Genomic DNA, 121119 nt, shown 5'->3' with positions numbered 1-121119 from the left:
ACCAGCCTGTGTGATCGAGTGGTCCCAAAGGGATCAGTTACCAGGCATCAAAGAACAAAAAATCATATCATTGACTGCACACCTCCATGATAGGATCGCTGAAGACAAATGGGTGCATAAGCAAATGTGGTGAAGAAAGCTGATGATGCCCGGCTATCAAAAGAGATAGCGTCTGGGGTCTTAAAGGCTTGAAGGTGAACAAGCGGCCATCTAGCTCAGAAGCAAATAAGCCCACATGGAAGAAGCACACCGGCCAGTGCGATCACGAGGTGCCCAAGGGACCAGGTATAAGGCATCATGCAAAAAAAAAAAAGATATAAGTGTGTGTATGTATGTGTACATATGTGTATATGTATATATGTATGTGTATATATGTATATATATATCATATTAAATGAAGGGGGAAGTGCAGAGTGGAGACCCAAGGCCCAAGTGTCGACCAATGGAGATCCCCTCATAGAGGGGTTTAGGAGAGGAGATGGGTTAATTAGGGTGTGAGGTAGTATCGATGAAGAACACAGCTTTCCCCCAGATCCTGGATGCTTCCTCCCCCCAACGACCATGATCCGAATTCTACCTTGCAGGGCTGGATAGGACAGAGGCTGTACACTGGTGCATATGAGGGTTGGAGGTACAGGGAATCCAGGGTGGATGATACCTTCAGGACCAAGGGTGTGAGGGACGATGCTGGGAGAGTGGAGGGTGAGTGGGTTGGAAAGGGGGAACTGATTACAAGGATCCACATGTGACCTCTTCCTTGGGAGAGGGACAGCAGAGAAGAGGGGAAGGGAGACTCCGGATAGGGCAAGATATGACAAAATAACGATGTATAAATTACCAAGGGCATATGAGGGAGGGGGGAATGGGGAGGGAGGGTGGGGGAAAAGAGGACCTGATGCAAGGGGCTTAAGTGGAGAGCAAATGCCTTGAGAATGATTGGGGCAGGGAATGTATGGATGTGCTTTACACAATTGATGTATGTATATGTATGGATTGTGGTAAGAGTTGTATGAGTCCCTAATAAAATGTAAAAGAAGAAAAGAGAAAAAAATGATTAGGGCAAAGACTGTACAGATGTGCTTTATACAATTGATGTATGTATATGTATGAACTGTGAAAAGAATTGTATGAGCCCCAATAAATTGTTAAAAAAAAAAGGGTGCATAAGCAAATGAGGGAAGGATGCTGATGGTGCCCGGCTAGTAAAACATAAAGTGCTTGGGGTCTTAAAGGCTTGAAGATAAACAAGCAGCCATCTAGCAAGGAAGTAAATGAGCCCTCATGGAAGAAGCACATCAGTCGATGTGATCACGAGGTGCTGACAGAATCAGGTATCAAAAGATTACAAAAAAAACTATTATACCAATGTGAATGAGGTGGGTTGGAGAGGAGACCCAAACACCATCTGTAGACAAATGGACATCCTCCGAGAGAGAGAGGAGTAACAAAGAAGGGATGATTCAACCAGGGTGCAGGATAACCCCAAGGAAACACACATCATTCCTCTAGTTCCTGAATGTTCCCTCCCCGACACGACCATGACCCAGTTCTACCTCACATATCTGGCTACACCAGAGTACATACATGGGTACAGATAAGAGATCTCCACAAATGGAATTCAAGACAGACAAAACACCCAGGAAGAGTAGTGGGAGTAGGGATATCATGAAGATAGAGGAATGATGTGGGGGGAGTAGGAGGAGAGGGAAAGGAAGAACCTATCACAAAGTTGATTGCCCCCCAAGTGGATCAGAAAACAGAAATGTGAAATAAGTGAGACAATGGACAGTGTAAGACACGAAAGAACAACAAGAAGATATAATTGATATGGACTCACAAGGGTAGGAGAGTGGGGGAAGGAAGGGGGAACAAAAGGAGCTGATATCAAGAGCTCCAGTAGAAAGAAAATGTTTTGGAAATGTTGATGGTAACATATGTACAAGTAAGCTTAATACAGTTGAATGATGGATTCCCATAAATGTTTAAGAAGTCCAGTAAAAAGTTTAATATAATAAATGAAAAAATAATATGAATGGATTCAATAGCTGCAAAAATGAGTTCAAATACAGAAACAATTGCGCAGATTGAAAAAAACACAGCTGTCCTTTCTCCATCATAATCCTTACAGTAACAAGCCTGGTGGTCTGAAGTTGCTAAAACACAAGCTTGCAGGAACATAGAAGCGGGTATAACAATAGGAGTAGATCAATCACTAGGGGAGAAGAAAGTGTACATATGACAAACTTCAATTAGTCTTTGGAACTCAAAGTTTTCTCTCCCTACTAACAGCATTGAACAAAATCAGGGTAGATACACACATTTTTACCCATAAACAAAAGGCTGATCTTGAGAAGAGCCCAAAGGATGGCAATCACGTGTGGCACCCAGGTCTGCTAATCACCTGTAGGTGATTATCTCATTAGGGTGATTGCTCTCTTTGGGGTGGTAGAGCTGGGGCCAGGAACAGCCTCAGTCACTTCCTACACGTGAGAAGAACGTGAGCCTTTTGCCTTTTGTGAATGAGCAAGGTTTGTGTCTCTAATGCCCACCAATGAGTATAAAGGTCATCAATCTCTCAGAGGCTCCAGACGAGGACCAGGAGAGCTTCACTCCAAAATGAGTTGAAATCCAGCCTCAATATCATCCTGGTTTGCAGAAGTTCCTCATTCTTACTCAGGACATCTCTACATCTGTACTCACTATCATCTTACCACAGGTCTAACATCTCTTCCTTCTTTCTGGAGTGAGAGTATTAGGACGTCTGGCAAAAGTGCTCCATAACTGCTATCTCTCATCACCTGCTTTTTCCCCCATTGGCCAGATGAGTCATGCTAGAAGTACAAGCCATCCTAGTTTCCCAGGACTCTCCCAATTCTAGTTCCAACTGAACAGACATTCCCTACTGTGATCACATGAGGACAGTGGATGGATGACCCTAACTTCTGGCCAGGGTACAGGACAGCACGAGAGGAATACGACCATGAACTAACTAAGACCCTCAAACGAAAAAAAAAACACTCACTGCATCCAGTTGATTCTGATTCATAGAGACCCTGTAGGACAGGGTAGAACTGTTCCCTGTGGATTTCTGAGACTGAAACTCTTCCTGAGAGTAGAAAGTCTCATCTTTCTCCTGAGCAGTGGCTGGTGGTTTGGGCCTCAACGTGTATCTACAATGCCGCTACAACCAAAATGGAGCGGGTGGACCCTCAGCAATAAACAGGAATAGTTTCCTCTTCTTGGTGCGTCTGCCCAGGGACAGCTTCCAGAGTCCATGTAAGTCTTGCTCCCTAGGAAAGCAGCCACTGCATGTAAAACCCGTCAACGCACATAAGGGCCCAGATGCCAACTCCTCTGTGGCTCTCTTCAGAGTATTGACGTTCACGTATGAAAGAGACTCATTAAACATATTCTACTTTTGATTATTACTTCTATTTTTCATCTTTACCTTACATCTGTATTTATCCCATTTACAGCCTGCTATGCTAAAAGCTTCAGAATTCTAAAGTCCGTTAGAAGTGTATACTTCGGACATACACCTGAATCTATATATGTTAGTATAAAATTCCCTTTAGTTTTGGGGTTTGTGGGGATGAGCAGATCTAGTGTGCTAAGAGAATGCTTATTGGTGCAGAAGCCTTGGCCTGTCATGTTTTCATCTCCTTCTCCCAGCAGAGATGCTTGGCATTGGGGTATTATAAATAGCTGCTTGTCACAGGTGCATTGTCACCATGGAAAGGTAAGTTGAAGTTACAACTCTCTGGCCTTTAAAGTGACTCTATGAGGCAAAAAGTGCTCTCTTTCTCTTCTTCAGGGGGCCTCTCCAGAGTAGTCTGGGACCTAAACCTAATCCCTTCTCAATCTCCAAAAACCAAATTCATTGCCATCGAGTCAATGCCAACTCATAGCAACCTTATAGGTCAGGGAAGAATTTCCTTGTTGGCTTCCAGGATTGTACATCTTGACTGGGAGAAAAGAGCCTCTTTTTCTCCTGAGGATACACTGGTGGTTTCAGACTGCTCACCTTTCAATTAGCAGCCCAACACCTCAACCTCTACACTACCAGCACTCCTTAATTCTTTAATGGCTCCTTATAAAAAGACACAGAGCCCTGGTAATGATCTGGTTACATGTTGGCCTGCAATCCACATGTTTGGCAGTTCAAAACCAGCATCATCTCCTCAGGAAAAGACTGGGATTTCTCCCCCCTCCCCCCCAAACCGATACAGTCTCACAAACCCACAGGGGTCACTAGGTGTCACCACTGAATCAATGGAATTGAGTTTGGTCTTTGGTTTGCAATTAGACATGATAGACAGACACAGAGAAACACATAGAAATTTCTGTCTACAAGTAGCCTAGGAACTTAGCTGTGGTTACAGAAGTCAGAAGAGATGAGTGCTTTCTCCTCAAGCAGGCAGAGAGGATCTACCCTTGCCTGCCATTGACTTCAGACTCCTATCCTCTTCTGCATTGGAGAAGACCCTCAAGGAGCTGCATTGACACAGTGGCTACTACGAGGGCTCAAACATAACAAAGGCTGTGAGTACTGGCAGCACCGGCTGGGGTTACCTTCCGTTGTGCACACTGTAGCGATCGGTCCGAATCAACTCAACAGCACCTAACCACAACCACCACCACCACCAGATTCCCAAACCATATGTACACCCATTTCTGTTCACTACACCTTCTTGCTCACAGTGTTTTTGCCATGGTAGCGGTAGTAAACAATGGCAAACCAAGAATGAATGTTCCCATGTAGCTTTCAAGTCTATGTGTTTGCAGGTTGATTTCGCCCTCCTTTCCTCTTCCCCCTCCCATCTCATCCTCCCTCAGCCTTTGGGGCTGAGAACTTTGCCCAAGGTATATCCATCTGCAAATGTCAGCAGACAAGGAACAACATAGCTAGGATTTTATTATGGTTTCCCAAGTCCACACACTGGCCTTGCTCTGCTTTCTATTTGGGTTGCAGCCATTTCTGACTGCAGATGTATCTTAGCAGATCACACTACCCCCTCTACCCCAGTAAACTTGAGAGAAGGGCAACAGAAATTTTGTCCTTGAGTTTCCTGCTTATCATAAGCACTGTCAGTCTCTCAGATCTGACCATATTTTTTCTTTCAAGGAAGCACATTCTAAACATTGGGGGGAAATTGCTCGCGGTGGCGCAGGTTTGTTTTGCCAAGACCTCTTCAAATCTGGTGGTGCTCTTCTGGCCAACCTGTGGGAACCGGCCACCAGGAAGGGGGATCCACGGTACAGAATTTGGGCAAGTTCAGAGAGTGAGGCATGGTGACTGTGCTTTGCAATGTCATGCTAGGGTGGCAGGAGCTGGCTCCAAGCTCCGCTGGTGCCCAGGTGCTCAGGAGGACGCCGTAAGTACAGCGATGTGAGTACACTGGGTTTTAGCACTTGCTCCCTCACTGCTGTTAGGGGACTTCAGCTTCTCACTTCGTCTCTTGAGGTTTTGATTCCTCCATTTAGAAAATTTACCTTCCCTGCTTTCACAGAAAGGAGCCCTGGAAGCACAAGCCGTCCTGGTGTCATAGAGGTTATGCCCAGGGCTTCTCAATACAAGGTCAGCGTTCCAGATCTACTCTCTGCTTCAAGGGAGAAAGACGTCGCCTTCTACTCCCATCAACACGTACACTCTGAAAAACTCACGTGGGAAGTTCTAGCCTGTCCTATAGGGTTGTTGTGAGGAAGAAGCAACTCGATGGCAGGAATTTTCATTATGAGTTTGCTTTCTCTTCAAAGATCCTTGGTTGCATTGGGGGTTCTGTGGGATAACAATGGCTAACTACAAGGTCAGCAGTTCAATTCAACCAGCCACCCCTCTGGAGAAATATGAGACTTTCAATACCTATAGATATTCACTATCTCACAAAGCCACAAGGGTAGTTCTACTCTGCCCTGTAGGGCCACCATGAGTCAGAATTGATTCTATGGAAGTGAGTCTGGTTTTCTCGTTGGTTGGTCAGTTTCCTCGTTGGTTGGTCGGTTTCCTCATAGGATCTCAGGCCTGAATGGGAGATGGCATGTGGCACTGAAACATAAGCTGAAAAGTCCATTCAACTAGAAGCAGCTGTAATTCTACATGCTTTTTTAGGACAATACTACTTAAAACAATTTACAGATGTAATGCAATTCTGAATCAAATCCCAAATTAATTCTTTAAAGAAATGGAACAACTAATCACCATTTTCATACGGAGGGGCTAAAGACCTATGATAAGCAAAGAGCTACTTAAAATGAAGAAGAACCAAGCAGGAGGTCTAGCACTGCCTAACCTACAAACCTACTACCTAGCCACAGTAGTCAAAACAGCCTGGTCCCAGTACAATGAGGATGCATGGACAATGGATCAGAAACAAAAGGCAAGCACAAATGCATCTGTCTACAGACATCTAATCTTTCACAAAGTAGCTAGAAATATCCAACGGGAGAGAAACAGCCTCTTCAACAAATGGTGCTGGCCAAACTGAAGTTCTATATTGCTAGACCTGTCACTAAAATTAAGTCTCAGAAACCTCCTAAAGGTGAGGTTGAGAGGATTATCCACGAAGAAGTACACTACACACATAAAGACCTGCTCGAGTTCTCAAATACGTACAAGCAAAAGCCTGGAGAATACCCCTGGGAATGGTTACTAAGGGTGTGGGATACTGGTGCACAAAATGTCATATTAGACCGGTCTGAGTTTCTGGATATGGGACCCCTAAGCACAGACTCTTCTTTCAATGTCTCTGCAAGACAGGCTAAAAAAAGGATCTAAGTCTTTATTTGGTTGGTTCAATGAAGCATGGACTGCCAGATGACCTAGATTAGACCAACTTGAAGTACCTGACCTACCTTGGTACACTGTAGAGGAAGGCATCCAAAAGCTTAGAGAAATTGGTATGTTAGAATGGATCTATCAAGATATTCCCATAGATCCAAAAAGGGGGTGTCCTGAAGACATATCCTTTATCACAACCATAAGGAACAAGTTTGTGAAGTGGGCCCCAGCATCTCTTAAGACTCCTGTAATTGCTATTCTATGTGCACCAGGATTAACAGTGGGGACTGCCCTAAGCGAACTCCAACATTTGCCCACAATGGGGCTGATTGGTCCCCGTGATGGTAGAGGGCAGGTGTCAGCACTGAATCAACAGAGACAGGGTGGGTGTGGTTATAATAGATAAAAAGTTTTCAATAATAATCAAAGCAACCTGTCTCGTGTGGAATTATGGCATTGGCTACTTAGCCACGGTGTCCCTAGGAATGAAATAGATGGGAAGCCTACTAAATATTTACGTGATCTGTATAGGCGAAAGAATGGTAGATCAGGTGAACAGCAGAATAGACAGTCACGATCGCTCAATCAATTCCCAGACCTGAGCTAGTTTACAGACCCACAACCCCTTGAATGAGGGGGAGGCCAGGGCCCTTTGTAAGAGAACTCTGCTACATCACTGAAGGTTTATACTGTTAGTCTTTCTTCTAGCCTTCCCCAAAGGGACCTGCGGCCTTTCACAGAGTGACTGTTCATTGGGGGAAAGGAAATAATCAAACTTTTCGGGGATTAATAGACACCGGCTTAGAACTGACACTAATTCCAGGAGACCCAAAATGTTTCGAAGGCCCACCAATCAGAGTGGGGGATTATGGAGGTCAAGTTATCAATGGAGTTTTAGCTCAAGAACGCCTCACTGTGGGTCCTGTGGGCCCCCGAACCCATCCTGTGGTTATTTCCCCAGTTCCAGAATGCATCATTGGAATAGACATACTTAGTAACTGGCAGAACCCCCATATCGGATCCCTAAAATGTGGAATAAGGGCTATCATGGTAGGAAAGGCCAAGTGGACACCATTAGAATTGCCATTACCTAGGAAAATAGTAAACCAAAAGCAATACCGCATTCCTGGGGGGATTACAGAGATCAGTGCCACCATCAAAGACTTGAAAGATACAGGGGTGGTGATTCCTACTACATCCCCATTTAATTCACCAATTTGGCCTGTAAAGAAGGCAGATGGATCCTGGAGAATGACAGTGGATTATCGTAAACTTAACCAGGTGGTGACTCCAATTGCAGCTGCTGTCCCAGATGTGATTACATTGCTTGAGCAAATTAATACTTCTCCTGGTACATGGTATGCAGCTATTGATCTGGCTAATGCCTTCTTCTCCATACCAGTCTCAAAGGACAGTGGTGAAGGGAAATCTTCCCAATGGGCAGAACTTCGAGCAGTGCACCTGGCCGTTCAGTTTGCATATAAGGAAAAATGGCCAGATGTGAGATTATATACTGATTCATGGGCTGTGGCTAATGGCTTGGCTGGATGGTCAGGGAATTGGAAGGACCATGATTGGAAAATTGGTGACAAGGAGGTGTGGGGAAGAGGTATGTGGATAGACCTCTCTGAATGGGCCAAGAAAGTAAAGTTAATTGTATCTCACGTGAACGCTCACCAAAGGATTACCTCTGAAGAGGAGAACTTTAATAATCAAGTGGATAAGATGACACGCGCTGTGGAGACTGGTCCTCCTCTTTCCTCTGCCACCCCTGTTATCGCCCAATGGGCACATGAACAAAGTGCACATGGCGGCAGGGATGGAGGTTATGCATGGGCACAGCAACATGGACTTCCACTCACCAAGGCTGAGTTGGCCACTGCTGAGTGTCCATTTGCCAGCAACAGAAACCAACATTAAGTCGAAGATATGGGACAATTCCTCAGGGAGATCAACCAGCAACTTGGTGGCAGGTTGATTACATAGGACCACTTCCATCATGGAGGGGACAGCATTTTGTTCTTACTGGAATAGACACCTACTCTGGATATGGATTTGCCTTCCCTGCATGTGATGCTTCTGCCAAAACTACTATTCGTGGACTTACAGAATGCCTCATCCACCGGCATGGCATCCCACATAGCATTGCTTCAGATCAAGGAACTCACTTTACAGCAAATACAGTGCGGCAATGGGCCCATTCCCATGGAATCCACTGGTCGTATCATGTTCCTCATCATCCTGAAGCTGCCGGCTTGATAGAACGATGGAATGGGTTCCTAAAGACACAATTACGGCGCCAACTAGGTGGCAACAACTTGCGGGGCTGGGGCAATGTTCTCCAGGAAGCTGTATACGCTCTAAACCAGCGGCCAATATATGGTGCTGTGTCTCCAATAGCCAGAATTCATGGGTCCAGGAACCAAGGGGTGGAAGCTGGAGTGGCACCACTCACTATTACTCCTAGTGATCCCCTTGCAGCATTTTTGCTTCCTGTCCCAGCAACCCTGTGTTCCTCAGGCCTAGAGGTCCTGGTCCCGAAGAAAGGAACTCTCCCACATGGAAAGACAGCACGGATTCCACTGAACTGGCAGCTGAGAATGCCCCCTGGGCACTTTGGACTTCTCATGCCTTTGGATCCACAGGTCAGGAAGAGTGTCACCATACTAAGTGGTGTGATTAATCCTGATTACCAAGGAGAAATTGAACTGGTACTACATAATGGAGGTAAAGAAGAATATGTCTGGAATCCAGGAGATCCCATAGGCCGACTCTTAGTGTTACCATGCCCTGTTATTAAAGTAAATGGTAAGTTGCAGCAACCCAATCCTAACAGGACTTATAATGACCCAGGCCCCTCAGGAATGAAGGTCTGGGTCACCCCGCCAGGCCTAAAACCACAGCCAGCTGGGGTGCTTGCTGAGGGCAAAGGTAATACAGAATGGGTAGCAGTAGAAGGAAGTTCTACCTATCAATTACAACCACGTGATCAATTGCAAAAGCGAGGCTTGTAATTGTCAATGTATTTTCTTTGTATGTGATTATTGTGTATATTTCCTTTGTTCAAGTATGTTATATCAGATATAATTTGACTCAGTGTGTTTTCATTTATATGTATGATAGATGATTGATGATAAGTATAAGTGTGATTTCATTAATATCTGGAAATTATATAAGTATGTATTGGTAAAGAATTGTGTACAGGTGCCAGGCTGGCAAGGGGTAGATTGCTATAGTTTATTGTGCCAGCCTGGCCGATAAACACAAGTAGGATTAACTGAAGGGCAGAGAGATAAATGGCTCGGTGAGCCTCACCTTGGTTGTTCTGTGCCTCAGTTTAAAGGGGTACACTACCTGTGGGATGCCTAGCCTGTGGACTGTGTCGCTGTAAGTTGAGGTCCCTTTAAGCCCACACGATTGGAATGTTCATCTCTGGACCTGGGGACTGGCAGTTGATGACAGTTGGGGACCTGCCTTGCTGTTTGCTGCCTGGGTATATATAGCCCAGCTCTCTCTACAGAAGGGGACTGGCACCTGGCAGCTCTCAAAACTTGAAGGACTGCTAGTGTCTCACTGCTTTATAATTTAACTGTTAGTTTATTGTATTATCTATCTGTGTATTATTTAAGGGTTTATTTCTTGAATTATATATCTATCTTATATAAATATATTTATATATAATTACTAGCAATCTGGTTTGTCTCTAAAGAACCCTTTCCAATACATATATGTAGAAGAATGAAACAAGACCCACATCTTTCCCGGTGCATAAAAATGAACTCAAGATGCATTAACGACCTAAATGTAAACCCTAAGCTCCCTGGATCATCAATGAGAAGGTTGGAACAAACTGAAGGGCCCTATTGCTGGTCAAACACATGCTATGAGGTATAAAGGAGGAGGCACATTCAGCAGATAGCAAAATAGATGATTGGGACATACTCAAATGACATCACTTATTACATCAAAAACTTTATCAGAAGAGTGGAATGAGAGCCAACAGAATTGGGGGGAAATTTTACCAATGACACATCAGACAAAGGAATAATTATCAAAATATACAGAACTCTACAATAGCTCAATAAGAAAAGAATAAGAGACCCAATTAAGAAATGGGAAAAGACATAGTTCACCAATAATGAAGTAAAAATAAATAACAAACATAAGAAAAAATGCTCACAATCACTAGCCATTAGGAAGATGCAAATTAAAACACAATGTGATATCAAGTTACACCTACAATGCTAGTCAAATGGAAACTGAAAAACAAAAGAAAGCAACAAATGCTAGAGAGGGTGTGGAGAGATTAGAACTGGTAAACACTGCCCATGGACTTGTAAATACATATAGCCACTGTGGAAAAGGAGATGGTGAAACTTAAAGCAAATGGAAATTAAAATTCCATAATGATCCAGCAATACCACTATTAGGTATATACCCTAAAGAAACAAGAAACACAACACAGGTGAAGATATTCTCTCCCATGTTCAAAGCAGCATAGTTCACATTAGTGAGTAACTGGAAGCAGCCCAGGTGCCCAACAGTAAAAGAATGGACAAAGAAACTATGGTATATACATACAATGGAATACTGTGTTAGTCTGGGTAGACTAGAGAAAGAAAATCATAAGCTCGTATATATATATATATATATATATATATATATATATATATATATATGAGAGTTTTATATAAAAGATAATTGCACATTAAGAAAACACCCCAACTCAGTCCAGTCCAAGACTGTAAGTCTGATATTAGCCCATATGTTCGATAAGAATCTATAAAGTCCTCTTCAGACTCATGAAATACATGCAATGAAGCCAAATGTTGGATGATCACAAGCTAGTGGGTAGAAAGTCTTTGGGTCCAGTGGCGTTGTAAGCATCTCAGTGCTGGTAGGATCTGTCTGTGGCTTCTCCGGCTCAGAAGTCTGGTTGCATCCATGTGGCTTGTCCAGCTCAGAGCACTAGGGTAGTTCCATGTGTCTTGTTAGCTGCAATGTCTGCCAGGGAGTGGCAGGGAGAGAGAAGCGACTCCCGCCTCCAAGGAGGAAGTACCAGATTTTCCAGAATTCTTAGGAGAAGGCCAGGCTCATGCAGAAGCCTCGCTGGCTATGATCTGATTGACAGACTAGACTTCGCCCTTTCACTGGTATTTCTCTGAAATTGATGATTATATAGCTACCACAAATACTATGCATCCCTAAAACACATGGACAAAAGCATGAAACACCGCATGACATGGAAAGACCTGGAAACCATTATGCCGAGTGAAGTAATAAGTCCATCACAAAAGGAAAAGTAATGTATGAATGCACTACTGTAAGAAGAAAAACCAACTCAACAAATCTTAGGAACCAATTCCCCCAAAGAAGAAAAGGAGTCTAACTACTGGACATCAAACACACATCACCACCCTTCTGCATGCTTCACAAGAGTCAACACTGTCTGGAGTCACTCCTTCAAGAGGGGGGAATTGGGAGATGACCATCCACTCGAGGCTATACAACATCAACCCAAGGCAGGGCCAAGTCACTGGGCCTCCCACAGGAATAGAAGGAGAAGCTTTCTGGAAATTCAAGCCAAGGCTACAGAGGGGACTACTTACATAGTGAAGGAGATGCCGATAGTTCTGTTGGTAAGTATGGAGGGTGACTGGGGAGAACTAACCACATAGAAGGAAGTGATGCTGAACAATGAGGATACGGAACCTAGGGGAACAACTGGCCTGATTCTAGGTACCTGGATAGACACTACAATTTTATTTGTGTACTATGGATTAAATACCGGGATGATTACAGGAGTTCTCCTCGCAGGCAGCAGGGCACAAAGCAGGAACTACAGCAGAAGGACTTCACATAGAGGCCATGCTGAATGAACTGAAACCTCCCTTGAACCTGCTTCCACACTTGGAATGAGGCTGGGGGTGCTTGGGTGGGAGAGGAAGCAGAGTGTCCACCCCAGTATTGTGGAAATGGTGGTCATTAGACCTTGGGGTAACCCCTGCCTGGGTGGGTGTCCAATGGAAAGGGACCCAGGAGAACCATACAATGCCCACCCTGCAATGACATGACAAGTTGGGATGCATTGAACAGGGATATACACTTGAAAAATTGATCCAGGAAGGCCCCCAGGACATTGACCCCATATATAGGATCAACAGAGGCCAATTGAAGGAGAAATCCAATTGAGTAGGACAAAACTCCTGGGTTGAAGCTCACGGTGTAGCTGAGCTTGCTGGGTCATTGGGGAAATTCATGATGATAATAGTGTAACTGACTTATATCCCAGGTGGGGTGAGTTGACAATGCTGTACTTCAAGGGTAAAATGGAATTTACTTTCCTACTTGTAGCTTGCTTGTCATATTTTTGTTTATTTTTAATTTTTTTGTGTTTATGTGTTCTGTTTGTTTGTTATTGGTTAGCTTTTGGCTGCTATTGATGCTGTTGATATTATAGGTTTGTGAGTTTGTCACATTATGAGCACCAAAGTAAACCTGAGATGTGAAACCCCATGAACAAGCAGATGGAATATGGGTTCCTACTGACCTGTAACCCTAGTTCAAGAACAGTTAGTTCTGATGACATGAACCTGCTCAATAGTCACCTTCATGAAAGGATCACTGATGATAAGGGTGTGGTGAAGAGTGTGGTGAAGAAAGTAGATGGTACCCAGCCAACAAACATAATTATCGACTTGGGTCTTAAAGGCTTATTTTCAAACAAGCAGGCATCTAAGTGAGGTGTTAACCAAGTCCACACAGAAGAAGCACACCAGCCTATGTGATCCAAAGATGACAATTACAAAATTTTTACATAGCAGAAGAAAAGTATCAGAGCTAAAATTATGAACACCCTATTTCTACAAGGCTCTAGAAGACAGTGGGAGACCAAAACCTATATGCAGAGTGTGTAGTCACACTGATCTGCTGGCAGATCCACTCTAGTCAAAGCCAGAATCTCAAACAGACTTACTATCAGGCAGAGACCATTGTACTCTTGATTAGGCTGGATCAAGCCAGATACTTGACCAGTTGGCCTCCCTGTAGACCCCACCTGAATTTGTTCTGGGTGCAAGTATGTCTTACTTGTTCCAGGACAGATATTTCTTCCCTGCCTTTGGGAATGTTGATGAGGTTCTTTTTCTCTTAATCCTTATTTGTATTTTGGCCTTTATATTATTGTTATTTTATTATTATTATCCTTACCACTTTATTTTGTCTTTTATTGTTTCTGTTGTGTTTCTCCCTTTGTAATGCACAGGAGAAGTGAATGCATAGTGATAATAACTGATACAAGGGTTAACAGGGGACACAAGGGTGTGGGGTGAGTGATAGGGAAGGAACAAGGATTTCAGGAATAATAAATGAAGGTGTGAGGGGGAGGAACCCTAGAACTAACTGTGATTGCTCAACGCATTTAAAAGGCAATAAGAACTATGGGGCAGCAATGTTTTAAAATTCACAGGATAACGATTTTACAATCCTCATTGAGATGACTGAATTATTGAATGTAAATCTATTAAATTAAAAAATAAATAAATACACACAACCCACCCAGCCCACCCCCCAAAAAAAGACTAAAGAAATTTCTGCGGGCATATAACTCCAAAATGAACTTACTGCCATTTAGTCAATTCTGACTCATAGTGACCCTATATGCCAGGTAGAATTACCCTTGGATTTCCAACACTCTTAACTCTTTACAAGGGTAGAAAGCATAACCATTCTCCCAGGAATCAGCTGTGGTTTTGAACTTCTGACCTTGAGGTTAGCAGCCCAATTCATAACCACTATGCCGCCAGGGTTCTTTGTGCACCTAACTACTGTGCCTCATATTTGGTTGGGTGGGGGGTGTGAGAGGGGTGACAGAATCTCTAGAAGAAGCACTCAAATGCTTCCATGTCTCTCTTTGGTCCCTGCAGGTCTCTTAGTTCTTCTCTATCGCCCGTGGGAGGCAGATGGCAGTAAAAGAGGTCCTTCTCATTTCTCAACAAGGAGACTGCCTCACAAATATTTTAAGAAGATTCCTCCATACCACAGTTTTGAAGCGCATGATTATTTCTCAAACTAGATTCTTTCACCAGAAAATAAGAGTACTGCACATAATTGGTTCCCAAACTTGACAGCACAAATTACTTAGGATGTTTATAAAATGCTATTTGAGGGACCACCCCCATGAGGCTCTGAATTCTTATACTGGGTCGGGGTGAGGGAATATGGGTGAGTGTATTTGTGTGTGTGTGTGTGTGTATGTGTGAGACACTCCGGGTGATTCTGCTGAGACACACTGTTCTTCATTCATTCACTCACTCATACATTGAGCATTCATTGAGCAACTACTTTGCGCCAAGTATCCCAGTGGTGCTTGCCAGATTGTCAACAAGGTAATCAAGAGTCCCAGAGGTTCCTAGGCATGAGTGATTGTTGAAGTCATTGAGTCAATCCATCACCCTAAGGACCTTCCTTATCTTCACAGCCCCTCTACTTTACCAAAAATGATATTCTTCTCCAGGGACACATCTTCCGTGAAAATATGTTCAAAGTATGTAAGACGAACTCTCACCAACCTTGCCTCTAAGGACCACTCTGACCTTACTTCGTACAATATGGATTAGTTGATCCTTTCAGTGGTTCATCAAACGCTCCATATTGTTCTCCAGCACAATTGAAATGCAGTCATTCTTCTTCAGTCTTCCACGAATGTTGAAATTTCTCTTGCACATAAGGCAATTGAAAATACCATTCCTTAGGCAATACAAACTTCTCTCTTTACACACAAAAGAGAAAAACTGTCTTTCATGGAAATCCTTCCGTTCCTTCGACACGCATTCTCTCCCTTTCTGCTTCTTTCCTGTTCTCCTTCCTCCTCTATTTCTCCTTTCCATCCTTCTTTCTTCCTATATAATTAACTCCTTCAACAATGGAGCAATTATTTATACCAACAATAAGCCATTGCAGAGATGATCAGCAACATATAGGATCTCAAAAGGGTGAGTGACCACTCCCCTTGGGGTGGTGGAGTTGGGCCAGAAATAGCCTGTGTAGCTTCCAACAAGAAGAATAGAACCTGATTTTTGTGCCTATTTGAGCAGAGTTGGTGTCTCTAATCTCACCATTGCATGTAAATGTTATTAATCTCTCATAAACTCCACATCGGGATCAGGAGAGCTTCACTCTAACCTAGGTTGAAATTTGGCCTCAACACATTCTCCTACTTTGCAGAAGTTCCTTATTCTGTACTCAGTACAACTGTATGTCTGTACTCACTTTAATCTGTTCCAAGGTCTAATATCTCTTCCTTCTATCTAGAGTGAGAATATTATGATGTCTGGCAAAAGTGCTCCATAACTATTATCTCTCATCACCTGTTTTTCCCCATTGGCCAGGTGAGTCATGCTAGAGAGACAAGCCATCCTAATTTCCCAGGACTCTCCCAATTCTAGTTCCAATTCCACAGACATTCCCTACTATGGTCACATGAGGACAGTGGATGGATGGCCCTAGCTTCTGGCCAGGGTACAGGACAGCATGAGAGGAATAAGACCATGAGCTCACTAAGACCCTCAAACGAAAAAACACACTCACTGCATCCAGTTGATTCTGATTGATAGAGACTCTGTAGGACAGGGTAGAACTGCTCCCTGAGGATTTCTGAGACTGCAACTCTTCCTGAAAGTAGAAAGTCTCATCTTTCTCCTGAGCAGCAGCTGGTGGTTTGGGCCTCAACGGGTACCTACAATGCCGCTACAACCAAAATGGAGTGAGTGGAACCTCAGCAATGAGCAGTAATGGTTTTCTACTTCTTGGCGCATCTGGCCAGGGACAGCTTCCTGAGTCCACCTAACTCTTGCTCCCTAGGAAAGCAGTCACTTCATGTAAAACCCGTCAATGCACATAAGGGCCCAGATGCCAACTCCTCTGTGGCTCTCTTTACAGTATTAACTTTCACACCTAAAATAATCTCGCTTAATATACTCTCTTTTATGATTATTATTTATATTTTCCATCTATCATACACACCTGCCTTTCCAAAATTACAGCCAATTTGATAAAAGCTTCAGAATTCTAAAGTTTGATTAGTATACTTCAGACATACACACCTGGATCTACACATTTTAGTACATATATCCTTTAGTTTTGGGGATGCGGAGAGGATGAACATGTCTAGTTTGCTAAGAGAATGCTTCTTGGTGCAGAAGCCTTGTCCCGGTCACATTTTCCTCTCCTTTTCTGAACAGAGATGCTTAGCACTGGGGTATTATAAATAGCCACTTGTCATGGGCTGCCTTGTATCCCTCAACTTAGGTTGAAATTACAACTATCTAGCCTATAAAGTGACTCTATTTTGAAAAAAAAAAAAGTGCTGTTTCTCTTCTTCATAAGGCCTCTCCAGAGTAGACAAAGTCATAAACCCTTCTTCATTTCCCAAGCCAAACTCACTGTTTTCACTACAAATTCATTGTAACCCTTTAGAACAGGGTTGAACTGCCTTGTTGGTTTTTGAGTCAGTATATTTTTGACTAGAATAGTAAGCCTCAATAGTAAGCTGGTGGTTTCAGACCACATACCTTAGAATTAGCAGCCCAATTCCTAACTTACTACACTACCAACACTCCTTCATTTCTTTTTATTGGTTTCTTATGAAAAGACAGAAGCCCTGGTGGTAATCCAGTTGCTATTGGGCTGCAATTTGTATGCTCAGCAGTTGAAAACAACTAGCAGCAACTCAGGAGAAAGATTGGGCTTTCTGCTCCCCTAAACAGTTACACTCTCACAGATCCACGGGGGCCACTAGGAGTCAGAATTGACTCCATAGCATTAATGTTTGGACTCTGGGTTATAAAAAGACATGATAGACAGACCCACACAGAGAAACTCGTTGAAAGCTATATCTACAAGTAGCCTAGGACTTAGCTGGAGCTACATACGTCAAAAGAGATAAGTACTTTCTCCTCTAGCAGACAGAAAGAGCCTAACCCTGCCTAGTATTGAATTCAGACTCCTAGCCTCCTCTACCCTGGAGGATCCAAGAAGAAAAATAAAAGACCCTCAAGGAGATGGAGGGACACCGTGGCTACAACAATGGGCTCAAGCACAACAATAGCTGTGAGGATAAAATCACATGATGTTTTGTTCTGTTTGTACATATTGTAGTGATGAGTAAGAACCAACTTGATGGCACCTAACAATAACAAAACCAACAGATTCCCAAACCGTAAGACAACGCACTTCTGTTCTCTGCAACCACATGCTCGCACTATTTTGCTATGACAGAGGTAGTAAACAATGACAAACCTAGGATGAGCAACCCAATGTAGCTTTCAAGTCTCAGTGTTTGCTGGGTGATTTCTTCATTTCTTCTTCTTGCCCCTCCCATCTCACCCTCCCTCAGAATTTAAGACCGAGAACATTGTCCCAAGAGTCTCCATCTGCAATTGTCTACAGACAGGGAACGACTCGGCTAGGATCTCATCATGGTTTCCCAAGTCCACATTCTGGTCTTGCTCTGCTTTCTATTTGGGTTGCAGCCATAGCTGACTGCAGGTAAGTCTTGACAGCCACCCATATAAACTTGTGAGAAGGGCAACAGCAATTTTGTCCTTGAATTTCCTGCTCCCCACAAGCATTGCCAGTGGCTCTAATATGATCCCATTTTTCCTTTCCAAGAAGCACTTGCTAAGCACTATGGGGATGCAGGAGGGTGGGGGGATTTGTTCTCGATGACACAGGACCACAGGATTGTTTGTCAAACAGATCTTCAAATCTGTTGGTGCTTTTCTGGCCTATCTGTGAGAAAGTGGCACCAGGAACTGGGATTCACAATACAGGATCTAGGGCAAGTTCACAGAGTGAGCTATGGTGACTATGCTTTAACATTTCATGCCAGGCTGTCTACAGGGTGGCAGGAGGCAGCCTGGGTTCTCAGTAGGACCATGTGAGGACCCGTAGGACCATGTGAGGGACAGCAAGATGGGTACACTGGGTTTCAGCACTTGTTCCATCAACATGGCTAGGGTACCTCAGTCAGTCATGTAGTATCTGTAGGATTTTATTCCTCCATTTGGAAAATGTTACCTTTCTTGCTTCCTCAGAAATGAGCCATGGTGGCATCAGAAACCCTGGTGGTATAGTGGTTATGGTTATGCATAAGACTGCTAACTGCAAGGTCAGCGGTTCAAATCCCCCAGTTACTTCAAGAGAGAAATAATTGGCCTTCTACTCACTGAACAAGTATGGTCTACAAATCCCACAAGGGCAGTTCTACCCTGTTCTATAGGGTCTGTATCAGTAAGAATTAACTCTATGGCTGTGAGTTTTGTTTTTGAGTGTGCCTCCTTATAAAATGTACCTGGTGACCTCGTGGCTTCTGTATGTTAACAACCACTAACTAAAGGATCAGCAGTTTGAACCCTACTTACCCCTCTGGAGACACCTGAGGTTTTCTACTCCATTAAAGACAGTCTCAGAAAAACCATTAGGGTCGCTGCACCCTGTCCTATAGGGCCACTATGAGTCAAAATCAACTCCATGGCAGTCAATCTGGTTTTCTGGTTAGTAGGTAGGTAGGTAGGTTGGTTGGTTGGTTAGTTAGTCAGTCCGTTGGTTGGTTGGACCATTGGTTGGTTGGTCTGTTGGTCGGTTGGTCGGTTGGTCGGTTGGTCGGTTGGTTGGTTGGTCAGTGTGTTGGTTTGTTTCCTCGTAGGATGTCAGACCTGCATGAGGCAAAGCTACAAAGCCCTTACACACAAGCAAATGTCATTCTTATCATGATTTTCAAGGACCCAGTATGGTGTTGAGGTCACTTAAATCCAGAAACAAGCTGGCAAACACTCTCCTTGGAGATCTAATTCATGGGTCTGTGATCTCATGGCAGTAAGCGGAGGTCTGAACTGAGGACGTTGTGGGGATTTCAATCAATGTCACCCATTAAAATGTGTCTGATGATTGAGTGGAAAACCAATCTGCTCTACAACCTTTCTTCCATATCACAATAACAGGTTTTGTGAAATGGTGAGATCTGAATGACATCCACTAGTGGTTATGCATGGGGCTGCAGCGATCCACAAGGTCAGCACTTTAAATCCACAATGGGAGAAACATGGTTCTTTCAACTCCCGGAAGTACTTAGAGTCTCAGAAACTCAAGGGGAAGTTCTACCCTGTCCTATAGGGTCAGTAGCAGTCAGCATCCACCCAATAGCATTCAGGTTTGTTGGGTTTGGGGGGGGGGGTTTGAAAGGGGGTGCTGGCTCCACCCTGAGCAAAGTACCAGATGTCCAAAGAGACTAGGAAGAGCTCAGGAGGTAGTCCATGCTGGCTACACGTTGTCGCTCTTACCAAGATTCTGACTCATGCTATCCAAGAAAATATTTACAACAGGATGGTTGATAGGAAATTTTCTTTTGTTCTCTTTTTTCTTGTCCAAATGCTCTACAACAATCATGTTATACTTTTTTATGTTTAGTTTTGATTCTCTGAAGACCAACTTTGGTTCCACACAGGAATTCATTATCCAGCTATATTCAGTTAGAAGCACATTAGTCTAATTTAAAATCACTTGCTTGAGGACAGGATGTGGTACTTGCTTTGATTTATTGTAATGTGGCCTTGTGATTAGGCTAAGCATATGTTTCCTGATAAGGAGAAAGGAGATATTTTCTTTAACATTGAAGAGATTTGAACAGGAGAATATTTCTAGGCAATTGATTGGTTTGGAACGAAAAACACAAACTCGCTGCCATTGAGTCACTTCTGACTCACAGGGACCCAACAGAACAAGGTCAAACTGCCCCCGTTGATTTTCAAGATGGTAACAATATGGATGTATAAATCCCATAGGAAGAGAGCCCAAATTTTTCTTTAAGAACTGCTGCTCAGTTCAAACGGGTGTCCTGCAGTTGGCAGCCCAATGACTTATCCACTATACACCAGAAGTTAGGGAAATGACAGGATGGAAGTTTCTGGATAAGTGATCACTGTAAGAGCTGTAACATGGTGCGCATCTGTGGACATGCACAAGAAGTCACATATCAACTGAGGATCAGACCAGGCTGGTAGAATGTGCCCTTTGCCTCCATCACTGAGCCGACAGAGACAGAGAAGCCTGCTGAGGGAACCTGCAGCCGAGCCTTCTGACGCGCCTGAGCACGAAGGAAGCACCTGCCATTACTCAGGAAAGGCAGGAATCCATTTGGATTGTGTTGAAGGGAATAAAAGAGACCCTAAATCTCAAATGCAATTTAAAGAGAACTTTGATTAAGTCTTCACCAGGAAATAGACAAGACCAAGACATAGACATCTCTTCCAGGTGAGAGACAGTGAGCACAAGGCCACAATGGTATCCGTGGGTTTGCTAAGATTCAGAGACCAAGAAAGAACGTGGGAGGGCAGAAGAAGTGGTAACACACGTATGATTGGCAACAGATCAATATTCCAGTTATAGGTGGGGCTACAAAAGCTGGAACAGGATGGGACATGGACAATATGTTAGACAGAGGAACTTACCCAATTAGTCCAGGGCTCCCCCCAACCCACTCCCACCGATGAAGACAGTAAGGACATGATTGACTCAGGACTATGCAACAATAGGACTGTACTCTGTCACAGACACAGCAGGCAAGCCCGGCAGCGAGAGTTCCCTTCCCTGGGCTGGCTAGGTGCATGGAGGTAATCCACCTCCCAATGCACTCTACCTCAAGGCAAGACTTGTCACATCCTTGTTGAATGACAATAAAACAACCACCCCAACAAAGCAAGACCCCAAACTCATAGCCATGCCACCCATTTTGATTCATGGTGACTCTATAGGACAGGCTAGAACTGGCCCTGTGGATTTCCAAGACTCCAACTCTTAAAGAAGTAGAAAGCCTCATTTTTTACACAAGGAGTAACGGCCAGTTTTGAACTGCCTGCCTTGAGTTTAGCAGCCCAAGAAGTAGCCAAGTATACCAACAGGCCACCCGCTGATTAATAGTCAGAAGGAATTCAATGGAGGCTGAATCCACCTGGCGACTTCGAAATGGGATTGGGCTTTTCACTATGATCCATAGCCTTTTGCAAACTGGATACTCCAATGCAATTCCCATTGTAAATAGGAAGCTATTTGTGTGAATGGCGGACTTGCCATCTTGGTGTGGAACTTGGCTGTCAATTGCATGGATTTTCCATTTCTCAGTCTTCACAGAACAGGTGTTGCCAAACATGCAAAGTCCAACCCACTCATCCCTGGGCAAAGTCAGGGCAGGGTCTCTGGAGAGAGAGTGCAAGCAGGTACCATGTCCCTCTGAGGAAGCCAGGGAGAACCACCAGAGGACCCGGAGGACCGTAAGTACCTCATCAAAGAGGGTGCCTTCAGCTCTCTCTGCCTTGAACGGTGTGTGGATATGTTCTCTGAGCTGCTGGCAAGGGGGCTGCACCAGAGGATGCTTCAGGGATGCTTCTTCCATTGAAGTCCAGGTTTCTCTGTGGCTGGGCTGGGCATGCTCCTCACCAAGGGAAATGTATACATATAGCAAGTGTCCCCACCCCCTCCAGTCTGGACTGCTCCTCTTCCCAAAGGATGACTTCCTTCTCCTCAGTCAGAGCTCCCAGTGTCACCTATACACCTCCGGTGTTCAGAGACCCCTCTGCTGCACTACACACTCTACTTTCTACCACATCGTGCACCCTCATTTACACATGCAAGAGCCCTCAGAGCCCTCCCGTGTCCCAGAAAGTGTGGTTTATCTATGTCTGTGTCTCACAGCTTACTCATCTGTCAAATAGGCATTCCCAAGCCACCCAGCCTCTCCCAGGCAGTTGAAAAGCCGCAATCAGCGAACACATGGCTAGTGTGTGCTTAGAACTGGCATATGCGTGCGCTCAAGGGACACTCCCTGTGGCGAGTAGCCGCAGCTTCACCTGACACAGTTCAGATCTGTGTGAAGACAACAAGCATGTCTTCCAGAGCTGCCTTCTCTGGGCACGGCTATTTACTGCAGAGCTGGGACATAGGCAGGGGGAAGGGGTCTTCAGTTCAGTGTCTCTGGGAGGTTCCGCATTTCCTCAGGCACAGGCTGACATTGTTCCCACCTGCATTGCTTTCCTGTTTCTGGGGGACAGTGCCAGGCTGGCCTCCTGCAGAGCCGAGATGCAGGCAGGGCTATGGAGGGCCAGGAAGGCACTGCCTTCCATTGGGTTGCCTGAGCAAAGGCTGCCAATGCTTCTCTGCCCTGCTGGCCGAGGTTGGATTTGACCATTGAAGGCAGGCGTTTTGAAAGTATAAAGTCGTGTTCCTGGCAGCTAGGTAGCATGTCCCACACAGTGGCAGGCTCTCCTAGGGACCATGTAGTGACACATTGTAGGGACATCTGTGGGGAGTTAGGTAAGCCACAACTGGCACAGGCCACTATTTCACATGGTTACTGCCATCCCTGGGAGAGATGTTTATTGGTCTTTTCCTCCCTTAGGGTCGTGTCAAAGGTTTCCATCCTACAATGCCCTCATTCCTTTCCAAGTACTTGAAGAACAGACCAACGATCCCCGGAGCACACTGGTAACGTTGTCATCACTGGCCTTACTTGCTGATGGAGGGTGGGGGTGCTGGAGTTCCCCAGAATGGTCTCATCCTCGATCCTCTTGGTTTCCTCACACCTTGCAGAGCTCCCATGGCTCAGAGATGTCTTTCTTCTATGTCCTTGGCTTATCCTTGAGTGGCCCAGAGCTGCAAGATTGGGGGCTTTAGATGAGCCCCCTTGCCCCCAGGTTCTCTGAGTGGCACTCAAGTTGGCGCTGGCACATGGAGACCCAAAAGGACCTGTCACAAAAGGACAGGTATCTTGGTCCTCATGGTGGTTAGGAGGTTCATGTCCATATCCCACAGGATCAAGAACTACTCCATTGGGCTTCCAAGGCTGCAAATCTCACAGAAGTGGACTCTGCCCTCTTACTTTCTCAGAGTGACTCAATCCACCAATCTTTTGGTTAGCTGCCCAATGCTCGGCCACACCGCAACACCAGAATTCCCTCATGTCACTTACAGGGAGTTAGGGAAAGAAAGAGGACATTAGCTGGATTGGGAGGCAACAGTCAGGTAGAGGCCCTTCAGACTGTTTGAAGTGAATTGCCTCTAGTCATCCCCTTCCCTTGACTTCTCAGTAAAACAGTTTTTCTAGAAGTCCCCTGTCTGAGCTTCCCATATGCACTCAAGCCTGTTAGCAAGTCAGCAGTACAGTGCTTGCTGCCAAGTCAGACACCTGCTCCTTTGATTCCCACCCGTAGTCCCTCATGCACGCCCACCACCTGCGCACCATCCATGGAGGCCTGCGTGGTGTCATGATGCTAAATAGGTTTTCCTGAAGCTTCTAGACTGAGGCAGACTAGGAAGAAAGACCTGGCAGGCTCATGAGGACATTGTGGATGTCAAGAGCCCCACCTGGAGCTGATGGTATGTCCAGCCCAGGGCCAGGGAGCTGTTCCGTGGCATTGTGCGTGGGGCCCGGAAGACAGGACCCAAACCGAGGGCCACTCATTCCATGTGAGTAGTAGCCACAGCCAGAGGAGCTAGCATTCCGAGGCAGGTCTGTCAGACCCGCAAGAAGCAGCCAAAAGTCTCCCAGCCCAGTGTGAAGAGAGTGAGGAGGACCATGCACATGGAGGGAGGAACGTTACGATGACCTGTCTGGCTTCAGGACAACAGCAAGGATTCACAGATGAAGGGGACCCATGGTGTGAGATGCAGAGACTGACTCAGGACTGAGGGGAGTGGCCTACAAGTGCTTGGCTGTTACAGGGCCAGTCAGCAGACCAGGAAACTGGGTCAGGAAGTGGGCCCTAGGTCTGCACAAGTCCCATAAGGAATTTGCAGTTTGCTCTCATTGTCACAGGGCCGGGGATGGTCCCGCACATAGCCACACCTCTCTGGTTTTTTTTTAACAAAGACGCTGCAGAGTTGTGAAGATTGCAATGGGGCCCAAGTAGGAGGTGAATGCAGGGTCCTTTGGTTAAGAGGTCAAGGTGGCTTGGTGAGCAGAAAGGGGCTCTTCCTCTGCTTCTGGATACCTGCAGCAGGACCAGCCAAGGCCACAGACCAGCCCCACTTAGTGACTAAATTTTCAATTAGCAGCCCAACATGATAACTGTTGGCTCCACCCTGGGACTTCACAGAAGTATTGAGTTCTTCCTAAGTATGTGGGAGTCCCCGTGGTCTAAAGGCTTACACACTGGGCTGCTAACCATAAGGTCAGCAGTTCAAACCCAGCAGCCACTCCTCAGGAGTAGGCTGAGGCTTTCTGTTCGTTCACAATGGTTTATTGCCTCAGAAACCCACAAGGCCATTGTACTGTGCCCTATGGTGTCGCTATGAGTCAGAGTCAACTTGAGGGGAGGGCGGTGGGTTTTGGGAGTAATGTAGCATCTTTATATAAAACTAATAATACAATAAGTTTGACATTGAGTCAACGCTATCTGATGGCAATCCCATGTGTGTCAGAGTAGAACTGTGATTCAGAAAGAGGGTAATGGCAGATGTTTGCTTAAGGATTGATTGATTCTGGAAGAAAATCACCAGGCCTTTCTTACCAGCTACGTCTGATTAGACTTGAACTTTCACTTTTTGGGTATTAGCCAAGTGCAGTTTACTATTTACACCATCCAGGGACGGTAAAAGTGGTCTTCCACCTGTCAAATTCACACTGTCGCAAGTAATGAGCAAGCTACTTAAGAAGAACTTCCTTTTCTCCAAATTCTGCATCCTCAGAAATTGCTCCACAAACATGTATTAAGTGTGTGTGTGCGTGTGTGTGTGTGTGTATAAATTGTCTCACAAGCCAGGCCAGGTAGAGGCTGGTGGGGGCTCTTGGTTTGCCTGATGATGTTCAGAGGAGGTCAATGTCAGACTGTGGAGCCTTCTCCGTCTCCTCCCTCTTGTCTCCCCCACTTAGGTTGCGAGTCAATACATGGCTTGGTAGGCCCAGGCCCAAGAAGCCATGGGAGACGAGGCAGCGCCGGTGAGCAGCTGGGACATGCTGGAGGTAAGCATGAGGGGGACAAGGGGCTCTGGTAAGAGGGGCCTCCAGGACCGGTTGACTGCACAGGTTAGAGCCATGTGACACCCAGAGCCCTCCTAGGTGTGTTAGGAACCTGAGCACCAATAAGGAGGGGTGGGGTGTCGGCCAGCAGCCTGTGGACACTGATCAGAAAATCCAAGCAGCTCAGTGCTTGAGCAGCTCAGGGAAGAGCCCACACACCGCATTGCCCTCACTCAGAACTTCCTGTCACATACACCCCACTGACAAGTTCAGAGGAAAACATAAAAACATGCCGTCAGGTCAACTCTGATTCAGGGCCTCCCCCATGTGCTTCAGAGCAGAGCTGTGCTCCCTGGGCTTCTCGGTGGTTGATATTTACGTCATAAGTTGCCAGGCCTGTCTTCCGAAGCACCTCTGAGCAGCTCTGACTTCCACCCTCTCAGTTAGCAGACTTGTGCTTAACCATTTGTAGCCTGCAGGGTACCACGAAAGAATACATACATAGGTACTTACTGTTTTTCTTTTTCCTTAGAGGACAAAGTCCAAACCAGGACGGACCTCCATCACTGATCTGTTGTTTTCCCTCCTTCTCCAGAGTCAGGCACCGGCTCCGCCTGATCAGCAAGTCCTCCAGCTGTAGTGAGAGCTGCAATGTCACCTTCTCAGACCTCAATGCTTACTGGTCCCAAAGTCAAGTTTCCGTCTCCTGTACGCAGCACTCTTGAGCAAACTCTTGTCAAAGCTGAAGAGCAGTATAACCAGAATGTGCATCTCTTACGTTTTCTTTTGCTTGGATTTATTTAGTTTGATGAGGGGATGGTGCTTTTCCAAGAAAATCCTGAAGAAAAAAAACAAAAACTAGAGTGTCCTGGAAGATCTAAATGAAGAACTGCCTAGCTGCCTGAGGGCTCTGGCGATGGCCAGATGCAGAGAAACATTCAGGAGGGGAGGTTCTTGAAGGTTCTGCTGGACAGCCTCAAGGCCAGAGGACCCTGGGTGCCACAGACCAGCCACTGTTCGCAGGAAGATCGCACCCAGGGGACACCTAGGCTTCCCGGATGAGGCTGCTTGCCCGCTAGTGGGTCACATGCAAGGAAGGCTGGGGTCAGACACCTGCTCCGACACATCCCTTTCTGGAGTCTCTCGGGCACATGCACTAGTGTGTGTCTTTCTGAGCAGCTGTGTTCACTGACCTCTCTGCTCTGGTGCTTTGTGCAGGAACGTGCATACTCTGGAAGCCATTTACTGAGAGAAGTTGAGCGCTTCAATGACCCAACAGCTTGAGCAGAGAGCAGGGCAGGTTTAGGTGGGGACTCGTTTAGTTTTTACAATTGTATTTTTAAGAAACTGGGTTAAATCCCATGGCCATTTCTTCGCTCAGTCTCTAATCTTTACAAAGAATAACTGTGTTTACATACAAGGATGATTTAATACTATATTTGATTTTAAAAAACTAATATTTTTTTCTGGGGTTTACTTGGGAACATGTTTTTACTACTGAATGGTTTGGGGGTTGGGGGCATGACCCGCTGCAGTCTTGAGCCAGCCGAGGTGGTCCTACCCTCTGAGGATTCCAAGATACACCGCCCTCAGGTCGGAATTAACATGGCACCCTGAGGCAGAAGGGACTCATTGGCAGTTAGTCATTCAGGTGTTCCTGTTGTGCCTTGTTGTATACAAAGCCATTGCTACCCAGGCCTTTGGAGGGCAGTAATGAAACAGAAGACTTGCCGAGACTTGGTAGCTGTTCTACTGCTGTATAAGTTACTTGAAAAAAACCTGGCTAACACTATTCACTTCATATATTGTTCAGACCAAACTCTCTCAACCAAACATGCCCCCACCCTCCACTTTTTTGTGATTTCTTCCTAATAAAGGCAACTTAAAAACTCACTTTAATTCAATCTTACTACTCCTTGTTTGTTTGTTTCCTTTATCTTCTGATGTAAATGAAATTTCTCTATTTTATGGGAGAAGTTTAAATAATTATTAGCATCCCATGGTGTCTGCACACATCTGTAAAGGCATGGATTTTACACATGTCCTTTACACACTGAATTGGGGTCCTGGTGATGATTATGCACCAGGGGCTTTTAGAAATTTATAGGAAAATAGAAATAATGAATTATGGCAGACCCACGCCCAACCTGTTTGAAGCTCACATTCATAATAGGTCAAATTCATAGCACAGTAACAGGAATGAGGCAGACAATAAATAATACAATCTAAGCAAGTGAATTTTTCTCCGGAATACTATGATAGTTGTAGCCTTTAAACCATTGACTATAATTTGGATGTTATAATATTTCTAGGATGCTGCAGAGCAATCAAATGTCCCGTATGCTGTACTTTGTTAAGTGATGAGATTCAAATCACAACAACACATTGTGGTTATGAGGGGCTGCTTACCTCAATGCTGGCAGTTAAAAGCCTCCAGCTGCTCCATGGCAGAAAGACGAGGTTTTCTACTCCCTACAGAATGAGACTCTCAAATCCCCACTGTCCTACAGGACCTCTACGAGTCAGAGATGGCAAGTCAAAAATCTGCAGAGGTGACAAGTAGAAGGAATTCAAATAGACAGCAGAAAAATAGCTCTGGGGAGCGGGCATGGCAATACTGATCACACACACACACATGTACACACGGAATGAAAACAAATTATAGAGTCAAAGGGAACCACATAGAATCACATACTTGAGAGCATCTAGCAATACAAGCCAAAATAGAACAAAAACTGACATCTGCAAGACAGTGTGAGTTTCTCTCTCTTGGTAACTGATGACCACTTGTCCATGAAAATAGAAGTGAGAAACTGGTTTCCAGCACATGTGGGATGTCGACTAATACAAGGAGTCTTCCAAAGGTTTGTGGGGGGTAACCTACTACCTTTGAACTCTGTTTTCCCACAACATTTTTGGAGCTCCATCCTATTTACAAAGCAATGAAAAACAATTTTTAAAAGAATTGGGAAATTAAAAACTATGTGTCTAATTCATCTGAAGAGATGGAAGTGTCATTAGAAACCCTGATAAAACTGGACAGAGTTGGGCCTATCAGAATCCAGGGGCCAACTGAAGGAGAGTTGAAATGGATCCTTATAACTTAACAGTGTTCAATGTTGTGCACAACAAATCAGGTATGGAAGGACACCAAGAAAAGAGCGACCTAGATTAAGAAAGCCAAAGAAGAAATTCACACACTTGACAGAAGAAAGGCTTTCAAAAATCCTGTTTCTTGAGAAATCTAATAAACAGTTTAACTTGTAGAAAACCTGAACAACTTCTGTACAAATAAAATACAGATTGGGCTGGGAGCACTATTACCCCGCCTGTCGGACAGTAAGTCTGGAACCGGATCAAATGCAAGCTTTATTGTTTTTTTAAAAGTGGGGAGGGTTAAAATTGATGAAGACGATTTAAAAATCGAGGGAGGTAGGAATACTGAACCACAGTAAGGGTTTTTGAAAAGACGATGCCAGATACAAAGCCAATGTCGTCCTAGAGCTGCAACCTCCCTTTTAGGTAAATATCATATAACCAAAGTATTTATGCACTATGTTGTGAAGAACTGAAAAATGGAAACAAACTATTAACCTTGCGTGTTAGTCTGGGTTGACTGGAGAAACAAATACAGAGACACTCATACGTGTTAGAGAAGGAGCTTTATGTAAAAAGGCAATGGAATATTGAGGAAACATCTGAGCCCAGTCCAGATCAAGGCCATAAATCCATTATCAGCCCATATGTCTGATATCAATCTACAGATTCCTCTTCAGACTCATGCAACACATTGCAATGATGCCATCTGAAGGACGATCACAGGCCTGTGGGTGAATAGTCTTGTGGATCCAGTGGCAGTAGAAGCATGTGAGCACTGGTGTGGGTCTCTCCATGTGGTTCCTCCAGCTCTAGGGTTCTGGCTCCATCAGTGTAGCTCCATGTGTCTCATCAACAGGAATGTGTAGCAGAGAGAGAGTGTGCTGTGCCTCCCAGGAAGAAGGCTGGAGTTCCCAGAATCCTCAGGAGAAGGTCAGGCCCACACAAAGGCATGATTGGACATGGCCTGATTGACAAGCTAGACTCCACCCCTGTAACCTAATGAACAAGTTGACATGAAATTATGTAACTTCCACACCTTGGTACCAAAGAATTGCTAGGGTGAAGAAAACATTGTGAGCGTAAATGCAGAACTTATAAATGTATAATCAGAGTTAATTCTATGGCCATGAGCTGTGTTGTATATGTCTCTAGGTTACAAACAAAATAATATATATTCAAACCAAGTAAATGTGCCCTAGGAACATAAACATGGTTTAATAAAAATAAGTAGTATTATATCGAGGCAATGTTTTTTTTGTTCTGCTACACAAAGGCCGCTATCTGTTAGAAACATCTCAAAGGTACTTAACAACAACAGGAATTGATCATATTCAGTGGCTGTGTCGGGAAGGTGAGCATCATAGAATGCCAATGTAATAGAAGAAAGTATTCTTGTATTGAGGGAGTACTTGAGTGGAGCCCAATGTCCTTCTGCTACCTTAATATTAAACCTATAAATACATGCACATAGATCTATTTCCCCATCCTCATACATAAATATATTTGCATATGTACATGCCTTTATCTAGACCTCTATAAATGCCTGACACAACCACTGAAGACAAAGCGCGTGAATAATCAAATGTGGTGAAGAAAGCTGATGGTGCCTGGCTATCAAAAGATATAACATCTGGGGTCTTAAAAGCTAGAAGGTAAATAAGCAGCCATCTAGCTCAGAAGCAACAAAGCCCACATGGAAGAAGCACACCAGCCTGTGTGATCACAAGGTACTGAAGGGATCAGTTATCAGGCATCAATGAACAAAAAAATCTTATCATTGTGTGCTCAACTCCCATGATAACATCACTGAAGGTAAATGGGTGCATAAGCAAATGTGGTGAAGAAAGCTGTGGTGCACAGGTATCAAAAGACATAGCATCATGGGCATTAAAGTAAGTTGACCAGACATCCCATTTTTGGCGGATAGTACTGATTTTTAACAATTTGTCCTGCATCCCACGGTGTTTTAAAAAGGTCCCAATGTTTTGAAAGAATGCCCGACAATCTAGAGAACAGCGGGAGAACGGGAAGGGAATATAAGGTTTTCAGCTGCCATGTGGCTATTTCGCCAGGATATGAGTTTTATATTATTTTTGTTAATTTTATAATGTTAAAATTAATAATAACAAGTAATTGTTGAGAACTGATTATCGAGAACTGCTTATCAAAATTCGAATTGCTGATCCGTTGTTAGAATTCGACCCCCATTGTTTGGACTTAATGAACAATGGCATTTTTGGCATTGGCAGCTATGAAGACATTTTGTAACTGTCTCTCAGACAACACACATCGTACTGCATGCTAGTGCTAGTTAAACAAGTGATGTCAACAAATCAGCTAATGCTTATTACTTTTCTTCGTCGCCATAAGTTGATTTCCGAAAAAAAAATTCCTGTATTTTGGAGGAAGATGCAGCAGTATTTAAATATCTTTTATGTTTATATTTCTTTGTGTTTTGAAATATCATTCTTCCTGCCGTGCAAAAATAATTTGATCATATTACTCAAAATTTCCCATATAGTAATATTTTCGAAAATGATCTTTTTAATGAGGTATCCTTATTAAAAATATATATTGATAAGGAAAAAATTAAATCTTGGGCATCAGCAAAAATCACAATAGAGAACAAATGGTTAGAAATATTTCATCATTTTGAAACAAACCATGTTCCATACAATAATGCACTAAAAATTGTGGAATACACGCTGTCCTTACCAGGAACTAATGTTTTGACTGAACGTGGTTTTTCTATGGTAAATAAAGTGTGGACATCACAAAAATTACAATTAAGTGTTGAGGCTTTGAAAGCCATTTTATGTGTCAAATATAATTTAACAAATTCTTGTGAAAATTTTCATGACTTTTTAAACATCAACAACAATCTACTAAAACAACTCACTCAAATGAGAAATATGTCAAAGAATAAAATAATACTATACATAATTTAATGTATTATATTTGTAAATTGAACTTCTGTTGAAATTTTAAAAATATATTACAATACTATTTTTGCATTCTATGAACATTTTTGTTGCTCCATATAGACCAAATTTTTAATCAATAATCGCCCCTCCCTCCCCCCACCATCAATGGTATCCGGCTTATCAATTTTAAAATTTGGTCACCTTATATTAAAGGCTTGAAGGTAAAAAAGCGGCCATCTAGCTCAGAAGCAGCAAAGCCCACATGGAAGAAGCACACCAGCTTGTGCGATCACGAGGTATCGAAGGGATCAGGTATCAGGCATCATCGGAACAAAAATTCTTACCATAGTGAATGAGTGGGGGAGTATGGGTGGAGACCCAGAGCCCATTTGTAGGTCACTGGAGATCCCCTTGCAGAGCGGTCTAGGGGAGGAGATTATGCAGTCAGGGTGCGATGTAGCAATGATGAAAAATACAACTTTCCTCTCATTCCTAAATGCTTCCTCCCCTCATCTCCCCACTCTATCATGATCCGAATTCTCCTTTGCAAATCTGGCTAGACCAGAGGATATACACTGGTACAGAAAGGAACTGGAAACACAGGGAATCCAGTGCGGATGATCCCTTTAGGACCAGTGGTGTGAGTGGCGATACTGGGAGGGTAGAGGGAGGGTGGGTTGTAAAGGGGGAACCGATTATAAGGATCTACATGTAACGTCCTCCCAGGGGATGGACAACAGAGGTGTAGGTGAAGGAGATGTTGGACAGGGCAAGATATGACAAAATAATAATTTCTAAATTATCAAGGCTTCATGAGGGAGAGGGTAGCGGGGAGGGAAAGGGGGGGAAAGAGGACCTGATGCCTTGGGCTTAAGTGGAGAGCAAATTTTTTGAGAAAGATGAGGGCAATGAATGTACAAATGTGCTTTACACAATTGATGTATGTATGGATTGTGATAAGAGTTGTATGAGGCCCTAACAAAATGATTTTTAAAAAAGATATGAAAATAATAACAATTTATCAAGGGGTCACAAGGGAGGGAGGACATTAGGGAGGGTAGGAAGAGGAGCTGATACCAAGGGCTTAAATTGAATGTAAAGGTTTCGAAAATAATGATGGCAACATATGTACAAATATGCTTGATACAATTGATTTATGGATTATTATAAAAGCTGTAAGAACTGCCAATGAAATGATCATTAAAAAAGAAAGAATTCATCATATTAACAAACTAAAAGAGGGGTGAGGGTGGGGGGTAGTGACCAGCTCAACGTTTTATTTAATGTTTAAAAGACAGAGGCTGACTGGATCACTGAAGACAAAGTAGGTGCATAACCAAATGTGGTGAAGAAAGCAGATGGTGTCTAGCTATCAAAAGATATAGCATCTGGGGTCTTAATGACTTGAAGATAAACAAGCAGCCAACTAGCTCAGAAGCAACAAAGTCCACATGGAAGAAGCGCAAGACCTTGCTATCATGAAGTTTCAATGGGATAGGTTATCAGGCATCTAAGACCTAGAACAAATCATACCAATTTGAATTAGGTGGGGGGGTGGTGGTGGCAGTGGATATCCAAAGCCCATCTATAGACATTTGGACATCCCCTTACAGAAGGGTCACAAGGAAGAGACGAGCCAGTCAGGGTGGAGTATAGCACTGATGAAACACACAACTTTCCTCTAGATCTTTAATGCTCCCCACCCTGACCCCCCACTATCATGACCTCAATCTACTTTACAAATCAGATTCGACCAGAACATGCACACTGCTACATATAAGAGCCAGAGAAACAGGGAATCCAGGATAGAAAACCCCCTCAGGACCAACAGTAAGACTAGACAAACCAGGAGAGTAAGGGGAAATGGGGGGAGAAAGGAGAAATTGACCACAAGGATCAACATATCCCCCTCCCAGGGGGAAGAACAACAGAAAAGTGGGTAAAGGGTGACAGAGGAAGAAAAGATATGAAAATAAAAATCTATAACTTATCAAGGGTTCATGAAGGAGGGAGGGGGTTAAAAATGAGGAACTGACACCAAGGGCTCAAGTAGAAAGAAAATGCTTTGAAAATGATGATGGCAACATATGTACAGATGTGCTTGACACATTGGATAAATGTATGGATTGTGATAAGAGATGTAAAAACTCTGAATAAAAGTATTTAATTGAAAAAAAGAAAAGAAAAATATAAAAAAAGATATGGAGGAGCTTTATTTTTTAAAAAACTGATTACATTTAACAAAATCTTCACAGTACACAAACAGAGAACAGTATTTAAATACATTGCAGGCATCTCCATTAAAGTTCACACAGGGATTCCCAGGACTATTCAAATGTTAATAGACAGTATGATAGGTAAGAAGACTGGAGAGGAATGTGATTGTTGATTAACAGGCTTTACTGAGAGACACATCCAAGGAGTTTTTACATTGCATGGGAAAGCACAGATCCAAAATGGGGAGAGGCAGAGTGATAAAATAACTGAAAGGGAGAACAAGAGGGTGAGGGAGCAAGACCAGAGACAAGCGCTCTGGGACAAGAGAATCAGAGAGACAGGGCAAGAGAGCGAAACACAGACAGCACGCACTATTATGCCCTCCAAGGCTGTGGTTAATAATTAGGTTCGGGAAAGCACCCTGCATCCTCTTGATTGGGAAGTTTGAATGGGGTGAGGGTGACGTAAACTCTGATATGCACAGGAGCTTCCTTTGGCGCACTACAGCAGGTGCAGGGGTGGAGAGAGTTGTGGGAGGTACTCAAAATGGCTTGGTGCCTTTTTTATGCTCAGCCAGACCATTATTCCTGCCTTCTGGTAACAGGGAATGAGGCCAAAGGTCTCATTTCCTGTAACTGCTTCCTGCTGGACAGGAGCGATGAACAACCTCTAGCTGTCTTTTCTCGGCATGGTTTGGTGAGCACCTCAGTAGTGGAATCCCAGCCATTATCACCTCCAAGTAGGTTTAACTGGTGAGCTATGCACACGTAACTATAAGAAATTTCAAAAAGAACGAAGCAGACAAAGCCCACAACACAGGTACATACATATTAAATTGACAGGTCCTAGGAGGGGCAGGGTCCATGGGGCCAAGACTTCCAAAAGCCAAAGATATTTCCCTGTGTATTCCAGGGAGTTTTCCATGTCCTATTCATCTAAAAATGTATGTCTGGAATGAGGAAGATCATAATCCTGTCCATCCAGCCTGTAGACATGTGTACCCAAATAGATCACATAGGAAAAATATCCCAGGTGAGGCACACTGAGTCTTAGTATTTGGCCAAAAGAAACCCTTCAGGGGCCAGTAGGCAGACAGTGTCCTCATGAGGAAGGAGAGGGTTTCGGTGACTACTGGCTTCGTGGTAGGGGATGCTTGTCTCGGTTATATTAGATGTTACCTATGCAGATGTTAGATACTGTCTTTGTTGGGGAGGAACACATAACCAACACTGTGTGGTGAGCATTGTTTGGCTAAGAAGGTGGTGAGCGGTGTTAAAGAGAGGTAAGATGAATGTCTGGGGTCAGCCTGTGGTGCTATTTTCTGGGTCTGGCTGGATCTACTGGTTTGTATGAAGCCGGAGATTTATTTTGCTCCTTAAGCCTTTTGATGCCTGTTTGGGTTATTTTTATGAGTGGCTCATATAGACATACTGACCAAGCGTTGTGGGACATTCAGTTGTTTTTGTGCCCACCCAAAATCCAGTTATTCCACCTGTCAAAAATTCACTATTTTCTTCCTGGCACCTATGTAACCATGTGGGTTTTACACACCCATCAGGTAAGATTAAATGATATCTAAAGGACGGCCTTGTCCCAGGTATGAGGGGCGGAGGGTTCATTACCCTTGTCCCAGGTATGAGGGCATCTGTTGTTCACTTACTAACTTGAACTTGAAAGAGCACCAAAGACTTATTATAGCTCAGTGTGCACTTACAATCTTTTGGAGAAGCAGCTCCTAACCGACGCCAAAAAGGAACGCGGAAAGAAGGGCACCAATGAGACGTATGATACCAAAGGGGTCTCCTGAGACTAGACTAGTACAATGGTGACTGATGATACAAGTTCACATCAACTTAATAAAAGAATGCAGGGGTGGGGTTTAGCCTGTCAATCCAGTCACCCCCTGAAGATGTGTCCTTCTGGGAGTGTCCTAATCATGACAATTCTGAGAATTTCCTATCTTCCTCCACAGAGGTTGGGACACACACACTCGCTCCCTCTGCTTCACATTCCTGTTGACAAGCCACATGAAACCAGATGATGGCAGACACAGCACTGGAGATGTATCCACTGCCATTGGATCCACAGGACTTTCCACGCACTGGCCTATGATCTTCCTGCATTCGGCATCATTGCATGTGATCTTTCAGTCTGAAGTGGAATTCACAGGCTAAGAATATATGGCCTTGATCTGGTCTGGGTTGGGATGTGTTAATGCTGCATAATTATTTCTAGATATAAAGATCTCTCTTACACACATATGAGTATCAATGAATTTGTTTCTCTAGCCAACAGGGTCTAACACAAATGGCTCATTGGACAAGCTAACACAGTGGGATTTCTAATGATAGAAGAAACAGTGGGGCCAGGCAGCAGATTAGAAGGAGTGAGGAAAATTGAGTTTCCTCACAGGAAACGATCCTAAAGGCACCTGGAACCAGAGGTCTTCAATCCACCATACGATGGCTTCCAGGGGTGTTGTTGGAAGGACAGAACCAGAGCACACTCAAGGAAGGTCTGAAATGGGCACTGCAAAGGTGTGGGCACCTGTTTCCTCAGGAATCTAAGAAAGCCTCAGAGATCATTTAAGCTGTGTTGGTCCTAATACCTGAGAAGAGTATGAATCCATATATTGATTAAGCTCCTTATTAGATGGATTAGAAGAGGAGGGAGATGAAGATTTGGGAGGAAAAAGTTTCATCATTGAAAGGGGATACCAAGAGAGTTTCCCTGATAGCTTTCCTGCTATGGAAGTAGTTAGAAGGACCGTATATGAGGCACTAGGGGACCCAATTGTCTTGATTTTAGTAATATTTGTCCTGGGGAAACTGAAAAATGTACTTCTTTGGTTGGATAAGGTTGAGGCAGGTGCATGTTTGCTTGCATCCTGAGAAGATGTCTATCAAGGTTTGGAGTGAGAGTGTCATCTTCTAATGGAGGTGATGAGGAAGGGGAGTTTCATGAAAGGAAGGGTCTGCCGTACATTCACTCGAAAGGGCTGAAAAGGAGAGCTATGAGGTATGGTTCTTCTATGCATCAGAGCAAGAGTTAAGAGGTGAGTCCAAGACAGGTGAAGTTCAAGAGAGGGTCTGGGTAAGTGAGATTTCAGGATGTGGTTGGCATTTTCTACTTTTCCTGACGACTGGATGTGCAGGGCCCATTGTATGTTGAGAGCCTGAGCTGTGACCTGAGCTACTTGTGAGATGAAGGCTGGACCACTGTCTGATTGTAGAGTTGCTGGCAAACCCAAATGGACAATGATTTGTGCTATGAGTATCTGGGCGACTTGTTCTGCCCCTTCTGAGATAGAAGGAAATGCTTCTCCCCTTTCTGAGAAAGTGTCAATCATTGTGAGTGTCAATCATTTTAAGAGGAGGCATGTGTGTGAAAAAGATTTGCTAATCCTGTCCAGGAACACGTCCCCTTGTCTGGAGGGTGGGCAATGAGCAGGGTTGGATTCCTCCCTGATAGGATGTCACGGAGCATATACTACATCCTGTGTGATCAGTTGGAGTATCATGTTTATGTGAGGATGAGAAGACAGGTTTTATTAGCTGTGAAAGGGGGCAATGCCCTACATGCAGAGTCTTATGTACATCAGTTAGAATGGACAGTGTGGGTGTGTCTGGTAAGACATATCAACCTGCCATCACAATCTATCCATCTTTGAATTGAGGCCCTCTAATAAGAAGTTCCTGTTTTACAATAGGGAGTAGGTAGGATGAACAGGAGGGATGGCTACTATTTGCAGATTAGTTGGGGTTTGTAGGGCAGCCTTCCTGGCTTCCCTGTCTGCCCTGTTGTTTCCCACCACTATGGGATCAGTGTAATGTTGATGTCCCTGGCAATGAAAATAGCAACCTGCTGTGGTAGGAGAGCAGCCTGTAAAAGGTGCTGCATTAGGTTTCTGTTTATAATTGGCCCTTCTTTGGTTGTCACATTATCCTCTTTCCTGCCAGATAGCAGCATGGGAAAGTAAAATGTAGAAAGAAGAGCTAGAATGTGAATAAATGTTCACCTTTTTGTCTTGTTTAATGTTAAGGCTTGCGGCATTGCGATTCGCTCTGCCTTTGGAGAGGTTGTGCTATTTGGGAGAGGGCATGCCTCTACTGTACCTGAGGAGCTGACTCTGGCATCAACAGCCTGGTACACACCTTGGAGATGAGAGTTGAGCTTCCATCTATGAATCACGGGTAGTCTGCGTCAAGTAGGGGTGAGGCAGAGATGTGAGGTAGCGGAATGGCAAAGAGATCAGGGGATTCAGTATAGGAATACTGAAGTGGTGATGAAGACATGGGAATTAGAGTAGCCAGATTTACTTGTGGCAGGGCTACGATGTAAAACGTGCATAAAGGTGAGATGAAATGGCTATAGATGAAAGGTGTAAGAGCTGACCTGGCATGGCAGAAGAGTAGGTCACATACATGATGAGGGGACCTAATGCAGCTGCCTTGGTCAAAGGTAATTTTTGTGCTTTCTTGGGCCAGGAGAGTGGCTGCTGCCAGGGCCCATAGGAATAGGTACCATCCCCTGAAGGTTGGATCTGTTTAGATAAATAGACCACTGGGGCTAAGACTGGTCCTCTTTCCTGGATTAGGACGCCCATGGCCACACTAGGAGTTTCACTCAATAATAGCGTGAAAGTAGGAGTTGGGCTGGGGACAGAAAGCTATGAACCTGAGAGCAGAGCAGAATGGAGGTCCTGTACAAGCCTTCGATCGAAGTTGCTGCATCAGTGAGATCTCCTATTGCCAGTCCAAAGAGGGGTTTAGCTAACATGCTAAAATCCACAGTGAGATAGCCTGCAGGGCCTAGAAAGAAGAGGACATCAGCTCTTGTAGAGGGAGTTGGGAGTTGAGTAAAAAGCTGTTTTCTGTGTACTGTAATCTCCATGGAGTGTTTTGTGAGTCAGACCCCCAGCTAGATGACAGAAGGGAGAGAAAGCTGGACCTTGGAGGGGGACACTGGGTTCCCTTTATCTACTAGGAAGTTCAAAAGAACATTAGCGTGATGCTGTGAGTCCGAAAGGGAGGGGCTACATAACAGGAGTCATCCACTTAGTGGAGGAGGAAGCTGGGGAAAAGGTCTAAGGGCAAGAGGTCGGTCACTAGGGCTTGATGGAAGACATGGGAGCTGTGTCAGAATCCCTAGGGGAGGATTCCCAACATAATTGTTGAGAATAAAGGGGTAAAGTACCAGACATCAGTGTAACAAAGGGGATTTAAGTATTCATGTAAAAATGACCAAACATTACACATGGTCATGAAAGATGGTCATGGAAATAAATGGAGACCCACAGATAAATAGAGAGTAGCATAGGTAAATTTAGGGTTGGGGGGGGCGGTAAGTTTCAGTGTGCTGGCACTTCTAAAACCCAAATGGGTATAGGGGCCAGCAGGGGTCAACAAAAGAGGACCCTGGGGAAGGCCCCTATTGTTCCCTGAGGACCAGCAAACTGACTCACTTATTGACAGGTTCATAAGTTGGGGTGTAATGTGGGGATTTCTCTCTCTAAATCCTAGCAGGGTCCTTTGTTGAATTGGGAAGGTTATTGTCAAATACATATTGAGTGGATGACTAAGAATCCTGAGGGAAGGCTAACAAAACTAAACAAAAAGGGGATGAAAAGGATGAGGTATTCCACCAGATACTGAGGTTTATTATAAAGCTGTAAAGTGGCCAAAACAGAGGTACAGAGATCAGCAAATCGCTTGAAGAGAATTAACAGATTCCCACACATGAGGGTATGGTAACATTGTTATATGATAAAGAGGATCAAAGACATAAGTGAAATAAAGTTTTCTGCTAAATTCAGCATTCCATTTGAAAATTAAGATTTCTCCCTAAACTTCAAGCAACAAAATGACATTTGCAGCTTCTTGGAATGTGGTAAACAGAAAGATTTCTCCCAAGTTGTCTCCCCCAAACCTAGCTGCTTGCTACACATGGACTTGGAGGTCAACAAAAGTAGGCCAGAGTTTATTCTCCCTAAGGGTTATCAGTCATCTAGAGCAATCAGACTCTATAGTCTGTCCCACCCTTAGTAGGGCCTACTTCCCTCTGATAGGGATAGTAGTAGATTATTTTCCTGAAGGAGAACCCAGGGATGTTAAGCCCACTCAAGGGTGACCAAGATTAGGCCACCATCGTGAATCTAGGGTCCACCTTTCTTGTCACGTGTACACCCCTAGTCCCTCTCCTTCCTTTTATGTGTGCTCCCCAAGCTCATCCCCTTCTGGTTACACTTAGGTCCATTGTATATCCCCCTCCTATTGCTTGTATTTCCTATTATACAACCGCTTCCTGTGACATACGTCTTTACCTATAATTAGGTGCCATGCATGTCCCCAAAGATATATAAGCCTTAGTTAGCAATAAATCACTCTTTCCTGCCCTCTCTGTCCACGCTGTGCACGGACCTGTCTGTTGAGATCATGGCTGACCAGAAGGTAAGCATGCTACCATGAAATGTGTCTGACTTCTTTATTTTACTCTCTCTCTCCCATCTTTCCCATTTCTCTATGACCTTACTCTGATCTTTATATATCTCAACCGTAAAATTAGGCCTACCGAACCCGTGATTAATTGTGTGGGGCTGGCTTCTCCCACAAAGGGTGCTCAACATAGGGCAGTAGGAAAATAATTCTTTTAAGTTATATCCCATGTAACAATTCTACGTCCCTACTGGACAGGAAGGTGAATCTGGAAATTATGTGAAGTGAGCATCCAGTGTAGGGATTAGCAGGTAAGTAGTGGAAATGGTGAATCAGTATTTTAAAGAGAACAACGGGGCAAGGTAAAAGTAAACCTGAAACTTAAGGTACTATACTCATCAACTTACTGAAAAGACAGAGTGTAAAAGTAACAAAGAAAAAGATGTAATGTTTTCTAAAAGTAGTAAAAAGATATAATATATCGCTCCAAGAAGAAGGAACCTTCAATCTAGAGACTTGGGAGGAAGTCATTGTAATATTAAAGAAAGCATACAGAGATGGGGAGAATATGCCCATGGAGACACGGTCTCTGTGGGCCCAAGTTAGTATGGTTTTAGAACCTTTGCAGAAGGAGAGAAAGAGGATTATCAGTCTAGCGAGAAGTCTTGTAGCTATCCAAATCTAGAAAAGCAAACTAAACTCTGTGAATGAGTGTGAATTAGGTGATGAAAATTTAGGAAAAACTGAAGAAACAGGGATTGATTTGTTATCTAAGCCCTCCGATTCTAAAGGAAACCTTATGGCCAAAGCCTCTATGCCTTCAGGGAACTGCAGCCTCCGAAGGTCTAATGGTAATAAAGCACTAGAGGAAATTAATTCCAAGATCCAAAGCGAGGCTATTAAATAATGCCATAAAGCTCCCTTGCTTTCAAAGGTAGAGAAAGCAAAGAAACAAAACCAGCAGAATAGTCAGAAGCCTCTGAGATACCAAACTTAAATCTGGTGAGAGGCAGGCAGAATGGTTATCAGGCCAATGAGAAGATTTTAGACAGATCTGAGAAAACTAAGCCTGAATCAGAAGGAGTCATCAGATTAGAAGCATCTGTCCTGCCACGAGAATTTAGTGTAGAAAAGACTAGAGATTGTAAAATAACTAATCAAGCCAGTGTTGGAAGTAGAGACATTAGTTCCAAAGAAACACAAACTAAAAAAGCACACACAGAAAATGAAGTTCGGGAAGTAGAATTTCAATGTGTGCTAGTCGAGAAGACCAGCTCAGAAAATAAAAGCAAAGAGGCAAAGTAAAAGTGTCTTTACTTTCAAGGGTAGAAAGAGAGATTGCAGAAGGAGATTGAGAATTAAGATTGTCTTATCCTATTAGAGTTATTAATAGGCAGCCTTATGGGAAACACCCACAAGTAATTCACAGTGCCTTCTCCTTTGAGTTGCTAAAAGATCTCACTGACTATGGGCCAGACTCTCATTTTGTAATTAGCATGATAAGGTATTTGGCAGAGTCTCAGTGGTGGATCCCTGCTGACGGTGAGCCTTTGCAAAAATAGGTCTTTATCCTTCAGAATTTTTACAATATTATACGTGTTGGGAATTTACAGCCCATTCACAAGCTCGTAAGAATGCTGAAAATGGGATAGACATAGGAATTCATCAATTGCTAGCAAATGAGACTTATATCATAGTTGAGTCACAACTAGCGTGTACTGAACAGGCAGGAACACAGGTATGTGAGGTTTGCCTAAGGGCCTGGAAAAGATAATTCCAACAGGAGAGAGAATGCTTGATTACACAGCTATAAGACAGCATAATGATGAATCCTCCTGTGTTTCCCTGAAAATAAGCTATACCCATAAAATAAGCTGTAGCAGAATTTCTAAGCATTTGTGCAATATAAGCCATACCCCAAAAATAAGACATAGTGATAGGCGTGGCTATGCAGCATACCAGAACGGAGCGGGCATGAAGACGGGCAGCCCTTCTCATCTGCCCAATCGTGACAGCTGTTATCTCTGAGGTTACTGGAGAGGTACACATGGCCCCATTAACAAGGTCGGCTCCCCCTGTCAGGTCCAGGTTGTTCTGTGTATGCTGCAAGCTGAGACACAGAGGGAGACATAGAAAGTGAAAGTAAAAGTCTTCTCAGTGAAGTGAGGAGCAGAATGCTCTGCTTCAAGTATTGTGTGTCCTCAGGGGGAAGACATGAAGCTGTATCTACCGATTGACTTAGCACTGTGGGTCAATGTTGCAGAAGAAGACGACTTAACTATATTTGAATAAATGTAAATTGTTGTGCTATACTCAACAAAAATAAGACAGCCCCTGAAAATAAGCCATTGTGTGTCTTCTTGAGGAAAAATAAATATAAGACAGTGTCTTATTTTGGGGGAAACACGGTATGTTGACATTGTGTCCCAACTAGAAAATTCTGTGAGCAAATGTGTAAAAAATGTGCAGGCAGTAAAAGATCTAGCTATCTTATGATTTCTCCAAGAAACACTGAAAAATGCCTTGCATCTCCAGAAGGAACAGGGCACACTGTTAGATTATCTTAGAATATGCAGGAATGTAGGGACAGATTAATACAAGGCCAACCTCATGGCAGCCACTTTAGCAAAGTACACTAGCCATTGAGGAAAGTGCTGTAGTTGTGAAAAGATAAGTCATCTTCAAAGAGAGTGTAGCCAGAACAGGCCAATCAACCTGGCTCCAAAGAGCAAACTGAAGCCTGAGCCAGATCATGAGCCAGGACCACTGAGCTCAGGTTTAAAAGTACCTGGACTTTGCCTCCACTGTAGGAAAGAAAATCACTGGGCTAGTCAATGTTGCTCAGGATTCAACAGTAAAGGATTGTCATTAGCAAAGGCTTACCGGTAAGGAAATAGAGAAAAGAGTTTATCCAAGCCTCACCCAACAGAGCACAGAAGACAAAGCCTGACCTAGCGAAGAAAATCTTAGATAGAAATTGCAGGTATCCCCAGCCTCACAGGAGGTGACTAGACCTAACCAAATTTGGAAACGTCCAGCCTCTGTTCTTGCTGCAGAAAGTTTGACTAACCAAGAGAACACTCAGAAGCCCTTGCAGCAGCCTGTTGATACCAAAAGGAAGGAGCCTCTTATTAAAAGAGTAATAAAGTTTTTATCAGGAAGATTTAACCTAAGAACTCAAGGAATTCAAATTGATACTGGATTTGATCAGAGTTGTGAGGAAAAGCTAAAAGCTGTAATCAAACCAGAAATTAGTAAGAGTGGTAATTGGCGTCCGCTACCTAACAGAACTATGGAATGGTTATTAGGAAGGTCTAACCTAAATTCTCAAAAACGTTCAGATTGTTAGTAGAGTTACTAATCAGAATTATGTAGAAGAAATTAAGGCAGTGATAAAATTTTACATACCATGGTTTATAAAGAAGGAAGATCGCTTAAGCCAATCTTGATTCATTGCATTTCTAGAGTTAAAATGTATGCCTATCAGGAAAGAGTACTTGAGAAGTCTGACCACCCTTTAAATCAAGGGGTCGTTTGGAATGCTGTTATAGGGAAACAACAGCACCCCCGCATGCATTTAGAAATTGGTGGAAAAGGGTTTTTAAATTTTGGATATGGGGTTATTTCCTTATGGAATTCATGAGGGCCTAAGACCCACCCATTAACTTCCTCTAAATCAAGCATGGAAGGAATGACAGAAGTTAACCAGGTCAGAATATTGCAAGATTGTAAAATCCTACAATGTAAGAAGCCTGAAGGGCAATATGGCTTAGTTGAGCCCATACCCTTACTGGTACACTTAGAGAAAAAATGTCTGTTTGATAAATTAGTTCAAAAACAGCTGAACAAATTTATTAAGAATTTTTTTCAGACTTCCTGCTCAGGAGACACATGTTGAGGGCTCCGAGTTCGTGGTCCCGGTTCGCACAGCGGTGGAGGCAGCCGCAGCAGCATCTCCCTGCAGGGGCACGCGCAGGGGGGTGGGGGGCAAGACGTCAGCGTCCACCAAGGTCGGAGGTTCGGAGAGATTTTTTCCGCGCGGGCGCTACCTTCACGAAGCTCGGAGAATTAACAATGCATCTCGTCGCTGACTCTTTGCCCGCGGGTGCGAAGTGGACCGAAAAAGAAATAGAGATGCTGGGGGCTGCTGTTAAGCACTTTGGGGACGATCTTAATCACATCAGCTGTGTCATCAAGGTACGGACAGTGGCTCAGATAAAGGCCACCGTGAAACGCAAGGTTTATGAAGATTCTGGCATCTCTCTTCCAGCTGAGTCACCCAAGAAAAGGCCCAAGAAAGTGGCATCTGGCATTCTGTCACCTCCTCCAGCAGCCCCTCCAACCAGCAGCTCCATTGTCCCAGAGGCCGGGGGTCCCCCCATAAAGAAGCAGAAGGCTGATGTGACCCTCGGTGCCCTGAACAACTCGGACGCCAACAGTGACCTAGTGGATATTAAAGGGCTAGGAGAAACCCCTCCAGTCAAAACACTCAACTTCAACCAGGATAGCCTGACCCTGGACTCTGGCCTTCTCATGACCTCTGTGGACCCTCCTCTCCTCTCCCACTGAAGCCTTCTGCTTCTGACCCCTCTCACTGGTCACCTGGACCCAGAGATTGTCAAGGATTCCCCACCCCCACCCCCCACCACTGTCAGAGGTCCAAAGGCTGCTGGGGCTGGAAGAGCCCCCCTCCCCCTATCCCTGAAGAGCCATCTGCTGCCCCCTCCCCTCAACCCTTTGACTTCCACCTGACAGACATTTTTATACAGAAAATGAAAACAATAAAGACCTCTCTGTCTGCAAAAGAATTTTTCAGTCTTTCAATCATCCTGAGTGTGTTAAGAGGTTCTCACAATTAGTTAGCTCTCTCGATTCTCTGAGAGCTAGAAGCCTAGGTTTGCAAAACAGTGGGGGTCTGTCTAACTAGTAATTTTACTAGTTCAAAACCAAGCAAGTTAACTGAGATTGCTAGCTATGTTTTAAACTCTCCATTGTTAAAACAGAAATCAGAGAAAAGAAATCCTAGGTGCAAGAAAGTTCATTTAGTCATTTTAACTGAAAAAAATTTTCCCCTTACTAAAAGCTTGTAACAAAATTAGGGCAGATAAATACATTTTCACTTCTACAGAAAAAGCTGATCCTGGAAATTCCCAGGAAAATGGAAATTGTGTTTGGGATCCAGGTCCATTTATCACCTGGAGAAAGGGCTATCCATTTATGTTTTTGCAGAATAAAACTGGGGACACAACCACATTTGGAGAAAGATGAAGGACACAGAGGAGATGGAAAAACAACCTGATCTTAACCATGATTGTTTCCAGGTGGCTGACACCATGAACACAGGGGCTATTTGTTTGTGTTTTCACAGGCAAAGTAGATAGGTGGATTTCTCTTCAGCCAGCAAGGCCCAGAAGAAAGGAGGGAAGCTGATGCTGTGCCTTGAGAGTTAAGGGAATAGCCCTACACCCCAATGAGGAAGGCAAAAATTTTAATTTCACCCTGGGCTTTGAAACTCTGCCTTTACGTGTGGGTGCCAGCCTTAGGTGTTTATCCATAAATTCCCAAGCATGGAATAACTGGCTGGTCTTTAACAAGACCAGCTATGGCGTCTACATGATAATGGTGAGGCATTAGCAAAATGTGAAAACTCAACTACGGTGGAGGGGACAGGAGATATGGAAGCCTCTAAAGTTATTAGTTACCAGCATGCCGTTGCTGACAGGCTCAAATGGCTCAAATGTCAGGAGCCACATGAAAAGGTGTTAAGAAATGACACGGTAACTATTATTGATTGGGGGCCACCCATGGAAAATTTCTAACTATTTGCTCAGCAGAGGAATCCAATATCACCTCATGTGATTATGTCAGTAATTGTGAGTGGCAAAAGACACCTAATGGCATTGCCACTACCAAGTCAAAGTTAATGGCCTGGCATGAAGGGGCCTTGCACCCCCTCCCCCTGCCCCAGGTTACTGAAGCCTGAGAGAGGACCTGAGCAGTGGGGCCTGCTCTTGTCACTCTTGCCACTAAGCCATTAACAGGCTACACAGGAAGCTTGACTGGCACCAGTCAGTCTGGCTAGACTTAGGCTTTTCACAAGCATGACACTCAATACATAGTCTCGTGTGTAAAGCTGCCTTATGTGCTTGCTGTAGGAAACATCATCATAAATGAAACTGCTCACAGTGCCACTTGCCATAATTGAAAATTGCTCACTTGCATGAACTTTGCTCTGCTTATAAACCTCTCTAAACACAGCATCCTCATCCTAAAGAGCAGGATGGGGGTGTGGATCCCAGTGGAGATGAAGTGTAGATAGGAGAGCAGTCCAGAATCATCCTCCATGATGCAAGTGATGTCAGAGATGCTGAAAAGACCTTGCCGATTTGTGTGAATGGTGTTCGCAGCTATCATCGGACTTATACCAATGGCCGCCACTGCTGCTGTCGCTGGGGGAGCACAACAAGAATCCATCAAAACTGAACATTTTGTGCAGAAGTGGCACGTGAACTCACATCAGCTCTAGGCCACTCAGACAAAGGTGGACAATGAAGTGGCGGGAAGTAGCAGAGCTGCAGCAAACTGTCCAGTGGTTGGGAGATCAAATCATGGACTTGCAACATCAATTAATGTTAAAATCTGATTGGAATGTAACTGATTTTTATATAATAAGACATTGTTCTAGCTATGTTTTCTAGAACTCTCCAATTGAGGTTTAAGGGAAACATTTCATTAGATGTTATCCAGCTAAAAAATAATGTTTTCTATACATTCAAAGACATACTCAAGGCATCCCCTGTCTCTGATATGATTAAACAACTGGTGGGTAGCATGGAAATATTGGACTCGCATGCTTGGGTTCAAAGCATTTCTCATAGCCTGGGTTCCAGCATAACAATGCTATTCATAATCATAATTTTTGTCCTGACTATCACGTGTTGCTTCTATAGAAAGTTAAAGCATGTGGAGGAAAATCATATGGCGTCCATGGCCCTTTTGAACTATGTGCATAAAGCAAACACTGGGGAGCAGAGAACAAAGAGTGTTTAAGAATGAGTCCTTTATTCTCACGCTAAGAAGCCTGGCAGGCTGAGTTTCTAGGGGTGGAGGGAGGCCTTCACCCTGCTGGTTGTAGGTAAGTCCTAATCATATTCTCATATTATTCCTCGCTTTACCTTCCTATAGGGTGCTGACTCAAAGTTGTCTCTTAGAAGCACAGAGCTGATTGCGGTGTGGCCTGGAGCTTTAACTATAAAAGCAAACATTCCTATTTGCTCTTTTCCTATCTCGACATCCAACTCCTCTCATACGTTGCCCCAATAGTAGTTGGGCATAGGGGGACTTTATCCCCCCATGCCTGGACTCAAAATGGTCACCATGAGCCTGAGTTTTTGACTTCACTACTTTTATGTTGTCATCAATTTTGTCTTGACGGCTTTCAATGTATAGAAAATAACCCTGTAGCTACGGTAGCTCTTTTGGATTTAATACATAAACCAAAAGGGGGAATTGTGGGAAACAGAAAGCTTTCTCCCAAGTTGTCTCCCCCAAAATATATGCCAAACCTAGCTGTTTGCTACACATGGTAAATGACTATACACTTGGAGGTCAACGAAAGTAGGTCAGAGGTTATTCTCCCAAAGGGTGATCAGTTTTCTAGAACAATCAGACTCTACAGTCTGTCTCACCCTAAGTAGGGCCTACTCCCTTCTGATAGGGATAGTAGAAGTTTATTTCCTTGAAAGAGAGCCCAGGGAAGTTGAGCCCAAAGTTAGGCCACCATCATGAGTCTATGGACCACCCATCTTGTCACATGTGCACCTAGTCCCTCCCCTTCCTATTATGTGTATACCCTATTATGTGTACACCCATAGTTCATCGCCTTCCCTTTACATTTATGCCCATTGTATATCCCCCTCCTGTTGTTTGTATTGCCTGTTATACAACCCCTTCCTGTGACATATGTCTTTACTTGCAATTACGGGGCATGCACGCTCCAAAAATAAAAAGCCTTGGTTAGCAATAAATCACTTTCTCATGCCCTCTCTGCCCATGCTGTTCACAGACCTGGCTGTTGAGATCATGGCCATCCAGGAGGTAAGCATGCTACCAAGAAATGTGTCTGACTTTTTATTGTACTCACTCTTTCCCATCTCTCTCATTTCTCTATGACTTTACCATGACCTTTATATAGCTCAACTATACAACTGAGCCTACCAAACCCATGAATAGTTGGGTGGGGCTGGATTCGCCACGTTGGAAGAAAACGCTGTTGTTGGGAATCTACCAAATCAATTTAGACTCATGACCACTTCTTGTAACAGCATAACTGGGTTTTCTAGGATGTAATATTTATGTGAGTAAACTATTAGGTCTTTCTCCTGCCAAGTACTAGGTGAGTTAGAACCCCAAACCTGTGGGTCAGTAGGCAAGCACTGCCACTGAGATCCGTAGAAGAAACTATGGAACATCCTTATTGTCACAGGAGAAAAATCCCTCACCAAATCCAAAAATTAAATTAATCTTAAAGGAAAAGATGACTAAATCTGATTTCTGATTCTCAACACATAAGTCAGCATAGTATACACAGGTCAGTGTTGGACTGCTAACCACGAGGTCTAAAGTTCAAGCCCACCATTTGCTCCCTGGAAGAAAGATGAGGCTGGCTTCTCCAGTAGAGAATTGTAGTCTCGGGAGCCTGGTCTTCATGACACCCCAACCCCAACCACACACCCCACACTCCACTTTGGGACTTTATACAAAGTTATTGTCAGCTAGGGTCTCTAAGTTCCTTCAAGCGTTAGATCAATTTGTCTCTAACCTCTAAAACTACAGACACACACTCCCTTCACTATTAGTTCACCTTCTCTTTTCTCTTTTCCTTTCCGAAACAGGCCAGCTGGATCCTACCCCACCAGCAGGGAATTCTGTGATTTTAATTATTTGACTGAGTGGTGGGTGCATTGTGAGTATGGGGTCTCCCATCATCTTGGAAGCTCCTCCCTAGCCTGCATTTTACCATGGACATTCAGAGGGTCCATTCTATCCCAATTAAACTTATCCAAACCACCTCTCCACAAAGTTCTCCTCATGCTAAAGTTCTCCTGTCAGCTTCTAAGAAAATTCCAATTTCTCCATGCCATCAAGGATATGCTGTCTCCTAGTGAGCCTAAAAGACTAGTAACTCTTTACTTTATGAGGGTAAAAAGCCTCACCTTCCTCCCACGGAGCATCTGGTGGTTTTGATCTTCTGACCCTGAGGTTAGCAAGAGCAGTTGTGGAACAATCTCGTTCTCTCTGGAGATGGTGTATCTGATTTCTCTCAAACGTGGAGCTTTGCCTCTAACACTAGGGCTGGTATTCCAAGCCCTGTGGTCACAAATGTAGACATTAGGCCGCATTCACTTTCATCCAAGTTCTCCTTTTGCCACAATTCCCCCCTTTGCTTAATGTTTTAAATTCAAAGGTGCTCCTTACTCAACATGGCTACTGTCTTCATGAAGTTGCCTTCTGTGAAAGCAGAGGGTATATGTCAAGACAAAATCAATGACAACAAGAAACACAGCCAAACCAGAACCCACACTATGTGCAAGACTCTGTACTTAGGCCTGGGGTCAAGCCCCTGTAGTCCTACCACCAACTGCCTAATCATGCCAGTGCTAAGGGATGCTTTTAACCCATCCCTAAATGTATTGAAAAGTTCCCTTTTAGTTGCTTGACATCTAATGAGATGATTCCTTCAATCCCTGAGGATAGTTTCTAATTAAGAACTTATCAGATAAGGTTTCATCCTATGGGTAAGGGGTTACACAAAAGTCTGTAATGTTCCCGTCCCATTCCAGCATCAATTAATACTGCAAGGCCATAATATGATCTCCTAACCTCTGAGCAGTTTGTGGTAATTCAGGCACTGTCCCTTCCAATTCATCCTCCACCTTTGCCTGAATGGCCCAGAGCTGATGGAAGTCGCCGTGCCACTTCTGCACAGATGTTCAGTTTTGATGGACTCCTCGGGTGCCCCTCTAGTGACTGCAGCAGTGGGAGAAATGGTTATAATTCCCATAAAGGCAGCAATCGCCATTTTTACAAATCAGCACGGTCTTTTTTACGTTTCTGATAATGTCTGCTGTCTTCCCATCCCCCATGACACCCCGTCACTTATTCTCTCCTTGACAGGCCCCCCTCACTGCCAAAGAGGACTCTACTTATGCTGTTCTTTACCTGGGAAAGCATAAGCAAATAGCCCCTCCCTTTGGCTGTTAGGAACCTGGGGCAGAATCAGTGCTAAGAGGGCTGGGTTGTGTCTTCACCTCCTCCTTGTCCAATTTTCTCCACACAAGGCTGTACTCTTTTGGGGGGAGACCACCTGCGTTTTCTGACATCTTGAAAATGGAAACATATCCCTGGACCCTAGCTGTTTGTGAACCAGGTTCCCAAACACCATTGTCATTCTTCCACCAGATCCTCTCAGGATCAGCTTTCTCATTAGGGGTAGCACGTGCTTTCCCCTCCTAGTTATGTTAGAAGCATTAAGTAGAGAAAAATGAAGTTAATAAGGCTACATGATGCTTTTCTTGTACAAAACTATCCTTCATCTCACCATTCTGATTTAATAATCATTCATTATTAGTAGCAATTTTAAAGTGCCATGTGTTCATTCAATGAGGTCTTCACTGTGAAGATGGTAGGGAAGGCCTGTAATGTGATGAATACTCCAGTCTTGAAAAACATTGTGAAACCTCTTGCTGGTGTAACCAGGGCCATTATCTGTGTTCAAATAGGTTGGAGTACCCACCACAGACAACAGGACATCAAATGGCTAATGACATGTTTGTTTGTTTTTATTCCTCAGTCATGGCTAATGCCAACAAAAATCCTGAGAAAGTATCTCTAGTTACCTGAAAGTATCTATCGTAACAGCTCCTAGGGGTCCAAAGGAAGCTACTTCAGTACCAACTGCCATAATGCATTGGCTTTATCCCTGTGTGGATGAACTCCACTGGCTCCCTCCTTAAGGCAATGCACACTCCCTGACCATTTGTCAGGATTGAGCCCTAACTAAGTGATATCTATTCTTTGGGCTGACTGCAGTGTTTTGTAGATTTTGATGATCAGCACTCAGGAGGGCAAATGTGAGTGACACCTTTCGAGTTGGTTTGTCAGAGTTTGCATTTCCCATGGCAACCAGCAATGGACTGTGCACCCACATGTGTCTGATAAAGAATTGGTGGAGGTGGGATCTAATTTGAATTTTTAAAGTGAGGCGTAACTCACCAATGTGGGAGTGTGGGTCCCTTTTAAGCTTGGCTGTTTCAATGAAAGAGCACGCCTATACTACATAGGCAGAGCCACCGTTATATCAATAGGCTGCTTCACACATTTGCACAACAGAATAAGGGCAGATCTCTCTGTTTCCGAACAAGTTGGAAAGGATTGAAAAAGGGGACTGTCTGTAAACTATGTAGGGACTCCCTCAAGTGTCTGGGGGAGGATATTTGGTTAATAATTCATGAAGTCCCTTTCAGGAACTCCTGGAGATTCCCTGGATGGTCATGACAACCTAATTTAACTCAAAATTCAGCTAGCATTATTGGAAAATCTATAGAAAATTCAAAGAGAGTTTTTAACCTAAGCTGGGGTATAAGGTAAAATTATGATGAATGGATCAGACCCACTCAGTTGTCAGCAGCGATGTCCGCCTTTGGCAATCAGCTGAGCTATTTGTTCCCAATAAGGCCGCATGACTTTGGGGCCCATGTTGCCTAAATGTAGGCACTGTGGGTAATATAAGTAAGTGAAAACTGACAAGACAAACACGTTTAGCTTGATCAACGCAAAAAATATTTTCCTGGCTGATGCATTCTTTCACAAATTGTACTTCTAGGCAAGCCTCAGGTGAGAGTTCTAGGAGGACTCACCTGGGGTCCCTTTTAATGTGTCCAACAAGTGGTGGCGTGCTCCTGTGGGGATACCAAGCACAAGTCTTTTCCTAGTGACTTTTGAAAATCTTTTCATGTTCTTAGGTGGTCTTTTCTTTTTTTTTTTTTTTTTTACATTTTATTAGGGACTCATACAACTCTTATCACAATCCATACATACACATACATCAATTTTATAAAGCACATCCGTATATTCTTTGCCCTAATCATTTCAAAGCATTTGCTCTCCACTTAAGCCCTTTGCATCAGGTCCTCTTTTTTTCCCCTCCCTCCCCGCTCCCTCCTCCCTCATGAGCCCTTGATAATTTATGATTGTTATTTTGTCATATCTTGCCCTATCCGGAGTCTCCCTTCCCCCCCTTCGCTGCCGTCCATCTCCCTGGGAGGAGTTCACATGTGGATCCTTGTAATCAGTTCCCCCTTTCCAACCCACTCACCCTCCACTCTCTCAGTATCGCCCCTCACACCCCTGGTCCTGAAGGTATCATCCACCCTGGATTCCCTGTGCCTCCAGCTCCCATATGCACCAGTGTACAACCTCTGCCCTATCCAGTCCTGCAAGGTCGAATTCGGATCATGGTAGTTGTGGGGAGGAAGCATCCAGGATCTGGGGGAAAGCTGTGTTCTTTGTCGGTGCTACATCCACCCTGACTGACCCATCTCTTCTCCTAAACCCCTCTGTGAGGGGATGTCCAGTGACCGACAAATGGGCTTTGGGTCTCCACTCTGCACTTCTCCCTTTATTCACTATGGTGTATATATGTAGATATACATATATATATATTTTTTTTTTTTTTGCATGATGCCTTATAGCTGGTCCCTTTGGCACCTCGTGATCGCAGAGGTTGGTGTGCTTCTTCCTGTGGGCTTTATTGCTTCTGAGCTAGATGGCCGCTTGTTTACCTTTAAGCCTTTAAGACCCCAGACACTATCTCTTTTGATAGCCAGGCACCATCAGCTGTCTTCGCCACATTTGCTTATGCACCCGTTTGTCTTCGGCGATCGTATCATGGAGGTGTGCAGCCAATGATATGATTTTTTGTTCTTTGATGCCTGATAACTGACTTAGGTGGTCTTTTCTAATTTCAAGTTTCTGTTGTGTAATGGTGGTTCAGTCCACCACTGTTCCTAAGGGCTCCTTGGGAGAAAGACTGGGCTTTTGACTCTTGTACATAGAGAAGGTTTCAAAACCCATAGGAAGTACTACGAGTCAGCATTTACTCAATGGCAGTGAGTTTGGTTTTGGATTTATCAAAAGTCACGAGGCAGATACATACAGAGAAACACATGGAAAGCTCAATCTACAAGCCGCCTACGAATTTAGCTGGGCCTACAGACGTCCAAAGAGAGAATGACTTTCTCCTCAAGCAGGCAAAGAAAGCCTAATCCTGACTAGCATTGAATGTAGACTCCTAGCCTATTCTACAACAGAGGATCCATCTGAGAAGATTCTCAAGAAGATGGAGTGACACAGTGGGTACAACGATGGCCTCACACATGACAATGGTTGTGAGGAAAAGCAAGATCTGGCGGTGCTTTGTTCTTTTGTACATACTGTCGCAATCAGTTGGAACCAACTCAAGGGCACCAACAAAAACTATAGCAGATTCGCAAACCATAAGTTAGTCCATTTCTGTTCTCTAAAGCCACTTGCTTTAAGGTATTTTGCTATAGCAGGTTAGTTAGCAACGACAAACCTAGAATGAATAATCCAATGTAGCGTTCAAGTCTGTATGTTTTACTGGGTGATTTCTTCATTTCTTCCTCTTGCTCCTCCCATCTCATCCTCTCTCTGCCTTTAAGGCTGAGAACTTTGATCCAACAGCTCCCATCTGGAATTGTCAACAGACAGGGAATGACACTGCTGGGATTTCATCATGGTTTCCCAAGTCCATACACTGGCTTTGCTCTGCTTTCTGTTCGGGTTGAAGCCATCTCTGACTGCAGGTAAGTCTTGACAGCACCCCCATATAAACTTGTGAGAAGGGCAACAGCAATTTTGTCCTTGAATTTCCTGCTCCCCATAAGCATTGCCTGTGCCTCTGATCTGATCCCGTTTTTCCTTTCCAAGAAACACTTGCTAAGCACTGGGGGGAAATTGTTCTCCATGACACAGGATCACAGAAATGTTTTTCAAAGACCTCTTCAAATCTGGTGGTGCTTCTCTGGCCAATCTGGAGGAACATGGCACCAGGAAGTGGGATTCACGGTACAGAATGTGAGGCAAGTTCAGAGAGTGAGGCATGGTGACTGTACTTTAAAGTTTCATGCTGGGCTGTCTACAGAGTGGCAGGAGTCAGCTCCAAGCTGTGCTGGTGTCCAGGTTCTTGGTAGGACCATATGAGGGGCAGCTGCATGGATACACTTGCTCGATCACCACTTCTAGGGGCTCTCACTTTGTAACATAGTTTCTTTAGGCTTTGATTCCTCCATTTGGAAAATTTTACTTCCCCTGCTTCCTCAGAAATGAGTCCTGGTGGCATGAGGTGCACTAGTTGCGTAGTGGTTCTGTGTAGGACTGCAGTTTGAATACACCAACTGGTTTGAGGGAGAACATTATGCCCCTCTACTCCTACCAACTAGTACATTCTCAAAAACCCATAGGGGCAATTCTACTCTTCCTTTAGGGTAGCTAGGCATCAGAGACAATGCAATGGCAGTGAGTTTTCTTTTTGAGTTTGATTCCTCATAAAAGATCCCTGTTAAGATAGGCGAGATAAACAATCCAGAGGAGAAAACAATGGGATCGATGGTTCACGGCAGTGGGTGGGTGGGGGGGTACATGGGAGAGGGGAGTGGGAAAAAGAAGTGGGTGTTAACAAATCCAGGACAAAGGAACAACAAGTGATCTAAAAAGGATGGTGAGGAGGGCATAGGATGCCTGACAGAACTTGATCAAGTGTGATATAAATGAGAGGAATTAATAAAACCCAAATGAAGGCTAAACATGATAGTGGCACAGGAGGAAAGTAAAAGGAAATAGAAGAAAGAACGAGGAGGTGAAGGACATTTAATGAGGTCTAAATACAGGCATGTACATATATAAATATATTTTATATGATAGGGAAATAGATCGATGTACACATATTTATATGTTAAGTATCAAGGTAGGAGACAGACATTGAGCCTCTACTCAAGTACTCCCTAAACACAAGAACACTTTGTTCTAATAACCTGGCATTCCGTGATGCTTACCTTACCAACATGATTGCTAAAGACCAAATGGGTGCATAAGCAAATGTGATAAAGAACGCTGTTGGTGCCTGGCTATCAAAAGATATACCATCTGGGGTCTTAAAGGCTTGAAGACAAACAAATGGTCATGTAACTGAAAATCAACAAAGCCCACATGGAAGAAGCACACCAGTCTGTGCGATCATGGGGTGTCGATGGGATCAGGTATCAGGCATCAAAGAACAAAAAATCATATCAGTGTGAATGAGGGGGAGTGCACAGTGGAGGTCCAAAGCCCATCTGTAGACAGTTGGACATCCCCTTACAGCGGAAGGGTTCCAAGGAAGAGATGAACTAGTCAGGGTACAGGATAGCACCAATGACATATACAACTTTCCTCTAGTTATTTAATGCTTCCCTCCCCCCACTATCATGATCCCAATTCTACCTTACAAATCCAGCTAGACCAGAGCATGTGCATGGGTACAGATAAGACCTGGAAACACAGGGAATGCAGGACAGATAAACCCCTCAGGACCAACAATGAGTAGCCATAACGCCAGGGGGGAGAGGGGGAGGGGAAGGTGGGAGGAGGAAGGAGGTATCTATCACAGTGATCTACATATAACTCTGTCCCTGGGGGATGGACAAGAGAAAAGTGGGTGAAGGGAAAAACCAGACAGTATAAAACATGAAAAAATATTTTCAATATTTAAATTATCAAGGGTTCATGAAGAAAGAAGGGTGGGGGGGAAAAGGAAGGAAAATGAGTAGCTGATACCAGGGACTTAAGTAGAAAGAAAATGTATTGAAAATGATGGTGGCCACAAATATACAAATGTGCTTAATACAATGGATGATTGTTCTAAGAGCTGTATGAATCCCCAATAAAATGATTTAAGTAAAATAAAATAAAAAGATCCCTGTTGCCATTGGGATTCTGTGGGTTAAGAATGGCTAACTACAAGGTCAGAAGTTCCAATCTACCAGCCACACCTCTGGAGAAAGAAGAGGCTTTCTACTATGTTAGAGGTTTACAGTCTCAGAAAACCCACAGGGGTAGCTCCACCCTGTCCTGTGGGGTCACCCTGAGTCAGAATTGATTCTATGGCAGTGAGTTTGGTTTTCTGTTTGGTTGGTTGGTTGGTTGGTTGGTTGGTTGGTTGGTTGGTTAGTTGGCTGGTTGGTTGGTTGATTTCCTCATAGGATGTCAGAACTGAATGGGAGATAGTTTGACACAGTGCTAAACAAGCAGCAAAGTCCATGCACACAGAAGCAGCTGTCATTTTTATCTTGATTTTTAAGGACCTAGGGTCGTGCTGGGGTCATTCACATCTAGAAATAAGCTGGCAAACACTCTGCTTCAAGATCTAGTTCATGGGCTTCAGATCACGTGGCAGTTAAGAGGTGCTCTGAACGGAGTACACTGTGGGGAATTCAATCAATATCCCCAATTAAAATGTGTCTGATTGTTGAGTCAAAAAATCTGCAATTGCCCTTAAACTTTTCCTCCAAATCATGATACAACATGTTTGAAATGAGGAGCTCTGAAGTAGGTCCACTAGTGGTTATGCATTGGGCTGCGATCCACAAGGTCAGCAGTTTGAAACCATCACTCACTCCAAAGGAGAACGATCGTTTTCTGCTCCCCTAAACTGTTACCGTCTCAGCAACTCCCAGGGGCACCCCTTCCCTATCCTGTACGGTTGCTATCACTCAGCATCAGCTTGAGAGCAGTTTTTCCCTACACTGCACTACGTGCCACGTGTCCAAAGAGAACACGTCTTGCATCTGAGGAAGTTCATGCTTGCTACACATTGTCCTTCCTTATCATGACTCTGACTCATGGCAATGAAGAAAATATTTAGAGGACCATGACTTGAAATTTTCTTCTTAGTTCTCTTTCCCAAATCTCCACAATAATCATGTGGTACTTTTTAATGCATAGACTTTTCTCTGATTCTCTGAAAGTCACTTTCAACCACGAATGCATTATGTAGGTATCAGTTAGAAGCAGGTTAGTCTAATTTAAAATCAGGTCCTTGAGAACATTATGTGGTACTTGCTTTTATTTTTTAATGTGGCCTTGTGATGAGGATAAGCACATAACATACTCCCTGACAAGGTAAAAGAAGACTTTTTCTTTAAAATTCAAGTTACTTGAGCATAAGTATATTTCTAGGCAATAGATCAGGCTTGGATCAGAAACACAAACTCACTGCCACTGAGTCACTTCTGACTCACAGTGATCCTATAAGTCAGGGTAGTAGAAGTGCGCCTGTTGGTTTCAAGAAGGTAACACTAGGAAAGGATAAGTCCCTTAAGAAGAGAAGACCAGAAGTCCTCCCAAGGAGCTGCTGGTCAGTTCAAACAGGTGTCCTGCAGTCAGCAGTCCAATGACATATCCACTATAGAACAGAAGTTAGGGGAAATGACAGGATGGAAGTTTCTTGACAAGTGTTCACTGTAAGAGCTGTAACATGGTGCACGTCTGTGCACATGCACAAGAAGTCACATGTCAATTGAGGATCAGACCAAGCTTGTAGACTATGCCCTTTCCCTCCATCCCTGAGCCGACAGAGACAGAGAAGCCTGCTGAGGCAACCTGCAGCCGAGCCTTCGGACGCGCCTGAGCACGGAGGAAGCACCTGCCAGGGTACAAAAGAGACCCTAAATCTCAAATGTAATTTAAAGAGAACTTCAATTAAGTCTTCACCAGGAAATAGACAAGACAAAGATATCTCATCCAGATGAGAGAGGCTGTGAGAAGCAGGCCACAATGGTGTCTGTGGGTCTGATGAGATTCAGAGACCAGGAAAGACCATGGGAGGGCAGAAGAAGCTGTCACACACATATGATTGGGACCAGATCAATATTCCTAGTTAAAGGTAGGGCTACAAAAGATGGAACAGGATAGGACATGGGCAATATGTTAGACAGAAGAGCTTACCCAATTGGTCCAGGGCCCTCCAACAAAGGTAGTCAGGACTTGATTGACTCAGGACTATGAATCCCTCAGACTGTACTCTCCATCACAGACACAGCAGGCAAGCCCTGAAGCGAGAGTGCTCTGGGCTGGCTAGACGTGTGGAGGTAATCCACTTCCCAATGCACTCTACCTGAGGGCAAGACTTGTCACATCCTTGGTGAATGACAATAAAACAGCCACTACAACAAAGCAATACCCCTCAAAGTCACTGCCATGCCATCCATTTTGATTCATGGTGACTCTACAGAACACGGTATAATTGGCCCTATGGGTTTCCAAAGCTCGAATTCTTTATAGAAGTGGCTGGTGGTTTTGAACTGCTAACCTTCAGTTTAGAAGCATAAGATGTAACCCACAATACCATCAGACCTCCTGCTGATTAATGGTCAGAAGGCATTCAATGGAGGCTTTTTCCAGGTGGAGACCTGCAAATGGGTTTGGAGCTTTCACTGTTATCCATTGCCTTCTGCAAACTGGATGCTCTACTATGGTTCCCATTGCTAAACAGGAAGCCATCTGTGTGAATGGTGGCCATGCCATCTTGGTGTGGAAACTGGCTGTGACTTTCATGGATTTTCCGTTTCTCAGTCTTCATATGGCAGGAGAAGGCCAACAGCATCCTGCACAGGCAAAGGCGAGCCAATGAGTTCTTGGAAGAAATGTGGGCAGGGTCACTGGAGAGGGAGTGCCATGAGGAGCAGTGCTCCTTTGAGGAAGTCAGGGAGATCTTCCAGATCCCAGAGAGGACCGTAAGTACTTCATCAAAGAGGGTGCTGTCAGCTCTCTCTGCCTTGAACGGTGTCGGGATATCTTCTCTGAGCTGCTGGCAAGGGGGCTGCACCAAAGGATGCTTCAAGGATGCTTCTTCCATTCAAGTCCAGGTTTCTCTGTGGCTGGGCTGGGCATGCTCCTCACCGAGGGAAATGCATACACATTGCCAGTGTCCCCACCCCCTCCAGTCTGGACTGCTCCTCTTCCCAAAGGATGACTTCCTTCTCCTCAGTCAGAGCTCCCAGTGTCACCTATACCTCCTCCGGTGTTCAGAGACAACCTCCCCTGCATTACACACTCTCTACTTATCATACCATGCACCCTCATTTTGACATGCACACTTGATGTGTACTTGCGTTTCTAAGGAAAACCCTCCCATGCCCCCCGAAGACTCAGGGTCGGCCTGTGTAACAGGAAGGGACTTTTCACCTTTGAGAGGCTTCCTCTCTACTTTGCCTACCTGGGAGACCCCCTACTGTGCTTTGACAGCATAGTGAATGCCATCTTTATGATGGCATAGTGAGTTATATACTACCTGGGCTGCTACCCATGAGTTCAGTAGTTCAAAATCAACAGTGGCTCATTGGGAGAAAGATGAGGCTTTCTACTCCTGGAAAAACTTACTGTCTCAGAAACCCATAGGGGCAGTTGAACCCTGTCCTATAGGATGTTATGAATCGACATTGATGTGATGGCAGTGTTGATTGTTGGTTTGGTTTCTATAAAATACATGTGTAAGTTATATGACATCCCCTTGAAGATTTTGATCAGTAGCCTGAGCTCAGGTTATAATGAAGACAAGCACTTGTGGGTTCAGAGACAGGTTCCAATGTTCTCTGTTAGGAGGATGAGCACAGGACCAGGTGCTCCCGGGGAAGTTGTGCAGTGGACCTTCATGACTGTTGTCTGCTGGTGATACTGGTCATGTGTGTTTTCTCACAAACAACACCTCACGACATACGTTACCCTCACCATGACAGGACAATTTGAGACAGATGTAACATTTTTCTTCCCATAAGGTTGCAGAGGTTCATACTTTGCATTTGTATAAAAAGTCTACGTGGTATAATGAGTTAAGCATTATACTGCTAAGTAACCTATAAGCAGTTTGAGCTCACTAGCCACTCCAGGGGAGATCATTGAGACTGTCTGCCCCCAGAATGATTTATAGTCTCAGACACATCCAGAGTTTTTATATTATGTCCTATAAGTTCACTCAACAGAAAGGATCACATGGATGGCTGAGTGTGTGTGTGTGTATGTGTGTGTGCTGGGTATGTTGAATTTGTATACCACTTAATTTTTTAAAGCATTTTCAACATCTCATTTCATTTTAACCTCACAGCAGCACTGTGAGGTATAAGTTCTTGGTAAACAGGCACCTCAAGAATTAATTACAGTGTGCAGTCCTTTGAAGTTTATTTGGGAGAAAGCTGAGAAATTTTTGCTCCCATAAAAATTTACAGCCTCAAAATCCCAAAGGGACACATATACCCACTTCTCTGGGGTCCTCATGAGCTGGGATCTACTCAACGGCAGTGAGTTTTCGCTTCAGTTTTTTGATGTTTTTAGAACATTGGGTACACATGTGGTGAGCATCCATCTGAAAACCAGACTCCAGGAATTGACAAAATACCAAGGGAGATGTTTCCACAAGCTGAGGAAGCACAGGAAGCACTCACTATCCATGCCAAGACATTTGGGAGAGATCCTTAATTGCCCTCAGTGCAAAGAAAAGAGACCCAACAGAATGCGCAAATATCGAAGAACAACGTTAATATCAAATGCAAGTAAATTTTTGCAGAAGACAATTCAATAACTGCAGTCATACATGGGCAGCATTTTGTCAGAAATACAAGTACGATTCAGAAAAGGATGAAGCACATGGGATATTATTGATGATGCCAGTTGAATCTTAGTTAAAAGGAGAGAATACCACAAAGATGTTGCTGGCGTTTTTTGTGCACATACATTCAACTGTACGGATCACAACAAACTATGGGATAACTTTGTGAAGAATGGGAATTCTAGAACACATCATGGTGCTCATGGGGTGTAGTGTGTAGACCAAGAGACAGTCTTTCAAGCAGAGCAAGGGTTCCCGCATGGCTGGATATCAGAAAACGTGTGCATCAGGGTTGCATCCTTTTATCATACTTATTCCGTCTGTACACTGAGCAAGCAATCTGAGAAGCTGGACTATGTGAAGCAAAAGGAGTCTTCAGGATTGTTAACATGTGATCTGCACATGAAACAACCCTGCATGCTGAAACTGGGGAGGACTTAGTCATGAAAATCAAAGGCTGTCTTCAGTATGAATTTCAATTCAATGTAAAGAAAAGCAAAAATCCTCCAGAACTGGACCAATAGACCACATCATGACAAATAAAGAAAGGGTTTAAGTGGTCAAGAGTAATGAAACTGAGAGGAATTAATGAAATCCAAATGAAGTCCGAACATGATAGTGGGACAAAAGGAAAGTAAAAGGAAATAGAGGAAAGAACTAGGAGGCAAAGGGCATTTATAGAGGTCTAAATACAGGCATGTACATATGTAAATATATTTATATAGGATGATCGGGAACTAGATCTATGTGCATATATTAACAGGTTTAGTATTAAGGCAGCAGATGGACATTGGCCCTCCACTCAAGTACTTACTCAATGCCAGAACACTCTATTTTATTAAATTGGCATTCCATAATGCACACCTTCCGGAAATGATTGCTGAAGACAAATGTGTGCATAAGCAAATGTGGTGAAGAAAGCTGATGTTGCCCAGCTATCAAAATATATAGTGTTTGGAGTCTTAAAGGCATGGAGGTACACAAACAGACATCTATCTCAAAAGAAAGAAAGCCTATGTGGAAGAAGAACACCAGCCTATATGATCACCAGGGTGTAGAAGGGACCAGGTATCAGGCTTCAAAGAACAAAAAATCTTATATTGTTAATAAGGAGAAGTCCAGAGTGAAGCCCGAAAGCCTATCTGTAGGTAATGGGACAGCCCCTTACAGAAGGGTGTGGGGAGGAGACGGGCCAGTCAGCGTGCAGTGTAGCAACAATGAAACATACAACTTTCCTCTAATTCTAAAATGCTTCCTCCCCCTCCCCCACTATCACAATCCCAATTATACCCTACAAATCAGGCTAGACCAGAGGTTGTACACTAGAACAAATAGGAACCGGAAACACAGGGAAGCCAGGATAGATGATCCCTTCAGGACCAGTGGTGAGAGTGACGATACCGGAGGGTGGAGGGAAGGTGGGGTAGGAAGGGGAAGCCGATTATAGAGATCTAAATATAACCACCTCTTTGGGAGAGGGACAAAAGAAAAGTGGGTGAAGAGAAACATCTGACAGTGTAATACAGGATAAAATAATAGTAATTTACAATTATCCACGGTGCATGAGGAAGGGGAGAGAGAGGAGTAGGGGCAAAAGGGTGAGCTGATACCAAGGACTTAAGTGGAGAGCAAATATTTTGAGGATAAGGGCAATGAATGTAAAACTGTGCTTGACACAATTGATTTATGTATGGATTGTGATAAGAGTTGTAGGAGGCCCGAATAAAATGATTTTTTTTTAAAAGAAGAAGAAAGTACATGGACTGCCAAAAGAACAAACAGATGTGTCTTGGAGGATGTATGGCTACAACGCTCCCTACAGGTAAAGATGGTGGGACTTGGTCTCATGTACTTTGGACACGTTAGCGGAAGAGAACAGTGCCCGGATAGAGACTTCACGCTTGGGAATGTGGAGGGGCAGCCACAAAGAGGAAGGGCCTCAATGAGATGGACTGACACAACGGCTGCCATAGAGGGCTCACACATTAGAACAATTGTGAGGATGGCCCAGGATCCGGCCTTGCTTCATTCTGTTATACATGGAGTCCCTATGAGTCGGAGCTGACTCAATGCCTCCAAACAACAGATGCATGTGAAAACAGCACAATGAGTATAGAAGACCGAAGATTAATGGATGCATTTGAATTATGGTGTTGGTGAAAAATATTGAAATTGTATGAACGGCCAGAAGAACAAACAAATCTGTCTTGCAAGAAGTACAGCCAGAATGCTCCTTAACAGGGAAGATGGTGAGACTTTGTCTGAGTTACTAGAAGCATGTTAAGCGAGGCTAGTCTCTGGAAAAGGAAGGACACAAAGCTTGGTGAAGTAAGAGTCAACAAAGAAGAGGAAGAGTGCCAAGGGGATGAACTGACACAGTGGTTGCAAAGGTGGGCTCCAAGTGAACAATTGTGAAGATGGTGCCCGACTAGGCAGTGTTTTGTACTTTTGAAGTATGGACCTTGTGGATCGCAGGACAAGACAGACCACTGTGCCACCAGGGTTTCCTGAGGCAGCATTTTGTGTGCTTTGCAGCGTGTTGCTGTGAGTAAGAAGTGACTTCCCGGCACTTAAAAATAACAGCCTAAAGGTTGAAAGTTGGAGTCTATGCAGAAACACCATGGAAGTAAGGTCTGGCAATCTTTCCCTGAAGAAAACCTTATGAGCAGCTCTACTCTGTACGACATGGGATCTCCATGAGTCTGAGCTGGCTTGACAGTAGCTGATTTGATTGGCTTTTGCAGATGATAAAATACTTCTCTATACCTTACTGCATTAATTGATCAAGTTGGACATAATCATCAAAGAAGAAAGTGGAGACACAGACAGGTTTTATGACTTGGTCTAGTTTCACAGGCAGTAGGGTCAGGGCTCAAACTCAAACCCACTTGCATGGAGTCAATTCCATCTCATGGGTACCCTACAGGAGGGACCAGAGCTGCCGCGGTGGTTTCCAAGACTGCAACTTGGAACAAGAGTAGAAACTCTCCTCTGTCTCCCTTGCAGCAGCTGGGGCTTTCAAATGACTGACTTTGAGGTTAGTGGCCCAAAGTGTGACCATTAAGGGTTAGGGCTAAAACCTGGATGTTCTAATTTGGAATAGGGACAAAGAGCCTCTGAGGGCAGGGGAAAGAGCAGGAAAGCACTGTTTCATCTCCACAGGAAACCTCTGCAGTGTCCTCAATCCATCACAAAGGGCCACAATCAGAAGCTCCCACCCCACCCACTCTGGTCCACACCATGAATTCCATGCAATAAATGTTTTCTTTGGGTGACTATTGTCTCATATGATTTTCTCTCATTTCCTCAGAACCAGTTCTGGCGTTATTACACTGGTGAGTAAGCAAATCCTTTACTTATTTTGGCCCCACCCACCTGCCCCCTTGCAAGATCCCCCTTCTCCTCCACATACTCAGGAACAACAACTCTTTCCACAGATGGAGACCAGTGTGCTTCAAATCCATGCCAGAATGGAGGCACCTGTATGGACGACTTACAATATTACATTTGCTTCTGCCTAGAGGACTTTGAGGGTCGGAACTGTGAGAAAAGTAAGCCCCTACTTCCCATCCCATAATTTACAGAGCGGGGTCCCTGGGAAACTGATGGGAGCCAGCCCACCTGATCAAGAGAGCTTCTGAGTGAACATCCTCAGTAGAGGGACTGGTCCAGCCAGAGTTGAGCTCTGGTCAGATAGTGATTTAGGTGAACTTCCAATGTGCCCGTCTTCAATCTAGAATTCTCAGATGATACTTCTCATACTTTATTACCCCATATCCACTTCTAAGAAGTATAAAAATCTCAGGCTCACGGCACTGGGGCCTTCTGATATGCATAGAGAGGACAGGTGAGACTCACCTCATCACTTCCTACAGCCTACATATCCCACCAGCCAAGACAATTTGGCAAACTTTGCTTGGTGTTATTACTGTACCATCATTCCTTGTTATTACAGAGGTTTTTTCACCTTCAAATATTAAAATATTGCAAAATCTGGTAAGCCCCAAACACCACCCTCACCTCTGACAACAATGACAAGTTCAAGAGTCTACAAGATTATCTTCAAGTTTGATGCTGGACACCAGAAAGGCTCATAGAATCCATGAAAAGTTGTTATACTCCTGGTTACAGTTTATTAGAACCAACAAATACATATTAAAAGTCTGTCAAGGGGACAAGCACATGGGTAAGAGTGTAGGAGGGTACAAGCACAAAGCTACCTGTTATCATCACCAAGTGGAGCTGTGGACAGTGTTGATATGCAACAATACATAAGGTGCATTGCCAATGAAGGGTGTTAACGTGGGCCTTGGTGTTCAGAGTCCTTAATTGGGTTCAGTCACATATGCATAGCATATTCACATATACAAATGTATATGCATATGTATACATACATAGTTGTATGTGTGTACACATATGCAACCCATGGGGTTGACATTCTCTCCAACTCCTCCAGCAGTTCAGCTAATACTATGAGATCAGGGGTGGGGAATATCCAACCCAATAATCATCAAGACCAGTTAACATCACCCACTTGACCAAAGAGAAGTCATTCTAGCCATCATCTTAGGGTTGCCTTAATTAATATTTTAATAGTATGGTTCTTGAGATGATGTTATAAAAGGGTTCCATACTGCTGGCCTAGGCTATACAGTGTGGCCTGAGGTCCCCAGGTAAACATAGACATTCTTCACAGGCTGAATACTCCAAGGGCGTAGGGATGACCCTACAGGAACTGATGACAAAAACCTCTTTCTGGACAAGGTTAATTCTGTCCTGCACAGATGTAGGTTCTGATATTGAATGAAATTTTCTGGGCCACATCTGCTTTCAAGGGGAGCCCCTGGTTGCTCTCTGGATGTGATGTTGGGAAAGGGATTGGAGAGACAGTATGCCTGCTCCCTTCTTGGCTCCTTGCCTTCTGCCACAGGAAAGGCCCAGGGACTCTCAAGAACATGGAGAAGCAGTGAGGTGCACCAGAGGGAAAGATGCCAGGCCTGGGGGCATCATGGGTCATGAATTGTCCCCACTTTCACTCAAATGTCCATGTATTTAAAGTATATATCTGACCTGAATCCTTGAGTAAGTGCACAATAAACCATGGAGAAAACGAGAGAAAATCAATGTTTATTCTCCATTACTTTGAGATGGGCTCGATCATAGGATAGTTCCTGTGCACACATCTAAAATCGAACTCTCCCAACCCCACTGCATCCCACTCTTTTATCTTGATAAGATATCCATGTCCTTCTTGGTTGTAAAAGCTACGCATTCACTACATGGCTTGACATCTGAGTTAGACCAGGTTGACTAGAGAAACAAATCCAGCGACACTCATACATGTGTAAGAGAGAAGTAATTTATATATATTAAGCAAACATCCCAGCCTAGTCCAGCTCAAGTTCACAAGTCCAATACTAGTCCTTAAGTCCTTCTTCAGACACATGCACTCACAAGCAAATATGCAGAATGCAGGAACATCACTGGCTGGTGGGTGCAAAGTCCCATGGATCCAATGGTAGTGGCTCTGGCAGCTCTCCAAGTGACTCAACAGCAGGAAGGTGAGGGCAGAGAGAGGGGGAAGCTCCCAAGATCCTCCTTATGAGGAAGTCACACCCACAAGTAAGCACCATCAGGCTGTGACCTGATTGACAGGCTAGACTCCACTCCTACACTTCAAATTCACATGAAATTATGGAACTACCACAACATCCAAACTCTAAACTCAGTCAGTCCTAAAGAGTTGAGGATACCAAGTTCCTAGAGGCACTCCCTGAATAAGGAATATTGGATAAATATTAATTTAAGGAATTCCAAAGCCCCAGCCTCTCCAGCAGGTCTCATCGGTATGCAAAAGGAAGCTGTTGCTCAGGCCCCTAGGACCACCCTGAGAGGCCACCCTAGAATGGGCCCATGATTATGGAGAATCCTTCAGAGGAAGTAGCCTCCCTGCCTCTGTTCTTGCCTATGAGGAAGCTCCTTGGAAGAGAGGACGTCAAGACTTTGTCTCCTCGTGCTTGGTTAAGTAGAAGGGTGTTGTGCTTGGGGAAGAACATCAGGCTTGGTAGAGTGGAAGGGCAGAGAAAGAGAGGAAGACGCCCAGTGGGTCCAGACAGTGTTTTCCTTTGTTGTGTGCAGGGTGTCTGTTTCAGAGCGGACTTGAGAGCACCTAACAACAACAACATCAACAGACATGGTGTCAGCAAGACCCTCGCTCGGGTTCTCCCACTGCTGCACTGGGATGGCCCTGTTCTGAGCCATCCACTGAGCAACTATGGATGAGAGCATTGGGATCTGTAGGGTTTTTGGAAATGGAACGCCAGGCCTTTCTTCTTAGTCTGTTAAAGTCTGTTTTGCTGAAGTCTCTTCCACATCATCAACACACAAGCTTCCACTGACAGATGGATGGTGGCTGTGGATGAGGTACATTGACTGGGCATTGAACCTGTGAATTTCATGTGAAAGAATTCTACAACTGGGCCATCAATGCTTTTTATGCCTTTGCTTTGTTGTTGTTAGGTACCATCAAGTTGAATGCAACCCATAGTGACCTTATGCACAACAGAACAAAGCACTTCCCAGTCCTGTGCCACCCTCACAGTTGTTCCTATGCGTGAGACCATTGTTATACCCACTATGTCAATCCATCTCACTGAGGGCTTTCTTCTTTTATTACTTGCCCTCAACCGAGCGTGATGGTCCCAATACCACCCTCTACTGCTGTCCTAGGGTCTCTGAAATACACCCTGACATGTAGGCACATAGACAAGAACCAAAGAGAGCCCCAGATACACAAATGTTTTACAGAGTTTCTAAGGACTCACAGGGTCCCTGAGACTCATCCTGGCTCTTTATATTGAATCCTTCCCCCAAACCACTAGAGGCATTTCTTTGTCAGGCCTCCAGAGAGTTGTCTACTATTGGTGTTTCTTCCTAATGAGGAAAAATAATATGTTTAGTAAATTACTGGTCACAATAAAAAGAATGTCTCAGAATTTGTCTTGGACCTCCTGATCCCAGTCTTGTATTAGATCTATCAGTTCATAGAATCCTAGTCCTAGATGAGAAGGGTATCATAACAGTGGTCTTATAAGACAATTATTCAGCAAACTCACTGCCATCGAGTCAATGCTGACTCATAATGACCCCTTGTGGGTTTCCAAGATGAAAACTGTTTACTGGAGTAGAAAGATAAGTCTTACTTCCATGAAGCTGTTGGTGGTTTTGAACTGCCAACCATGTGGATTGCAGCCCGATGAGCAACCATTGTACCACCAGGGCTCCAGTTACAGGACAGTATTTTTCCATAACCAGAAAAATATTTTTATGTTAGGCCTTCCTCATTTTTAATTTTTACATGAAACAATGAACGGTAAATCAGAGAGGAACCCCAACTAACTACATTAGCATCTTAGATGATCAGCTTCCACCATTGTTGTTGTGTGTGGTGAGCAATGAAAGCATATTTAAGTTCTGCCTTCTTATTTCCCTGAATTCATCAGGGCAGCATCATCTTCCTGCCTGAACACAAAACACTTCTACTCACACCTCCCCACCGTGTGCCCTAATGATCTTCACTGTGAAGTCCAGTCTCCATAAACCTACTATCTCGTGCCTCTGGTGGTCGGAATTTGGGTCATGGTAAAGACAACCTGGGATCACTGAATTAACCAAATGCAAATAGTCTACGTGAGAGACAAGGACGGCCCTGGCATCGTTTCCAATGATCCCAGCCCAGCAATAGCTACCGAAAGACTAAGGACACAGGTGTCCTGCCAATCACCTAGTGACCCTGGGAAGTACAAACACCATCAGCCCTTCATTCCTGAAACACCATCATTCCTTCCTTCCTACCGTTATTCCTTTATTCCCACAAACCGTCCAGCCAACCCTTCTCCCCTACTCACAGGGATGCTGAGATGATGTCAGCTCTCCCCCACCCCCAAGAGTGCCGACCATGCAGCTCCAACCTAGCGCCAAGGCTAGGACAAACTCAGTCTCTGCTGGCCACAGCGCCTCCTCCTGTCCAGAAGAAAACTGTTCCTCTCCTCCCGGGCAGAGGCAGCCCCTCACAACTGACTCTCTCACACTCCCCCTTCTCCTTCTCAGACAAAAACAGCGAGCTGGTCTGTTTGAATGAAAACGGGGGCTGTCAACAGTACTGCAGTGACAACCCAGGGACCAAGCGCTCCTGCAGATGTCACCAGGACTACAAGCTCATGGCAGACGAGGTGTCCTGTGAGCCCACAGGTAACTGGTTCCCAGGAAGTGCTCCCCAGCGTGCCATGGGGACTCATTCGCTACTTACTGTTAGTCAGGTGAGGTGGTGACGAGGTCCTGTCCTAGTGTCTGTTATCTCAGATGACTGAAAGATGAGGCTGGTGGCATAACCTCTACTGAGTGTCCACTAGGTGCTGGTCGCATTGTGAGGCAGAGAGAAGGACCCAGGGTCAAGAAGGCTACTCCCACCCAAGAGCAGGTCAGAGCGTAGTATGTCCAGACTCAGTTTACGGGGCCAGTTTTCCTGGGCTCAGTGGTCTACAGCCCATCCTCAGGTTCAGTCTAACAAGAAAGACAACAGGGGACCTCTCTTGGAGCACTGACTCCCAGAACAAAGAGGTTGGGACTTTTTAAGCATATGGGGACAGAGGACCTGCTCTCTGTGCAGTAACTTCAGAGGTGCTAGGCATCCTTCCAGGTGGAGGAGGGGAGGCAGGGTTATAATCTGGCCAGTGGACATCCAGCTTCTGAAATGGCTTTTTGAGAGCACAAATGGGTAGTTTCGGGAGTTTTTATTCCTTGGTTTTATGCTTCAGAATTAGTCAGAGGTCCAAGGTTTCCTTGTTGCATGCTCCGGGAGCCAGCTGGAACCAGCTCTCAATCAGTAGCTGAAAAACGTCTACCTACAGAGGGCTGGCAGGGAGTGGTGGGGAGGGGAGGTCTCTTCTAGTTGATTGAGAAGGCACATCTTGTGTCTTGTTTAGTGTTCCAAGTGCCCTTACACCTTAGTTATATGGGGAATGGATAACCCAGATGGCTTCCACAGGGATCAGAAGTTGCAATGTGTACTTTACCAGAAACAGAGCAGACAGTCCACCTGCCGCTAACACCCTGAAAGTAGCCTGCTAGATGATTCTCTTCTAAGTCGGCCCAGAACACCAGGCTGAGACTCTGTCAGACTCACATCAATTCCACACTCCTGGAGTCCCAGAGCCCCTCAGGACTTGTGCCAAGGGTTCTTGGATCTAGTGACTCCACACCCAGGGTGTGGAATACTTGCTGCACAACTGCAGAGACAAAACTTTTCAAAGGGAAATGATTTTGCAAAAATGAAATAGATGGTCCAAACCAAACTCAAACTAAGCAGGGCTACAATGTCAAAGGCTGATTGAGGTACCCCTTACCAATTGTGTTTTGTGAAGATGGATGTTCCCCATCTGAAATTTACCCTAGCCCTTTTAAACATGCCTTCCGCACCCCCTGGCCAAGAACTTTATTGGAGCAGATTGGTGGAGAGGGTGGGGTGTGTCAGTCAGGGTTTGCTAAAGGAACAAATTCATAGACACTCATTTGTATATAAGAGAGATCTTTGTGTAAAAGAGAAATTGTATATTAAGAAAACATCCCAGACCAGGACAGAACAAGTCCTTAAGTCCGATATTATCCCGTATGTCAAAACTACTCCATAAATTCCTCTTCAGACTCACACAACACATGGAATGATGCTCAATGCAGAAAAATCACAAGTCAGTGAGTGGAAAGTCTTGTGGATAGAGTGGTGGTGGAAGCATCTCAGAGTGGGGGTAGGTCTCCACGTGGTTCCTCCAGCTCCAGGGCTCTGCCTCCATCACTGTGTCTCCCCATGGCTTGTCAACAGGAATGTGTCTAAGAGAGTATCATTGTGCCCCACCTCCAGTTAGCTACTTATCTCTGTAGTGCCTCCAAATGAGGTCATCAAGGTGTGACCTGATTGACAGGCTAAACTCCACCCCTTCGCTCTTAATAGTCTCAAGTTGACACCAGATATGTAACTACCACAGGCATATAAAATGGAGTAAGGCTAGCATTATGTTGTGCTAAGAGCTATAAAGCAAACACAAGAAGCATATGATCTTACTTATTTGAAATATCTAGAAAAAATCAACTGCCACCCAGTCAATTGCGACTAATAGTGATCCTACAAGGCAGTGTAGAACTATCTCTGTGGGTTTCTGAGACTGTAACTTTATGAGAATAGAAAACCCCATCTTTTTCCCTTGAAAGCGGCTACTGATTTCGAACTGCTGACCTTGTAGTCAGCAACCCAAAACCTAACTCGCTTCAACACCAGCACTCCTTATATCTAGAATAGACAGTTGCATAAAGACAAAACTTTAGTAATCATTCGCAGAAGCCAGGCAAAAGGCAAGGAGAGAACGGTTGAGCTTTGTTTATCGCAGGCCGAGTTTCTTTTTAGGGTGATGAAAACTCTTTGGAGATAGATAACAGTGAAAGTTGCACAATATGATGAAAGTAATTAATATCATTGAATATACACTTAAAATTGTTAAAATGGCTATATATATCCAATAGATAATAAATTTGTTTATTACATATATTTTACATGAGTATATATTTAATAATATATAAATATATTTAGACATAAGTCTATATATATTCACAAAAATATTTTGAAAGAAACTCCCCCCTTCCCCAAAAAAGCACTACAATTGTTCTCAATATTAGTTCATTTTGGGCCATTCAAGCCACACCTTTTTTCTCTGAAAAATGTACCAGAACCTGGCTTTGAGAAAAGGTTCCTGGCAGTGTGGTTTTGAAACATTCAATCACTAATGGAAAGGTTGCAGTTTGAGCCCACCAGCTTCTGGGCCAGAGAAACATGTTGCTTCCACCAAGATCCCCACTGGTGCTGAGTTGGCTCACTCACAGCAGCCCTAGAGGACAGAGCAGAATGCCCCAGAGGGCTTCAGGGTTCCAGTCTCTAGGGGAGCAGACTCCCACAAATCTCCCCTGCTGGGTTCAAACAGCCAGGTGGCCCAGTGCTTAATCACCTGGGCTCTTTCCATAACAAAGAAAAGCTTGGGAACCCTGGGGCAGTTCTACTCTGTCCACCAGGGCTCTTAGTGGAGGGAGCCCACAGAATCACAGCAGGATTAACTTTCAAGCCAGGCAGTGTAAAATAAGATAAAATAATAATTTATAAATGATTAGGGGTTCATGAGGGAGGGGGTCATGGGGAAGGAGGGGAAGGGAAAAAAAGAAAACTGAGCTGATTCCAGGAACCCAAGCGGTAGGCAAATTTCGAGGATGAGGGCAATGAATGTATAAGAGTGCTTTATTCAATTGATGTATTATGGATTGTGAGTTGTATGAGCCACAATAAAATGATTTTTAAAAAAAAAAAAGAAGTAGGAGTATCTCCTCCCAGACCAGCCTCAACCCTCCTCTTCATCTGAGCACTTCCCAACAGCCTCTCCACCATCTCTTATTCAGCATAGTACAGATCAAGGGGCATCTGGATAGGGCTCAGCCCTCTCCCTGAAGGCTTCCCCTCCAGTTCCTGGAAGGAGCAGCTATGTGCTAAAAGGGGAAACAGAAAGCCACAGCCTCAGATCTCTGAGTAGAAAGCCCTTGAGCCCCTTGATCCACAAATGCAACTGTCCTTCATGCACCCCTGTGTCTGACTGACTTTTGCTCTACACAGTTAAATATCCGTGTGGGAAAATACCTGTCCTGGAAAAAAGAAACAACAGCGCCTCTCTAGGTCGAATTGTGGCTGGCGTGCTGTGTCCCCCAGGGGAATGTCCATGGCAGGTGAGTCTCGACTGGCCAGATGAGCTGCTCAAAGCCTTGTCATTCATCACTGGTTTTCTCCAAGAAAGTCCAGGTCCTAGTATGGTTGCAGACTTTTGAATGAGGACTCACCCAAACTCACACCCAAACTCACTGTCCCCAAGTACATTCTGGCTTAGAAGGACCCTACACAACAGGGTCGCACTGCCCCTGTGGGTACGCAAAGCAGAAAGCCTCATCTGACTACCTCAGAGGGGCTGGTGGTTCAAACTGCAGCCAAACTATACGAGTTGCTTCACAGACTGGAAGATGATATAATTTAATCCTCACAACAGCTCTTTGAAGTGAGATGCAAGTGTGTATTTGGTGGTGTCAGCAGACTTGAAAATACTACTGATTCAGCGTACTCCCACACCAAGGCAGGTGGCCCTTGAAACACACGGTCTGAACTTCACAGGCCACTGAGATGCATAAGAGCTTTCCAGTTGCTCTTGCAATGAGCTTAGATCCTGCAAGGATGTGGGTAACCCAGGGTGGTGCTAGTCATCTCCGATGAGCAATTCAGGGGTGCTCAGTGTCTCATGGATCTGTACGATGATACTCATAAGCCTGGTGCTGACACAGCAGGAAAACATCAACTGGTAAGTGGACAGGCAGAGTTCAAACTCATGTTGTTGTTCAAGGGTCAGACTGCTCCTCAGGATGTTGATCCCAATCTCCATGCTACTCAATGGTCTAATGAGTACTACTGTCCCCGATGGTACAGTTTTAGGGTATATAGAACGAACCACACACACTGACATGAAGAGGACGCCAGCTTACAGCCACCCTACAGGACAGGGTAGAACTAACTGCTCTGGAGAGTTTCCAAGTCTATAATTGCTTATAGGAGTAGAAAGCCACATCTTTTTCCCTCAGGGTAGCTGCTGGATTTGAACTGCTGTCTTTGTGGTGAGCATCTGAGTGCATCGTCCACTACACCATCAGGACTCCCATTCCCATAGGAAGGACTGTGTAATTCTGTGGAGGGCCAGGGCAGGGATAACCATTACCATGCTCAGCTGCGAATCACCAGCACCTCAGAAGGAGTGGGGGGAAATCAGTCCTTGAAAACTGAAGCACAGTTCTACTCTGACACACTGCGGGGACCATGAGTCTAAATCAAGTGCACAGTAGCTGCATTCTAGCTTTCTCCTCAGCATAATGCTCTTGCCCCTCCAATTACTGAGGCAGGAACAGCTAGATGAGAGAGAGAGACCCCTTACCTGAACAAAAAGAAGCCAACGACAGAATCTGCAAAGGTGCCAGGAGTTCAGAAATGAATGGCTGAGCTGTCCTGAAGCGGGTGTGGGGAGGTGAGAAACCAAGGAACCTGTGAGAGCAATGTAACCTTCCATGTCTCCTCTGCCCTGTGCAGGCTGCGTTGACTCTGGAAGGGAAACTGCTCGGTGGAGGGGTGTTGTTGGACGACACCTGGGTGGTCTCGGCAGCCCACTGTTTTGACAAAGTCTACCCAAACTCTACATGGAAGACTGTGAAGGTGGTGTTAGGTAGGTGTGGTCTTTGTCTCAAAGGCAGTCCTCCAATGAGGGTGCAAGGAGTGAGGATTCAGCACACTCCACTCCTCATCTGCAGACCAGAGAAGCTTGCTCAGAGGACCCACAGTCTGCCCACCGGGCCCACCTCTCTGCTCACAGGGCTTCTCCCCCTGTGGCCACTGTCCCCTTGGCCTCTTTTCCACTCCTGACCCAAACATAGAAAGGACACAGGGGGAGAGATGCTGTCACTTGTGCCAAGAGGCGATCGCTGTTGAGGAGGGCTCAGTGAGGCAAGACGAGAGCGTAAGGTGAGAGGGCAGCAGAGGTGTGTCAGACACGGTCTGGGGAGACCAGTGCAGGATTGTCAGCTCCAAGCCCTCTTCCTGCTGGTCCCCGCTTATCTGCAACCTACCACTCTTTTAACATCTCATGTTCCGGAGGGACCCTCCAGTCACACTCTTCCCACATGGTCTCAGCTTATCTCCTAGAAAGGGCAACAAACATCTGGGCAAAGACTCTGCGTGATTTTTTCTTTAAATAGTTGGGCCAGGTCCCATCCACTTCATCCAAAGGGAGACCCACTCTCACATTTTCCATATATCCCAAATGGACTATTATGTCCCCATTCCACTGCAGTCTGGCTCTAGGCGGGCAAAATGAGAATGCCATCATGCCAGGCTTTTAGGTGGGGAAAGACTTCCTGACCAAACAACCACCAGCCCGATAATGACTGGTGTCCTTTCAGGTGAGCATGACCTTGGCAAAGAGGAAGGCACCGAACAAGAACGGTCCATTGCTCAAATGATTGTCCCTGATAAGTACAGCATAGGCCAGAGCAACCATGACATCATCCTGCTCCGCCTGAGCTCACCAGTGAACTTTACCGACTACGTGGTGCCCCTCTGCTTGCCAGACAAGAAGTTCTCTGAGCAAACGCTCATCAATATCAGGTTCTCCTCGGTGAGCGGCTGGGGTCAGCTCCTCTACAAAGGCTCCACAGCCCTGCAGCTCATGACCATCAACGTGCCCAGAATGATGAACCAGGACTGTGAGGAGAAAGCAAAAAGGAGTATCAATGCCCCTGCACTGACAGAGAACATGTTCTGTGCCGGCGACCTGGATGGGAGCAAAGATGCCTGCCAGGGTGACAGTGGTGGCCCCCATTCCACCAAGTACAGAAGCACATGGTACCTGACAGGAATCGTCAGCTGGGGCGAGGGCTGTGCAGCCATAGGCCATGTTGGGGTGTACACCAGGGTCTCCCAGTATACTGAGTGGTTGCACAGGAACATGGACCGGAAACGAAGCTCAGGTGTACTGCGAGCCCCATTTCCCTAGGCCCCATGTGAGCTCCGGGGCCCCCTTCCGTGTGAAAATCAATCTGCTATTCCTTGGAGCTGTTCTTGCATCAAATCCCCAAAATTCTTCTATGATCCTTGGGAGGGGAAACAGGGAGACAGAAAGAGAGAGAGAGAGAGAGAGACTGGGAGAGGGAGAGAACCAAGGATAGAGAGAATGAGAGAAGGCAAGCGGCTGAGAGCCAAGAACTGGGGGAGATATTCTGAGAAGGTGGAGAAAGAGAGACAGAGAGGGAGAGCTGAGAGAGACTGAAAGAGACTCAGATATTCAAATACAGTCTGAGGTGGAATTAAAAGGGACCTCAGAGATAGAAATGGACCATCAGACACTGGGACTGAGGGAGACAGAGAGAGGAACCACATGCTGTCTTGAAGGCTGTCTCCTAACTTTCTGGAGCGATCCCACATCTCACCCTGCATCTTCCCTGAACCCCCAGTGATTCACATGTGGCAGTTGAGCTATCTTTTTTCATCAAATCTATACATGTACACATGAACACACACATACAATATACAACTGATGGGTGCATGCCATTGATGAAGGCTGTTTTCCAATTTTTTCCTCCTACATTAACTTTTTCCTCTGATTTCATCTCCATTCTGACAAATTAAAAACATCATCCACTCATTTTGATGAATAGCCTTCCAAATTTGTAGCTCAATGTGTGTTTTTCATGTAAAATGATGTCTCATACTCCACATAGGTTTTACCCCCTGCTGATCTCACTTAACAAGTCATTAATCTTCTCCAGGTATTTTTGTGGTTGCTTGGCATTCCACCTGAGATTATTTCATGGAGATGTTGATGTCAATCATCCAAGGTTCTTGTTCCTTTCATCATGACTGCAAGGAACTTTCTCCTGGGAAGGGTGTGTTTTACAAACTAAAGCTCTTTGGTGCACTTTTGAGAATGGACTTCCCCAAAGCCTCTTCATGGAGGTGTTTGCTTCTTGCCAGGGCCCTTCCCAAGGTTGTTTTCTTTTCTTTTCTTTTTTTTTTTTTCCCCAAGGTTGTTTTCTAAAGAGAGTCCCAGGGCCTGGCTGCAGGGGAACCACCAGGGCTGTCACATCAAATTCAAGTTCCAAGGTCTTGTCCAGATGAACTGAATGAGAGCTGGTAGGAGCCCTTGGAGAACAGTGGTTATGCATCAGGTCCCTAACCACAAGGTTAGCAATGTAGAACCTCCAGCCACTTCCTGGGAGAATGACAAGGCTTTCTCCTCCTGTAAAGAGTTACAGTCTTAGAAACCCACCAGTACAGTTCTAAACTGCCCCACTGGGTCACTAGGAAACAGAATCCATTCGTTAGCAGTGAGTTTGGTTTTTTGGAGGAGCCGAGAGTCGACATTTTTATCAAGTCCCTCTGATGAGACTTGATGAGACTTGGATACACTCAAATGTGTCGAATGTGTACGTGTCAGCAGCCATGGAGTGGCCCCCACCTGATGGCAACCCTGGGCAGGGCCAAAGTGCCCCAGCCTGTACTGTGCAGCTGTCACGGGCTGAGTTTCCAAAGTGGGGGGGCCAAGTCTTTCTTGCTAGTTTATCTCAGTTCAGAAGTCCCACCGATACCTGTTGGACATCACAGCAACGCACAGAATGGTGGTGGCTGTACCTGAGCTACATTGGCCAGAAATCAAACCCAGATCTTCCTCATGGAAACTGAAACATCTACTACTGGTCTACCAATAGTACTCCCCAAGCTACCAACCACTGGCCATGAGATGGTCTCAGATGGAGAACAGTAACGAGCAAATGAGATGCTGAACTGACATTCGCCTCCACTTCAACAGGGGAGAACACAGGATAAAAAGATAACCACCATGTGCACGCATCTCCCCCGGAGTATGCATCTGTCTCTGTAGGATGGTCCCTGCATTGTGTGTGATTGTTAGTGGCGGTGTCCCCTCTGAGAACCTGTCCTTGTGCCAGGAATACAACTGATACTTCACAACTGTTCATTAAGAGGCCAATACATGATATATATAAAAGCAATATTCACTTTACCAATAACTTAGAATAAAATTGTAGTCTGCAAACTACATACATCCAGGGGGATAAGCCTAGACCAGATCTCATATGTAAAGTTTCCATGGAACAAAGTACCTCTCATTTGTTCACTGGTGGATGTATTGTCTTTAAAAGTGCACAGTGGAATCATTTAAATAGGGACCGGCTGGCCCCCAGAGCCTTTACAGCAAAAGATTGCTGATTTCTGGTCCAACTGGAATTTCTGAATGATCTCACCAAGCAAGAAATTCACTACCAGGGGCCGGCTCCAATCCCAACTACGTGGACACCTGCCCGACCCCCAAGAAGAGTTTATTTCAGAGGACGGCACTGAAGCTGCAGCTCAGGGAGAGGGACAGATCTTATGAGAGCACATGGGAGCAAATGAAGGGGCAGGAATAGAGAGTGGAGAACATCCTGGCCCACCAAGCCTTGAGGACGATATACCCGCTCAGAGCACCCAATCCACAGAGAAGACCATATGGCTGGCCCCACTATGACACATAACACATCTCACTGACCCAAAGCTCTACAGGGGGGAACACTGGACACACAATGTGGAAATTGCACCCAATCTGATCCCACCACACCGAGGCAAAACACTAAGAACATGCAACAAAACAAGGGGAACAGAGCAATGATGTCCCAGGGAATACCAAAAATAGACTCTGGGGCCACAGCTTGGCACCCCATCAGACTCAACCGTAAAACACTCCTAAAGGCCAAAAAATAGTCCTGGAACTAACTACAAGATTTTCTTTTTTGTTGTTGGTGGTTTTTTTGTGTGTCATTGGCTTTTTCTTGTTGTTATTGTGTTTTCTTTTGTTGTTTTGTTTTGCTTGTCTTGTTTTTGTGCATGTTATTATCTCCGCAGGTCTGTCTAAATAGATAGGCTGGATGAATAATCTGGAGGTAGAAAACAATGGGACCGATGGTTCTAGAGAACATGGGAGAAGGGAGTGTATGGGGGGGAAAGAAAGTGGTGTTAACAAACCCAGGGACAAGAGAAAACAAGTGATCTAAATCGGTGGTGAGGAGGGTGTAGGAGGCCTGGTAGGGCGTGATCAAGTGTAATGTAACCAAGAGGAATTACTGAAACCCAAATGAAGGCTGATCATAATAGTGGGACAAGAGGAAAGTAAAAGGAAACAGAAGAACTAGGAAGCAAAGGGCATTTATAGAGGTCTAAATAATAGCATGTACATATGTAAATATGTTTATATATGAAGATGTGGAAATAGATCTATGTGCATATATTTATAAGATTAGAATTAAGGTAGCAGATGATCTTTGGGTCTCCACTCAAATTCTCCCCCAATGTAAGAACACTTTGTTCTATTAAACTGGGATGCCATCATCCTCACCTTCCTGACATGATCACTGAAGGCAAAGTGGGTGCATTAAAAAATGCAGTGAAGAAAGCTGTGGTGCGCAGTTATCAAAAGACATAGCATCTTGGGTATTAAAGGCTTGAAGGTAAACAAGTGGTCATCTAGCTCAGAAGTAACAAAGCCCACATGGAAGAAGCAAGCCAGCCTGTGTGATTAGGAGGTGTCGAAAGGATTGGTTATCAGGCATCATAGAACAAAAAAACATATCATTGTGTGCTCACCACCCTGATATGATTGCTGAAGACAAATTGGTACATAAGCAAATGTGCTGAACAGTGCTGATGGTGGCCAGCTATCAAAAGATATAGTGTCTGCGGTCTTAAAGGCTTGAAGGTAAACAAGCGGCCATCTAGCTCAGAAGCAATAAAGCCCACATGGAAAAACACACCAGCCTGTGTGATCATGTGGTTCCGAAGGGATCAGTTATCAGGCATCAAAGAACAAAAAAATTATATAATTAGGTGCACACCTCCAGGATACGATCGCTGAAGACAAATGGGTGCATAAGCAAATGTGGCGAAGAAAGCTGATGGTGCCTGGCTATCAAAAGAGATAGCGTCTGGGGTCTTAAAGGCTTGAAGGTAAACAAGCGGCCATCTAGCTGAGAAGCAACAAAGCCCACATGGAAGAAGCACACCAGCCTGTGTGATCACGAGGTGTCGAAGGGATCAGGTATCCATCAAAGAACAAAAAATAACATCATTGTGAATGAGGGGGAGTACAGATTGGGGACCCAAAAACCATCTGGAGGCCACTGGACATCCCCTTACCGAAGGGTCTAGGGGAGGAGACAAGCCAGTCAGGGTGCAGTATAGCAACGATGAAACATACAACTTTCCTCTAGTTTTTAAATGCTTCCTCCCCGCCAACTATCATGATCCCAATTCTACCTTACAAATCTGACTAGACCAGAGGTTGGACACTGGTACAGATAGCAACTGGGAACACAGAGAATCCAGGACAGATGATCGCTTTCAGACCAGTGCCGAGAGTGGCAATACTGGGAGGATAGAGGGAAGGGATGGAAAGAAGGAACTGATTGCAAGGATCTACCTATAACCTCCTCCCTGGCGGACGGACAACAGAAAAGTGGATGAAGGGAGACGTTGGACAATGTAAGATATGACAAAATAATAATTTATAAAATATCTAGAGTTCATGAGGGAGGGGGACGCAGGGAGGAGGGAATGAGGAGCTGATGCCAAGAGCTTAAGTGACCAGGCCTTGAGGATGATGACCCCAATTAAAGCAGCCAGTCTACAGAAAGGACCACATGGCCAGCTCCACTATGAGACATGACACCCTTCACTGACCCATAGCTCTACAGAGGACAACACCAGAGATACAATATGGGAATTTCACCCGATCTGATCCCACCACACAGAGGCAAAACACTAAGGGGATGCAACAGAACAGCAAGGGAATGGAGCAGCAAGGTCCCCAGGGAATGTTGAAGGTGGACTTTGGGGCCAGGGCATGGGGCCTGAACACACTGGACCAGAAAACACTCCTAAAGGCTAACAAATGATCCTTGAACTAACTACAAGCTTTTCTTACTTGTTGTGTTTTGTTTTGTTCTTTGTCAGTGGTTTGTTGTCGTTGTTTTGTGTATATTGTTGCTCGGTTTTGGTCTGTCTTGTTTTTGTGCATGTTATTATCTCCGCAGGTCTGTCTAAATAAGATAGGCTGGATGAACTATCTGGAGGAAAAACAATGGGACCGACAGTTCGGTGGGGGAAATGGGAGAGGGGGAGGTGGAGGGTAAGGAAGTGGTGTTAACAAACCCAGGGACAAGGGAACAACAAGTGATCCAAAGTGGTGGGGAGGTGGGTGTAGGAGGCCTGGTAGGGCATGATCAAGGGTAATGTAATGAAGAGGTATTGCTGAAACCCAGTTGGGGAGGGAGCGTGATAGTGGGACAGGAGGAAAGTCAAGGGAAATATAGGAAAGCGCTGGGAGGCAAAGGACATTTATAGAGGTCTAGACAAAGACATGTACATATGCAAATATATATGACGATGGGGAAATAGATCTATGTGCCTATATTTATAGGTTTAGTATTAAGGTGACGGAAGGACATTGGGCCTCCACTCAAGTACTCCCTCAATGCAAAAATAATTTCTTCTATTACATTTGCTTTCTATGATGCTCACCCTCATGACAAAACCGCTGAAAATAAAGCAGGTGAATAGGCAAATGTGGTGAAGAAAGCTGATGGTGCCTGGCTATAAAAAGATATACCATCTGGGGTCTTAAAGGCTTGAAGATAAACAAGCAGCCATTTAGCTCAGAAGCAACAAAGTACAAAAAATCACATCACCGGGTGTACACCTCCACGATATAATGTCTGAGGATAAATGGGTGCATAAGCAAATGTGGCGAAGAAAGCTGATGGTGCCTGGCTATCAAAATGTATAGCGTCTGGTGTCTAAAAGGCTTGAAGGTAAACAAGTTGCCATCTAGCTCAAAAGCAACAAAGCCCACATGGAAGAACACACCAGCCTGTGCAATCACGACAGGTCAAAGGGATCAGGTATAAGGCATCATCAGGACAAAAAATATCTTACCATAGTGAATGAAAGGGGAAGTGCAGAGTGGAGACCCAAAGCCCATTTGTCAGCCACTGGAGATCCCCTTGCAGAAGGGTGTAGGGGAGGAGATGAGTCAGTTAGGGTGTGATGTAGCACCAATAAAGAATACAGCTTGCGTCTAGTTCCTAAATGCTCCCCCCCCACACACCCACCCTGCATCATGATCCAAATTCTGCCTTGCAAGTCTGGCTAGACCAGAGGATGTACACTGGTGCAGGTGGGGGCTGGAGGCACAGGGAGTCAAGGGCGTGTGATCCCTTCAGGACCAGGAGTGTGAGTGGCGATACTGGGAGGGTAGAGGGAGAGTGGGTTGGAAAGAGGGAACCAATTACAAGGAGCTACATGTGACCTCCTCCCTGGGGGATGGACAACAGAAAGGGGGGTGAAGGGAGACATCAGACAGTTCAAGATATGACAAAATAATAATTTATAAATTATCAAGGGCTCATGAGGGGATAGCGGGGAGGGAGGGGAAAACAGAGGACCTGATGCAAAGGACTTAAGTGGAGAGCAAATGCTTTGAAAATGATGACGGCAATGAATGTATAGATGTGCTTTACACAATTGATGTATGTATAGATTGTGATAAAAGAGTTGTATGAGCCCCTAATAAAACGTTTAAATTAAAATAATAACTTAAGTAAAGAGCAAATGTTTTGAGAGTGTTGAGGGCAGCAAATGTACAAACGTGCTTTACATAATTGATGTGTGTATGGACTGTGATAAGAATTGTATGAACCCCCAATAAAATGATTAAAAAAAAAAAAGAAATTCACTGCCATCCAGTCGATTCTGACTCGCAGCAATCCTACCCCGCAGGGTTTCCCAGGTGGTAATTCTTTATGGAAGAGGAACGCCTCCTCTTTCTTCCATGGTGCAGCCAGTGGTTTCCAACTGATGACGTGGCTGTTAGCACCCCAATATGTAACCCACGATGCCACCAGGGCTCCTTCACCAAGAGAGAGCATAGAACTCAAGAGGGGTGACTCTGGAGTCTGAACACCTGGATGTAAAGTCTGGCTTTGTTACTTCTTTTAAAATATATATTATTAGACTTATATGCTATTTTTTTTTCTTTAAAAAGGTCATTAGGTGGAGGTACCTTTCAGACCATCAATTTTGTATTATATAACTCAAGCTACTTATAGCACCACCGACCCCTCAGTAGCTTGTCCTACCCCACCTGTGATTTCTCCTCTTCCTCTTATGCTCTCCTGTCTTCCCATTCTCCCAAGCCAGCCCCTCTCTACCCTTCTTCACCCCCGCCTTGCCCTCCACACACTCAGGAACCATCAAAGTCTGTTTCCTTGGTTATGACAACTTTGTCTTGATTGTGTGCTTTATAGCAGTGCACCCATACAGGAATTGTCTTTTTCTGATTGGCTAATGTCACTCAGCATAATGTTCCCTGGTTCTATCCACTCTGTGAGTTGCTTCCTCTGTCACTTACTCTCATGCAAGTTACCTACCCTCTCTGTGCCTCCGTTTGGTTCCCCCTCTGTAACATGGGAACTCACTATGTTGGTTGCTGTGAGACTGAGGCTAGTTCATGCATGCACGAAGCTGGCACCTAGACCGCTGAGTGCTGCCACGAGGGAAAGTTGGTTTGTAAGTGCCCAGTTGTCCTCCAGCTCCACCAGTCCAGCCCATGCTTCGCAGATTTAAGCGGGAAAATCTGCAATCAAAATGGGCCAGGCACCAAGCTCAGCTCCCCTCTCGCAGCAGCTGTGTCTTACTGGAAACAGCAGTTGGCCAGGCCCCTCTTCTTGAGAAGAAGCAAAGGATGGGGTCAGGTGAATGGGCCATGCAAAGAAACAAAAATGCTAACAAGGACAAAACAAAACAGAAAACCCTCACCCAAAAAGAAAGCAGAAACTATTAACAACTAGAACAACTTTAAAATGGGTGAAAGGGGAGATAAAATAATTTTAAATTAAACTTTAACTTAACTACATGTGTCATGATCCACTTTCCAATGCACTTTGCATGATAGCAAGGCTACTCACTTCCCTGGTCTGTGTGCAGAGAGGTTCATCAGGGGCTTCACCCACACGTATTTCCCTTCACTTTTAAAAAAAAACTAATAAGACTCTTACTCTTTCTAGAAGCAGACAGCTTCCCCTTTCTCCTATAGAGCAGCTGGTGGGTCTGAACCACCAACATTGTGCTTAGTAGACCAATCCTTAGCCCACAGGGCCACCGGGGCTCCTTAAAGATGATGCGGTCTCCCATAAGCATCCCATAATTTGCATTTATACAGACTCAGGATCTTTATCTGCGTACTGAACATGCCCAGAGGCCTTCTCATCATGTGCCAGGTAGGCAGGAAGAGAGACAATGCCTGCTGTTTGGATGGCCAGTGTGGCAGTTAGATAAACTGTCAACTTGGAATGGGGTGGAGTCTAACCTGTTAATCAGGGCACAATGGAGATAAATAGCTCACTGGAGGTCAGACCCATGCTCTCTGCTTTGTCTCCCCGTGAGACATTCCTGATGACAAGACTATGCTGATGGAACCAGAGCCCTGGAGCTGGAGGAGCCACATTTAGATCCATGCCAGCACTGACATGTTTCCACTACTACTGGATCTACAAGACTTTCCATCCAGTGGCCTGTGATCTTCCTGCATTCTGTGTCACTGCATGTGTTCCATGAGTCTGAAGAGGAATTTACAGGCTGGTATCGGTACCTAAAGTATGGACTAATATCAGACTTAAGGACTTGATCGGGACTAGACTGGGATGTTTTCTTAATATTCAATTATATTTTATATAAAACTCTCTCTTACACACATATGAGTGTCTCTGGATTTGACTCTCTAGTCTACCCAGACTAACAGAGCCAGCTCTCCCTCTAGGGACCAGAACTCTGTGCTTTGTCTTGGAGGCTAACAGTCCTGCAAAGTGCCATTGATATGAATAGACTATGCCTTAAAATGAAAATCAGTGGGCAGGAATGTTTCTAGACATTCATTTATTAATTGGGGCAGTTATGATTTACTGAGCTTTGACCATGGGGCCTAAGCATTGGTCTGATACCCTCAAGATTAGGGGTTCAGGGAAGAGGTGTCCAAGCTCAAAAACAAGCAACCAAATCTAGGTGAAGGGACTTGGGTGTAGTGCAAACCCAAAACCCACCTATTAGATCATTGGACAGTTCCTCTCAGAAGGGCCACATGGAAGAGATGATAAATCCAGGGTGTAGTATAGCACTGATGAACCACAGAACTATCCTATAGTTCTTTAATATTTTCTCCCCTTACTATTATGGTTTTTATTTATTTATTTGTTTTGCCTCATTTGCATATGTAATCTGTATATTTAAGATCACTCTGTACATGGAATCCCAGTTAGTTAGCCCAGTTAGATTTGCATATGTAATTTGTATATTTAAGATCACTCTGAACATGGAAACCGAGTCAGAAGCAGAAGTAATGGTTCCCTGAGGGCACGGGAAGAGAAGTGAGGGGAAGGGGGAATAGCGAGCTGGTAGGATTGATGACTGGATAACCCCACTGGATGGAATCAGATAACAGAATTGTATGTGGATGGATATATTAGATTGTGTAAGATATGGTATGGTACACAAAAAAAGCTATTTAGGAAAAAATATATATACATATATAAGGGTTCCTTGGCGAGGGCGGGGGAGGATGGGAAAGGGGGAGGATAAAGGGGAGCTGTTATCAAGGAGTTTAAGAAGAAAAAAATGTTTTGAAACTGATTGTGGTAGCAATTGTACAGTACTGTTTGATGTGATTGAGTTATAGAATATTATGTTATCTGGAAGAGCTCCCAATAAAATGATTTTTTTTTAAAGATCAGGGGTTCAGACCTGCCATCTTCTCCATGGGGAAGAGTCAAGGCTGCCTGCTCCTGCAAAGGCTTACAACCCTCGAGCAGCGGTTCTCACCCTGTGCGTTCCCAACCCTTTGGGGATCGAATGACCCTTTCACAGGAGTCACCTAAGACCATCAGAAAACACATATTTCCCATGGTCTTAGGAACCGAGACACTGCTCCTCTATCCGTCTCCAGGTGGGTCTGTCCTCATGCCAATATGCTGATCTGGTGAGAAAGAAGTTATCTCAACCTTTGCACTGAAGTTGGTTTCTTGTGCCAAAGTAGAACTCTACTCAAAAGGTTTCCGATGGCTCTGGTATTTTTGGAAGTAGATTCATCTGGGCTTTTTTCCCAAGTAAGTACAGGTAAGCTTCTGCATCCTTGCTTTCTGGGTACTCTTGTCAGAGAATATAAATTGGACGAAAAGAGGCTTTGATTCTGTAGGAAGATGACCTAGAGACACAGCTAGATGCCAGCCCTACCTTTGAAACAGAATTTGGGAAATGGTTTAAGGTGGGGGAAAAGAAAAGAAATTGTAAGCACAAGTAAACCTGTGCTTGCCTTGCTAATTGGGTAATCTGACCCTGCAAAGTGCTAACCTTCCCGTTGATAGCCCAGACATGGTTACTAACTGGGTGATTGGCACCGGCCAGGCCATCCCCCAGTGTCCAGAGTCCCCTAGTTCTGAAGAGGGGAAGGCAGAGGCAGCCCTGGCCAGGGGCCCGGTTTCCTGGTCTTCGGCGCCAAGCTGACATCACTGGGAGGCCCCATACTCCAATCAGGAGGCTGTGACAGGCAGAAGGACCTCAGAGTCAGTCTGGAGCGTCAGAGTGAGCTGAACCTTGCCCCAGCGAGCTGTCACAAGGGCAGTGGACGGGAGAAGGCGCTCGTCAACCAAACGTCATGGCATGCTGGCTACTCCCCATCCTGCTTGGGACCTCCCTGGCTGGCCTCCTGCTGCCTGGGGCAAGTGGTAAGCACCCCTCTGCAGAGGCTGCCCTCCGGCTCCTTCAGGCAGACGTGCTTCCCCCTGAGTGGGAAGTCAGGGTGATGCCCTACAATCTCTGTAGTGGGTGGGGGTGGGGAGGTTGCCCCTTCTCCCTGCCAAGAACTAAGTGAAACAGCTGGGCTCTTTCCAGATATTTTCCAGATGAGAACTGACTTATAACCAGCTGCTTCTTGTTGGTGAGAGGGTGGGCCCGGCATTTCAAAAGAGCACAGCTAGAAACAGAAAGGCTGAGACAGAGGAAGGTGCCAGAAGTTCCTCCCTCAAATGACTAAACAAACAGAGAGGAAACTGCCTGGGTCAGGATGAGGGGTGGGGGTGGGGAGGGCTGGGGTGGGGTTGGTGAGGAGCTTCCATGGCTGAGAGCGAGTGAAAGTGACCGGATGTCTCCAAACTCTGGGACCTGGAGAAGGAGTTGGAAAGTGAGGTCAGGCTCATGAGGCCTGTGGGCCATCAGGGACCCCAAAAAGAAGAGGCCTCAAGAAGGGGACCGAATGGCAGGCCTTTGGGATTTGTTTCCATGGTAAAGTGAACAGGAAGGAAGACTGAGGTGCCAATATTGAGCACAAACCTCACGGAAGAAAACCCCACAAACATTTGGGAAATCGGACAAGGGTAAAAGTGGTCCAGAGAAAGAGGGGCTGGGTGGAGAGTAGAGAATAGGAGAGCCCCAGAGGCCAATGGGGTTATAAAAACCAAAATCGAACCTGGAAACGGCCCCTGCAGTGCCCCTCAGCTTTGCTGATACCCTTATCTTAGTGAGTCCAATTTCCTCAAGGGATTTACATGAAGCCCTCAAACCACAATCTCAACTTGTAGCCATCGAGTCGCGGCCAACTCATAGCGACCCTATAAGACAGAGTACTGCCTCTGTGGGTGTCCAAGACATTAACTCTTTATTTAAGGAAGTAGAATGCCCCGTCTTTCTCCCAAAGATCAGGCTGGTGGTGGGTTCCAGTACCCACCAGCGCACCGACATGCAGCCCTAGTCCCGGGAAAATCCAAATGCTTTCCTGGCATTTAAGGCCTCCAAAATCCTACTCTGGCCTCACCCCATCTACCCAACTTTCTGTTCCAAGTCTCTCCCACTAGTTCCATCCCATCCAGCCATAGAAGCTGCTCCTCAGTGAAGCGGCTCGCACCCTTTGGAATAACATGGATGGGACTCGTATCCTACCAAGTCCATCCTCCCCAGCCCTCCGGAGTCATACGCAGGTTAAAGCTGAGCCAAACATAAGGAAGACTGGAGAAGACTTGTGCCTTTGGATTACAGTATTGAAGAAGCGTACTTAAAGTACTGTGAGAATGAGCGCGTGAATCTGTCCTGTAAAAGGTATAGTCAGAGCGCTTTTTTAGAAGTGAGAATGGCATGACTTGGTCTCATACTGTGAACAGGTTATCAGGAGAGACCAACCAATCCCTAGAGAAGGACATTATCTGTGGTAAAATAGAGGGTCAGGAAAAAACAGGAAGACCCTCAAATGGCACTGTAGCAGCCACAGTGGACTCAAATGTAACAATTGTGGGGGTGTCACAGGACTGAGCAGTGGTTTGTACATGGGGTCGCTGTGAGTCAGAACCAACTCAACGCCACTAACAAGAGCAGCAAGCCACAGCACTGGTCTTAGTGCAAGGTTTGGGAAAGCTGAATGGCACTCCGGTTCTTGACTTACCTGGCATCATCCGTTCCACCAGAACTCCCATGCCTATACTGATGCCCTCCTCCTCCCTCACAGTCCATATAGCTCAAATTCAGAGGTGCTGTACTAATGAGGCCAGTGGGGAAGGCCAGGCTTTGTGGAGGGGCAGAGAGAAGATAGGACTTGGGTAGGAAATACAGAGAAGGGGCATGTTCTAGGTGGTGGAGAAGCATGAGGGGCTAGAAATGCCAATGAGGACAAGGATATAGCCGGCATTCTGGAATGGCGAGTTTCTTTAAGATCAAAGGGAAAAAAGCTGACCTGGCTAGGTTGAGTGACACTGTTAGGTGCTGACTTGGTGGTACCTGGTCCCTTGAAGTAGTTCATGAAAACTCACTATGGTTCTAGAGAAATGGGGACACATGTAGATCATCTGGCAGCAGGGATGAAGATCATGTGGAAGGAATGAGGGTGTCCTCGGGCAGTGGCTCTCAAACCTGTGCACACTGGAATATCCAGAAAGTGTGTTACAGTACATATACTCAAGCCTCATCCCATGGATGCAGGGTCACAATTTGAGATACACTGGATTAAGAAGCTGGTGTAAGATGGTTAATTCCAACATGAGAACCGTGAGAAGGGGTTGGCTGTGTTAACAAACCCGCAGGAAAATGTGGGTCATATTTCAAAGCTCAGGTTTCTGCCACTTGCTATTACTCAGACTTTGAACACAATGACATGGACGGGCCTTTTCATTATGCTGAAATCAATCAGTCACAAAAAGACAAATACCGTGCCGTCTCAGTTGAAATAAACAACTACACAGGCACTGGCGATTATTAGCAGTAACCAGGGGCAGGGAAAGGAAGAACTTTTGCTTCAGGGCGTCGGACTCTTCATTAATGGCAGTGGGATTATTTGGGAAAGGGCAGCAAGAACAGATGGACACTCAACGGATGTGAGCTACTGTCACAGAATGATCCACGTGGAAACTATTATTTTATTGTGTATAGTTCCACGACAATAAAAACTGTTTAATGTTGACAGGACAAGGCTTAGTAGTGAATCTGAAGAATAGAGAAGTCTCAACGAACAACCAGTTTGAACCTTGAGCTGTCAGGATAATGCAGCTGTCACTGGAAGAAATGGGGAATTAGGAGGGAGAGTAATTTGAGGGAGGAATAAAGCTAATGTTTATTAAGCACTGAGTGTGTACCAAACTCAATTATGAGTTTTTATACTTTAAAAAATCTGAGAAATTCTGTTGTTGGCTGGTACCATTGAGTGGTTCCAATTCACAGCAACCCTGGTCAAGAGAAGGAAATCCCGCTCAGTCCTGCGCCATCTTCATAATTGCTGTGTTTGAGCCATTGCTGCAGCCACTCTAGCAATCCATCCTCTCAGAGTCTTCCTCTTTTTCTCTGTCCCTCTACTTTACCAAACATGATGTCCTTCTCCAGAGACTGGTCTTACCTGATTAACATGTCCATAGTTAAAATCCAGTGGTTACCACCCCTGCCACTGAATTAAACTCAACTCATAGTGACCCCGTAGGACATAGAACTACTCCTTAGGATTTCTGAGACAGCAAATCTTTATGGAAGCAGCCTGCCTCATCTTTCCGCCGTGGAGCAGCTGGTGGGTTTAAACTGTCAACCTTGCAGTTAGCAGACCCTCCGTGACCCCCACTATGCCACCATGGTCTTTACAGTAATTAGTAAGTGATAGCAAACCAACCTACCCGCCAAGATTTTTTGATTTTGCTGTCCTGCATTTTCAGTTTGGTGAGTTTGGTGTTCTGAAATAAGGAGGGATTACCCATCACAGTCAGGCAGGTGAAAATATGGATTTCAAGATGAAAGTCAATGTCAGAAACACTAATTTGGAAGGTCATATTTATTATAGTGAAATTCTCTGAAATCTTCTTGAGGCAAGGGATAGAAAAAGAAGAGGTAAAGGCCAGAAAAATCACTGAGAGTCTTCCGTAATTCTAATGCGTGAAGGATGAGCAATTGATGAACGAGACAGTGGATGCCCAGGGAATAGAAGGTAACCTGGTCATAAACTCACACTGTCAAAAGGATCATGGGAATTCTCTAGCCCAGGACATTTTAATCCTCAGATCATGACTCACTTATGAATCAGGAAATCAATTTAAAATTATATGAAATAAAACACAAATAGAAAATATCAAGGAGACAGCATAAATACAAATTCTTCAAATGGTGATTTTAATTGTGTGGGTCCTGTGGATTGATATAAAATGTACTTCTTACTGTAGGTCGTGGTAAAAAAGTATCATATCTTCCCTACGTAATGCAGAGAACTGAAATAGAGTGTAGATCTTGAAGGCTAAATAGGATACAGAATTGAGAACGGGCTATAGGGAATACAGCTTGAGCCAAGTACAGAGTGGAATGGTCATGGGGATAGTGATAGGTCAACCATATAATGACCTTGAAGCGCCATGAGAAGAGAGGGCTTCAAAAAAGATCTAGGTAAGTAGACTGCAGCTGGGTTTGAATGCATAGGGAGGCTGATAGGTTGACTGGATAGTATGTGTTTACTTCTCCAGAGAAGAGACTTTGTAGACAGGTACTTTATAATTTAACCCATAGAGAAATTATGAAGGAAGATGGACATTTCTCTGGCAGCTTTTCTTAATGTATGAAGAATCAAGAGTTCCACCCTTGTGCAGCATTGCAGGGGAGAGTAGAACAACCCAATAAGCTTGTGTCATTCACTGTCCGTCCTCTAGTATTCGTTAACCGGGAACATGCCAGCAATGTCCTGCAGAGGGCCAGGAGGGCAAACTCACTTTGGGAAGAGTTAAAGAAGGGAAACCTTGAAAGGGAGTGTTTCGAAGAGACCTGCTCATATGAAGAGGCGCGAGAAGTCTTTGAAGATACTGACAAAATGGTAAGGTTGCTATGACATGGGCATCTCTTCCACCATAAGCTGGGTTGATTCCACATGCCCTGGATGAAGGATGCTCAGTTGGCCCTTTGTCATCCCCATCTAATTTACTAGGATACATGGGCTCCCAACTGTGAAGTACCCAGGCTGTGATCTCTGTGAGGAGAAAAGTATAGTACTTTATGGGGTTTTCTAAGGGGGAAAGTTTGTAGGAGAGGTTTAAAGAATATTATTATTATTATTTGTAAAAGCAGTCATCACCATGGCCTCAAAAACTTTGGGGGGTGGAGGTGGAACAAAACACCTGAAGGGAGACTCCAGATAGGGTAAGATATGACAAAATAACAATCTATAAATTATCAAGGGCTCATGAGTGAAGGGGGAGCGGGGAGGGAAGGGGCAAAAAAAAGAGGACCTGGTGCAAAGGGCTTAAGTGGAGAGCAAATGCTTTGAAAAAGATTAGGGCAAAGAATGTACAGATGTGCTTTATACAATTGATGTATGTATTTGTATGGATTGTGATAAGAGTTGTATGAGCCCCTAATAAAATGTTAAAAACAACACCTTTAGAGAAGACTTTAGGGGATGGGTAGAGCAAAACACCTAGTAAAATATACCAATTTGTTTCATGGCTAAGAAAACTGAGGGAAAGGACTCTGCTAACACCACCTCTACAGTTTATAAGACTTAAAAATATTTAAATTAACTTAAAAATACTTTTAAATCTTATAAAGTTTAGAGCTGATTTTAGCAAAGACCTATTTTTAAATTGTAAAACAGAATAAAATATTACTTTAAAATATTCACAATTCCTTTGTTTTCATTTTTAAATGTTCATTTAATGTACATACTGTATATACTCATGTATAAGATTAGTTTTTAAGCACATTTTATAAAAATAATTTAATTGGGAACTTGTACAACTCATGACAATCCATACATACATCCATTGTGTCAAACACATTTGTACATTTGTTGCCATCATAATTCTCGAAACATTTGCGTTCTACTTGAGCCCTTGAAATCAGCTCATTTTTCCCCTCCCTCCCCACCATCCCCTTCTTCCTAAATCCTTGATAATTTATAAATTATTATTACTTTGTCATATCTTGTGCTGTCTGACGTCTCCTTTCACCCACTTCTCTATTGTCCATCGCCCAGGAAGGAGGTTATATGTAGATCTTGTAATCTGTTCCCCCTTTCCACCCTACCCTCCCTCCACCCTCCCGGTATTACCGCTCTCACCACTGGTCCTGAAAGGATCATCTGTCCTGGATTCCCAGTTTCCAGTTCCTATCTCTACCAGTGTACATCCTCTGGTCTAGCTAGATTTGTAAGGTAGAATTGGGATCATGATAGTGGGGTGGGAGGGAAGCATTTAGTAACTAGAGGAAAGTTGTATGTGGCTCTGCTCCCCGCCACCCTTCTCGAAGGCAATGTCCAATTACTTTCAGATGGGCTTTGGGTTTCCACTCGTACTCCCCCTCATTCACAACGATATGATTTTTTTGTTCTGATGATGCTTGATACCTGATCCCTTTGACACCTCATGATTGCACAGGCTGGTATGCTCTTTCCATGTGGGCTTTGATGCTTCTGAGCTAGATGGCCGCTTGTTTACCTTCAAGTCTTTTAAGACCCCAAATGCTACATCTTTTGATAGCCAGGCACTATCAGCTTTCTTTGTCACATTTGCTTATGCACCCATTTCTCTTCATCTATTGTATCAGGGAGGTGAGCACACAATGATATGATTTTTTTGTTCTTTGATGCCTGATAATTGATCCTTTGGGCACCTTGTGATCACGTGGGCTGGTGTATTTCTTCCATGTGGGCTTTGTTGCTTCTCAGCTAGATGGCCGCTTGTTTACCTTCAAGCCTTTAAGACCCCAGACACTATATCTTTTGATAGCCAGGCACCATCAGCTTTCTTCACCACATTTGCTTATGCACCCGCTTTGCCTTCAGCTATTGTGTCGGGAAGGTGAGCATCATAGAATGCCAGTTTAATAGAACATAGTATTCTTGCATTGAGGGAGTACTTGAGTGGAGGCCCAATGTCCATCTGCTACCTTAATACTAAATCTATACATGTATGCACATAGATCTATTTCCCCATCCTTATATATAAATATATTTACATATATGCATGCCTTTAATTAGACCTCTATAAATGTACTTTACCTCCTAGCTCTTTCTTCTATTTCCTTTTACTTTCCTCTTGTACCACTATCATGTTCACCCTTCATTAGGGTTTCAGTAATTCCTCTCAGTTACATTACCCTTGGTCACGCCCTACCAGGCCTCTTACACCCTCCTCACCACCAATTTGGATCACCTCTTGCTCCCTTGTCCCTGGGTTTGTTAACACCACTACCTTTCCCGCCACCTCCCTCTCTCCCATGTCTCCCCGGAACTGTCAGTGCCATTGTTTTCTCCTCCACATTGTTCATCCAGCCTATCTTATTTAGACAGACCTGCAGAGATGATAACATGCACAAAAAACAAGACAGAGCAAAACCAAGCAACAAAATAAAACAGAGCAACAACAAGCCAATGACAAAAAAAAAAAAAAAACAACCACAAGAGCAAGAAATAAAAGCTTGCAGTTAATTCAAGGACTGTTTGCTGGCCTTTAGGAGTCTTTTCTGCTTGAGTCTGGTGGAATGCCAAGCTCTGGCCCCAAAGTCTATTTTTGGTATTCCCTGAGGACTTCATTTCTCTGTCCCTCTTGCTGTTCTGTTGCACGCCCTTAGTGTTTTGCCTCAGTGTGGTGGGATCGGATCGGGTGGAATTCCCACATTGTCTCCAGTGTTGTCCCCTGTAGGGCTATGGGTCAGTGAGGCATGCCGTGTCTTGTAGTGGGGCTGGCCCTATAATCCTCTCTCTGCACTGGCTGCTATGAGCAGGGATATCATCCTCAAGGACTGGTAGGCCAGAATGTGCTCCACTCTCACTTCCTCTCCCTTCATTTGCTCTGTGTGCTCTGATCAAACATGTCCCTCTCCCTGAGCTGTAGCTTCAGTGCTGTCCTCTGAAGTAAATTCTTCTGTGGAGAGGGTCATTCAGCACATTTTTAATGAAGGTTTTGTGGTAAAATTAGGTGCCTCGCTGATATTCGGGTCAACTTATACTCAAGTATATACGGTACATAATTTTAAAGAGAAATAATACAAAGGTATATCTGAGTTTATCTTCTTCCTTTTTCCTCAGCATAATTTCCCAAGTATACCTCATTACTAATGATATAACTTTCATTTATCATTTTAAAGAATTAAGTTTGATTGTATTATAATGCATTGATTATTCTAATCTTGATCACTAAAATTATTTCTAAACATTGCTATTATGTAATGCACATACATATATTTCTTTTGGATTATATCCTAAGAATAGTTTCTCCAGAGAGGAATTACTGAGTCAAAAACTAAATAAGTTCTGGGTCTAGGTAAGATGGAATGATCACCGTCCACCTATTTCTCCTACTAGTTTCAACTACAAAAAAATTGAAGCAGCTATTTAAGGTTTCTGAAAAGTAAATAATAGGTAACTGAGGAAGAAGATTAGAATTTGAGTATCAGGGAACTTCCAGCATATCTTTTTCCCCCCCTCCAGCCTTCCTATTATTTGTCCTAAGTCTTAATTAACAAGCACAGGATACCCAATCTGACAATAGGAGAACTTACTTTCTTTCCAAGTTACCCTTTGACTATCCCCAAGATGGCCCATATCATGAGTCTTAAAATACCCCAACAAAAAAACAAACAAACACCCTAACAAGTTTAAAATATTGAAATCAAATTAAACATATCCTCTACTCTCAATGAAATTAAACTGAAAATCAATAACAGGATAATCTCAAAGTAGCTAAAAAGTAAACACACTTCTAAAAAGTCTATGGATCAGAGAATAAGTCAAAAGAAAATGAAAAATATTTTTAACTGAACAAAAATAACTATACAATGTATAAATCTAAGAGATGCAGATAAAGCAGTTCTCAGAGGAAATTTTATAGTATCAGATGAGAATATTGGAAAAGAAGGAAAGTCTCAAATCAATAACCTAAGCTTCCACCTTAAAAAACTAGAAAAAGAAGAGCAATAAAAACTCAAAGGAAACTAAAAAATCAGAAATCAATGAGATTTAAAATAGAAAATAATAGAGAAAATCAGTAAGACTCAAAAACTTCTGGAAAAATTTACATAGAGAGCATACAGAATGAACAGTATCAGGAATAAATAAGAACGTATCATTACAGATCTTGAAAACATTATAAAGGAGTATGAGAATACTATGAACAAATCTCTATGACTTTGACAATTACAATGAGATAGTCCAAGTGCTTAAAAAAATGCAAACTACCAAAAAGAGTTCCACATTTAAATAAATAGTTATATGTAATTTCTTAGTTTAATGCCTTCTGAAAAATTAATTTCCAATGGTTTTACTAGTGAAGTTTACAAAATATCTCAAGAGAAGGAAGAAGAGAAGTTTTTCGGCCTAGTAAAGGGCCTCTACTCTACAGCTAATATGCACAATGTTTTTTTAAAAAAGAGAAAAATTTCCACCTAAGACAGGAAGCAAGCAAGGATATCCATTCTCCACACTTAAATTCAACACAGTATTGAGATTATTAGACATAAGGAAGAACTTTAAAGAAATACTAAAAGACATGTAGATCAAAAAGGGGAAAATAAAAACTATTCCTATTTGTTGCTGATGGAGTCATCTACATAGAAAATGTCAAGGACTCTATAAAAGACTCAGAGTTTATGAGTTAGTGAAGTCACAGGATACAAGGTCGGCACACACAATTAATTCTATTTCCATATATAGTGGAAAGTGGGAGAGCTGGAACTTAAAGGAAGTGCCTTCTTCGTCCAGATTTTGAAAGTTGCCCACCTTTCACAAGGTGCACTCACCACTTTTCTTCTGCTCTCTATTCATTAGAGAAGACTTGAGTTTTCCTTCTCTGACTTTCACAGATTTTACTCTAGTAGCATTATTGCTCCAAAGAAAATTAAATACTAGATATAAGTTAAATGAAACATTCTAAAAAACCATGCTAGATGTCAAATAAAGCATGCTAGTTTAAAAGAATCTCAAAAGAGATCTAAATAGAGTCCTGCCATGTTTGATGATCAAACGTTCTAGCATAGTAAAGATGTCAAGTTGATCTGCAGATGTAAAGAAGAATTTATTTTTCAGATACAGAAAAGCTGATTCTAAAATGTATTTCTATATAAAGACAGAGGAAAAGATAACAGAATTGGAGAAATCACACTACCTAATTTCAAAAATTAGCATAGGGCAACATTAATCACAATGTTATTAATGTGTGATCATGTCCACATACATATGGCCAATAGATTTTTTTAAATTTTTCTTGTGCATTAGGTGAAAATTTACACAGCAGATTAGGTTTCCTTTTAACAATATCTGTACAAAATGTTCCATGACATTGGTTACATTTCTCACAATGTGTCAATATTTTCATTATTTCCATTCTGTTTGTTCTGTTTCCATTCATCTATCTTCCCTGCCCCTCCTTACCTTCTTATGTTTGTTTTAGGGTGTTCATCATTTGGCTTCCTATTTCTTATTTAAAGAAGCACAGTGTGTTCATGGGTGATCGTGTGAATCTTATAAACCAATCTGTTATTTGGCTAAAAAGTGACTGCTGGGAGTGGCTTTAGTCACAAGGGCCAAGGGCCATGGGGAGACCATCAGGACAATAGCATCTATCTAGTATCTATCAGTCCAATAAGTCAGACTTTTTTTGTTGCATTTTTCACATCTTTTTTTCCATTCTTAACTAGGACTCTATTGTGTCTCTGGTCAGAACAGTTGATGGTAGCTGGACACCATCTAGTTCATTTGGTCTTGGGCTAGATGAGGCTGTGGTTCAAATTGGGAGGCTATTAGTCCTAATGACTACTTTCTTCTTTTAGCCTTTGGTTCCCATCATTCTTTTGGGTTCAAGACAAATAAAACTCCAAAGTTTCCCTTAGTTAGTCTAAAGGTCTGTTGGAATGTAGAGCTGGGCCTTTTTTTCTGCTAATGATGGAGCTCTACCATTGGCTGGCTTTCCTGTGAGTCTTCTTCTATTGGCTAGTCATCTGTAGTATACGTCCTCTTTCCTGCACTCTAGACTTCATGCTGTGCCCTTATCTCCAGACCCCAAACCCAAAAGGCTATCCAGCCACTGTGTTGGAAGTGTGAACATCCTGAAAGACTAATTATTGTATCTTAGAGGGCCACTTGTGTCCTTTTAAGACCTCGGCTGGTAGCAAAAGAAGGCACATCTCTATGAACTAGGTTATGATAATTGATTAACCTAGTTGTTACATAGGCTATAATTCCCAAATTCTGCAAAACAAGCCCATGAATTGTTTGGTTGTATCTAGGCAGTATCTGGAATTGTGCCCCTTTGGTGATATCATATATATACATATATATGCAACAGACACAAATGTGGATATATTTGTGCCTACAGATACACCTATATGAACACACTCACATGTGTCATTGATACACAGACATGCCTACACTTGCCTTCCTACGTAAAAATATATAACTACCAAACTGTTGTTGTAATTACTGCTGTTGTAAAGTCCAAATGATCTTGACAAAAGCACAAAATCCATTTAAATGAAGTCAAGTCTGTTTTTCTACAGAGAGTATTGGGACAATTGGATACCCATATACAAAAAAGGTGAACATTGACCTAAATACCACAATTTACACAAAAATTATCTCTAGATTAATTATAAGATAAAGCTAATGGTAAAACTTAAACCCATAAAACTCAAAAGAAAATGCAAAAACCTGTGAGAATATTTCAGGACTTGGAATTAAGCAGAAAGATCTTATATATGAAACCAAAATCATCAGCAATACAGAAAAAAAATAAAACACTGGACTTTATCAAAACTAAAACTGTTTGCTCTGAGAAAGATACTGTAAAAAAGAAAGAAATTCATGAAAAAATATTATATATCCTACTTTGGTGATCAGTGACCAGGGTCTTAAAAGTTTGCAATTGGCCATCTAAGGTGCAACTTTTAATCTCTCTTCGTCAGGAGCAAATAAGAGTCAAGGAAGTCAAAGACAAATGGACACTCGATCCAAAGGACTAATGAACCATGGAAACCTCAGCCTCCAGGACCCTGAGACTAAGAGAACTAGATGGTGCCCAGCTACCACTTCAGGTCACTCTGAAAGAGATCACAATAGAAGGGCCTGTATTAGAAAAATATGTGGGACAAAACTCAAAATCAGTTTAAAATAACTATGATTAGGCTCTCTGGTTGAACAGAGACTAATGGAACCTCCAAGTCTATGGTCACCTTTCAAGCCTGGAACTGAACTCATCTCAGTGACTCAACGTTCAGCCAAGCAATAGGCAGACCTATCCAGTGAACAGTAATGCCAAAGAGATGCTACTCTTTAAAATAATCAACTGTTTGAGATCAAAGGCACAGCACTTACCCAGAGATGGAGTTCAGAAGTCAGGAAGGTATATAAAAAGAAGGATGGATGGAAACCAGAAACACAGGGAAGAAATGGAATGAGCAGTTACATTGTGGTGATTTACAATAGATGACATGACACAAAATATATCTTTATCAATTGTTTAATAGAAAGCTCTAGAGATTTTTATCCAAATTTTAATAGTTCTTTTAAAAACTGAAAAGACAAGGTAGAGACTGAGATAACCAAAATAAATCAATGCCATCATGTTGATTCCAACTCATAGTAGCCCTATATGGTATTTCTGAGACTATAAATCTTTGCAAAAGCAAATAGCCTCATTTTTCTTTCTCAGATTGATTGGTGGGTTTGACCTCTTATCCCATAGCACTGCCGGGGCTCCTTAAAGACTAAGAGAGACATTTAAATTACATATATGACAAAAGATTTGTATTCAGAATATATCAAGAAACCCCACAATCCAACGGAAAATAAATAAAAAATAAATAGATAAGCTACTCAATTTAACGAAATGGGCAAACGGATCTAACAGACCATTCACCAAAGAAAATATAGGAATGGCAAATAAGCTACTAAGCTCATGACAAGATATGCAATATCAGTAGCCATTACAGAAATGGTATTTTAAATTATGATTAAATTTTCAAAATTCTATTGCAATACCACTATGTACCTATAGAGCATTGATACATACCAAGTCCTAGAAAAGTTGTTCAACAAGTGGAACTCCTGGACACTGTAGAAATGCAATAGGTCACACCCACTCTAACAAGTAGCTCTACAGTTCCTTATTGAGATAAACATTGCTGTTGTTGTTCTGGGCCATCAAGTCAGCTGCAAGTCAGGGACCCAGTGCACAACAGAACTCAGTCACTGCCTGGTGCTGTGCCATCTCACAACTGTTGCTATATTTGAGCCCACTGGTGCAGCCTGAGTGTCACTTCATAGACTGAAGGGTTTTCCTCTTTTCATTAGCCCTCTACTTTTCCAAGTATACTGTCCTTCAGGGACTGATCTCTCCAGAGGACATGTCCAAAGTTTATGAGACAAAGTTTTGATGTTCTTAACAATGATCAGCAACCCAACTTACCACTGGACTCAACAAACCTACTCCTGATAATTATCTTAAAGCATGAAAACTTATGTTCACACAATAACCTGTATCTAAATATGTGGCAAAAGCAACTTGCTCTTGCCTAACAAAAAGGCTGATGGTCAAATTCACCCAGTGGTGCCAAGGAAGAAAGGTCTTGTGATTTTCGAGGTGATTTGCTTCTGTAAGCTGGCAACTAAGAAAATCTTAAGGAGCACATTTCTCCTCGGAAGTATATGGGGTTGCCATGTGGCAGGATAGACCTGACAGCAAAAGGTTTGGGTTTTGCTGTTAACATTCACTGCAACTCTACTCATAGTTACCCCAAGTGGGAAATAGCACAAATTTCTTCTGTTGGATGAATGGATAAACGAACTATGGTATGTCCATACAGTGGAATCCTGTTTATCAATGAGAAGGAACTAGTGATGTGCCAATGGCTTGGGTGAATTATAAAGGCAGTATGCTGAATCAAAGAAGCCAGTCTCTAAAGGTTACACAATGTATGCTTTCATTTATTTGACATTCTGGAAAAGAACAAATCTGAGCTGCCTAGAAATAAGGGTGGAAATTAAAAGGCTGGGAGAGACAGCATGAGGAAATTTTGGAGGGTGATGGAAGTGTTCAGTATCCTAATGGTAATCATTGTTACCCTAATGTAGTCATTGAACAGTAAAGGTGTCAAATTTTCTATGGGATAATGTGTAAATAGCACGTTAAAAGTAAAGTATGGAGAGAGTTTTAAACTATGAGCAAGATTAATATAATGAGATAAGCCTAAAAGTATTGCAACTCGGGTCTAATGCATACCTGCATGAGCTTATTCTAAACAAAACATGTTTAAACACGCCTCTGTGGTCAGTGGATGATGCAGACCGGTTCTCTCAGTTTCAGCCTTCTATTTCATTAGGGTGCCTTCAGAAAAGGTCCAATCAAAACAGGGACTTCTGAGTGGATCTGCTTGATCAGTTAAATTCAAGACAGAGAGGTCAGCTCTGAAGGCTATGGGATTCCAAGAAGGTTATCTATTGTGATAGGTTTTCGCAAACAACACAGGACGATCATAGGAGCTTATTAGGAGGAAGTTTGAATGAAATTGAAAATTGCATTGATGAGAGGGGGAAAAAGGCCATGAAATTATGCCAAGGAATGTTTTCTTTTTAATCACAACATAATCCTGCTCATTCTTCAAGGGCTAGCAAGGGTTGCCCTACAAGAATTTTGTTGGAAACCCTGACCTCATCCATCCAACAGCCTTGATCTTGCTGCTTCAAGTTTCTTTTTTGTTCCCCAAACTCAAAGAACATTAAAAAGGGACTTGAGTTGAATCTCTGGAGAATGACAAAACTGCCATTTGGGCATGATGTGACCTAAAAAGTGTATCCTTTGGCAGGGAGGGTTAGACAGATAGAAACACCACCTTCAGAAATATATAGCCATAGATGGAAGACATATCAAGAGACAATAGCTTCATATTTTAATATTTTTGTTGAATAAACATTTCTGTGGTTTTGGAGCAATGCTTTTTAACTTATCCTCATATAAGGCTTTGATGCCCAGTTTTAAACTCATTGTCAACTAAAATTCTTTCAACTAACACACTGATCCTTCATTGAATCTTTGACCCAAGCATCTTAACTAAAAACCAGTCACTGAGCAGCTGAAAGACAACCAAGAGAGCAAACCCTTTTAAGAAAATTGAAGCCCACAGCTGTGCAGAAGCAGGTCGGAACAGCTTTCTCTCTTAAGTTGAAGAATTTTGGAGCCATTCCTTCCAAAAAGTAAATTTGGTTTGAGAGAATGTCTGCTTGGGCTGTTACCAGGTAAGTTGTAATTTTTATGGGTGTAAAGCATCTGTGTTTTCTCTGATGCATGTTTAAATCTATTTTCTCTTTTAGAATGAATTCTGGAATAAATACAAAGGTAAGATATGTTTTCTATTTCAATAATAAGTGAGAAGGGTTCATTAAGAAGTTAACTAGGGAAGAGAAGGTCTTCGAATTTTGAAAATATCTCTGCTCTGCTCCTGCTAAAATCTTACTTATTTAAAATTTTCTCTTTGGGGTGTTCCTATAATGGTTTTTGTAAGGCAGTCGCACACTTTTTGTTTTGTTCTTTACTTAAATATATATGGTACATAAGGTTTGCAGTCCGTTCATTCTCATTGAGGACAGCAAGTTCCATGATCATTTTTTTATCCACATGTATCAGGCACTATGGTTGTTATTATACTCCATCAAGTAATTACGGATTCATAGCTGCCTTGTGTACAATAAAAAGAAACACTGTCTGATGTTGGGCCTTCCTCATAAGTCATGCTGTTTGAGCACATTGTTGCAGCCATTGTTGTCAATCCATCACATTGACGGTTTTTTTCTTTTCCCTGACCCTCTCCTTTACCAAGCATGATGTTCTTCTCCAGGGACTGGTTCCTTCTGACCACATGTCTCACATTCTTCCTTCCAAGGAGCATTCTGGCTATCTGTCTTCCAAGACAGATGGATTTGTTCTTCTGGCAGTCCATGGGACTGTCAGTATTCTTCACCAGCACCATTTTCAAACACGTCAACTCTACTCCAGTCTTCCTCATTCATTGCCCAACTTTCTTTTCTTTTTTTTTAACATTTTATTAGGAGCTCATACAACTCCTATCACAATCCACACATACATCAATTGTGTAAAGCACATCTGCACATTCTTTGCCCCCATCATTTTCAAAGCATCTGCTCTTGGAATCAGATCCTTTTTTTTTCCCCTCTCCCTCCCCCTTCCCCCCTCCCCCACAGGCCTTGACAATCTAAAAATCATTACTTTGTCACATCTTGCCTGTCCAACGTCTCCCCTCACCCACCTCTCTGCTGTCTGTCCCCCAGAGAGGAGGTCACATGTAGATCCCTGCAATCTGTTCCCTCTTTCCAGCCCCCTCTCCCTCCACTCTCCCAGCATCGCCACTCACACCCCTGGTCCTAAAGGTATCACACACCCTGGACTCCCTGTGCCTCCAGCCCCCACCTGCACCAGTGTACATCCTCTGCTCTATCCAGACTTGCAAGGTAGAATTCGGATCACGATAGTTGTGGAGGAGGGGGGGAGAAACCATTTAGGAACCAGAGGAAAGCTATATTTTCCATCGGTGCTACATTGCACCCTAACTGACCCATCTCCTCCCCTAGACCCCTCTGCAAGGGGATCTCCAGTGGCCGACAAATGGGCCTTGGGTCTCCACTCTGCACTTCCCCATTCATTCACTATGGTAAGATTTTTTTTTGTTCTGATGATGCCTTATAACTGATCCCTTTGACACCTCGTGATCACATAGGCTGGTGTGCTTCTTCCATGTGGGCTTTGTTGCTTCTCAGCTAGATGGCCGCTTGTTTACCTTCAAGCCTTTAAGACCCCAGACGCTATCTCTTTTGATAGCCAGGCACCATCAGCTTTCTTCGCCACATTTGCTTATGCACCCATTTGTCTTCAGCGATCGTATCCTGGAGGTGTGCACCTAATTATATAATTTTTTGTTCTTTGATGCCTGATAACTGATCCCTTCGGAACCACATGATCACACAGGCTGGTGTGTTTTTCCATGTGGGCTTTATTGCTTCTGAGCTAGATGGCCGCTTGTTTACCTTCAAGCCTTTAAGGCACCAGAATCTTTTGATAGCTGAGCACTATCAGCTTTCTTCACCACATTTGCTTGTTCACCCACTTTGTCTTCAGTGGTTGTGTTGGGACAGTGAGCATAACAGAATGCCAATTTAATAGAAGAAAGTATTCTTGCATTGAGGGAGTACTTGAGTGGAGGCCCAATGTCCATCTGCCACCTTAATACTAAACCTATAAATACAGGCACATAGATCTATTTCCCCAACCTCATATATATATGCATATGTACATGTCTTTGTCTAGACTTCTCTAAATGCCCTTTGCCTCCCAGCTCTTTCCTCTAATTCCCTTGATTTTCCTCCTGTCCCACTAAGATGCTCTGTCCCCACCTGGGTTTCAGCTATACCTCTTCGTTACATTACCCTTGATCATGCCCTACCAGGCCTGCCACACCCACCTTACCACCAATTTGGATCACTTGTTCTTCCCTTGTCCCTGGGTTTGTTAACACCACTCCCTTTCCCCCCACCTTCCCCTATCCCATGTCCCTAGGGAACTGTCAGTCCCATTGTTTTTCCTCCAGATAATTCATCCAGCCTATCTTATTTAGAAAGACCTGCGGAGATAATAATATGCACAACAAGACAGAGCAAAACCAAGCAACAATATACAACAAAAAAACAACAACAAACCACTGACAAAGAACAAAACAAAACACAACAAGGAAGAAAAGCTTGTAGTTAGTTCAAGGATCGTTTGTTGGCCTTTAGCAGTGTTTTCCAGTCCAGTCTGTTGGGGTATCACGCCCTGGCCCTAAAGTCCACTTTCACCATTCCCTGGGGACCTTGCCGCTCCATTCCCCTGCTATTCTGCTGCACTCCCCCGCCAGTGCTTTGCCTCAGTGTGGTGGGATCAGGTCTGGTGCAATTCTCACACTGTGTCTCCAGTGCTGTCCCCTGCAGGGCCATGGGTCAGTGAGGGATGTCATGTCTCATAGTCGGGCTGGCCATGTGGTCCTATCTGTGGACTGGCTGCTCTAATTGGGGTCATTGACCTCAGGGTCTGGTGGGCCAGGATGTGCTCCACTCTCTCCTACTCCCCCTTCATCTGCTCCCATGTGCTTGGATCAGATATGTCCCTCTCCCAGAGCTGCAGATTCAATGTCATCCTTTGAAATAAATTCTTCTTGGGGGAGAGGCAGCATTGCCTAACTTTCACAAGCACATGAGGCCATCAAAAGAGACTGTGGCTTGGGTCAGGCACACCCTTGTCCTCAAAGTGACATCTTTGGTCTTCAACACTTTAAAAAGGCCTTCTGCAGCATATTTGCCCAGTGCAATACACAGTATAATTTCTTGCTGGCTGCTTCCATGACATTGATTGTGGATCCAAGTAAAATGAAATCTTCGACAACTTCAGTCTTTTCTCTGTTTATCCTGATGATACCTGCTGGTGCAATTGTGAGTATTTGTGTCTTCTTTTGGTAGAAACAAAAGATAGAATCTGAAATACTGAATCACCTAATCAGGTAAATACCTCAACTTAATACATAGCATTACTTAATACATAGATACGTAGAGCATCTGATGTAGTTATCAGATAGTTTTCATTTGGAGCCTTATTTTAATTTCTCAAAATGACAACTAGACATATCTAGATGAGATCGTATGGTTCCACCAAGAAACATGACGCCCGTGGTATTACAAGGCATCAGCTTTCACATTCTCCTTTTACCCTAGAGTTCTTGGGAAAGAGAAAGCCTGGCAGCCCAGCTTGCCAACGCCAGGCTCAGAAACAAGTGGTTCTGCCAGTAGGGCCAATGTAATCATCCCTTCAAGCTTTGAGCCCCTCACTCTGGTTCAAACTACACTTTAGAACATCTCAGTGAAAGTCACAAAGTTCAATCAATGGTTCATGGAAAAGTTCAATCGTGGATGCAAGTGAGCAGGACATGGCAGAACACCCAAGTGCAGGGCAGCACGTACCCAGCACCACCAAATGAAGTCCAGCTGGGAGGCGTTGTTGGCAAGGGAACTGGGAGCCAGTTCAAGTCATCTGCCAAATGTGTGCCAAGATCAACACAGCTCAGTCATTTCCAGTAGAATGGGAATTGTCAGCAAACTTGTGGTTTCCTAATCCTCTCTTGGCAGATGGCGATCAGTGTGAGAGCAATCCTTGTCAGAATGAGGGCAAGTGTCAAGATGGCCTCGGGGAATACACCTGCACCTGCAGAGATGGCTATGAAGGCAAAAACTGTGAATTATGTAAGTTTCCATTTCCAAACTGCACCTTAACATCAGAATTACTGGGAGTGAAAGGTAGGGAAGAAGCTAAAATGTCTAACAAAACTGGCTCGTGTTATATTATTTCTAATATGTAAAATCAAGTGTGTGCTCTATTATTGTTAGTCATTATAACAAGAGCAAAAAATATGTCCTCCAAATCATTCATTCAAAGGTATAATGAGAGAGACATAAAAGAAAGTACAGAACATCCGAGCAGCAAGCCCATAGCCACAAAGTAGCTCCTGGCTCACAGCTCCCCTACAGAGCAGGGCAGAACTGCTCCTGAGGGTTTCCAACGTGGTAAATCTTCCCAACCCCATTTTTCTCCCTCAGAGTAGCTGGTCGGTTGAAGTGTCAACCTTTCAGTTAGCAGGCCAATGCGTACCGAAGCATATGCTCCATCGTGAATACGTAAATAAGGACTGGCTCTCCTTATTTTCCTTAGAATAGTAAATAGTCTGCATTGCTCTGTTAGTCATTCTCATGACCATAGGTAATAATTCTAAGTCTCTTTCTGAATTAATTTTGTCACCATGGAATAGTCAGTATTATCCGTTTACAAAATGTTAATGCATTTCATTAATTCTACATGGGAAAAAGAAATCACTGCGCGTGTTCTCTAATTGTGGCGATTACCTAGTTTATTCATAAAAATTAGGGTAGGTCTTGTTTCCTCTAAAGAGAAAGATTTGCATTTCTTTCAAATGACTTCATTTTATCATCTTTAGAACATAGTCTTAAACTGGCATTTTCCCCCAGTGGGAGTATCAATTATGTATGACTCCATTAAAAAAAGTCCAAAGTCATCTCTCCAGCACAACACTCCACTAACTTATCAATGTCCAACGTGTCCCTGGGCCATTAAGAATGTTTTCTAAAATTGGCATTTGCACTGTAATTATTTTTTTAATCAAAACCCAAGAGGAGGAATGTAGAGTAAACTGCCAGAGGCTTACTATGAGCTGGAAATGTAATATTCAGTACATATTGGGGAGAGGTTGGGGGAGTCTGGCTTTCTTAAATGTTTCCATGCAGTTAAACTGTCAGAAGATGCCTCAACCCAGTTTTCACACCCATTCAGATCCCACGTCAGGGCACTGTGCCAAAAGGTTTAGGAAGTTCATCAGTCTTCTTTTGACCTTATGAAGTCATTTTTACCTCCACCACTTACAAATGAGAAACTGCAAAACATAGCCTTTTTAATTTAGTGGCTCAAACACACAACCAGCGAGAGGAGAGGTTGGCATCTGAACTTAGGTGAGCCAGACTCCAGGACGCATGCTCCAAACCACCTCCCTGCCTGCACTTCCCTCAGTGGCGGGACTGGAGCCCAGTTCTCAGTCTCTATTTTTTTGAGGCCTCAATACATTCTTCCTGCCTCGGGCCAGGTGTGCTTGCCTTGTTGTGGGGTTTCTCAGAGCGCCCCTGCAGGAAATGGGGCCCAAAGAAGGACCTGGTTTCTGTCATCAGAGCCCAAGACAAGACCTGGCACATAATGAGTTCTTAGTAAATTGGTTTCTGTTGGCAAAAATGAATAAATAAAGGAAAAGAATTGGACCTTACAGGGAACATCACCTAATTTCAGAGTACATAGGGCCAGAGCATGATCTACCACCACCTAATGTAACAGAGTCTTGGTGGCATAGTGGGTATGCATTCGGCAGTGTTTCCTAAAGGCCAGGAGTTTGAAACCCCCAGCAGCTCCACTGAAGTACGACGGGGCTTTCTAGTCCTGTAAAGACTTAAGGAGTACTAGAACCCAAAGGGCAGTTCTACCCTGTTCTATCGGGTCACTGTGAGTCAGAGTGGACTCAATGGCCATGAGTAAACATGGTCCCCAGGAGCCCTGCTGGTGTCACGGGTTACTCTTTAGGCTGCTAACCACAGGTCATCAGTTGGAAACCACCAGATGCTCTGTGGACACAGACAAGGCTTTCTAGTCCTGGAACTATTTAGTGTATCTGAATCCCACCAGGGCAGTTCTACTACATTCGATAGGTCCCTATGGGTCAGAATGGACTCCATGCGGTGAGTTTGTGTTTAGGGCGGGGCCAGGTTGTCTGTGGTTTGCATTAGTGTTGTAACCCCTCTACAGAGTCAAGAAGGCCACTCTTGAGGCAACATGCCTCAGGGCTTCTCTGAATTGCACTTGCCACAGTAGCTTATGGGATTTGACTGAGGAAAAGGACTTCCCTGGGAAGGAATTTCCTGGAGTTAAATGATCTTTAAATATTGGGGACTGAAGTTGAGGACAAAAAAGATTTGCCAGGATTCATAGTCAGGGCAGGGGTGTGAACCAGGACAGCCTCGACTCAAGCCACACACAAGGTTGAAGAGTAAGTGGTTAAGTCATAAGAGGCCTGGGTGGCTCAAATTGTTTACATCCAGCTGCTAACTAAGAGTTGTCAGTTTGAACTGCCCAGCAATGCTGTGGAAGAAAGCCCTGGTGATCTACTGCTATATGACTACAGCTATTAAGAGAACCAGCAGCACACTACTCTGAAACACATGGAAAGCCAGGAGTGGAAATCCACTTGACAACAGTAGGGTTTGTTTGTTTGTTTATAGTCTCCTACCCCCTGCCAGGCTGAAGAAAGCCCACCTGTGCTTTCTAAGTGCCTTTATTCCACAGAAAATCAACTGACCTTCGGGTTGGAAGGTAGTTCTGAGGGCACTACACTTCAGGCCCTGCCGGAAAAGGCTCACCCTCGTTCAGGGAAGGGTATAGATAGTAGGCAATGATGAACAGATACATGAGAGACCAGTACCAGAGGCAACACACAGGCACTCAAAGGGGGTCCGCTGGGGAGACCACTCACACAGGTATTAGAGGGAGCTTTCTGTGGATGCAAAGCCACCCTAACAATCAACACCCTCAATGAAGAAGTGACCGTTTCTGGAATAACCCACAGGTCCTGGAAGGGAGAATGCTCAAGGGTTGCACAAAGAGCTAATGGGTGGTGGTGGCTGCCATCGAGTCAGCTCTGACTCATAGTGACCCTCTGCACAACAGAAGGAAACCCTGCCCAGTCCTTCCACACCTTCACATATATTCCTGTGCCTGAGCCCACTGTTGCAGCCAGGGCGTCCATCCATCTCATGGAGGTCCTTCCTCTTTTCCTCTGCCCCTCCACTTTACCAACCATGACGTCCTTCTCCATGACTGGTCTCTCCTGACAGCATGTCCAAAGTCTGTGAGGCAAAGTCTTGTAATCCTTGCCTCTAAGGAACACTCTCTCCATCTGTTTTCCAAGACAGATCGATTTGTCCTTTCATCAGTCCATGGTACTTTCAATATTCACAGGTGTGGAAGGAGGGAACACCCAGAGAGAAGATGAACAAACTTGGGCTCAGTCTTTTATAGGGCTTGGTTACGTATTTGACTGCTAACCATCGGGTCAGCAGTTCAAAACCACCAGTCACTACTCAGGAGAAAGATGGGGCTTACTACTCCCATAAGGAGTGAGAGCCTTGGAAACCCACAGGGGCAGTTCTACCTTGCTTTACTGGCTAGCTAAAAGTCAAAATCAACTCAAAGATAGTGAGTGGGGAAGAGAAGGGGTATACTTTAGCTCACAGGCTTAGAGACTGACAGATGATTTAGGGCCATTAGAGGCACGGGGACATGAATTTGGCAGGGATGGCCACAATGCGTGTTCTCCTTCCTGTGGTAGAAGAGCTGATCAGCCTCACGTCTGAAGCAAGCCTCAGTCTAGTCATGTCCTGAGGGTCAACATGCATCTCTCTTGTGCAGTGCTCCGGAAGCTCTGCAGCCTGGACAACGGGAACTGTGACCAGTTCTGCAGAGAAGAAGAGAACTCAGTGATATGCTCCTGTGCCACGGGGTACATCCTGGGGGACAATGGCAAGTCCTGCATCTCCACAGGTAGGAAGAACACCATGGGAGCCCCCTGGTCTGAGGGAATCAAAGGCAAGACCACCCTGAACATTCTGGGTAGGATTTAGCAGGCGATGTAGGGGCCGGGAGATTGAGAGCAGCCAGAGCTCTGGGCTCAGGACCTTGTGTTCAGAGATGAAGTCTGAAAGGTTTGGAAGCGAATACGGCTGTAGTAACACTGTCCCCACAGGGCGATCAAGGCTGTGACCTATGGACAGCAGATTGCCAACTCTATCTACTGAGGTGCCCCAGGGTGGGATTGAACCACCGACCTTTCAGCTACTAGTTGAGTGCTTAACCATTTACACTAGCTAGGGAAGCCTCTCAAACATGAGAAGCAGGGGATTACCTCGGTGAGTGAGGAGATCATTGATTCGAAGCATTTTGCATAGTGCCCGGCACACAGTCAATGCCACATAACTGAATAAATCATTGTCAGGATGACCTGCCTGCCCCATGAAAAGGGCAGCTAGGATCCCCTGGCCCTCCATGGACTCTATGGGATGGCAGGGAATATGGTGAGTCAACACGTGCTGTGGCTACAAGGGAATCTCTTGCTGGTGCCAACAGCTTAGTGCTCAGCTGCTAACCCAAAGGTTGGTGTTCCAAGTTTAGACAGAAGTACCTCAGAAGAAAACCTGGCCATCTACTTCCAAAAGTGCAGCCACTGAGAACCCTAAAAGGCCTGCTTCTGCTCTGACACATAGGCAGAGAGATGAGAGACCCCATACATTTGATCATCAGCTGGTTTGAACAAGTCGGACAAATTAGGTTGCCCCAGTGTGTATGAAATGTATGTCCTTTTCTTTCTTTAAAAGCCAGACTCTCATAAATCTGGCTTCCCACAGGATGAAAAGTAAGCCAGGGAACTGAGCAACTGCATTTCTAAGCCCCTGGGAGTGGATAAGTTTCCTGCCTCTAGGAACGGTAATAGAGGTCTGGTAGCTTAGTGGTTACCATTGGGTTGCTGTGTTAGTCTGGGTAGACTAGAGAAACAAATCCACAGAAATTCATATATGTATAAAAGAGGTATTTTTTCAATGTTCTAAATACTTTTATGTAGATTTATATAAATTAAAAGTTTTATATAAAGGGTAAGTATACATTCAGAAAGCATCCCAACCACGTCCAGTCCAAGCCCATAAGTCCGACTTAGCCCATATGTCTGACACCAAACTACAAAGTCCTCCTCAGTCTCACAAAATACACACAATGACGCCAACTGCAGGATGAAAGCTGAATCAGTGAGCGTCTAAGCATTTCAGCGCTGGCAGGGATCTCCACACAGCTGCTCCAGCACCCAGGGCTGCATCAGGGTAGGTCCCTGTGGCTTCTCCTCAGGAATGTCTCGCAAGAAGTGAGCCTTGCTAGCAGAAGCAGGGAACTGCCTAAGGCAGCTGCACCCTGGTCCGACCATCAGAAAGCAAGAGACCTGAGAGCTAGAAAGGCGAGGCTCGCTGAGCCATTTATCTCTCTGCCCTTCCATTAACCCCACATGTGTTCATTGGCCAGGGTGGTACAATAAACCTTAACTATCTTAGTTGCTAACCACAAGGACAGCAAAGTGAAATCACCTGTCACTTCATGGCAAAAAGATGAGGTTTACTGTTCCCATAAAACCTTTACAGTCTCAGAAAACGCACAGGGGCATCTCTATTCTGCCCTACAGGGTCACTATGAGTTGGAATCCACTCAATGGCAATGAATGAAATATATTATATTTCATAATCTAATGTTCCCTTTGACAGGCTTTATTCCATTCAGAGACGTTGTAACTCCTAAACAGTTCTTTCATTATTTCTCTCATCATATTGTTTCTTCAGGATCGTTTAGAAGGCTTCCTTTGGAAAGATCCTAACCCAAGCCGTTTGTCATCAAATGGATTTCAATTCATAGCGACCCAGATGACAGAGCAGAACTGTGCCTCATAGGGTTTCCAAGGCAGTTGTCTCCATTTTCTCCCAGAGAGAAACTGGTGGCTTCAAACCACCAACCTTGGCTACCAGCCAAGTGATAACCACTGAACCACCAGAGCTCCTTGAAAAGACAAAGAATCAAAAAGTATTCTTTTTAATAAATTGGCTCCAAATATAATGATCAAGTATGACTTAAATTATGTAGTGTTAAATCTCTCAGTACATTAAAAATCATGCCTTTTACAGTTCTATTAATAACAAAACCTTACATTTCAACTGGTATAGAAATATTTGGATTGGCCACTTCTTTGGGTGAGCATGCGATATTTTTAAGTTCCAGGAGTAACCACAAAAACTATTTCAAATAAAATTTTATTTGGAAAATAAAATCAGAACAGCCTCCTAGGACCTAGTGTGAAAAGTTTTGTTCTAAATCCTGGGTGAGTTAATTAAGCATTCAAAGGGCTGTGATTACACTGACTAACCTCCTCTGCTATCCACAGAACCAACAAACTCTTAAGGTCAAGAGGGTGTTAACTTAGGCTACCAAGCTTGCCAGGATCTATTGGAAGAAAAGGCACTGCTTCCAGGCCATGGATACCCACAAATACCAAATTGAATTATATTGGAAAACACCAAAGCCAAAATCAAACTCACTGCCATCGACTCAATTTCAACTCACAAAGGCTGGTAGTTTCAAACTGCTGACCTTGTGGTTAGCAGACCAATGTGTAACCCACTATGCCACCAGGACGCCTATTAGAAAAACATAAGCCACTTCAAATCTATTTTCATATAGGTTGTTTGCCAGTGTCTCTCATGGACCCTGGCCTTTCACACACACCCTCTCTCCCCTGCCTCTCCCCACTGGCTTCCTTCCTCCCACATCCCCTTCCCACCCTCCTTCCGCTGCCCTATTTTGCCTTCCTCTCTGGCATATTTCCTTCCTAATGGGTGGTTCAACAGGAAGGCACCTTTCAGAGAATCCCTCATGGGTGTTTTAAGGGTAGCACCCTGGTGGCAAATGGGGTTCAACCGAAAGGTTGGGGTTCAAACACTCAGTGACACCTCAGAAGACAGACCTGGCCCTTGGGTTCACAGAGGCTACACTGGGCCTTGGAAACCCTCAGGAGCTGTTCTGCTGCACATAGGGGTTGTCATGAGTTGAAATCAACTGAGTGGCAACCAACAACAATGATTTGGGTTTGGATTTTTGCGAATGGTTTTATGGACCAGAAGAAATAGAAAAGAGAGTTACGGTATTAAGGATTTATCTTGCTTGGATCCACACTCAAAGCTCATAGAAGCAGCAGTCTAGAAACCAGGCAAGGCATTGTACTGGATAAATCTGCTTCACAAAAGTTCTTCTAAGTGCTGAAAATCAAGTGTTACTTTGAGCACTAAGGTGCACCTGACCCAAGTCAAGACATTTTCAATCACCTCCTATGTGTGTAAAAGTTGGACATTGAGTAAGGAAGACCAAAGAAGAACCGATGCATTTGAATTATAGTGCGGTGGAGAAGCTTGAAGGGATCAGGGACTATTGAAGGAACAAACAAATGTGTCTTGGAAGAAATATAGCTTGAATGCTCCTTAGAAGCCAGGATGGTCTTTGTACGTGTCATCAGGAGAGACCAGTCCCGGGAAAGGGGCATCGTGCTTGCTAAAGTGGGATAGCCAAACAAGATCCTTGATGACTTGGATTGCCACAGTGGCTGCAACCATGGACATCACGATGCTTGTGAGGATGGGGTAGGACCGGACAGTGTTTCGTACTGTTGTGCACAGATAGGGTCGCTCTAAGTCAGAAGGGACTCAGGGGGCACATAAAAATAACAATGACTTTACCATACATAATGCCATGCTGGGTCTCCTAGAGAATGAATAATTTGTGTGATGTAGAGAGCTTTGCTTCACGGCCTGGCCTGTTCTTTTTCTCGTAGAGCCATTCCCCTGTGGAAAACCGACCTTGGCACGAAGAAAGCGGTCACTGGCAGAGGCTGATGAGAGTGGAACACCCCCAGAAAACTCCACACTGAATGAGGAGGAACAATATGACATCCCTCCCACAGAGAATCCTTTCCAATCGCTGGACATCAATCAGACACATCCTGAGCGGAGTGCCAAAGATTATGTGCGGATCGTGGGTGGGAACGAGTGCAAACCTGGGGAGTGTCCGTGGCAGGTAACTATGGTTGCGTCTCCTCTGTGATGCAGCATCAGTCTCCAAGGCAAAATGTGTATTCAGTGTAATGGTCAAGTACTCGACTATTAGCCAAAAGGTTGTAGGTCTGAACCCACCCAGGGGCCCATCGTAAGAGAGGCTGGGAAATCTGCTTCCCATGGGTCACAGCCTTGAAAGTCCTCAAGGGCAGTTCTATTCTGCACACATGGGTCACCAAGAGATGGGATCTACTTGAGGGGAGCTAACAACAACAGCACAGAGCCTGGCAGATGCAAAGATGATACATGAGATCCCAGCCCACTGGGAACTTGAGAAATAAGACGCAGGTGTGCACTAGGTAGGAGGTGACCTCCCACATTCTCAAGCACACCTGCGTATCTCTTCTGTCCACACTACTGTGGTTTCTAGAGGTTTAAGCACTGGATGGAGGCGTGCTGAGAAGCCAGGCTAAGGGGAGGAGCTATGAAGAGAGTCTCAACAGTTGCTCCCTTCTCACAGTGTCACCCTTTCCGATGAAGCTTTTGTGTTTGTTTGTTTTTTTTAATTGAGCCCTGGTGGGCCAAAGGAGCCCTGGTGGTGCTGAGTTAGGCATTGAACTGCTAACCCCAGGTCCATGGTTCAAACCCACCATCCAGTCTTTGTAAGAAAGATGAGGCTGTCTGTTCCTGTAAAGTTGTACAGCCTCAGAAACTCTGTAGAGGGTGGCTATATTCCAGGGCAGTGAGTTCCTGCCCAGGATTATATTATGCTCTGGGAAGACAGGAAGAAAATAGAAAGGCAGCTCTGTTACACTACAAGGAGAGGGGACTCGAAACCAAGTGATCACCCAGTAGCTCAAACTGCACATTGTAATCCACAAGGCAGAGGTAGGTAGCTTTCACCAGCACAGGAGAGGGGCTCTGTTCTTCTGTTTGACTGGGGGCAGAAGAATTCATTCTCCTTCATGCATGCCTAATTTGGTGGGGTTTTTAATCCAGATACCTCAATCCTAAGAAGGCTAGTTCCCTAGTAAGAAGTATATCCATTTTCCCGAAGCAACATACTCTATTAATTATCAACTTGGATTTGGGTTGTCCAGATTGGGATTATCAATTAAATTTAAATTTCAGTTAAACAAAGTTTTGCTTTGTTTTGTTTAATCTTTAATTAGGGTATGTCCAGGAGACAATTAGCATACATTTTATGTATATATATATATATATATATGCTGTTTATTCAAATTTAACTCACTTCCAGCTATAGGGCAGAGTAGAACTGCCCCTGTGAGTTAATGAGACTGTTACTCTTTATGAGAATAGAAAGTTTTATCTTTCTCCCAAGGAGAAGCTGATTTTATATATACACACACACACACACACACACACACACACAGTTTTATTGGGGCATAATCCAAATATCATACAATTCAATAGTTCCATCATCTCAAGAAGTGTTGTACAATCATTACCGTGGTCAATTTTAGAACATTTTCTATTTTCTTGTGTGCCTTGTTATTAGCTCCCCATTTTCTCCCAACCTCCCTGCCTTACCCCCAAGCAACCATTAATGCAGTTACTGTCTACAGAATCACCCATCCTGAATTTCAAATACTGAAAAACATAGAAAAATACAAAACAAAGTGTCAAAGAAAACAAAAGAATAAAAAAAAACCAGAACACTAATAACAGAATAAAATACACCAAAAAAACCCAGTTGGGAAGAAAATATTAAAAACTAGATCAACTTTAAAATGGGTCAAAAGGGAGCTCAAATGATAAGCTGTTAGGTTTAACCTCATTATATCCATCACATTCCATTTTGCAGTGCACTCTTTATGACAGCAAAGCTAGTCACATCCCTGCATATGTTCACAGAGCACTCACTGGAGGCTTTCAGCCACATGCATCTCCCTTTCACTTTTTTTAACTGCTAGAACTTTTAGATGTGTCAAAAGGGGATCAAATCAGATGTTACATTTTAATCTACTTTAATCCTCTCTACAATACACTCTGTCTGAAAACTAGCTATTCACATCCGTGGACTATGGTCAAAGGGAATGCTTTTGGGCTTCCGCTGTCATCCATAGCCTTCTGTCTTCTTGACATATACATACTCCCAAACAAACAATATTACTTAAACAAAACACTAACTCACTGCTATCAAGTCGATGCCGACTCATTGTGACCCTATAGGACAGGGTAGAACTTCCCTGTGAGTTTCCGAGGCTGCAACTGTTTATGGGAGTAGAAAGCCTCGTTTTTCTCCCACAGAGAGGCTGGTGGTTTTGAATTGCCAACCTTGCTGATCACTAAGCCACCAGGCTCCTTAAATATTACTTAGAAGATGCCAAATTCTCTAGAGAAGGGGAAAGTAAAAATGCTTTATTCCTGATTTCCAAAGGTAACTTTTGGGGAGAAGAATGGAAAAGAAGAAAATGCTCTTGGGTGCCTTTTACCTGCACTGTCAAGGCTGTTTCTTTGATGGAATAGTCTTCATGCCTAAGATTTTCAGGCAAGCGTGTTCAGGGGGATTCCAGAGAAATTTCCCTTTACTGGTGGCATTCATACACCTTGAAAAATAGGTTTGAAAGTTAAACCATTCCAAAGACTGTGATGTCACGATGAAGCGGATACTTCAGCAAATGTTTCTCTGAAGACCAATATCAGCCTAGTCGTCAGCCACATAAATCATAAGCATGTAGACAACAAAAGTGATGACTACAGGGGAAAAGAGTTTTCCAAAACACTTGAAAAATATTCCTAGCACTTCAAAAATACACTGACAGGCTCAGAAGAAATAGAAAACAAATATCAGTCAGGTGACTTTATAGTCCAGGTGGAGAACGACATAAGCAAAACATGAGAGAACCATCCTCAACTGGCCTGCCACTTGGCACTTAGTAGGACCTCAGTAATGGTTTCTTGAATAAAGAAAAAGCAAGTAAATTAGTTGGTCCATAAAGCAAATTCAAAGCAGGGTTATGGACCCACTTAAACTCATGCTGCAGAGATTCAAAGAATGGGTTGGAGGGTTAGCGTTTGGGGACAGTCCCGTGGAGGTAAATCATGACTGATACTTGAAGAAAGTGCAGCAGTTGCTTTGGAAAAGACTGCAGGTGGGAGTGGCTTATGGGATACCCAGCAATGAGCAAGATTAGAAAAAGGTCCGCTGGGCTGGAACTGTGTTGGGGCCTGTGCTGCACTGAGTCCATTCTGACTTGTAGCGACCTATAGGACAGGGTAGACCTGCGCCTGTGGGTTTCTGAGACTGTAACTCTTTACAGGAGTAGAAAGCCTCCTCTTCCTCCCTCAGGGCAGCTGGTGGTTTCTAACAGTTAGCAGTCCAATGCGTAATTACTCTGCCTCCAGTGCTCCTAAAAGAGTTAGTTATGTGGAAAAAATGGAATGAATGAGTTGGGTTCTTCCATGGAGTCTAGGTTTGATTCCAGGGGCAAGAAGAGAAGTCTACAAGTTCTCAAATAGAGGACAGGATAACAGAGAGCAGGATGGAAGAAAAGGTAGCAGACCAGCTGACAGGTATGAGGTGAGAGGTGACAAGAGCAGGGTGAGGCCAAAGAAAGCACAAGGAAGGCTTGAATCGAGGAGACAGTGAGGGACACACATGACAAAGGATTTTGGATCTCGAGGCTCTTTGAAATTCCTCTTCTCAGAAACTCAAACACAACCTGGCCTGCTTTGGCAGACTAAGCTCTTCCCAAGTTCTCGCTCAGCTTTGCAAAAACAAGTCTGGAATCACCGACTTTCCCCTGTAGGCTTTACTCGTCAATGAGGAAAACGAGGGGTTTTGTGGAGGCACCATTCTGGATGAGTACTACATCCTCACCGCGGCTCACTGTCTCCACCAATCTAAAAGATTCAAGGTGAGAGTAGGTAAGTGACTGCCCTCAATGCTCTCTTCAGGGACCATGGAAAGGGGTAACTGCTCTATCACATCATGGTTAGAAACCACTAACCCACTACCCCCAATTCTGACTCATAAGCACTCCTTAGGAAGGACAGTATAGAACAGCTCCTTATGGTTTCCAAGGCTGTGAATCTTCATAGAAGGAGACGGGAGGAGTCTGACGTCTTCACCTGTCCCCAGTGGAATGGCTGGTGCATTAGAACCACTAGAACTCACATGTCAGCAGCCTTGGCAATGCTGATTAAGTGTTCAGCGACTAACCCAGAGGTGTGTGGTTAGAACTCAGTCAGAGGCTGCACAAGAAAAAGACCTGGCGATCTACTACCATAAATATTATGGGCTAGAATCCCCTACCAGGGAATTTCACATTGTTGCATGGAGTCGCGACACGTCAGAATCAACTCAATAGCACCCAGCAACAATGATGGAACTAACACAATTTCTGACAATGATAAAAATGCTCAAATCCTGTGGAGGTTCCTAGAAGGGAAGAAGAGAAGGGAGACAAGAGTGTAGAGAAAATAGCTATCCTCTGGTATCCATGTGCAGCGTGAGCCTCCTTCAGCTTCCTCTCAGCTGGCTTTTCCTTGGGGAAGCCTTCCCTACCTCCCTGACTAGCTTAACGTTCTCTGAGCTTCAAGGACTTTTTCCTCTGATCTTTATTTTGGGGTCATTTGTAGTAACTTTATGTTTCTATAAGGAGCCCTGGTGGCACGAAGAGATTTGAGCTGCTTGCCATAAGTTCATTAGCTCACACCCACAAGTAGCCCCAACAGAGAAAAATGAGGCTGTCTGTCGACCACTGTCAAGAGTTGATCCCAGAAACCGTAAGGAGCAGTTCTGCTCTGTCCGTTTGGGTAGCTAAGTGTGGGAATCCACTCGCGGGCAGTGAGTTTGGGTCTTCCCCTGCCGCACTCCAGAACAAGGCTGTCCAATATTAGATGGAAGGCAATCCACAAATTCGAGCCACATGCCCATTTAGATTTTCTACTGGTCACATTACCAAGTTGAACACATTAACAGCAAGTCCATTTCAACTCATACAGCCCCCAATATAAGCTATCTGAGTTTGCACATCTTTATGGAAGTAGACAGACTCATAACTGCCAACCTTATGCCCAAAATATAACCCACCAGGGCTCTTTCATAGCCATACTAAAATAGGATTTTTAAAAAGTAAAATTAATCATCTGATTTAGCCCATTATATCCAAAATAAGTAATCAAGATTTTAGAGTATAAGTGCACTGTTTTGCACTCTTTGTTTTCATGCTAAGTTTTGAAATTTTATAAAGAGCACATTTCAGTTCAGACTATCCCATTTCAAGTGTTCTGCTGACACAGGGCTGGTGGTCCCTTTTGGACTAGCAGGTCTAGAATTTAGGAACCTGGAGAGAGGGGCCATATAGGTGTTTTGTTTTGTTATTTTAGCTCCCCAACAGCTAGCACAGTGCCTAGCACACAACACATTTTCAGAAAGTGTTTGTGAAAGTTATGGAGTTGAAAATATCTGAAGTATTACATACATACACAAAGTAATATTTACTCCTAGAGAGTGCAATGAAAGGTCATTTCTATTTGTTTCTTTATGCTTTCTCTGTTTTTCAAATGTTCTGCAGCAATGGTTCTCAACCTTCTTAATGCCTCGACCCTTTAATACAGTTCCTCATTTTGTAGTGACCTCCCCAACCATAAACTTATTTTTGTTCCTACTTCTTGAACTGTAATTTTGCTACTGTTATAAATCAGGTGACCCTTGTGAAGGGTTGTTCAACCCCCAAAGGGGTCGCGACCCACAGGTTAAGAACCACTGATCTACAGGACTGTTTTTAAATCAGGGTCGGGAAGTGTGGAAAACCTTGACTTCTTTAAAAATTAACCAAAATTGAAATTAAAATATGCCGTCGAGGTGTTTGGGACTCAAGTTGAGCCCATGTGTGCCAGACAAGAATTGTGCTCCATAGAACATGTAGGAAGCAGATCGCCAGGGCTTGCTTCTGAGGCACCTAAGGATGGACTCAAACCACTGATCTGTTAGTTAGCAGCTAAGTGGGTTAACCCGTTCCCACTAGCCAGGGATGCAGGATACCAAATCTAAATACCATTATGTTCTTAACCACACCCCAGGGGAACGGAACACGGAGAAGGAGGAGGGCAATGAAATGGCGCACGACGTGGAAATGATAATAAAGCACAACAGATTTGTGAAAGAAACCTACGACTTTGACATCGCCATCATCAGGCTGAAGACCCCCATCACATTCCGGATGAACGTGGCGCCCGCCTGCCTGCCAGAGAAGGACTGGGCCGAGTCGGTGCTGATGACTCAGGAAAGCGGGTTCATCAGCGGGTTCGGGCGCACCAGCGAGAATGGCCGCCAGTCCGCCATCCTCAAGATGCTGCAAGTGCCCTACGTGGACCGAAACAAGTGCAAGCTGTCCAGTAGTTTTGTGATCACTCAAAACATGTTCTGTGCAGGCTATGAGGCCAAGCAGTTAGATGCCTGTCAAGGGGACAGCGGGGGCCCCCATGTCACTGAATTCAAAAACACCTATTATGTCACTGGGATTGTCAGCTGGGGAGAAGGGTGCGCAAAGAAAGGGAAATACGGAATCTACACCAAAGTCACCAACTTCCTCAAGTGGATAGATCGATGCATGAAAGCCAAAGTCAGAAAGCCACAGCCTCCCTCCACTTGATTCCAAACGCCTTGTCCGCAGATGCTGTTCACCACAGTCCCTGTAGATCATTCCTATTCAAGGAATTTCACTTGGGCAATGATTGTACAAATGTGCTTTACACAATTGATGTGTGTATGGATTGTGATAAGAGTTGTATGAGCCCCTAATAAAATGATTTAGAAAAAAAAAAGGAATTCCACTCAACACACCGGTGGGATGTTGGTTGGCATTGGGTTTTGCTTTGCTTTGCTTTGCCACAGGATGGGTCCCAGACTACATTTTCTTCCCTGTAATTATTTAAAACAAAAATCAGATACTATCCATTCAATGCCAATTAAAGGTGTGTGTGTGTGTGTGTGTGTGTGTGTGTGTGTGTGTGTAGAACTGTGTTCTAGAGGGTTTTCCATGGCAATCATCTCTCAGAAGCAAATCACCAGGCCTTTCTTCTGAGGCACCCCTGGGAAGGATTCAAACTGCCAACCTTTCTGTTGTTAGTAGCTGAGCATTTAACCATTGTGCCACCTGGTAGGGTCTTTATCCTAATGCTGGTCTTGCTCTACTGAAGTGGAAAGACTAGAGCAATTTTAACTCGTAACACGACTTTTGCCTTCCCCAAGATGTCGTTCTCAATAGAGAACGTTGTATTCTGTGAGGTTCTCCCTGATGGGGCCACTGCTGAAAACTGTGATCAGGGTCTTCCTTGTTTATAGAGCATTTTTTCCTTTCTTTCTCTGATTTCTTTTTGATTGGCCCAAGCTGCCCCACTTTGTCCAGCCATCCTTGTAACATTTGCAGGGGG

General features: G+C 44.1%; 2 protein-coding genes and 1 pseudogene across 2 annotated transcripts; all 3 read left to right on the top strand.

The window, feature by feature from the left end:
- The first annotated feature begins 44352 nt into the window (after positions 1-44352).
- Positions 44353-45053, top strand: LOC142461004 (BPTF-associated chromatin complex component 1 pseudogene; annotated as a pseudogene).
- A 9224-nt stretch (positions 45054-54277) lies between these two features.
- LOC142460810 (coagulation factor VII-like) lies at positions 54278-75849 on the top strand. Its single transcript, XM_075562590.1, has 8 exons — positions 54278-54347; positions 59152-59312; positions 64491-64515; positions 64618-64731; positions 69290-69430; positions 72885-72994; positions 74391-74523; positions 75257-75849. The coding sequence occupies exons 1-8, from the start codon at positions 54278-54280 to the stop codon at positions 75847-75849; spliced, it is 1347 nt and encodes a 448-aa protein (XP_075418705.1).
- Positions 75850-86506: 10657 nt separating this feature from the next.
- On the top strand, positions 86507-120479 carry F10 (coagulation factor X). The gene is made up of 8 exons (XM_075563403.1): positions 86507-86674; positions 91106-91266; positions 101749-101773; positions 105604-105717; positions 109493-109624; positions 113496-113737; positions 117489-117606; positions 119767-120479. Exons 1-8 carry the CDS (start codon positions 86605-86607, stop codon positions 120336-120338), a joined length of 1434 nt encoding a protein of 477 aa, XP_075419518.1. The 5' UTR covers positions 86507-86604; the 3' UTR covers positions 120339-120479.
- Positions 120480-121119: the final 640 nt, after the last annotated feature.

Source organism: Tenrec ecaudatus, chromosome 11, assembly GCF_050624435.1.
Source record: "Tenrec ecaudatus isolate mTenEca1 chromosome 11, mTenEca1.hap1, whole genome shotgun sequence".
NCBI lineage: Eukaryota > Metazoa > Chordata > Mammalia > Afrosoricida > Tenrecidae > Tenrec > Tenrec ecaudatus.
Note: the sequence above shows the minus strand (reverse complement) of the source record. Positions and strands in the feature narration are given on the sequence as shown.

What these genes read in the sequence shown, in the direction of transcription:
- F10 (XM_075563403.1), top strand. Translation starts at nt 86,605, where the DNA reads ATGGCATGCTGGCTACTCCCCATCCTGCTTGGGACCTCCCTGGCTGGC. An exon ending in CCTGCTGCCTGGGGCAAGTG is followed by an intron (nt 86,675 to 91,105) that starts GTAAGCACCCCT and finishes TCCGTCCTCTAG; the next exon opens with TATTCGTTAACCGGGAACAT. An exon ending in ATTCTGGAATAAATACAAAG is followed by an intron (nt 101,774 to 105,603) that starts GTAAGATATGTT and finishes CTCTCTTGGCAG; the next exon opens with ATGGCGATCAGTGTGAGAGC.
- LOC142460810 (XM_075562590.1), top strand. Translation starts at nt 54,278, where the DNA reads ATGGTTTCCCAAGTCCATACACTGGCTTTGCTCTGCTTTCTGTTCGGG. An exon ending in GAAGCCATCTCTGACTGCAG is followed by an intron (nt 54,348 to 59,151) that starts GTAAGTCTTGAC and finishes TCCGTTTCTCAG; the next exon opens with TCTTCATATGGCAGGAGAAG. An exon ending in GGGTCGGAACTGTGAGAAAA is followed by an intron (nt 64,732 to 69,289) that starts GTAAGCCCCTAC and finishes TCTCCTTCTCAG; the next exon opens with ACAAAAACAGCGAGCTGGTC.